This window comes from Populus trichocarpa, chromosome 6, assembly GCF_000002775.5.
Source record: "Populus trichocarpa isolate Nisqually-1 chromosome 6, P.trichocarpa_v4.1, whole genome shotgun sequence".
Classification (NCBI taxonomy): domain Eukaryota; kingdom Viridiplantae; phylum Streptophyta; class Magnoliopsida; order Malpighiales; family Salicaceae; genus Populus; species Populus trichocarpa.
The window spans coordinates 4,183,035-4,294,232 of record NC_037290.2 but is presented as its reverse complement, the minus strand read 5'-3'; the positions used below and the strand labels follow the sequence as shown (position 1 = coordinate 4,294,232).

General features: G+C 32.6%; 12 protein-coding genes across 20 annotated transcripts in view; 8 read left to right on the top strand and 4 right to left on the bottom strand.

Annotated features, from left to right (window-relative positions):
- Positions 1-8,482: 8,482 nt before the first annotated feature.
- On the bottom strand, positions 8,483-10,318 carry LOC18099885 (protein RGF1 INDUCIBLE TRANSCRIPTION FACTOR 1). Its single transcript, XM_006381005.3, has 4 exons — positions 10,115-10,318; positions 9,725-9,970; positions 9,483-9,623; positions 8,483-9,110 (listed from the first exon to the last, which is right to left on the bottom strand). Exons 1-4 carry the CDS (start codon positions 10,115-10,117, stop codon positions 8,769-8,771), a joined length of 732 nt encoding a protein of 243 aa, XP_006381067.1. The 5' UTR covers positions 10,118-10,318; the 3' UTR covers positions 8,483-8,768.
- Positions 10,319-16,045: 5,727 nt separating this feature from the next.
- On the bottom strand, positions 16,046-21,175 carry LOC18099884 (uncharacterized methyltransferase At2g41040, chloroplastic). 2 transcript variants are annotated; one of them, XM_024602969.2, is made up of 8 exons: positions 20,921-21,174; positions 19,909-20,009; positions 19,678-19,818; positions 19,239-19,320; positions 18,741-18,934; positions 18,493-18,604; positions 17,089-17,193; positions 16,046-16,359 (listed from the first exon to the last, which is right to left on the bottom strand). In XM_024602969.2, the coding sequence occupies exons 1-8, from the start codon at positions 21,071-21,073 to the stop codon at positions 16,231-16,233; spliced, it is 1,017 nt and encodes a 338-aa protein (XP_024458737.2). In that variant the 5' UTR covers positions 21,074-21,174; the 3' UTR covers positions 16,046-16,230. The 2 variants fall into 2 exon arrangements, with proteins under 2 accessions (XP_024458737.2, XP_024458738.2); XM_024602970.2 differs by lacking the exon at positions 16,046-16,359 and adding an exon at positions 16,428-16,493 and having other exon boundaries at positions 20,921-21,175.
- Positions 21,176-28,305: 7,130 nt separating this feature from the next.
- On the top strand, positions 28,306-30,850 carry LOC18099883 (probable flavin-containing monooxygenase 1). Its single transcript, XM_006381003.3, is given in 6 exon segments — positions 28,306-28,786; positions 28,789-28,871; positions 28,976-29,213; positions 29,437-29,612; positions 29,715-30,073; positions 30,200-30,850. Coding segments are annotated over 6 exon segments (1,560 nt in total). The 5' UTR covers positions 28,306-28,434; the 3' UTR covers positions 30,552-30,850.
- A 6,331-nt stretch (positions 30,851-37,181) lies between these two features.
- Positions 37,182-39,622, top strand: LOC7485465 (probable flavin-containing monooxygenase 1). The gene is made up of 5 exons (XM_024604571.2): positions 37,182-37,696; positions 37,801-38,038; positions 38,262-38,437; positions 38,540-38,898; positions 39,025-39,622. Exons 1-5 carry the CDS (start codon positions 37,259-37,261, stop codon positions 39,374-39,376), a joined length of 1,563 nt encoding a protein of 520 aa, XP_024460339.2. The 5' UTR covers positions 37,182-37,258; the 3' UTR covers positions 39,377-39,622.
- Positions 39,623-39,951: 329 nt separating this feature from the next.
- Positions 39,952-41,828, top strand: LOC18099882 (protein CHLORORESPIRATORY REDUCTION 6, chloroplastic). The gene is made up of 4 exons (XM_024604573.2): positions 39,952-40,257; positions 40,797-40,931; positions 41,027-41,235; positions 41,327-41,828. The coding sequence occupies exons 1-4, from the start codon at positions 40,047-40,049 to the stop codon at positions 41,528-41,530; spliced, it is 759 nt and encodes a 252-aa protein (XP_024460341.1). The 5' UTR covers positions 39,952-40,046; the 3' UTR covers positions 41,531-41,828.
- A 12,113-nt stretch (positions 41,829-53,941) lies between these two features.
- Positions 53,942-55,665, top strand: LOC7474680 (uncharacterized). Its single transcript, XM_002308029.4, has 5 exons — positions 53,942-54,148; positions 54,254-54,303; positions 54,413-54,497; positions 54,981-55,048; positions 55,176-55,665. Exons 1-5 carry the CDS (start codon positions 54,088-54,090, stop codon positions 55,380-55,382), a joined length of 471 nt encoding a protein of 156 aa, XP_002308065.3. The 5' UTR covers positions 53,942-54,087; the 3' UTR covers positions 55,383-55,665.
- Positions 55,666-69,726: 14,061 nt separating this feature from the next.
- LOC18099879 (ubiquitin-like domain-containing protein CIP73) lies at positions 69,727-80,270 on the top strand. Of its 2 annotated transcripts, XM_006380999.3 has the most exons (16): positions 69,727-70,238; positions 72,075-72,218; positions 73,048-73,165; positions 74,229-74,309; positions 75,126-75,241; positions 75,340-75,414; positions 75,883-76,035; positions 76,154-76,223; positions 76,322-76,500; positions 76,781-76,945; positions 77,037-77,108; positions 77,211-77,346; positions 77,439-77,855; positions 78,604-79,013; positions 79,204-79,281; positions 79,867-80,270. In XM_006380999.3, the coding sequence occupies exons 2-16, from the start codon at positions 72,096-72,098 to the stop codon at positions 79,873-79,875; spliced, it is 2,202 nt and encodes a 733-aa protein (XP_006381061.1). In that variant the 5' UTR covers positions 69,727-70,238; positions 72,075-72,095; the 3' UTR covers positions 79,876-80,270. The 2 variants fall into 2 exon arrangements, with proteins under 2 accessions (XP_006381061.1, XP_024459626.1); XM_024603858.2 differs by lacking the exons at positions 69,727-70,238; positions 72,075-72,218; positions 73,048-73,165 and adding an exon at positions 73,221-73,552.
- Positions 80,271-85,936: 5,666 nt separating this feature from the next.
- On the top strand, positions 85,937-92,768 carry LOC18099878 (probable protein phosphatase 2C 27). 7 transcript variants are annotated; one of them, XR_008059486.1, is made up of 6 exons: positions 85,937-86,508; positions 87,675-87,878; positions 89,122-89,333; positions 89,673-90,229; positions 90,458-90,574; positions 92,405-92,768. XR_008059486.1 is itself a non-coding variant. In XM_024604474.2 (5 exons), exons 1-5 carry the CDS (start codon positions 86,329-86,331, stop codon positions 92,425-92,427), a joined length of 1,182 nt encoding a protein of 393 aa, XP_024460242.1. In that variant the 5' UTR covers positions 85,937-86,328; the 3' UTR covers positions 92,428-92,768. The 7 variants fall into 7 exon arrangements, 5 of the variants coding, with proteins under 5 accessions (XP_024460242.1, XP_024460240.2, XP_024460241.1 ...); XR_008059487.1 differs by having other exon boundaries at positions 85,938-86,508; positions 90,514-90,574; XM_024604474.2 differs by lacking the exon at positions 90,458-90,574 and having other exon boundaries at positions 92,399-92,768.
- Positions 92,769-93,105: 337 nt separating this feature from the next.
- On the bottom strand, positions 93,106-97,742 carry LOC18099876 (CDK5RAP3-like protein). Its single transcript, XM_024604695.2, has 10 exons — positions 97,491-97,742; positions 97,272-97,406; positions 97,094-97,188; positions 96,911-97,005; positions 96,673-96,808; positions 96,430-96,579; positions 95,742-96,308; positions 95,312-95,520; positions 94,372-94,504; positions 93,106-93,481 (listed from the first exon to the last, which is right to left on the bottom strand). Exons 1-10 carry the CDS (start codon positions 97,549-97,551, stop codon positions 93,350-93,352), a joined length of 1,713 nt encoding a protein of 570 aa, XP_024460463.2. The 5' UTR covers positions 97,552-97,742; the 3' UTR covers positions 93,106-93,349.
- A 1,569-nt stretch (positions 97,743-99,311) lies between these two features.
- Positions 99,312-104,051, top strand: LOC18099875 (outer envelope pore protein 16-3, chloroplastic/mitochondrial). Its single transcript, XM_006380996.3, has 3 exons — positions 99,312-99,460; positions 99,778-100,124; positions 103,595-104,051. Exons 2-3 carry the CDS (start codon positions 99,794-99,796, stop codon positions 103,741-103,743), a joined length of 480 nt encoding a protein of 159 aa, XP_006381058.1. The 5' UTR covers positions 99,312-99,460; positions 99,778-99,793; the 3' UTR covers positions 103,744-104,051.
- A 2,754-nt stretch (positions 104,052-106,805) lies between these two features.
- On the top strand, positions 106,806-109,630 carry LOC18099874 (rhodanese-like domain-containing protein 9, chloroplastic). Its single transcript, XM_006380994.3, has 6 exons — positions 106,806-107,034; positions 107,648-107,898; positions 107,977-108,127; positions 108,913-108,998; positions 109,095-109,199; positions 109,287-109,630. Exons 1-6 carry the CDS (start codon positions 106,991-106,993, stop codon positions 109,355-109,357), a joined length of 708 nt encoding a protein of 235 aa, XP_006381056.1. The 5' UTR covers positions 106,806-106,990; the 3' UTR covers positions 109,358-109,630.
- Positions 109,631-110,352: 722 nt separating this feature from the next.
- Positions 110,353-111,198, bottom strand: part of LOC18099873 (uncharacterized) — a 6,332-nt gene continuing 5,486 nt past the window's right edge. Inside the window, exon 9 of the mRNA XM_006380993.3 lies at positions 110,353-110,788. Within this exon, the coding sequence (XP_006381055.1) occupies positions 110,745-110,788 (44 nt within the window). The 3' untranslated portion in view covers positions 110,353-110,744. The remainder of the gene's footprint in view (positions 110,789-111,198) is intronic.

The window sequence follows — 111,198 nt, the reverse complement described above, 5'->3', positions numbered from 1 at the left end:
TCCTGTGGACAGCAGCTATGGCAATATCTTCTCCCTCTCCCAATCAAGTGGGCCCAGAAAATTTTGGACACTTTGTATTTTGTAGTTAACGAAAGAGATGGTTGCGGGTTTCGCTTCGAATTCTTACAGGTTTGCTTGTCACGTGGTGACCCCCCATTTGTCAATCTCACTGATCCTGATGACTGACGTGTCCACCCACCACATTTCCACCCCTTTTCCTCAACGCTCTGCTTAGCTCATAGAAGTCTTTTGTGAGCTATGCGTGTTTGGTTCTTAATTTTCGAATACGTAGTTGCTACGTGTGTATTTCTTTCTTTTTGAGTTTTGATCCTTTTTCTTGACCTACCGCCAATGTTGCTTAATTAGGACAAAAATGGAGTAAAAGTCCTTACAAGTAGGAGATTGTTTCGGACGACTGATTTCTTCTGACAGAAAAAGGAATTATCTTCCTGCTCTTGTTTCAAATAGTCAACCTAATAGTTTGACCAACAACAACAAAAAAAACATACTGATTTTATCTGAGTCTTGATCCATTGAGCAAAATGATTTGGTGCCGAGTTAAGCCATGGAATAGAAAATGCTCCGGTATAATATCCATATTGTTGTTGTTATTTTTTTGGCATTATAGTATCAATATTATTGTATTAATTGACCAACAAAGAAATTGTTCTAAATTCATGGGATAAAAAAAATAGAGAAAATATAGCAATGTTTTCAGCAAAGAAATTATTCTAAATTAATCCATAAGATTGACAATTAATGAGGTTTTTTTTATATATATAAGAGTTCATTAATGCTTCTAGATTTTACGGATTGGAAATATGGAAGGATATCAAATAATAAACAATAGAACAACTTCCAAGACCAGGAACATGCTAGAAAATGCAAAATGTAAGAAATTTTTGGAACAAGAAAAGGTTGAAAATGTGATATAGGAGGATGAAATTAAAAAATTAAAACTTTGAGAGAAAAAAACAAAAGCAAATGAGAAAATAACAAAAATGCCACATGAAAGCAGCCACAAAAATTTAAAAAATTACACATCTCTACAGTAATTTCACTGCAGAAAAACCCATTTATTCACCACATAAGGGGGAAAAAACAAACAAAAATTAATTGCATTAATGAAGAGGGAAGGTTGGGTTTATTTACCATGGTTTGCCCTACCACGTACAAATATGAAATTATTTGCTAGACACCAAACAATGGAGCGAGCGGTCCTTACTTCAAATAAAACAAAAAAGATGGATTAATTTGCGGTCATGATCGAGTGCAAAGCAAAACCTTATCTTCTCAGCATTTGGCTCTATCTCTCGGCACAAAATTCTAAAGTACTTTTACGAGTCTATGTAAAAACAATCTCCATGGTAATCATAACATCGATTAATAAACTGTAAAAAAAGCCAATTAATAATTAATATTTCGTAGTGACTAATTAAGTAATTAGCTAATTGCCTGGTCTTAATCTTAGTCTTCATGATTATATATCCAAAAGAAAACACAGAGATTAATCCAATGATTTGAAGTCTCAAGAATATCCTGCAGATTGAGTTACATCTGGATAATTTTCTGGGGATTTTATAAGAAGGAGAGCAAACCATTTTGACTTGCAATATTTAATCCATGCCCTCCCATCCCCACAGAAAACCTCATAGATACACCTTCTTGTTGCAAGGGACAATCCTGGGTTGGATTTTGATTCTTATTCTTGGCTTGTTCGTTCATCATCATTTATCAAGAAAGACTACAGGACGCGGTTTCTGGTGGCAGAAAATCTATTATATCTCACATACATGCATTATTTAAGCAAAAGCTCGTGGTGGTGTTGACAATGGTTAATTTGTTATACGGTCTCTATAATTTGTTCCAAATGGCACCGTTTTATTTGATGTTGCTTGAATAATCATGGCAGCACCGTCCATATACTAGGATTTCTTTTCAATTTAAAGAAGGTGATCCGGTATCATGCTTTATTTCTTAATTATTTAAACTCAAATCTTACAACTAACATCTAAAAGAATTTATTTATGTACTCGTTTGGTGAGAAAAAACATTTTTAAGATCATTCAAAACAAAACTTTAATTTTAGTTGATGGAAAAAATAGTCTAATCATACTTCTTTTCCGGAGCATTTAATTTAATTGAGAAATTAATACAAAATGTAGAGCGTGTTTGATGCTATAATATATGATATTTTTTAAAAGATATTTTTAATTTTAAAAATATTAATTTAATATTTTTTTTAAAAAATCCATAAAAACAACCTCATATACTCGTAGAAAACTCGCAGCTTTTGAGGTAGGTAATGAGCTTTGATTAAAATTAAGTAGTAGTTGTTGACGCAGACGTACGTAATTAAGCTACCACTGCCTCTTTCTAATGCTTTATCAAAATAACTTAATTTCCCATCTATATAATTTATAGATCACTGTACGTATATGTCTAGTTCTAATTAATTTCAAATCGATAGCCACATTTCTTCTGCTGATCTTTAAGTTCCTCATGTATATATGTACGAATTTCTCAAGAATTGTTCACCAACAACTCTTCCATGTGCATTGATTTCATGTAAAAGTTGTAGGGGCCAGCATTGACAATCCAGTGCACTAACATTGAATGAATGAAATAAATATATTGTATTTTCTAAAAAATTAGAATTAATCGTGTAGGGCATACCGATCATTGTTCAATGATATATATAGAATCTGAATTTGCTGCATTTTAATAACTTTACGTGGTGCAACTTTGAGCTAAAGCGATTGGATTCTCTCCTTGTTGTTCTTTCTTTATTTCAGTGATTTTTGGATTTGAATGTTATATATGGGGACCATTTTACAGGGCTTTATTCCTCTCTTTTTTTAAAATTTTATTTCAGCAACCTTTATTCTCACACACTGAACCTGCATTGCATGTGTTATGGAAAAGCAACATTCCTAGATATCTCTTGTGGGAATACGCACTGCCTGTGTTTGCCAGCTATGGCCAGCAGTATCTCCATGATCTTGATAAACATGAAGTTTGAAAACTTAATGTCACATTGCAGGTACTATTCAAGGTAGACAATTTCAAATTAATGAGCTTGCAGCTTAATGAATATATAATGTTTCCTTTCTTCTTAGGTTATGCGATGAGCTTGGACCTTTCCTAGGAAAAAAAAAAAAAAAAAAAAACTAGCCGATTTTCGTAAACACCCGAGGCATAATTATGGTAGCCGAACATTTGCTTAGCTTGTTGTCTGGGCAAATCAAAAGGGATTAGTAAAAAATTAAGTTCTTAATTAGGACATATATATGGCCTTTAATTAAGAGAAAAGTTACAAAAACAATTTTTGCTTTGCCATTGAATTGAGGTTCTCAGCTTGCCGACCTGGGTTACTCAAATAAAAAATTATGACAGAGAAACAAACACCCAATTACTACAAAGCATGACTTATACATGCAAATGATGCATGCTTTGACTAAACCGGATTAATATCTAGTGCTTGGGTACAATATTAGCTAATCAATCTTGCTAGGTAGTGAGAAATTGGTTCACATTCAATTAACAAAAGTCAAGTGAGTAATCATAATAAGAACAATAATTGTCAACTTTGGACACTCATTCAGTTTTTCAAAAGCTAAATTAATTATACGAGCGACATAAGCGATGCTAGAGTCCCTTTCAGCTCGCAGATATGGAAGTAAATTGAAACTTAATTAGACTTGGTGCTTAGCAAGTCATACGCAATTGGAATATATATATATAGCTTCAATACAGACTTAAAACTATTTTTGGCATTTAACTTGGATTGATTGATGTAAGAAATTGGACAGCAAAGCTTCTTGCACCCTGCCTTTAATCTTCCTGTTTTTCTTTATTTGTTTTTTATTTATTAAAAAGGTGGGTTTTGAACGTAAATATTCTTTATGTTTAATAATAAATATTTAAATTCACGTTCTCATGTATTTTTCCTGTCACCCAATTCCATAAAAAAAATCCTCAGGTTCAGCAGAACTTTGATGGGTTAGGGTTCAATTTGCATCATGTAACTGGGCTACTGAATTAAAAGGAATTGGGCCAAATAATTTATTCCTCCTTTTGCCTAAGCTATTAATTTGTGGGTCAAATACTTTATACCCCATTTTATTTAGCTTACTAAACCCAGCCCAATAAATACCCAAGTCTTGTGGGCAACCTTTAAGGGCCGAATTTCGACTATAGGCCACAAATAATTAGCCCATTCATTTTCCAAGATAATCTCCTCCTGTTCCACGGTTTGCTTTTGAAACTTTGGAAGTCTCCGTTTTTCTTAAAACAATACAATCAAATATCTTTTTTTCCTTTTTATAAATATTACATTTAATAGTTCATTCCCGACATTATACATTGATGTTATTAATTATTTATTTTATATTAAAAAAATCCTCTCAATTAAAAGACTTAACCTATTAAATAATATTTTATAAATGATTTTATATTATTTTTTTAATAATGAATAATAACGGGTGTTTTTACTATTTGGAATTAGCCCAAAAGAAAAAAAACGGCTACAGAAAAGGTTAGAGTCAAGGCTGTAAATGCTTAGGATATTGATTTGATTTTAGAATTATGACAAGAATTTAAGGTTACTATAATAAAATCTCATAACTTTGAAAACAAGTTCGTAATATGGGCAATAACGCTCAAGCGAGGCAATCGCATATCAAATTTAGAGAAATTTTGTGTTTAAATCTTGAAGTTTTAATTTTTTTAATTATATCCTTTAAATTAAAGTTGATTTCATATGAAATATATATTTTGTCCCCTGAAAATTTATATGGATGTGTTGTTCATCGACTTCATCAAAGTTGGCTCGAGAAACGCCATCGCAATTAAAACCCAAAAACAGAAAAGAAAATTAATAACGCCATCACAACTTAAATTAAATTCTAGAGACCATTTTTTCTCTTTTTTAAATAAAATGGTATATTATCACTTTTTTTAAAAACAAAAATTGCTATATATAAAATCACTTGCTCGATCCAAAAGGAAGAAATTAAAATAACATCATGCATGGTCCGATTGAGCTTTCTACATGCCTCTCTCTTTTTTTTTTTCCAATCAAAAGTACTTTTTGTCTCTTTATTAAAAATTAATAACGTGTGGTAAGTGGATATGTAATGCTGCTTGTAACAAAATATTAAAGGGCGTGACAAATTATTATTACCACACCCATAAAATATTATTAATTAAAATAATATTTTGTGTTTTGTTTTGTTTTTTTTATTTTTTTTAATTTAACGCTTTAACAATCCATTTTTTTTATAAATTTTATATTTTAATATTATATTGTTTTGAGAATTGTGTTTTATAGATTTTTTTTTGTTTTTTTTATAATGGGTTATATATCAATATTATATATTTAATTTTTTTTCTCGATTTCAATATTAAATATGTTGGAAATGAGATTTTATAAATGTTTTTGATTTGTTTTCTATAAATTCATCCAGATCTCATAACTTATGTCAACTTGGGTTGATTTAGATTTTTTTTCTTCTACTTTTTCTAATTGATTTTTTTAATTTCATTCTTCAACATTAAACTAGTTAAAAATTAGGCTTCGTGGTTTTTCTTTTCTCTATGAAATTATCTTAATCTCAAAACATTAAAAAGTGTGGCTAAATCATTGTAGCCAAACCCAAAAAACACTATTAATTAGAATAATTTTTTTTATTTTTAAATTTAACCCTTCAACAACAAAATCTTTATTTTTTTTTTAATTTCATCATTCAATATTAGGTTATTTTGAAAATTTTATTTTGTAACTTTATTTTTTAATTCATATATGTTGGTTATATATCAGTCTCATGGATTTAGTTTTTTTTTTATTTCAACTTTCAACATTAAATCTGTTGGAAGTGGAGCTTTATAATCTTTTTAAATTTTTTGCTATGAACTTATTCTTATCTCATGATTTAGGTTGTCGGCTTAACAAGTTAACTCAGATTGATTCAGGTCATTTTTTTTGTCACCTTTTCTAATTATTTTTTTTTTCAATTTTATCCTTTAATATTGGGTTGGTTAAAAATTAAGCTTTGTATTTTTTTTATTTACTTTCTATGAGATTATCCCGATCTTATGACTCGAATCACGAGTTTGGTAAGTAGACTCGGGTTGACTCTATTTATTTTTTGATCCTTTTTTAATTGAATATTTTTTTGATTAGGTTTCATAATTATTTTTAATCTTCATTCTATGAAATTATCCTAATCTCATGATACATGTTGTATGTTTTGCAGGTTGACCCTATTCATTTTTTTTTATCTTTTTTTAATTGGGCTTCAATTTTTTTTCGATTTGCTTTCGATGAGATTATCTTAATCTTATCATCCGAGTCATGTATTTGATTATATCTTATAAGCCTGATCATCCGACTCTACTTTTTTAATGAGGCCAAACAAAGTATGAAATAAAATTACCGCTTTCTGCTTCTCGAAAAGCTGCCCTACCCAGATTATCGCCTTCCTATGTGGGAGGAGATGAGCAATACTACTGTTGATGCTGAGACCCATAAAGAGACAGAAGCAACCGATAAAGACCTGATAAAAAACCTATGAGCCAAGAGTCAATTCGAGTCGTTAAGCTGTAAGTACCAAACCGTAGTCCCCTCTATTATGACTTATTCATGTTATTATTGAGGTTGACCTGAGTTATCTTCATTCATTTATTTTGTCCTTTTTAATCGAATATATATATATATATATTCTAACAACTCAATCTTCTTCTTTGTTTTTTTGTTTTCAATTTTATTTGTTATGATTAGGCTCAACTGGGTCTGGTAGTCTTGCCAGACCGATGTATGTTTGGGCTCGATGCTTGACCGAGTCCAAAAACATCGGGTCTAGTAGCTTTGTCAAACCCTTGTATGATTGATTGATTTTATCAGAGAGAAATATATCTGATTTTATAAGAGAAAAATCAGAGCTTGATTGAGCCTATAGACGTTAGGTTTGATAACCTTGCCAGATCAATGTACAATTGGGCTCAGTGTTTGGCTTAACCCAGGGATGCTGGATTTGGTAGCCTTGCTAGACCCATGTATAATTGGGTTTGGTAGCGTTGCTAAACACATGCATGTTTAGGCCCAACTCTTAAATGCGTCCAAGGTTTGTTTGGACCCCTAATTCTTTTCAATGAGAATCCAGGTAAAAAATATATATGAAAAATATTGATCCATCAAAAAACATGGTTAATTTGGTTTGTTTTTATGTAATAAAAGTAAAAACAATACCCTTATTATATTAATTTTGTTTTCTTATCATTTTTCTTTAACATTTATTCTTTTATTTTTAATAAAACTCACCAAATAAAGAATTAATTAACTGTGATTAATTTTTAAACTTTTAATCCTTCAGGGTTTGAAACAAAATTAATTATAATTTGAAATCAATGTTTCGTCATAAAGAAAAAAATTAGAAAAAATAGTAGTACAAATCTTTCAATAGAAAACAAAAATGGATACAATCACTCAAATTTTAAAAAATATCAGTACAAATATTTTAATAAAAATAAAAAAATGAAAACAAGCACCCTAACAGGAAAAAAAATTCAATAAATATAAGCACCGATTGGATCATTATTTTTATAATTACATAAATGGGATATAATGAGGTGTCGAACACTGTGCTATGTGTTCACTTAACAACCACATTCAATTTTTAACAAAAAGATAATCGAAGTTTTTCGATTGATAAAAACAAAACATCCATACCTTTCAATACAAAAAATAAAAAATACAAGCAAGTAATATTTTTTTTTTAAATACCAACACAAGTACTAATTTTATAATTAAGTAATATATGTAACGGTCAAAAGAAGCCCACCCTAAGGAGGTGGTGCTCAGAATCTATTTGGGATTTATGTTCCATTTTAAATGCCAGGTCGAATGACTTTAAAACCAAGTTAACCATATTAATTTAGATTTCTAAACTTTACTGAAAAGGTTACTTTTATAAAAAAATATTTTGAATGCAAATAGATGTAACTACACGAAGATACTCCAACAAATACGAGGAAGAAAATAAGCAAGTGTTTAAAAGTACGGTAGAGTGGGTGTATTTTACTTTTTTAAAAAATATTAAATTAATATTTTTTTATTTATATTTTGATGATTTTATTATACCGATGTTAAAAATAAAAAATAATTAATATATTTTTAAGTGATAAATACTTTTAAAAACTATCATACATCACCACATCAAATATACATACATGAGGATTAAAAAGGAGTAATTCTCAATTGCCAACGATCATAATTAAAAAATATATGTTAATTTGTTCAATTCAAACCTTGTGCTGCCATGAAGCCAATTTGTCTGGTTGAAATTAGAGTACTTTAGCTTGCAAAATTCATTCATTGCTCCTTCCCTTCCCCCTTTACCTAGTAAAAGCAAATGTCGTGTACCAATGCGAACGAAATTAACAAATATGAAAATGTACTATATAATTCCTAGAGGTGTACAAGTTTGGAACAATAAGGTCCTCGAATTGATGACTTGAATTATTAATATAAGCATAGAAAACTAGAAAAATGTACGAAACCATAACTTGGAATTGGGAATCACGTGATGCCATTAAGACAAAACCCCCCGATCAATTGATTAATTAACTTAAGTTGATGAGTGAAGAGAGATGCTGAGATATTGAGAGCGAGAACATTTTGAACGTGAAGGATTCAGTCCAAATATCCAAGTAAAACTAGTTAAAATTTTAGTAGTAATAAATAAATTTTTTTGTTTTAATTTATTTTCCTAACATAAAGGAGATCGATGAGGAATGCCTTTTCTCCTACTCATGCTCGAAGCAATGTCCTCATCAGAAACCTTATTCATCGATCTTGCACATACGTATAATCCACTTCTCTTCTTCCGTACAATCTCACTGCTGGCCATGCTCATGTTTTCGGAGCCCGATGAACTCGAAGACCAGCTCATTGGCTCATCGGAGTCCACGATTGTTGAATGAGGTGTCTCATTGGTCATCTCATCATCTGCTAAATCTTGAGGGATAAAGAAGTCAGGCCCAAGAGTTAATGTGTTGCATCTCCTCAAGTATGGAGAAAGATCCTTGTAATGTTTCAGCACAAAGTCCACCTACAATAAACGTAGAAGGAAACCTTTTAATGTTATATATTAATTGTCATATAGCTAGGTTATTAAGAATGAATGATCATAATTAAGACATCCCTCTATAAATTTGGTTCGTCCTAGAACACACACACACACACACATGTATAATTCTTTATCTCCTTAATTATATATCATTTAAGTTGAATTAACTTGTATTATTAGTGTGTGCCACATTTTCTATCTCGTTTGAAGATGATCTGTGGAAATTTGATCATAATTGAGTGCAACTTTATTATGATATGCTCTTTAATTAAAAGGGGTAGTAAAAGGAATATATATTTCCCCAATGGTGGAAAAACCCTAATTGGGATTTAGCATGAAAATTGAGTGGAGTACCTTGCAGCCAAGAGAGCAATGGGCAAAGGGTTCTTGAAGGCTTCTGTCACAGGAAGTACAATAGTTTCCGGCCCCTTTGAATTGCCTGTTCTGAGGTCTCTTCTTGATAAACACCACTTTAGCACTATTTATAGTATAGGCCTACAGGCAATGCTAATAAATTAATATCTAGCAAACTACGTACTGAATTTTGCAAGAGCAACATATCAAGACAGAAAATTAAGATTGTTTAGACTACTAACCTGAACATTTGAGCAATCTATCAGCTTTTCGATGTCTTCTAATCGGACAACGTCATGATAAACATAACGACGAACTTGAAGGAGCCTATGGAAGCGATGAGATGGTATACAATGAGGGCAAATACTAATGCAACAATCCAAACAACACACGTTCTTTTCATTCTTCTTCGCAGTTTCATGATAAGAGCACCCCACAAAGAACTTCTGTGCGTAAAGAGCTTCCAACCATGCAGGCTTTTGAGTTCCCTAAAAACACACCATGTTCACAAAAATTAACAAGAATTAAGCAAAAGAGACACTTAAAAATTCAGTACATGAATCAAAATTCAAGAGAATTTTGCTATAGATCATAGAGATCAAGAACCAGAGAGAGAGATCAGTGACACACACCATGATCACAAAAACCAACAAAAAAAGACGAGCCCTCTTGAGCTGATATCAAGATAGTGGTGTAACAAGAGAGGAGAGAGAGAGATTAGGGTGAGCAGATAAGAGTATTTATGGAGGTTCACAAGAGATGAAAGGGTATATATTTATTCCTTGGAGAAATAGACAACATTTTGTCAATTGGGAGGGCTTGTACTTATATGTGTGAGTGTGTGAGGGGAGAGGGAGGGGGAGGGGGGGGGGGGGGGGGGGGGAGGGAGGGAGGGATGAGGGAAAGGAAGTATTATTAAATAAAGAAAGTGAGATATGAGGAGAACGTGGGAGCTGTTTCTGTGTCTCCCATTCTCTACCATCCCTTTAAACTATTTTTTCTCTCATCTTCTTGGCTCAAGAGCTCTAATGCTAAACTAACTAAACTCTTCTTGGAGCAGCTGCCCTAGCATATATTTTTTTTTGCCCGTTTCTTTCTTTCTTCAATTATCAATATCTTTTAGATGAGCTACACACTTGAATTTGGACCTGGAGATGGGAGAGATGCAGCAATTTGTTCAATATATATACTGTAATAGGTTATAAATGTATGGTTTACTTTGTTTACAGATGGTCATTTCTGAGTTGTTGATAGCTAGCAATCATAGAAAATTGTTTGATATATGTCATTAGAATAGTACTTTTAATCTTATCAAAAGATTCTTCCCCAAATAGTATTTCGCAAAATTAATTTCAACTATTGAATTTATAAGATTTATTCATTCATTTTTTAGAAAGTTATTTTCGAAAGAATATTCTGTAAAATTGACATAAATCTCTTCATATAAGAACAATTTACGTACTATTCATTTATCAGCCTAAGATCATTTTAAAATAGGGCTATAATTAATTCCTTCTATGCATATCTAAATCAAGTAGCCGGCAAAAAGTTAATTAGTTGAAGTTAAGAGCACAACTTAAAGTATAAAATTGCACCTTTTCCATAGAACTTCCTTTTGCCTTAAATATTGCTTTTTGTCACATGTTTTTCATCGAGTCTAATATTACACAATTTCTCTCATTCTTTTATTTCAAATCTACTCCAAAAGCATGCGGTAAAATCATATAACAAGCAGCTGGGTGGCAATATGATCAACAGCATAAATTTGATATATAAGAAATCTTGTAATTAATTAATTAAACCTTAATAATGACCTGAACTTATAAAAGTATGGCATGCCCACATTCTGTCTGAATGCACGATCCTCACACGAGTGCTTGATTGCTGGGTTCCCAACTATATACACGAGTGCTAAGGGACTGACTATATATATACAAGTGGTTCTAATTCTAAAAATAATCATATATTAATTAATTCTTTTTTAAAAAATGTATATTCTTAGAACTATTTAAAAAGAGATAATTTAATCTTAATTAACATACAAGTTATTCAAAAAACAAATATATCCCTTATCATTAAAAAATAAATATATGTATGACTTTTGCTATATCAGCAGAGAAAATCTATTTGTCAAGGTAATTATTACTTCTATGTATCTGGTCGGTATTTACGAATTTAACATTACAAAATATATATCAATTGGACTTTGAACTGATGATACAAACTTAAGAACCAGACATGTACGAGGAAACCCGGTTTTTCTGGAATCAAACATGGCAACATTAAGCAACCAACCACTCCACTAGAGAGCTAGCTAGAAGCTGTGGTTTGAACAATAATGTGTGGTCTTGTAACAAACACCAGGCAGACAAACACAACTCATTGAGCACTTGCTAGTAAGATTTATTAGGCTTATTAATTTGCCCTTTTACTAATTTTGAGAGAACTTTTCTTTGTCTTTAGGCTCTCGCCAAGAGCTAATCTTGGGTTTTGCCACTCTTTGTATCATTCCCCTTATGCCCTTCTAGTTTATCCCTAGCTAGACCATATTAAATCTTTCGGTTGTCAATCATAGCATGCCATATTACAGTACCGATGGCTCTTCTTTTGGTAAACATATTTACTCAAAAACAGGAGGTGGTTTGATTATATATTACTTTACTTCTGTAGAAAAAATCAACTCTCGTTAAGAACTAATTATATGCCTAGGCTTTGAGTCGGCGTTGGACAAGTACTGATAGCAAATTTGACAATTCATTGGCCATATCTCTTTTACAAGAATAATTAATCGCTTGACATTTGCTGTAAAGGACATTAATAATTACAACAAGCATAATCAGGTTCTTGAAGGCAAAATCTCAGGAATAGTAGTACTCAATGTCATTTATTTGCTTAAACCATAACAAATCTCAAGGTGATCTGTGTAATTTATCCTGAATTAAGCTGTTTAGACTTGGATTTTTTTCATTTTCTGTACACAAAGTGGCTCGAATCTGAACATTATTAAGAGTAGACAACATGTAAATTGAACTTATTGGCTAATGATCATTTCCTATACATAAACCATCAATTGATTTTATGACTTCCTTTTTTGTAAAGTCTGTCTGTCCTAGTGAGATTCATACCGTTCACAGCTTGCCATGTTGTGACTCGTGTTACACTGCGAGAAAAAAAAAAGTCTGAGAGTGAAAAAAATTTGTCGAAGAGATCACACATTTGTTTCCAAAAAGTAAGAAAAAAATCATGATTTGCGTCATAGACTTGGCTGGTCGAATAAACTTGTCTTGTATAACGATATCAGATGCATCGAACTAAGAAAAAAATAACTGATTACGATAAAAAAAAATTATTTAAAAAAAATCAATGAAGATATATTTCAAACTAATTGGGAGTATTACAAATAAATTCAAAAATAAAAAAGAAAAAAATAATCCAAGTGAACCCAAGTGCACTTGCCGACATGCGACCCATGCATGAGACCATTACAATGTTTCAAGAATATAAAGTGTCGAAGGATAAAATTAAAAAAAAAATCAATTAAAAGAGAAAAAAAGGTCAATATCACTCGGGTTAACCTTTAAAACTCGTTACTCATAAGCCCGATGTAACCCAATTGGAGAAAACCACAACCCTTAATTTTCAACCAACCTAATTTAGAGGAAAAATTAAAAAAAAAAAGAAACTAAATTTGACAACCCCCACCCCCCCCCCCCCCCCAAAAAAAAAAAATTAAAAAAAATGAAAAGAGTACTATAAAATAATGAGAATCAAATGCCAAACAAAAAAATATAGGAGGAAATAACATTAATTGATTTAAGGGTGAAGTTAAGGAAAAATCAAATATTTTACAAAAAAAATCAAAACAAAAACTAAAAAAAAGAGGATCGAATTTAAAACAAAAAAAAAATAAGAGGGAAATTAACATTTTAATATAGAGGATGAAATTGAAAATAAATTCAATTTGACAAAGGCCCAAAACAAAACAAAAAACAATAATAAAAGAATAAGGATCAAACGCCAAACAATGAAACAATGGGGGAATAATATCCATTGATTTAAGGAAAATTGAAAATATCAAAACATTTTACAAAAAAAATAAAAATAAAAACCCAAAATAAAAAAAAGAATCAAATCTGAAACCAAAACAAAATAAGAGGGCAAATAGAATTTTAATCAAGGGTGAAATCAAAAATAAATTTAAAATTTACAAAAGAAATCAAGACAAAAAATAAAAAGAGACCTGAATGAGATATCCCATAAAAATTAGAGGACATGTTTTTTTTTTTTGCTTGGGCAACATCTTTTTCTAGGCAAAGAAATAAAAAAAGAGAAGAAAGAAAAAAAACGTCGTTGGAGTCAAACTGCCACACGCAGCACTATACGCGCCACCGAATATAGATGGGGATGCCGTGAGATTTCGAACACCGTCGGAATTGCAAAATTTTCACTTCATAATGTTGTCGCATGCTCTGCATTAATCATGCAGAAGGGTTCCAAACATTAGCGCGAGCTGCACACGAGTCGACAACTTTTCTGTCAAAAAAATTATTATTTATTTTAAAATATGTAATTGCCCCTGTCTTAACTTTATAATCACACAAAAAAAAAACCACAATGAAAAGACAAGTGAGCCCTTAGACCCAAGTTTAAAAATTTATGATTCTAGGGAACCAAGTAAATTCACTTTGCATTTATTCCTAAAATATTAATATCTCTCTTTAAAATATGAAATGTCCCCTGCATTTTATGCCACTACTACAAAATAACCACATTAGCTTAAGTTTAAAAATTTCTGATTTAATATGTAACCAAGTAAATTGAATATATGGGTCCTTATATAATTACAAAACTACCCCTAAACCTAGCAGATGAGTTTTTTTTTTTAAAAAAATTAATATCTGTTCTTTTTTGTATGCTGTATTCCACAGAGAAAATCTGTATTAGATGATTGCAAGAATGTAAATATCCAATTTTTTTTTTTAGTTTAACGTGGGTGTTTGGGCTAGTTTGCGCGCACCTCGACTAATCCCACGAGTCTTTAAGTTAACGACCATGTAAGCCTCCAATGACCATCATATGAGCAACCACAGGGCTCAAACCTGAGACCACAGAGGGAGCAAATCTTCTGCTCCCAAATTTTTATTACTGAGCCACCTAGATGGTTGAAAATATCCAGTCTTGACTGCATAAGATATTTACCCTCTGCTAGTAGTTGTCTAATACACACTCCCACTCGACCTTTTCGAAGAAAGTATATTTCCCAATCACTGCTTGACTTCATGTAGGGTTGCCAGTACAATTCCTACTTAAAAACTCGATCAAGGACGACTGTTAGTAGATATTCCTTGCAACTTGCAAGAGGAGAGATCAGCCCTGGGTGCTTTAGAGTTAAAATATATAATAATAAAAAGATATTTGGGACTAAAACTAAACCATTTTTTTTATATATTACTTCTTAAAATATCCATCACACCAAGTGGATTCCATCGATGATAATTGTGATTTTGAGGGGGTGATTAGGGAAAGATCTTCGATTAGAAGGAACATGACGAGTAAGAATTTGAAGCAAAATAAATAAATACATAAAATGCTAAAGGGATACCGACCCCCACGTGCCATGGAAAGCAAAATGGGATTACAGTAGGAAAGAAGGTCACGTGCAAGGGATCCAATGGCCTGAGCCTGACTTCGAAAAATAAACCAAGGGAAACCCTAATAGGTACTTGTTCTTGGACTGGCCAAATATTCCTCTTTATTTTTCTTTTGTAGCTGTGCATTTTGTTGGCTGGTCAAAGGTCAAAGATACAGAAGATAACAGAGATTATATGATGGGTTCCTTTAGGGCAAAGAGCATAGTAGAAGAACAAACAGAAAGCTGGTCAGCTTGTGAGCCGCACGAGGGGTTCTCTCTGGCCATATTTTAGACTTCACAGACCCACTTTGCCTTGTTTAAAAGGGCTTCTTTATTGGTCGAACCACTTCCTCGTGGACTATTTTATTCACTTTTGCCCTTATTTTCAAGGACGGGGTCATGTGCGAACCCTTTCCACTAGACCCTGACTTAATCATTTAATAACCTCACATCATGTGAGTTCATGAGTCATGCCTGCATAGATTATATGTTACAAATATCAGTCCAAAACCATTAGTCCATTTCATCAGTCACAAGAATTGTATTGCAGATTGATTCCACTAAACTATTCATGATCCTACGATAGAACTCCTTCAAGGTGGTCCTGTCATGAGGAAAAACCAGTTTACATATGGTGCAGAACTGCATATGTGCATGCTTGACCTGATAACAACACAAAGCTAAAACCAATTTCATGAACCAAAGGCGGGCAAAAAGCGGGTTTGATCTGCATATCAAGACCTGACTGATCCATATTTTGCCCAACCATCGCTCGTTAATTAGGTATGTGTTTGTGGGGATCATTACAATGATTGTGGACTCCAACCATATCAGCAGCATTAATTGCTTTCAAATCACTTTCGACAAAATCTAACAACAGAAAGGCCTCGCCTGTGATTAGTGACAACTAGCCACTGATGAGGTTCTAATCAGACAGTAAAAGATGGGACTTTTTCATCAACAATGACACTTTACATCACCCTAGGTTCATCACCTTTAAGGTCTTTCTATTATTTAAAATGTCTATACAATATTCTGTATCCCAAATCAGCAATGAATGATATAGCCAGTCTAGATCAAATCATCAAATGATGTTCAAATGAACTAAGCCTTGTTTCATGGCTTCTGAGCAGAGAACATGATGAAGGATCGCTGAACAATTCTTGTGTAGTTGGTAAGACCACATGTTGTGCACAAGTCTTCGATTTCCTCCTCTGTGAAATAGTTGTAGTTTTGCATAATCCTCTGCCGGATGCATCAACAATTTTCGATCCAAAGAAAACAAAATATAATCAGCATAGACCAAATGATCCTCCAATCATTTAGATTCAATTATACTCGTTAGTATGGACTACCCAGCAGTTTAGATGGAGTTCCACCTATAAGAAGACACACCACAAGCAAAAACCTAAGTTACAAGAAGAAAGGATACCGCACTTGCAGGTTTCACCTTCGTACAGCTGAGCTACCTTTTACTGTGCATATCCAACTTTCCCAACAAACAAGCAAGCAGTAGCTTAGGGTTGAGATGGTCAATTAACAGACCTGAACCATCCTAGTTTAGCACTTTTTGTACTCCAAGTTCTAAATAAATGCTGAAGTCTCCACGAAATGACATGGAATATAATTGAAATGTGAATTTAATATGGTATAGGAATGGACAAACAAAATAGAAGTAAAAGGGTAAGCTTCACTAACAGATAATGTTTTAAGAAACTTGAAAATTCTAAAACTTCAATGCTTTCCACTGCCTACTGTAAAATTCACAATCTAAATTAATCTGGACAGGATTTTCACCATTGCCAGTTTGGCAGGTGAGTATACCAGAGCAGCCAACATTTAAAGGGGGAGATGCACAAGCACATACTGTCTTGCTAAAGGAAGTATCTCAAGGCATAGTAATTAATGCAAACAGTTAATGTTACGCTTACGATTTAACCAAAAGAAAGTAAAACACTTGATGAAAAGTATTACCTCTCGGAAAGGTCGTTCTATCCAGGAAGTGGTTGAGCTGTATTGAAGAAAAGTGGTCCCAACAAAGACTCCACCACTTCGCAAAGCACGGCAAATTTCAGCAACCTGATATTAGTAGACAGTATCACTATTTGAACAACAGGCTTCTGAAAAAGTTCTACATACATCCAATTGGAGTGAATGCGTTAAACAAAAACACACGCACAAATAAGAAAGAAAACATGTGCTAATTGAACAACAGGCTCCTGAAAAAGTTCTATATACATCCAAATGGAGTGAATGCGTTAAACAAAAACACACTCACAAATAAGAAAGAAAACATGTGCTTTTAGAGACAAGCTAGAATGGAACCTATACTTGCTGATCGTATCTCGAACCACTTCTATGCCTCTTTCCAGAACTTGGGCGATCAATTCTTGATTACTGGACCAACAATGTAATTTTACCCTGCTCACAACCTGATGCTTGGTGCTTATGCACCAACCACATGATGGGCACCTAACACGATTTTGTCATATTAACCATATAACTTAAAATGATCAACTATGTAACTGCATTTATCCTCTACTTAAGGATCTGGCTGCCGGGATACTGCTACTTAGAAATATCTACTACATTCCTAAACAAGAGAAGACGATAACTAAGGTATTGTGATTCTCTACGGTTACCATCTAGAATTTTTGTGGGGTGCTTATGAAAGGTCAATTTCCTTTCAGCTACTGCTGTAATTGTTGAAGAAAATCTTGGTAACCAGATATCAAACAACCTAAGCTGTAGAAAGTGTACAGTCCCTTGTAAGGCAGAAAAAATGGCTACAATCTTAATGTTTTTTAACTCATGTCTAGCAAGCTCCATTCACCACTCAGCATTCCATGTCAACTTCTACCCTTTTCTGGCCAGATATGATCCCTTAAAGAATTTTAGTCCCTGTGTTTGGTAAGCATAATAGAAGGAAGAACTGACTTCCTTGAACGTCACATTATTTTAGCCTCTACCTATGACGTGAACCATATCATCAACCTTGATAAAAGACTGATTCTGGAATCAGGCCCTTGCCGGTTAGAATTGACAGAAATCAACCCTGGTCAAACCAGTTATTCTAGCAGCCCTGCATCATAACAAGGCTAAAACTTTCTTTAACTAACAACATATACCAGCATGACATCTTACACTCCGATGGTATATTCAATGTGGGGATCACCCTAAACAGAGTAAGATGATGGACAAGATCAAGACACCACCAGACAGCAACATAGCAGGGACAAATTGCATTAGTTATTAGACATAAAGCGGGTAAGATTTGACTGCCTATTTTCAAATTCAAAGGGATTTTGGCAGATTGGTTTAGAATATCCAAAAGCCTGAGTCACCCATAAGAAAATGAAAGGAAGAAAGATCACTCACAGCATTGGAAGCAGATGGCCAGCAATGCAAGGCAGCACCAGCATGAATAGCATCAACTGAACCTGAAGCAAAGGGAAGTCTTGAAACATCTGCCCTGACGAGAGCAAGATTTCTGAACACCATCCAAAAGAATTTGTGAATCAGTTCTCATTTTTAAAAGAACTATGTATAGGAATAAAAACATTGATGTTCGAGCACACTTGCTGATCTAACTTTTGAGATTCTAATTCAGGAAAAAAGAAGCTTACCTCGTTGAGATAGTATCATCTTGCTTGATGAAATCATAGCATTGGCGAAGCATATTTTCAGAAAAATCAAGTGCAATAACTTTAGAATAGGTTCCAGATTTGGCAAATTTTCTGGAAAATAAACCACTACCACAGCTAACATCTACTAGAAGACCACCTTCTGTGGGTTTGAAGTACTCCTGAGCCATTTTGAACTGCAGTAACATCAAACTATTACAAACTTAATTAATAATTATGGACTCAAAAGCAAATTTCAGCAGAAATGAAGAACAAGAATGAATATTACTGCCATTTCCTCAGGTGTTAATTCCATTTCACAGTATATCATCTTCCATGTTATCCAAGTTTCATAGAGAGAATTCATAAGTCAGCTTGCTATAACTCATCTTTTCAGAATGACCTTAATTAAACATTCTCAATAAAGAAAAGACCTTAATTAAAGATTCCTCCTTGAGCTAGTGAATTTGAATTCCTAAACACAGATGAAGGAAAACAAACCTCTTCATCAGGACCAGGAAAGCCACTTTGATTAAAATTTTGACGCCAGCCACGTTCATACAAGAATGAAACAAGTGGACTCCTGAAAAAGGTGAAAGGAACTAACATGAGACATGACAATTTCCCCAAAACAATTCAATCCCATCACAAAATGTCATATTCAAAAAACACCCACTTTCCTTTTTTTTCATCATAACTCAAAACCAAAGAAAGGATCTTGGAAATTGGGATAGAATATAACCGGCTACCTCTCTCATTAACAGAAACTAAGATGCATACTGCTAATAGAGACACTGGAATAAGATATGCATTATTTCAAGGGTTAAAGACTCGTGGGGTTATAAATGGGAGTGCATGAACTTCATACGCTTATTCATGGATGCATCAGCATAGTGCCAAGAATGATACAACAACATCAGTATCAGTAATACATGTATACCGGAATAGCTCAGTACGAACTGGTTTGACTTCAGTGTAGTCCTTCATTCCAGCAGTAATGGTAAGGTCTAGATAGTTTTCTTTGCTGGAGTATGTTTTGTTGCATCTATTACACTTGAAACCAGACCGGTAGATTGCTGGCCTGCAGGTTTTGAGTTATTATTCTACCAGACCCAACAGAAAAATAAATAAAAAATAAACGGATTTTTACCACTATGTGAACTCAACTTACAAGTTAAAACCTTTAGGACCTTTTCTTATCAGAGGTTGGTAGCATATTGGGCATGCAAATGGGTCAACCTCTAAAGTTTGACTCTGCTGTGTGCTTAATTCCTGAAAGCAAAAGTTCTTAGAAATTCGATATGCAACTGAACAAGGATAAGATGTGACAATGGTCAGAAAAAAATCACAGGTGGACAAAGAAACCTCCAGTTGGAACTCAGAAGAAAATCCTTTCCTATGAACACAGATTCAGTAGTGCCTCACTGTTAATTACAAGGACTAATTAAATGTCTATATTTTCCGAATTCGCATATCAAACAGAACACTCCTATCTATAACTAGCAGAAAACTACAAAAGCCACCCAGCAATAGCCAAACTCTTTGATCACACAGTTCAGCAATAACTTCAAATTGCCAAAACCTATCATGAATAATCAAATGTGACCTTTGATTCTTGAAAGCTCAATCTACTGAGCTATTTGCGAATGTCTACCAATTTGGGTCATAAACAATGACATTCAAAATTCTAACTTCTCTCAATAATCCACAACTCAATCTACTAAGCTATTTGCGAATGTTTACCAATCTGGATTATTAACAATGACAAAACTGACATTCAAAATTCTAACTTCTCTCAATAATCCACAACCATCCCATTTTTCCTAGAAAAACGCCAAAGATAAATTCAAAACCTTTTAGAGCAGCTCAATTTTGATTCTTACTTCACACTTTTATTACCTCCATAACTGAATATAAAAACCCAGAATAGCGGAGAAATTAAAACGTTTATTTTTTTTTAATATCCCTCCATTTTTCAATCATTTTTTTCTCAGCAACCAAACAAGACGACCCTTTTACCAGTACTTCATTTTCACAACTCACAAGTATCCAAAAAACTATAATTAAGTATTCCAATTCACAAAAACCTGTAGTGTCAGTGGTGGTTTTAGTATTAAAACAAAAAAACAGAAAGCAATGAGTACAAAAAGTGAAAAGAGAGAAACAAGAGATGATGGTTTTACAGGTTCAAGAGAAACAGCTGAAGTGGCGCGAATTGTAGAGGGAAACCGAAGGGAGGTGAACCGGAGACGAGTGGGAGGAAACCGTGAATTATGAAAAAGATGAGGGTACTTTGGAGATAAAGATTGGTGAAGAGAAGTGGAAGCCATTGCCATGAAAGATTTGCTTAGGCTTAGCTCTCAAGAATTCTCACCCTTTCCTGGTCTAATTTCTTGTGTTTGTGCGGTGTTCCGTGGAGCCGAGGCAATGCGTTTGTAATTTATATAGTGATGAGGGAGTTTTCAATTTTTTGTGGAAATGGTGGGACCACGTTAGTTTAAAGTGCACCTCTCAAATAACAAATATACCAAGGAATGGTGATTTTCCATTGCCATAAACACACTTCGTTAAGAGTAATGTTTATGCCCTTAAGCTAAAAACAATTTAATTGTTTTTGAGTCAGGAATATTTTGATATTTTTACCTGATACATTAGTTATTATTAATTTATTTAGAAATATCTTTATTTATTCAATATTTTAATAAATAATAAAATAACTAAAATACTTCTAAGAGTAAAAAAAAATCAATTGTTTCAAGTATGGGTTAGTCAGTATTTTTGTTTTTTATACACAAAAAAATTACACATGTACCCTTGAATCCAAAAATAATAATTATTTGAGGTGAGGGGTATTAGTATCTTTTAGCCTCAGTTTGTTTTGTGATTTGTTGGTTTAATTGAGGATAGTGATATAATTAAACATTAAAATAATACTATTTTATTGAAAAAGTTGTTGGCATGTGAAAGCCTCCGTGTAATTTGATCACCACATACAACAACTCCTAGTGGTAAAAAAAAAAAAAAGGCTTCCCCCATATCATTTTATTCCTTGTCGTCTTTTCTTCCATTATAAATGAGGCATGAAGTCCAAATATGGTTGGTTTATCACAAGTAACCCTTTTTTGTTTTCCCTTCATTTATATCTCCTACCCTGATAAATACACTATGGTCCTCATGGTTATTAATATTTCAGATTCGATCCTTATAGTTTTGATTTTTTTCATTTTTTTTGTCCAAGTTTTATTTATTTTCAATTTAACCCTTGGTTTCTAATTTGTATATATAATGTTTCTTGATTCAGTCTTTCTACTTTTAATTTCTTGTTTTTTTCCTTTGCTCCTTTGTCAAAGTCTTTATAACTTTCAATTTTATCATTTAAATCAGGTTTATGATTTTTGTTTTTTCAATGATAATAATAATGATTTCAATTTGATCCATCTTCTTTTGATTTCTTATTATTTTTCTTGGTCATTTTGTCAAAGTTTTTATAGTTTTTAATTATACCCTTCAAATCAAGTTCATCATTTTTATTTTCTCAATAGTAGTAATGATGGTGATAATAATAATAATGATAATAGTAATAGTAATAGTAATAGTTTATTATGATGGTGATAGTGGTGATAATGATTATAAGTTTGATAATAACAGTAATGATAGTCATAATTGTGATAGTAATAGTAATAATAATACAAATAATAAAAATAATATTAGTAATAATAATAATGATAATGGTGATAATAACAACAACTACAACAATGATAATAGTGATAATACTAATAATAATACTAAAAATAATGATAATAATGATGGTACTAGTAGTAGTAATAATAGTTTGTTATAATGATAATAGTAGTGATGATAATAATAATTATAATGATAATAATAATAATGGTGATGATAGTGGTAATAGTTGTGAAAATAGTAATAATACTAATAAGATGCTACTATTATTAGTAATAGTAATAACAATAATGGTAATAGTAATAGTAGTAATAATAATAATAATAATAGTAATTTTAATAATAATAGAAATAATAATAGTGATAATAATAATATTGATGATACTATTTATTATTAATAATAGTAATAGTGATTTTGATCCTCATTTTTTGAATTGTTGTTTTTTTTAAATCCTTTTGAATGATTGATTTTTTTTTTCAATTTTATTGCCTAATATTTAATTTATTGAGAATTGAACTTCATGATTTTTCTAGAATGAATATTTTAGGTCTAATGACTTTGATCACAAGTTTAGAAAATTAACATGATTTCTTTTTAAAAAAAGACTTTAGAACTTTCTTTAATTTTTTATCGGGTAATTTTAATTATATAATCTGGATCGTGGGTTTGGCGGGGCATTTCATGTTGGCTTAGCTTTAATTGGTGTTGTTACACATTTTATGACTTCTTTTATGTCAATATTTTAACTCCATTTCAATATATAAACATCATTTTTTGTTAAAAGAATTATCTTTTAATAAGTTTTAGAGATTAATTTATCTTTTTTTTCCTAAGGTTTTTAAGGTTTATTTTGATTATATTACTGCAACATCAAATATCTAGATCGATGATTTTTCTAGTATATAATACAATGTTAGACAAGTTAATATCTTGATTAAAAATTAGATTAATTACATAAGTACTATTCTTAAATATAAACTCCTATAAAAAAGTTAATAAAATTTTAATTTCAACAAAAAAATTTTTATAATAAAAATTGATCACTATATATTTATCGGTAACATCTCCTTAATGCCAAGCACATTCTTTCTATTTCTCCTTAAAATACTCATATCCAGTACATTTTAATTACAAGTATTATTTTTAATTCATATTTGGAATTTGTATCATACATAAATTAGACCTTTTAGCATTATCCTCGCAACGCATGGAAGATTTGTCTAGCTATTTCGATAAAAACACATACACTGAATGATCGTTGCTGACTCCTCCATAAATTATAAGGAAAAATCCGCAAGGATAAAAGTATAAAACATGATATATGGCTTAAATTTCTCACATTTGTTAAATCAATAACATTTAGCCTCTCGTCACGAATTTATCTACTAAAAAACATCCAATGAGCCTCAAGCCTTCTTTCATGATCTCGAGAGCGTTGGGCACTGCATTTGAAAAGTATTTTTAAAAAAATTAATTTTTTTTTAAATTAATATATTTTTGATGTTTTCAAATCATTTTGATGTACTGATCTCAAAAATAATTTTTAAAAAATAAAAAAAATATTATTGGCATACTTTTCTGAATAAAAAACACTTTAAAAAACAACCACAACTACACTCTCAAACATGCTCATCGCTAAACACAATATTGTTAAAAGCTACAGATGCCATCTTGGTCTGGCTGTCTCTAGGTTTATGCCTTTTTTTTTTTTTTGCCCTGAAAACAACAACAACAATAGAAATATACTAGGCATTTTACCGCGCTATACTTGATCCAAAATTTCTTAAACATACAAAGATGATAGCTAAGTCAAATGAAAATTTTTGGCATGTTAATTAAATCCGGTACAATGATATAAACTTGAAAATTCTTAATCCAACTCTTTATTTAACTCGAGTTTTAAATTAAATCGTATGAGAATTACACCGACGATATGGCCTTGTTGACTTGGCTGATCCATAGTAAAAAAATCAAAGAAAAAGAAAAGAAAAGAAGAGATAACCCAGGTTAACCCGCGACCTAGATCATAGACTTCTTTAGATTTAATTAATTTGTTTTATTATATTATATGATAAAAAAATAAAAACCAATAAATTAAAGGTCTAAATTGATTAAATTAAGGACATAATTGAAAAAAAAATGTGATTTATAAATCTTAGAAAACCAAGGACTAAATTGAAAAGATAAATTAATTCAATTTAGGGTTTAAATTGAAAGAAATTCCAAGATTAAATATCTTAATTGAATGAACTTGAAAAATCCAAAAGCAAGGGCTACAATGAAAAGGAGGAAATATTTTAGGGACCTATTGGTTTTTATCTAAGTCATATTCTTAGTCCAACTGTTTCCAATTGAACCAATCCAGTTCAATTCTTTAATTCAATTTTGTCCAACTGATTCAACTTAGTCCTAAAGTAATTCATGTTTTATTTAAGTCCAAATAAGAAAATCAGTCTCTCAACTTGGCTTTTCAATCCAAAATACTAGATAATTTTGCAAGATCCCAGCTCAAGTTGATTGACTACAATGAATTATCCAACAAATATAGCCCAAATTGAATCAATCTCCGAAATCTTGCCTTTAATTGATTTTTCAGATCGTTAAAACTCCAGAACCCTAGCCTTTCCTCTTCATAAAAACACCAACAATCTTGAAACAAGGGGGGAGACAGATCCAACACCAGCCTCTCATTCACCCAGGATAAGAACAAGATTGAGAGGAAAAATCAACCAAAAAAAAAAACAAAAACATTACAACCACCGCCTCTCATTTCTTATCCAAAAAATTAACCACTTCCCATCAACAAAAAAAAACATTACAAACACCGCCTCTCATTTCTTATCCAAAAAGATAACCACTGTCCATGAACCAAAACAATCATTATAACCTCATTGTTTCTTCTCCTCCAATAATTACTATCACTTCTACCAAACATAAGACGACCTCCCTTAAAGAGAAAACCCTCATTATCAGAGCCCTCAATTCATCAACCTCCGCCATCTCTATTAGCCATCGTGAACCAACACTAACAACCCACCACTCAGAAGGATAACAAATCAGTGCGTGAGATACGTGGGCTACTCTATATTTTTCCACTGTTTGTTTTTTGGTGTTTTCGCGTCAATTTCAAACCCCTAATAAATGTTTGTGTTATTTATGTGTTGTGCATGTTGATATTTTATTTGTGAATGAATTTTATATATGTGTGAGTACAAATATTATCAGTAATAAATATTTCCCATAAAAATATAAATAATTAATAATATAAAAAACTTATTTATTGATGTAAATTTATTTGCTGCACATGTGATATAATAATTTGAGCTGGGTTAACATCATCCATCAAGGCATATTGATTAAAAGTTATATCTTTTTGGTCCATTTTGAATTTTTTTACGAATAACTAAAATAACAAGTTTTCTTTTTACAGGGATCAATATCAAAATCTTGCGATAAACAAATCTTATTTTTAGAGAACTAATGATAATTTTTTCATGAATAACCAAAATGATATTTTTTTAAAAAAAGAGACCGATGCAAATAAAATGAAGATTGAATCTTGTTACCAGGTCTGAATCCCAAATCATTGTTTAGGTCTTAATAGTATTTTATCTAAGTAACAAATATGTATATATTAGTTTAGACAAATTTTTTAACATGGAATTACAATAGATATATTTATCATTAAAAACCTTTGATATAATATACATGATGATTATTATATTCCCTGCTATACAATTAATAACCAGAATATCTGCCCAAGTACTTTATATACAGAAATCAAGTTATGTGACTCTAATGCAATGTGCCAATCTGTGCTCATGGGCGGGGTGTTCTCCAATTATGCCATTATCTCTTATTTGGAGAAAGATCTTTGGAATTCGATTATGCACTTTCAAAAGCTAAAAGATGGAAATGTGGAAAATTAGTGCGCGACAAACAGATGTTGCCATGGCCTCAACGCCACAGCAAGAAAATTAGTGCGCGACAAACAGATGTACAAGCAATGATTGGCTTCTGTGTTTCTGCTCAAAAGTCCTAACTGCTAAAAACTATAGGATAAGCTTATCTCAATAAACAGTCCAAGCCGGTGCTATAGTTGACCATCAAAACTTTTGCAATCGCAACAAAGAAAGTTATCCGGAGGAATTTAGTTAATTGATTAGGTTTTAAATTTAATTTTTTAAATTTATCAGTTGAAATTTTATAAATTTTAAGACTATTAAAAATTTATATGATTATTAACTTCAGAACTCGTAAGATTAGTCAAAATACGAGTTAGCTAGCTCGAACACCCACATTAATAACAAAAATTTAATCTTTAATTTTTCCCGTAAATGCAGACACATTTCTCGCAATTATATCAAACTTCATTCCTCCAACTAAGCAGATGCAAGAACTTGACCCACACAAGCAATATTAACAAAAAGGTTTTCTACTTGTGCGCGCAGTAGATGATTTGAGATTGTGGTATATAGTGTTTTTTATTTAAAAATATATTAAAATATATTTTTTAATTTTTTATATTAATATATTAAAACCATTAAAAAACACACAAAAAAAAATAATCAATTCAACCATATAATAAAAGTTACTGGAATCCTAAACATTTCAATTGATATGGTGGCCGGTCTATTCATAGGAACAAAAGATTGCACTTCTACATTATTGCCGTGAAGAACACGAGCCTTTGATGGATTTTGATATCACTACTAATTAATTAGGATTTACCTAGACTGGTGCCCGCCCTATCCTATTAGATGGTATTGTTTTTTAGTAAAATATTTATACATTGCAAGTATATTTTTTTTAAAAATTAATAATTCATGTTATAATCTCAATCAACTAAATGAAATTGATTTTATTTAAATTATATTGATAAAAAAAGCAATGATAGCAAATGAGAAAATACATATATAAAAAAAACGATCGCGATAACATGGAAAAAAATCTTTATTCAAAAGCAAAAAAAAAGTCATCTACCTAGTTGTATTTAATGAAATTGTTTTTATTAAAATTACTTTATAATAGAAATCGACACACACATAAAAATTATTGAATAAAATAAAATAAAATAATTATGCAAGGTTGCACATATTAAAAATATAATAAAAAATAAATGTTTAAACTATAAAAAATATAAAAAAGATTTACAAATAAATCATATTAACCTCTTAAAAAACTAAACACACCCAATATAATTAAAAAATAATTACTATTTAAAAATGATAAAAACCAAAAAATAACAGAGAAGATGTATTAATTAAAGTATAAATTTAAAAATTATTTAAAAAAAACATATAAAAAAATGAAATAAAATAACAATTTTCTTTCTCTAAACCGAGATCCAACGACCTCATCTTTCTCCTCCACAAAAAAAAAAAACTAAAAAAATAACAGAAATGAAGTTTGGTATTAAAATTTATTTTTAAAAAATTATAAGAACCGGTCACCTAATAGCTAAAAAAGATGAGGAACGAAAATGAATTTTTTTAAAAAACTTCAAAGCCACCACCTATGTTACCTGTGTTTTTCACTTCAGTTTTTTTTTTCTTCAATTCAACTATTTTAAAAAAAATATACAATTATGTTCAAATCTGGACGCCCAATCATACAAAAAAATAATAATTTAAGGATAAAAATAAAAGATTTTAAAAATTACATTACTATAATTCAGAATAAATAGTAAAAAAAATAAACAGTAAAAACTGCTAGAATATTTTACCCACAACCTTTAGTTTTTGTTAATACCCTGGACCTAAATGCATCTCACAGTAAAAAAAAAAAAAGAGTTTTGACCCTCTCAAGCAAAAAAAAAAAATTGCAACTTTTGCAGACATCAGACAAGGTGCACGTTTTATATTGTGGCCGGCCTTATCAGAGAAGAACCAAAGATTCCAATTTTACATCATTGCCCTGTAGAGCCTGAGCCTTTGATGGCTTCTGATATTACCTCGCAATATATTACTAGTTAATGCAATGATCCTAAATGCATCTCTCAGTTCACCCATGACAGATGGAAAAGCAGATTATTATCATCGGAGCAGGAGCAAGTGGCCTTCTTGCCTGTAAGTACGCTCTCAACATTGGACTCAACCCGATTGTGTTTGAAGCTGAAGATAGAATTGGAGGAGTTTGGTCACATACTTTGGAGTCAACCAGACTCCAAAACACCAAAGAAATTTTCCAGTTTTCTGATTTTCCATGGCCTCCCTCGATAACAGACACGTATCCTACTCACACTCAGGTGATGGAGTATTTTGAATCTTATGCACAACATTTCAACCTCTTTCCTTGCATCAAGTTCAATTCCAAGGTCATCGGCATAGACTATGTTGGGGTGTCTGTTGAAGAGATGGAGTCATGGGCTCTTGGGGTGGGACAGGCAAGCCCTTTGGCACCGAAGCGAAATGGCATGTCAAAGTTCAAGACACAAAAAATGGCAGCATACAAGTAGGTTCATTTTTTCAAGAAGTCAATTAATATATATATCCATGTTGTTATGGACTGTGGTTGTGGCTATTTTTTCATAATAACTAATGAATTATGCTGGTCAGGTGTTTCATACAGAATTTGTTGTTCTTTGCGTTGGACAATTCAGTGGCCTTCCAAATATCCCAGAGTTCCTTCCAAATAAAGGGCCTGAAGTGTTCAAGGGCAAGGTGATGCATTCAGAGGACTTCTCAGCCTTGAACAATTCGACTGCAGCAGAGTTGATCAAAACAAAGAGAGTTACAATAGTTGGTTCTCATAAAACTGCAGCTGACATAGCAGCAGAATGTGCCAATGCAAATGGTAAGAAAACTTTCTGTCAAGGCAAATGTTCCTACTTGAACTCTTTTATCAGCTTAATGAAAAGACTTGCGTGTCTCGAGTAATTCCTTTAAGAAGCAGCAAGGTCTATGCTATGTTCAAAAAAGCCACTTCATCTAGTTAAATCTGTGGATGGAATGCTTGATTAAAATCTGCGTTGTCGTCATTTGAAGTTTACTCTGCCTTTCTATAATCTATGATTTAGGAGTCAAGTACCCTTGCACAATGATTCAAAGGAATGCTCACTGGTTTTTGCCTAGTGACAAATTGAGTGGACTTCTACTTGGTTTCTTGTACTTCAATCGATTCTCGGAATTCTTGGTTCATAAGCCTGGTGAAACATTTCTATTAAGTTTTGTGGCCACCATGCTTTCACCCTTGGTAACTTCTATTTCACTCTCCCAATTGCTTTTGTTCATGATTGTTATACATGTGTGAATTGCTCTGAATTATTATGCCAATATCTTGCTTTTAACTTTTTAGAGATGGGGAATTTCAAAACTCATTGAGACCTACCTTAGATGGAATCTTCCACTGAAGAAGTATGGAATGTTACCAAAAATCAGCTTTCTTGAAGATATGTCTGCCTGTCAGACTGTTATGCTGCCTGACAAATTCTACGACAGAGTTGAAGAAGGAAGCATCATTATCAAGAATTCCCAAATCTTAAGCTTCTGCGAAGAAGGTCTAATCATAGATGGAGAAAATCAGCCAATAGAAACAGATGTTGTGATTTTTGCTACAGGATTCAAGGGTGATGAAAAACTGAGAAACATTTTTGAGTCTCCTGTTTTCCAGAACAACATAATGGGGTCACCGACCTCTACAGTTTCCCTCTATAGGTCTTTTGTTAACTTCTTATTTCTTGCCATCTATCTTTCTATACGTTCTTTAAGTTTCTCTATGAATGCATCCAGCTTGATATTTCATGGTTAGTACTAAAAAAATCTCTTTTTCATTCCTCTCAGACAGATAATTCATCCTCGAATTCCTCGATTGGCTATCATAGGATACAATGAGAATTTCTCAAATTTGGGTCGCTCAGAAATCAAAAGTGTATGGCTATCACAATTCCTTGATGGCAACCTTGAATTGCCAAGTATAAGAGACATGGAAAAGGAAGCAAACATGTGGGCAGATCACATCAAACAAGTTACAGGCCGCTACTTTAGGAGAGCTTGTATTAGCAACTCAAGCATATGGTACACTGACCAACTTTGCAGGGACATGGGATGCAATCCCAGAAGAAAGAAGGGATTTCTAGTAGACTTGTTTATACCATATGCTCCAACAGATTATGCCGGTCTCACTAGTAAGTGAGGTTGTCCAAAGTTTGTGAAAACTCCATCACAAGTTGAAACTATGTAATTTGATATGCTTGCTCCTGCAAGCTGCTCAAAGCAGAATAACTAGTTCAGGGCAATGATATTCTCTGGGTAGCAAAATAGTAATGGATTTATATTTCCAGTTTATAATTATCCTTCTGGTTAAAATTTAAGCAGGAGTCGCGGACATGACTGTTATAATTGATATGTTTCCTAAGCCGATGCAACATTTTCTTCTGTATTCCATGACCTTTGTTAAGGCATATACCAGATGAAGATTTATTTGTATTAGAACTGCTCCCCCATTATATAGTTTTTGGTTTTTCTCTGAAACTTATCAGATTTGATCAAGCAGCATTGCAGACCAAGAAATTTTGACGTTTCAGTGTAAATATGCATATTTCAATGTCACGAGGGTTCCCTTTTCGGCCATGGTGTTATATTAGTTAATGGATACCAATGTAGCACCACTTTTTTAGTAAAAGATAAATGAGAGGACCACAACAGTTGTTACGTGATAGGACTATCAAAACCACAAAAGATATGAACTTCTTAAATACTGGGCCACAAAACAATAAAGATAGATAAACTGAAAGATTATGAGACTTCCTACATAGTTTTTATGTGTTTTCGATATATGTGCCAGTTATAACTCCCTTTGGGATATCTCAGTCTGCTTTTGAATTACATCTGTGGGGGTAACTACTACTCTATTACAGAGGCTCCCTTTGGGATTATCTTTATTTTTAGTCAAATTAAACCTTTAGCTACTTCGAATTTAAAATGAATTGAGTCCTATCCAACTCATGCTCAACTAAATAGCATGTGTTTCCATATATATATATATATATATATATATATATATATATATATATATATATATATAGTGTGTGTGTGTGTTAAATGGGTCAATTTGGCCAAAAACTAAATAATTAGTTGATTTGACAAAATGTCAATATTTAAGGGACCATATTTGATATTTATCCAATATTTGTTTTTTGAAATAATGAACAAATGAAACGCACACAAATAGTTATGTAACCCATGCTCCGGTGGGTCATATATTTTAATTTTTTATAAAAAAATTCAACATGTTTATGTAGTTCAAAATTTTTTAGTGCAAATAAAAAGTTTTATCCGTATATATAATCAAAAAAACTGAGAATTATATGTGCTAATAAATAAATAAAAAGTCATTAACAATATATAAAAATAAAACTTGAAAAATCAAGAGACAGATGTAGATTAAAATATTTAATCTCACAAGGCGGTACATTTACCTGGTTATGTTTGATAAAAAAAATTTATTACAATATTTTTTTTATTCAATCAAACAATATTAGAAATAGACAAACACATTAAATTGATTAAATAAAAAAAAATATTATGCAAGGATACACGTAATAGAAATATTATATGAAAATAAACATTTTTTATTTTTAAAAATATAATTCATCTATACAAATGATAAAAAATAATTATAGATGAATCATAAAACCTTTTTAAAAATTAAATGCATAACAAAAAATAACCATAATTTAAAAAAAGCTCTCTAAATTATCTTTTAATAAGTTTTAGAGATTAATTTATCTTTTTTTTCCTAAGGTTTTTAAGGTTTATTTTGATTATATTATTGCAACGTCAAATATCTAGATGATTTTTTTAGTATATAATACAATGTTAGACAAGTTAATATTTTGATTAAAAATTAGATTAATTAAATAAGTACTATATAATTATCGTAACATCTCCTTAATGCCAAGCACATTCTTTCTATTTCTCCTTTTCTTTTTCTTTTTCTTTTTCTTTTTTGTAAATTACTCATATCTAGTACTTTTTAATTACAAGTGTTATTTTTAATTTATATTTGGAATTTGTATCATACATGAATTAGACTTTTAGCATTATCCTCGCAACGCATGGAAGATTTGTCTAGCTATTTTGATAAAAACACATATATTAAATGATCGTTGCTGACTCCTCCATAAATTATAAAGAAAAATCCGTGAGGATAAAAGTATAAAACATGATATATGGTTTAAATTTCTCAAAATTAATTTTTCTCAGTATTAACATACAAAGATGATATCTGGGCCAAATGAATTTTTTTTGGCATTGTTATTGAGCTTGGTATAATGATTTAAACTTGAAAATTCTTAATCCGATTCTTTACTTAACTCGAGTTTCAAATTAAATCGTGTGGGAGTTGCATTGACGATGTAGCCTTGTTGACTTGGATGATCCAAAAAAAATTCAAAGGAAAAGAAAAGAAGAAGATATAACACAAATTAACCTGTGACCTAGTTCATGGACTCCATTAGATTCAATGAATTTGTTTTATTATATTATATGATAAGAAAATGAAAACCAATAAAGGTGAAGGTCTAAATTGATTAAATTAAGGACACAATTGAAAAGAAAAAAAAATGTGATTTATAAATCTTAGGAAACCAAGGACTAAATTGAAAAGATAAATTAATTCAATTAATTTAGGGTTTAAATTGAAAGAAATTCCGAGACTAAATATCTTAATTGAATGAAATTGAAAAATCCAAAAGCAAGGGCTACAATGAAAAGAAGGAAATATTCTAGGGACCTATTATTTTTTATCTAATTCATATTCTTAGTCCAACTGTTTCCAATTGAATCAATTCAGTTCAATTCTTCAATTCAATTTTGTCCAACTGATTCAACTTAGTCCTAAAGTAATTCATGTTTTATTTAAGTCCAAATAAGAAAATCAGTCCCTTAACTCAACTTTTCAATCCAAAATACCAGATAATTTTGCAAGATCCCAGCTCAAGTTGATTGACTATAATGAATTATCCAACAAATATAGCCCAAATTGAATCAACCCCCGAAATCTTGCCTTCAATTGATTTTTCAGATCGTTAAGACTCCAGAACCCTGGCCTTTCCTCTTCATAAAAACACCAACAATCTTGAAACAAGGGGGGGAGACAGATCCAACACCAACCTCTCATTCACCTAAGATAAGAACAAGACTGGGAGGAAAAATCAACAACAACAAAAAAAATACATTACACACACCACACACCGCCTCTCACTTCTTATCCAAAAAGATAACCACTGTCCTGAACCAAAATTGTTTCTTCTCCCCCAATAATTACTATCACTTCTACCAAACATAAGACGACCTCCCTTCCAAAAAGAGAAAAACCCTATTATCAGAGCCCTCAATTCATCAACCTCCACCATCTCTATTAGCCACTGTGAATCAACACTAACAACCCACCACTCCGAAGGATAATAAATCAGTGCAACGGGTGTAGTTTAATTGGTCAGGGTATGAGTTTGCTCTTCAAAAATCACTAGTTCGAGTCCTATAAATCTCAGGACCACTGGAGGCTTACAAGGTCGTTAACTTTAGTACCCGTAGGATTAGTTGAGATGCACACAAACTGATCCAAACACCCAAATTAATCTAATAATAATAAATAAATAAATAAATAAATCAGAGCGTGAGATACATGAGCTAGTCTATATTTTCTCGCTGTCTTTTTGTTTTGTTTTGGTGTTTCCCTTCAATTTCAAACCCCTAATAAATGTTTGTGTTATCTATGTGTTGTGTATGTTGATATTTTATTTGTCAACGAATTTTATATATGTGTAAGTACAAATATTATTAATAATAAATATTTTCCATAAAAATATAAATAATTAATAGTATAAATTTGAGCTGGGTTAACATTGATTAAAAGTTATATCTCTTGGGTCCATTTTAATTTTTTTTTAAGAGGCATATTAATTAAAAGTTGCATCTTTTGGGTCCATTTTGAATTTCTTTACTTGCATCTTTTGGGTTCATTTTGAATTTTTTTTACGAATAACCAAAATAACAAGTTTTCTTTTTACAAAGATTAATATCAAAATCTTGCTATAAATAAATCTCATTTTTAAAAGACTAATGATAATTTTTTCATGAATAACCAAAACGATATTTTTTTTTAAAAAAAGACCAATGCAAATAAAATGAAGATTGAATCTTATTACCAGGTCCGAATCCCAAATCATTGTTTAGGTATTAATAGTATTTTATCTTTAGTAACAAATATGTATATATTAGTTTAAACAAAACTTTTAACATGTAAGTAAAATATATATATTTATTATAAAAAACCTTTGATATAATATACATGATGATTATTATATTCCCTATTATATAATTAATAACTAGAAAATCCGCCCAAGTACTTTATATACAGAAATCAAGTTATGAGACTCTAATGCAATGTGCCAATATATCTGTGCTCATGGGCGGGCTGTTCTCCAATTATGCCATTATCTCTTTTTTGGAGAAAGATCTTTGGAATTCGATTATGCAGTTTCAAAAGCTAGAAGATGGAAATGTAGAAAATTAGTGCGCGACAAACAGATGTTGCCATGGCCTCTACGCCGCAGCAAGAATTTGGTTCATGTCAAGGGCCTCTCATCATGATCTTCGCCTTCACAGTATGGTTTCCGTGTTATCCTCTGCATGTATCACAGCAATTATTGGCTACTGTGTTTCTGCTCAAAAGTCCTAACTCCTAAAAACTATAGGATAAGCTTATCTCAATAAACAGTCCAAGCCGGTGCTATAGCTGACCACCAAAACTTTTGCAATCACAAATAAAGAAAGTTATGTTTGAGTTTTTTACTTAAAAATTATTAGTTTGAGTTTCACGAATTTTAAAGTCACTAAAAACTTATATAATTATTAATTTTAAGATTCATAAAATTAATCAAGATATAAATAAGCTAACTCGAACATTTACATTAATAATAATAAAAAAATTATCTTTAATTTTTCTTTTAAAGGCAAACACATTTCTTGCAATTATATCCAACTTCATTCCTCCAACTAAGTAGATGCAAGAACTTGACCCACACAAGCAATATTAACAAAAAAGTTTTCTACTTTCACACGCTAGATGATTCGAGATTATTTAATATTATGGTATATAGTGTTTTTTATTTAAAAATATATTAAAATATTTTTTTATTTTTTATATTAATATATTAAAACCATTTAAAAAACACAAAAAAAAATATCAATTCACTCATAAAATAAAAGTTACTGGAATCCTAAACATTTCAATTGATATGGTGGCCGGTCTATTCAAAGAAACAAAAGATTCCACTTTTACATTATTGCCGTGAAGAACACGAGCCTTTCGATGGATTTTGATATCACTTCTAATTAATTAGTATTTACCTAGACTGGTGCCCGCCGGGCGCCCTATCCTGGTGCCCGCCCTATCATACTAGATGGTATTGTTTTTTAGTAAAATATTTATACATTGCAAGTACATTTTTTAAAAAAAATTAATAATTCATGTTACAATCAACTAAATAAATAAATTATATTTAAATTATATTAATAAAAAAAGCAAAGATAGCAAATGAGAAAATACATATATAAAAAAAATGATTGTGATAACATGGAAAAAAAACTTTATTCAAAAGTTAAAAAAAAGTTATTTACCTGGTTGTATTTAATGAATATTTTTTAAATTAATTTATAATAAAAATTGATAAATACATAAAAATTATCGAATAAAAAAAAATTATGCAAGGCTGCACATATTAAAAATATAATAAAAATTAAATATTTAAACTATAAAAAATATAAAAAAAGATTTACAAATGAATCATACTAACTTCTTAAAAAATTAAACACACTTAATATAATTAAAAAATAATTACTATTTAAAAAGGATAAAAACCAAAAAAATAAGAGAGAAGAGGTATTAATTAAAGTATAAATTTAAAAATTATTTTAAAAAAAGAAATATAAAAAATGAAAATTTAAGAAAAAATAAAAGAAAATAACAACTTTCTCTCTCTAAATCAAAATCCAGCGATTTCATTTCTCTCCTCCACAAAAAAAAACTAAAAAATAAGAGAAATGAAGTTTAGTACTAAAATTTATTTTTAAAAAATTATAGGGACCGGTCACCTAATAGCTAAAAAAGACGAGGAATGAAAATGATTTTTTTTTTTAAATCTCAAAGCCATCACTTATGTCCAGTGTTTTTCACTTCAATTTTATTTCTTGCAATTCAACCATTTTTTAAAAAACATGTAATAGTATTCAAATTTGGACCCAAATTATACAAAAAAATAATAATTTAAGGATGAAAATAAAAATTTTTAAAAAATACATTACTATAATTCCATAATGAATAGTAAAAAAATAAACAGTGAAAACTGCTAGAATATTTTACCCACAACCTTTAGTTTTTGTTAATACCCTGGTCCTAAACGCATCTCACTGTAAAAAAAAAAAAAAAAAAAAAAAAGTTTTGACCATCTCAAGCTAAATTAACAGGGAAAAAAAGGGAGAACTTTTGCAGACATATAAGCTTGATTACTGTATTACATATTTGAGAATGTGATTGCGGTTGATTTTTAAAGTGTTTTTTTATTTAGAAATGCATCAAAATAATATATTTTTTTATTTTTGAAAAATTATTTTTTACATTAACACACTAAAATGATATAAAAACATTAAAAAATATTAATTTAAAATAAAAAAATAAAAAATTTTAAATTTTTTCAAAAATTTTCTTAAAACAAAAACAAACAAACATTATTGGCATGTACAGCCTGAGCCTTTGATGGCTTCTGATATCACCTAGCAATAAATTACTATTTAATGCAATGATCCTAAATGCATCTCTCAGTTCACCCATGACAGATGGAAAAGCAGATTGTTATCATCGGAGCAGGAGCAAGTGGCCTTCTTGCCTGTAAGTACGCTCTCAACATTGGACTCAACCCGATTGTGTTTGAAGCTGAAGATAGAATTGGAGGAGTTTGGTCACATACTTTGGAGTCAACCAGACTCCAAAACACCAAAGAAATTTTCCAGTTTTCTGATTTTCCATGGCCTCCCTCGATAACAGACACGTATCCTACTCACACTCAGGTGATGGAGTATTTTGAATCTTATGCACAACATTTCAACCTCTTTCCTTGCATCAAGTTCAATTCCAAGGTCATCGGCATAGACTATGTTGGGGTGTCTGTTGAAGAGATGGAGTCATGGGCTCTTTGGGGTGGGACAGGCAAGCCCTTTGGCACCGAAGCGAAATGGCATGTCGAAGTTCAAGACACAAAAAATGGCAGCATACAAGTAGGTTCATTTTTTCAAGAAGTCAATTAATATATATATCCATGTTGTTATGGACTGTGGTTGTGGCTATTTTTTCATAATAACTAATGAATTATGCTGGTCAGGTGTTTCATACAGAATTTGTTGTTCTTTGCGTTGGACAATTCAGTGGCCTTCCAAATATCCCAGAGTTCCTTCCAAATAAAGGGCCTGAAGTGTTCAAGGGCAAGGTGATGCATTCAGAGGACTTCTCAGCCTTGAACAATTCGACTGCAGCAGAGTTGATCAAAACAAAGAGAGTTACAATAGTTGGTTCTCATAAAACTGCAGCTGACATAGCAGCAGAATGTGCCAATGCAAATGGTAAGAAAACTTTCTGTCAAGGCAAATGTTCCTACTTGAACTCTTTTATCAGCTTAATTAAAAGACTTGCGTGTCTCGAGTAATTCCTTTAAGAAGCAGCAAGGTCTATGCTATGTTCAAAAAAGCCACTTCATCTAGTTAAATCTGTGGATGGAATGCTTGATTAAAATCTGCGTTGTCGTCATTTGAAGTTTACTCTGCCTTTCTATAATCTATGATTTAGGAGTCAAGTACCCTTGCACAATGATTCAAAGGAATGCTCACTGGTTTTTGCCTAGTGACAAATTGAGTGGACTTCTACTTGGTTTCTTGTACTTCAATCGATTCTCGGAATTCTTGGTTCATAAGCCTGGTGAAACATTTCTATTAAGTTTTGTGGCCACCATGCTTTCACCCTTGGTAACTTCTATTTCACTCTCCCAATTGCTTTTGTTCATGATTGTTATATATGTGTGAATTGCTCTGAATTATTATGTCAATATCTTGCTTTTAACTTTTTAGAGATGGGGAATTTCAAAACTCATTGAGACCTACCTTAGATGGAATCTTCCACTGAAGAAGTATGGAATGTTACCAAAAATCAGCTTTCTTGAAGATGTGTCTGCCTGTCAGATTGCAATGCTGCCTGACAAATTCTACGACAGAGTTGAAGAAGGAAGCATCATTATCAAGAATTCCCAAATCTTAAGCTTCTGCGAAGAAGGTCTAATCATAGATGGAGAAAATCAGCCAATAGAAACAGATGTTGTGATTTTTGCTACAGGATTCAAGGGTGATGAAAAACTGAGAAACATTTTTGAGTCTCCTGTTTTCCAGAACAACATAATGGGGTCACCGACCTCTACAGTTTCCCTCTATAGGTCTTTTGTTAACTTCTTATTTCTTGCCATCTATCTTTCTATACGTTCTTTAAGTTTCTCTATGAATGCATCCAGCTTGATATTTCATGGTTAGTACTAAAAAAATCTCTTTTGCATTCCCCTCAGACAGATAATTCATCCTCGAGTTCCTCGATTGGCTATCATAGGATACAATGAGAATTTCTCAAATTTGGGTCGCTCGGAAATCAAAAGTGTATGGCTATCACAATTCCTTGATGGCAACCTTGAATTGCCAAGTATAAGAGACATGGAAAAGGAAGCAAACATGTGGACAGATCACATCAAACAAGTTACAGGCCGCTACTTTAGGAGAGCTTGTATTAGCAACTCAAGCATATGGTACACTGACCAACTCTGCAGGGACATGGGATGCAATCCCAGAAGAAAGAAGGGATTTCTAGTAGACTTGTTTATACCATATGCTCCAACAGATTATGCCGGTCTCACTAGTAAGTGAGGTTGTCCAAAGTTTGTGAAAACTCCATCACAAGTTGAAACTATGTAATTTGATATGCTTGCTCCTGCAAGCTGCTCAAAGCAGAATAACTAATTCAGGGCAATGATATTCTCTGGGTAGCAAAATAGTAATGGATTTATATTTCCGGTTTATAATTAGCCTTCTGGTTAAAATTTAAGCAGGAGTCGTGGACATGACTGTTATAATTGATATGTTTCCTAAGCCGAAGCAACATTTTCTTCCGTATTCCATGACCTTTGTTAAGGCATATACCAGATGAAGATTTATTTGTATTAGAACTGCTCCCCCATTATATAGTGTTTGGTTTTTCTCTGAAACTTATCAGATTTGATCAAGCAGCATTGCAGACCAAGAAATTTTGACGTTTCAGTGTAAATATGCATATTTCAATGTCACGAGGGTTCCCTTTTTGGCCATGGTGTTATATTAGTTAATGGATACCAATGTAGCACCACTTTTTTAGTAAAAGATAAATGAGAGGACGACAACAGTTGTTACGTGATAGGACTGGGCTGCGTACTATCAAAACCAAAAAAGATATGAACTTCTTAAAGACTAGGCCACAAAACAATAAAAGATAGATAAACTGAAAAAACAAGACAGCTGCCTCATACCATATATTATGAGACTTCCTGCATAGTTTACCACCATGGCTACAATCATCAAACCTTTTTTGCCAAATTTTCCTTTGCAAAAACAGACACTACCCTTGAACTCTCAATGGATTTCTTGCAAACCAATCTCAGATTCAGTCACTACTTTGCCAGTTTCACACTTCAGACAACAAGGACAATTTGCAGCTGCTGTTGCTTTCAATCCCTCTGGAAATTTCGACCTTCCTATATATGATGGAGAAGAGGGTAATAATCTCATTTTAATACTAGTCTTGAGTCATTTCCGGTTATAGTTATGCGTCCTTCAATTAAAATACTGCTACAGAATTGGTGTGCTGTAGTACTAGCTCAGTCTTAACAATCATCCCATTTGAAGACATTATCAAGAAGAAGAGCGAAATATAAGGCTATTTTCTTAAGTTTTCCTTTGGAAGTTTTGGGACATGTTCTAGCTTTGGCCTTGTAGCTTCTAGGCGTTAATTTTGATGTGAAGCAGATGAGACCTGCATTCTTGGAGATATTATTGTTTTAGATATCAAGACCCCAGCACCAAATTTCACCTTTTCCTGCTATCTTCAGCTAAACTTTATTAAATTGCCGAATTAGGCAGTCAGTAATGTCCATGATTGGTGATTAGTTCAAGATAGTTGAGTTCGAACAATGCTATGAATAATATTCCATTAGTTATTGAACTTTTCAGCTTGCATTAGCTGTGGTCTCGTAAATTCTGTTTAAATTGTTCTTGGTATTCAATTCTGTTTAATTTAATCTGTACTGATTAACAGATTCAACTGAAGTTAAACCACCTCCAATGCCCCCAACCGAAGGCAGATTCGAGATTGTAATCGATAATGATATAGTTCGCCGTCTTGACTTGTCCCCGTTTCACAACGTCACAGGGTTTGTTTCACCCTCGCGAGGTAAGCACCGTATAATCAAAGCTTAAACTCTTGTATCTGGGACTAGTTATATGCCATGTAGCCTTGATAAGGCCTTCGTGGCAACCTTTTTGTAGTGGAGCCGAAAGAGTTTCTTGAGCGTACAATTGGATTTACTATTAACTACACGAGAGAAGATCCGATGGATCCTCGAGAACTATCAGAGTTCCCTGATATAAGACTCTGGTTTTTGAGGCTTGATGCTACTTATCCTTGGTTACCTGTCTTGTTGGACTGGCGAGCGGGAGAACTGGCTCGTTATGCAGCAATGTTAGTCCCTCACCAGGTAATAGATAATGGATGAGAGTACTGCATATGATTTAAGCAGCTAATAGAGCATGATGGGAAGGCCTGACTTCTGAATTTTCTTCTGGCAGGTGAATATGAAATTGGGAGTAGTTTTTAATCCTGAGGCACTGGAATTGTTTGTCATGAAGAAAGTTTTCGTCGTGTACTCTTGGTTGCAGCAGCAGAATGTTCCAAAGCCTAGACTCAAGACTAGTGACATGGCTAGGATGCTTGGATTTGGGATAGGAAATGAACTCTTTGACTTGATTGATCAACATTCTCCGGCTTCATAATTATGGAAAAACTTCGCTGTCAGGTTCATCCAAGATTTCAGATGGGCTTAAAGTTCCCCTTGCGATGACCAATTGGTGTCACTTGGGATCTTAGAAGAGCTGCAATCCACAAAAGGAAATCGACGGAGCCTGAGGGGGACGAAACCTCAAATTGCATTCTTGCCGTGGAGCTGCACAGAAAGGGGTCCCTAAAGTCCCAACAGAACAAAATAATGATATCAAGTATTATGCACACCTCTATTTTGCAGTTCAATGTGCCTTTACTAGTAAAATTATATTAGATTTCTGAGTCCAGATATATGAGGTGTGTTATGCATTTTGAAATTTTCCCAGAAAGTAACCTGAAATGATAATGGCTTAAGTCACCAAATTACAGTATGTGCAAGATGTTTGCGTCAGTAACCTGCTAATGCTGTGAAGCTCTCGCTTTAAGAAATAATTTGGCTTCACTTTTCTGTTAACTATATCTCCTTCCTCCTCTATAATCTATGTTTAAAATAAAAAAATACATAAAAATAGAGGGAAGTTAGTAACTAAAAAAATTGCAAATTTTGTTTTTTGAAAAAGAGTCATTGTTAAGCCTGAAAGGTTACGTCCGAATACCTGACCAACTATACCAGCCTAAGCGTGCCTTGGCACATAAACCCAGACTCATGCATTTGGGCTTAATTTTTTTTTTTCCAACAATAAAGGGCAGATGAGTTTAATTTTTAAGAATTGAAAAACAAATGATGCTTTGTTTGATGTTGCCACCTCATGCGACGTGAAACTCACTGAAAAGTCGAGTTTTCAACTTTTAGCTCAAAAAATCTCATTTTCAACTAATCTTTTCACGTTCAAACATCTAAAAAACAACTTAAAAATCTTAATAAACTCATTTATATCATTAAAATAGCGAAAGAAAATAATTTAAAAATCACAAAAACAACCTAAAACCATAAAACTTTACAACGGTCGATCTATTTTTCCAGAAAATATGAAAGCCAAAAACCAAATATCAAACTTTTCTCGTGAATGAAACCTTTTGATAACACCCTAGATCATTTTAGTTTTTAGAATTATGACAACCGGTAACTTTATATCTCTTCAAATATTTTATAATAACTTTTTTTTTTTTTTTTAAACTTAAAAACTAAAAAATTAACCAAATGAACTTTAGGATCAAAATGAAAAGTTTTGTAAATTTGAGATTAGACATGTATTATATCTATGTTTAATATTTTAGTTCTTCTTCTTTTAATTTGGTATCTTTTATATAATTTCAAATCCAATCTCATCTAATTAGGCTATAAAGGGACTAAATAAAAAAAAAATATGAAATTGAAAATAAATAAATGAGGAGTTTAAAGAGTGAAACTCCATAAGAAAACCCATAATATTTTTTTTTATTGGGATTTGGGGCTTGAAATATATATGGTATGCATCCTTTGGAAACAATAAGGCCTGGCAAGAATGTAGTTGGGGTCTCTTAGCAAGAGCCCAAAACTTTATTATGGAAAAGGCCAGTCATGGGCTTTTGATTTGAATGTTGAAACCCTTGTCTTTGGTTGCAGAGAGTTTCTCCATTATTATGGAAAAGGCCAGTCATGGGAATTTTTTTTTATTAAAAAAAAAGTTTCTCCATTATTTTAAATAAAGTTACACATCAAATATGCTAATGTTTTGCATGATTATATTTTAAAACCTTGATGTGTCTATATATATATATATATTATCACCGTATTCAACTCTTTTTTTTTAATTAAAAATTACTTTCTTAATAATATAAGTTGAAAAATTTATATAAATGAAATATATTTGTTTAAATATTTTTTGTACAATTTATATTTGTTATCTTATATCTAAAAACATAATAATAAAACGTAACAACCTGCATCCAATTAAAAAAAAGGTATATCTTGCACTAAAGTAAAACTACATAGATTCCTTTCTTTTATGATAAATCTAAAAAGAAATATCAAAATCATAAAAAAAAACATCTAAAATAATATCAATTTAATATTAACAAAAATTTTTTTAAAAAAAATCATAACCACTACAAAATATAAATAACTTTTAATCTCTTAATCTCTAATCTCTTCACAAGTATAAAGAATTCATTATTATTAAGTGAACATAAAACATATAGAGCTCATTTGGGACAGCGATATAAATGAAATTTCATGAATTTTTTTTATTTTAAATTAAATATTTTTTATGTTTTTGAATTATTTAGATATGTTGATATTAAAATAAATTAAAAAATATTATTTTAATATTTTTTAAATAAAAAATATTTTAATACTACCAGCACCACAATTTTAAACCTCCTCGCTCAGTTGAAGTATATAAAATGACTTTGTGAAAAAAATAATTCCAACCTTGACTCAACTAGCTAGATGAGTGGGTTATTTAAAAAAAAAGAAAAAAAAAAACTAGAAGAGTTGGTGAGACGGTGCGAAGAGCCACCACATTGACTTCAAATATAGGTTAAACTGTCAAGCACATCAAGTGAAGTCATGTCTCTCAAAGACATGTATGTATACATGGCACTTCATAGACGGGATCAAGTCTAATCAAATGGTCGGTGAATTTGATGGCAAATCTTGACGAACCATCCTAACCCTATTGAATTAATTGGTCACGAGCAGCCACTGCTGGCGGGGCTCATGCCCATGTGAAGGTGTTAGCACAAGAACATGCATGTGAAGGTTTTCACACATCGGAATGGGAAAGCATAGAAGTACTGAACAATAAGGATGTGTATTACCATGAGTAACTTATTAGATTTTAGATTTGTGTTTTAATAATTACAAGTTTGAGTTTTTTAATGTCACTCAAAGTTTACATAATTGTTAATTTTAGGATCCGTGAGATTAATTAAAGTACACGCAAGTTGATCCGGACACCGACGTTAATAAAAAAAAAAATCAAAAGAATGTGTATAGACAGTGTGAAGATACAACAGGACCAATTTATATCTTTGTGTTGTCAAAGATATATATGCACGGAAAGATTTGTTTGCCTTGCATGCATATATACTTTGTGAGACAGGTTAACAAAAAATTCAACGTCTGTGCCTCATGGAATTTTGTTTACTTGTGTATGAGAAGATGGGTTCCTCCCCTTGCGTTGACGATCATGTTCATGTTGTAAAGGATGTGGGGACGTTGTACTAGACGCATAATTTGTTTCATGCATCTCTCGTCGTGGGATTTTCTTCTAATAACGTGTGCAAGACCTAGAGAGTAGAGACAGCTGATGATGTTGCAACTGTACTCCGGCGAAGAAAATTAATTCTCAGTTATGTGTTTTCGATTTATGTGCCAGTTATAGCTCCCTTTGGGATATCTCAGTCTGCTTTTGAATTACATCTGTGGGGGTAACTACTACTCTATTACTCTTTATTTTTAGTCAAATTAAACCTTTAGCTACTTCGAATTTAAAATGAATTGAGTCCTATCCAACTCATGCTCAACTAAATAGCATGTATTATGTATTTGATCTAAAAATAATATATAATACTAATAATAAATTATTCATGAAGATTTGATTGAGATTGGTTTTTTATGATTAAAATTTGTAAATAGATTTTAAACATTATTTTATTATATTTATATTCTTTTTAGCTTTTGATTATATAAAATATAGACATAATATTTTGAGATTATTTGTTAATATTCTTTAATAATGATAAAAACATTGTGTTGGTCAATATAAACAATAGATACGTTCATAGAAATATTTATCTTGATGAAAAAATTTAAAATAATTGTATTTTCTGGTTTAATAATAATAACAAGAGATACGTTAATAGAAAAATATATCTTAATGAGAAAAACTTAAAACAATTGTATTATCAAGTTTAATGATAATAACATAGTTTTCTAGACCTTTATTATTTTTATATTTTTACAAAAATTTAAGTCCCTCTGCAACATAACATGCATGTACATACAAATTAGGAATATCTAATATGGTTGCATTTAATTTATTGATACGAGACAAATGCATATTAAGATTAGTGTTTTTTCAACGAAAATAATGTACAAATAAAATACACACAAATGCAAATATGAATCACGAGTGACTTATTGTATGCGTCGAAGACATATTTTCATACAGTACTGAACTTCACCCTGTGAGTTGGAAATAAAGATCATGAACACAATTAACAATATTTTTTTTTTTTGGTCATTTTATTTTCACTTGTATATAAGTAAATTTTGTGACAAAGTTGGTATATAAGCAATGACTATAAAGAACAGTTGATACTGGCGGAGCAGAGGCTAGCTAATTGTTCTCTCTGTTGCCCTGCCATCATTTTCAAGGATGCATGTGCATCAATAAAAGCAGTGGAACGTTTCATTTTCAAGGACAAAGTTAATAAAAATTCTCCAGGTTATAAATTCGGGCCATCCTAAAGTCCACAGGGCTCTTAATTATTCAAGTCAACTTTATCATGCATATGAGCATTTTCTCTGAATTTGAAAACATTTCAATGAAGATTCAGGAGAAAATCGTGTAACAAAACAAATTAGAGACCAGAAAATTAATAGCATGTAAGAACATTCACACAAGTTCTTGTGGAAGACATGTTTTCAAGGAAGGGGTGTGTTGAATTATTTGCCTCTGGTGCCCATTTACTGCTACACCGGCATGTTCTTTGCATAGAGGTTGGTATCAATGGAACAACGTCTCTTCATTTTCCGAGAGCTAGGGACACCTCAAGTTAAAGGGATTTTAAGCAGATCTTGACTTTAGGGACCCAAAATATAAGGGTGATTATTTTCGGTTCGGTTCGGTTTTTATCAAAAAAGTAACAAAATCTTTTTTTTTAACCGAAACCGGTTTAAACCAACCGGTTTCGGTTTGGTTATGTTATTTTAGAATAAAAACTGGTTTTTTTTATTTGACTCAGTTTTTTTTTAATTTGACTCGGTTTTTTTTTATTTGGAACAACTTAGATTAAAGGGATTTTTAAGCAGATCATGACCTTAGAGACCCCAAGTATAATAATTCAGATTCACAGATATAGATCTGCAAGCACACTCAAGCATACTGGTCAACAATGTCTGCTTGTAAAACATGAAATACTAGCTAGCTATGTCGCGAGAAAAAAAAGTACGCTAAAAAGGGTATATAGAAGTTTATTTGTTGGAAATAGTAATAAAAAAATGTAATTAATGGTGGTGCCTATACGAAAATCAATATTTAGGAAATAATTTCAATGTTATTTTGCATGCATTAGACATTGCTATTTATAGTCCAATTTGTTACATCAGTATTCTATACATGATATATATTTTTTGAAATTTAAATCATAATTACACTGCATGAACTAAGGCTATGAATATTGTTTTCAACTTTGAATATCATCTCCTGAAGATTTGATTTTGTTGTCATTTGTATGATTTATGGCTGACTTGAATATTAATTAAGAAGATTGCTCTTGGTGGATTAGTGCTTGATCTTTGATGGTGTTGTTTGCAGACTTGGTGTTGGAGTTAGTGCTTGATTACAGCTGATGATGATTGAGAGAGGTTCGTAGAAGGCTGAACCTAGGGATCTGCAGTGGTTTGGTAAGTGTATCTACAAGTTGATCCCGCGAGAAAATGAATTTAACGTGGAGAGCATTAGAGACAACTAGATCACAAACAAAGTGAAAGATGAATTCAATGTGTTTTGTAGGAGTATGAAACACTGAATTGATAATAAGATAGGTAATAATGATGATGTTGTCACACCAAATAGGAGGTGAAAAGAAGAGGGGAAAACCAATTTCATGTAAGAGAGATTAAATCCATATAATTTTTTTTTTAGTTTAACGTGAGTATCCGGATCAGCTTGCGCGCACCTCAATTAATTTCAATAATAGTGTTGGATATAACTTGATATTCAATTTCAGCACTACATCGAGTGACTGTGGGTTGCTTACAAAAGCTCTAAGAAATAAGAGTATGATCAAGAAAAATGCGAGAACCATTGTTAGAGCATCTATTATCAGTTGAACCTGTCCAATCAACATCTGAAAAGGCTTGAATATGAGTATGTTGCCACAAGTGAGAACCAGACCATGATTTGTAGTTTGCTTAAGATACCATGGTATTATTTTAACGATACTCCAATGATCAGTAATTGTAGAATGTATGAATTGACAAGCCTTGCCTACAACATAAGAGATTTATATGTGTGTAATTCTCTCTGTATATATTGATAAAATATTTTTATCGGTGTTTACTGATAGATATTACGAGGGTATATTCTATTGGTAAAATGTACTCTAATTTACCGATGAAAACATTTTGTCGGTATTTTCATTTGTATTTGCTAATTTTTTGGTAGTGAACATGGTTGTACTTCTAACGACACGATAAAAGGGCTTTTTTATTACGCAAGGAGGCTTTGTGCTCATCATTTGAAGTGCGTGGATGTCTCTCATGCACCTGTCGTTTTTTTATATTTAGTCAAATACCAAATTATCTCTAAGCTGACATGGTAATAACAAAAAAAAAACCTTTGTGAAAAGATGAAAAAACCCTTGTAGCTAGTTTTAATTTTTCAACTTCCAATGGTATTTGGATCGTGTCACTATGCTTTTTATTATTTTTTACATTTAAAGAAATATAAAATTACTTTATATCTTAAATGATAAAAATATCAAATTGTCCTTTGTTGCCAGTATTGAGTTTTTTATTTTTAAAAGTACTTTGGTGTTTTCACCGTGTTTTTAAAATAAAAAAAGATATACTTACTCTTGATCAATTTGATAATGACTAATGTGTCATGTAAAAAAACCTTAATACCCATAATAACTAGTTTTAAGTTTTTTTTTTGTGAAAATGACAAATACATCTTTACACCTCTACAGTAAACAATGCCAATGAGTATGCATCTATAGTATTTTCAATCCTCATTTAGGTTTTGATAATTTTCCTTATATGATCTTGAATTTATTTATTTTTTTCTCACAACACCCCAATTTGTTTTTTAGGAAAAATAAAGAAAGTGAAGTAAAAGAAACTGAAGATGGATGTGCCTCGTGCGTCTACCCTGACCAATTTTTAGGATCCGTCTCAGCTACAGCCCGTGATTGTAATAAATGAAAGTGGACCCACACCAGCAGTATGGGACACAGTAGCCCTCGAGATGTTTATTTGCTGTTCAAAGCATGAGCACACCTCGTGAACCGGCATTGACCACGTGGCAAAATGTCTTGCCACGCCATACATTACGGGGCCCTTGGACGTGGACGTCCACGTGGATTGCCCACCCATTTGAGCATCAAGCGGACCAAATTGGCCAAGTTGTGATATGTGATCAGACAATTGGTGGTGACTTTCAGCCTTGTCTGTCACCAGTCACATTAACTCCTTGTTCCCTCTTCAACATATTGGGCCATTGGCTCATGACCCTCGACGTTCGATCTCTCAATTGCTGATGCCACGACTGTTTCTCCATTTGTCTTTTACTGGTTTCGTCTTTTACTTTATTTTCTTGCCTTTGCAAATGGAAGAAACTCCTTTTTACTCTCCATTTATTACTTTTCCCATTCTGTATGGAAGAAATTTTGTTTTTATAAAAATGAAAGTGAAGGTGGATAAAAACCAACTTATTTAATATACAGAGGATGGTAAGACATACAAGTCTATTATGCTAGATCCAAGTAACTTGGATCTCGTAGCTATATTAGACTCATGAGTCTTAGATTTAATGGTCATGCCAGACCCATAGACCATAGACCTAAGTGCCTTGGATCTTGCAGTCATGGCAAACCAAGACAGTCATGTCTAATTAATTTTTTTATAATTTTTTATTTTTTATAAAAAAAAACGTTTAAAATATCATTGAAGTATTTTAAATATAAATTTTAATTGATTATTTTTATAAATGTTTTTTATTTTTTATATAAAAAATATGTAAATTATCCTTGAAGTATCCTAAACAGAAATTCTAATTATTTTTTTTTTTTTTTATATATAAAATTTTTTTAAATTATCTTAGAAGTATCCTAAACATAAATTCAAGTCCAGAAATTATTTATAAACAACAAATCATCATCAAAATCTAATGTAATGTTTTAGATCTAAAAGTTAAAATCATATCTTTCTATTGAAATAGTTTATTTTATATTTTATGAATTTGTTATTGCTTCAATATAAATTCTCTCTTATCTTTTTTTCTCTTTTTTTTATGAACTTGTATTTTTTATATATATATATATATAATTTTACTCAAACTCATTGCAAAAAAACATTTATTTAATGGGTGGTCGTTTGTGATTTTTCACTGACGACGATATTATTTCATATATTTTTTTAACAATACTGGGCTATATGTGTTTAGTTTCATTATACAGTTTATGTAGTTTTTTAACTTTTTATCATGTATGCCTAAACCCTTTATGTGAATTTATGTTGCAAAGAAGGTTTTTTTTTATTTTAAATAGACCCAAGTCTCATGGGTCTGGAAATCTGTCAAATCCAAGGGTCTTGGGTCTGACATATCGACCAGACCCAAGGTTTTTTAGTATGGCATGGCCGCCGAACCCAAGCAGCGTAAGTCTGACATGATTATCAAGCCCAAGTGCTTGGATCATGCCAGACTTAGGCATTGAGTTAAAAAAAATTGAAAACGAGAAAAAAAAAAAGAAGATAGAATTTCTATTGAAGGAATAACAAATTCATAAACATAAAAAAATGAATTATTTCAATGGGAATATATGATTTGAGTTTTTAGATCTAAAACATTAAATTAGATTTTTGTGATGATTTGTTGTTTATAAATTATTTATACTTCGTTTATAAATAATTTTTAAATCCACATTACTTGGGTCTGACAAATATGTCTGGCCTCAGTTTACTTGAATAATCATAATAATAACAATAACAACAACAATAATCATACTAATAATACAAATAATAGCAGCAACAACAACAACAATAATAATAACAACCACCACCATACCAGACACAAACGGCTTGGGTTTGGAAAACCATGTCAAACCCAAGGTGCGTGAGTGTGGCAATCATGCCACACCCAAGGTGTTTGGGTTTGACAACCATGTCTGACTCACGGTAGTTGAGCCTAGCAGACCCAAGCGCCTGGAGTCTAGCAATTATGTCAGACCCTAGTGAATCGAGTCTGCCAGCCATGCCAGACCCAGGCGTGTTAGGTTTGACAGAGATGTAAAAATATTAAAACGCTTTAATGGTCCTTTTAATTACACAAAATATCATTATAAAAATACCAAAATACCCTTAAAGGCAAAGTTTTTTTTTTATCTTTTCCGAGGCTAAAAGCATTATTTGCTTGTACTTGAAAATTAAAAAAAAACCTAGCTACTCCCGTGGAAGAAAATTAAAGAAATGTTTATCTGCTCGTAAAAAGATGAGAAATTAAAAGTGAAACTATTTTTACAATTCACAGTAAAATATCTCTTAATCTACAATGATTTCTTCAAGCTATTTAGCTTATGTTATAATTATATTTTTCATATCTTCCAAATATATATATATATATATATATATATATATATAATTTTGACCATCTTCATTGCTGTAGAATCTCCACACAAATGTATGAGAGCAACTAAATTGAACACCGACAAGTATATACATGTTCAGACAAATTTTAAGGTGCATGAGATTAATTAGTTTACCCTTGTTCAATTGACAATAAAGGACAAACTCCTAAACATATTCTCTACAACCCTTCTATCGTTCTTTGTGGACGAAATTGATCTGCTAGTAAATACCGATATGGAAGAATAATTTGCAACCTTAAACAATGTCATATCATATGATTACCACGGAGAAAAAACTAAAAAGTTTCCCGAAGAAGGTCCAGCAAAGAACAAAAAAAATGACTACAAAACTCATGCGTTCAGAATAGATTCATCGAGATGGCCCGTCTCTTTCAAAATCAGCCATGTAGTTTACAATGAACATTTTAAAAAAAATTATAAATCAAAGAAGTTGATTTCTATTTTATTTTTGTATAGTTTTTAGAGATTGAATTTTATTTAGAATTAAATTTTTAAAATTTAAAATAATTTTAAACATGAAATTTTATTGAAAGTTTAAATTAAATTCAATTCAAAGATTCCAATCATGACTGTAAGTATTGTATTAAAAATAATATATATCTATATTTTCATAATTTATAAGAGAATAAAAAAGGTAGAATAAATAGAATCCCGTGACTACTGAAATCACGATCCTTGAAGGGAGGTCAACTAAAAATTTCTAATGCTGATGAGAGTTTTCAAAGAACAAAAAAAAAATGACTACAAAATTCATGCATACAGAATAGATTCATCAAGACGTCCCATCTCTTTCAAAATCAGCCATGTCATTTACAATTATCATCCTATCATCGAAAGCCAGCATGCGTTAAATATAATTAGCAATCTGATATGGATCAATCACTCAAGAGGGAAACTAGCTACCTATGGCTCTAGCCATATGATGATCTGATCAATCGTCTATGGGGATATAGGGCTTAGTGGCTAAGATCTAGAAGATATATGCATGCAAATGATGGTGATAGTAGTGCTACCAAATTGCCAATCCAATTCTTAGTCTAATCCGAAATAACGAGACCTAAAACACAATGGGACAAAAATTACTCATGTAATGGAGTGGTAGCGTGCATTTGGGAAGAACAAGTTGTGCTCGATGAGACAAAATTTGAAAGAGAATTCTCAAGATATCCTCATTCTACAGTAAAGGAGTAGGGGGCAGGTCCAGAAATGCACAAAAAAGAAGTCTAGCTGTGCTAGTTTACCTACTTTTAACTAGTTTCTAAAAGTTACATTTCTTTTGAGCACTTGTTTGCAATATCACCTTTTTTTTTAAAAAAAACAATGTATTATTGAAGTTCTGGTGTCATTAAATAAATGGCCATGTGAAAAAAAAAAGAAGTTTCAAAGAATATAAATCAAACCAAATCTAATAAAAAACAACAAGAAAAACAAAATAAAAATAATTTAAAATATCAGTTACTTCAAAATAGAATGTATTCTAATTTATTAATAGATTTAAATCTGTATAGAAGAATTTATTATTGAAGTTTCTTACTTATAATATCAAACGATGAATTAAGAATGAGCTATTCCAATTTAGTTCCTCATGTTTATAGCAATCCAAATATCCTAGGAGATACCATTACACAGAAGAAGAAATGAAAAAATCTTGCAATATCACAATCTAATATATATATAGAACAACAGCAGCATCAAGCACGCGTGGTTTACAAAAATACAGTGAGATGTGACAAAAGAAAATGACTACTCGTGTCTCTTTACATTGAATTCCATTTGCCAAAGAACCATCTCAATCCAATAGTTTAAGGTGTTAGGTGAGATCCCAAGATATGATTTATATTATTCTCTACCCAATATATGATTTATATTATTCTCTAACATACTCTTTCAAGTGAAAGCCCTTTGAGCTTGAAACTTGAACATACCTACATTACCTTGTACTTAATTTTTATCAAATAAATGGGGATGATGAGATTCGAACTCATGACCGCTTGGTCATCAAGGCTCTGATACCATGTCAAAAAACCATCTTAACCCAATAGCTTAAACTGTTAGGTGAGGTTTCAAAATATGGTTTATATTATTCTCTAATATATATATATATATATTATTTTGACAAGAAAAGGTAAGTTGTTTAGAGGAAATTAGACAATTTATGAAATTTTATTTCTCGTGATTTGACATAAGATTTGAATTTCATAGCTAAAGAGATAGTGTATTGTACCCTAACCATTTGACCAATCTTCAAGTTCCATTCTTCTCGAATTTAACCTTATTTTTGGAACAAACATGCTTTTAAGATTTATTTAATGAATGACATGGAAAAAAAATACATTTAAGTATACAAGAAATATAAGATGCTAAACAACTCTTAACACTTTCAATGGGAAGAAAAAGAAAAAAGGGTTGAAAGTGACAAGAGGAAAAAATGGAGAAGCCGTCTTCTGAAATTACAAATCTAACCCCATAGGCTTTTAAATTAACCCCATCTACTCGTAGTTAAACCAAGCTAGTCCCACAAGCCTTCGCTTTTTCCTTGCTGAATTAAGATAGTAGATTGCCCTAATGAGTAAGTGATTAGTCATTTCCTTTGATAAATAGCTGCACTTTACTCTTAAAGATTTTTGCTATTCATGATTTTTTAAATATTTATTTGTTTATAAATAAATTAAAATAATATATTTTTTTATTTCAATATAAACACATCAAAATAATTAAAAAACGTCTAAAAGTATAAATTTAAAAATAAAAAATAAAAATTTAGAAAAGTACGGTAAAACCGCAGTCCAAATATCGCCAAAGAAAAAACAAAAGGAAGTGGCAGAACAATTCAAAAGCTTTGTCTCTATATATACATCTAACACTCATTCACAGTATCCACTCAAAAGTTCTGCAAAGAATTATAAGCAAACATTAAGAAAAACCCACATTAGTTCTGTCTCTTCTTCTATATCTGACTTGAAAGTACCAAAACCGATCATATCCTTCCCCTTCCCTCGCTCTAATCTCTTGTTTGAAATCTTTTCTCCAAATGAGGCTTTCTGTAGTAGTTTCTCTTCTGCTTTTGTCCTTTCTCCTTCAACAGGCTCAAGGTATATATGTGCTAAGAATATCGATCATTTCAAGTTGGCAAAGAGTCTTATTTTTGCATTTTATATCATCAGGTTTTAACATCTGTTGTTATTAATCTTTTGCAGGGATTCGTTTAGAAAAAGGATTCAAGCAAGTTGGAGCTCAAAAGGTCCAGGTGGGTTGCATGTTCAGCATCTTGATCATCCATTGTGATGTATTCAAATGAATATTTTTACTTATTTTTAATTTACCTTCAGTTCTGATGGAAAGTAATTAATGTGCAGGCGGAGAAGAGTCCTTCGAAAGAAAAAAGTAATGATGGTGGTGTACTGGGAGAAGCCATTCTCTGCAAAGAAGGGCAATGTACAGGTACCATGGAGGAAAGAGTTTCTAAATCAGTTTCCAAGAAATCGTCACATCACTGGTTACCAAGCATTCATGAAGATTACTATGGTCCTAGGAATCACAAACCTAAACACCATTAATTCTCTCTTCTCTCTAATTATGACTGCCCTTTAGTTCATGTCCATGGCAATTAGTACTCCTAATGCCTTTTCTTTTTCTTTCTTTTTTAGCTGAGATTCTGACATGAGAGCTAGCTTCTGGGTTTTAGAAGATTTAAGCCCTTGATCATGTACTACTAGTATTCTCTAAAGCAAATTTATCCCCAAGAAACATATTATAAAACTGTCATTCTTCAATCTTCTCACCGATTTAATTAACTTCGATCCTTAAATGGGGTTCTTGTTTGAGTAGAAACTTCATGAATAACGAGAAATGGATCAAACTGTTGGTCCCATTTCATCCAATCATAAGTATATCGTAAATCATTCTCCATATCTATTTTTGCAGGAATGAATAGGAAACTTATTGCTGTGACAACCACTACTTCTAGCAGTACTACTATCACCATCTCTAAGGTTGGTTATTGCGTCGAAACTCTATAGTTTGCAATAATAACTAATTAAATTTGCTTAGGTAAATAGGGAATGAATAATAAGACCTCCAGCTTATCTTTCTTACTCTCTTTATATGACTGTACTACAGAATGAGAAGAATGGAGAAAATAAAGCTGACCACATATCCAAGGGGAGATCAACTAATGGAGAAATAGTAGGAGAAAATGAAAAATTATCTGTTAATTCTTCGCCGAATTCTGAGCATCGAGTTACCAAGGATCATTACGAGGAAATTATGGACTTGACTGAAATGGACTATTCTCCAGCAAGGCGAAAGCCTCCGATACACAACTAAGTATAGTAGGTACAGCACTGAAGAGAGAATTAAAGGCTTCTTGATTAGGATATAATAAAGTGGATAGAAGTTAAACAGCATTACAGGAATGCTGCAGGTTTTTAGGGTTAGCTAGGAATGATTTTGTACATAAGATATCCTATTTTATTAATATTATAGAGATTCTTATACCATGATGTTGATGATTATTGAATCATCATGAGCACATTGTGGAAGCTGACTAGGCTTTGTAACCCTTGAAGTTACATGAAAGGATAAAATAATATCATATCGTTTCAATGCATGTCAAGCGTCTGTGCTTTTTTTGATTTCTTAGATGCCTTGGAGCCTCGGACAGAGGACAGGTAACAAACTAATTAATGAAAATTAATTGCCCCTGAATCTAATTTTAAACTCGGATTAAATAATAAATTTATCAACTTTTTAAACTGGGCTAAACTACTAATATATAACCAAGTAATTCAGCTAAGGAAATCTTAAAAGTGGCACCCAAAAAGATCAAAATATTGTATTGGAAGCATGTGCTAGCGAGGATCCTATACTATATAACTCCAATTTAGGCACCATAGGTCATTAAAGCACAAAGGGTATGAGAAACTAGAAAAAAAAAAAAAACAAAACACAGTAGAAAGGCCGACATATTTAATGAAGGAGGTGTGACCATAGGTAAGCTGCCAAGAGCTCTGTGGGTGTTCCCTTTCTAGGCAAATGGGATTCTGGGCTGGGTCCACCATGTTTCACTTATTGAATGCCCTGTATGACTTGTCACTTTTGCATGCGGGCTCACATGTTGCCTGTTGGGTCGTGTAGGATTGTGGCCCAACAGAGCCGAGATCGCGGGGAACCATGAAATTCAAACAGAATTAGGGAATGCATTTAGGTAATTGTCTTATTCGATCCAACATCGTATTCTCTTACAAGTTTATACTTCAATTGTTGATATTATTTTTTAAAAATAATCTAAAAACGCATTTCTTACATTAGTTTAGTGCATTTAGAGCTTCGCATATGTATTATTTAACCCTTTTTCTGATTTTTAATAGAGTGTTTAAAGTTACTGTAAATGAAAACAATTGGATGTTTAATTATTCAATATGCATGTTTTATTTTTAAATAATTTTTATAAATATATTTTTTTGAATTTTTACTAGATTTAAGTATATATATATAGTAAGTCATAAATTGAAATATATTTCAAGTTTTAAATAAATAAATGTATATATATATAGCTCTTAAAAATAATAATTATTAGAAATTCTCACTTAAAGTTACATTATTAAGAATTTTCTTATTTTAAACAGCCCTTTTCAATTATAGGTGACGTGATTTTAAATAAAAAATGCATGCGTGGGGCAGTTGGGCCTTTAGCCCAATTTTAAACAGCCCTCCCAGCAAAGTCGGAGCATCAAAGAAACCGAACAGCAGGAAAGCATGAGAGAAAAAAATGATCGGTGAGCAAATCGAGGGAGGAGGGGAAAAAAAAAGGATAGGCCACTGGATTGCTATCAGAACTCCAATCAATCAGACCATGTCTCGTAAGATAAAAAATATCTTGATAAATTCAATAACATCAAGAAACTGAAAGGCCGTAGAAACCTTGAAGACTCCTTATGCGTTGCCATAAATGGCAGGCTGGTTTACATGCTAGCAAGTATATTTCACGCAGCAACAATCTTTACCTTCCATCTATCTACTTCAATTCCTAAATGTTCTATAACTTTTCAATTTAGTCTTTAATTAATTTGCTGGACCGAATAACCTTGGAGGGGAAGGGAAAAAGAAAGAAAAAAGAGATAAAATATTATTAAGTTGTGGAGAGAGGGATGGAAAGAAAGGAAATATTCTTCTCAATTCCTAATTATTTGATGTCTCGGCCTAGATGTTTTTGTTAATTCAGAAGCCCTTTTGCTTTTACTGAACGCTGCTGTTTTAGGATGCTTGGTGATTCTTTTAGAATATGGACTGCCTTGCCTTGGTGGCAATTTGCTGTGACCTAAAGCATGGCTAGGTACGTTGAGCAGCTGGTTTCGTCAGGTTGTCAGGTTTAAGTTAGTAGTTCCTAGATATTCGTTTCCTTCATCCTTAAGCTCAAGAATGGAAGGGAGTGATGAGAATTTGACCCCTAAGCTGCTAGAGAGACTGTGAATTCAAGGGGATGAGCTTTCACGAGTCATTGTATTTCACACGCTGCGCGATTGTATTGTCATTAACACAGAGGCAAGGCATGTAGAAAACTTGTAGAAACTCATTCAAGAATAAGCTCATATCGAATTCCTCGTGTCAAATCTCAACTCTGGCCTTTGCTTGTCTTGATGATTTTGGTGCTAATTCTATTTTCTATTTATTCATAAAATTCTGACCCTATTTGTCCCAAAAAAAAAATATCATTCCCCCATCAGCACTCCAAGATATCCTTGTATCTTTCGTTCTGAAATCAAAGTTTATATATGTTTCCCAATTTCTTTTGTTTCTTTTAGCTTGAGTCGGCATAAAAAAAAATGATCTATCAGACTCAAGTTCGACTCTCTGGAATTACTAATAGATATGCATTTAACTAGGTCATATATATTTGATTGCCTCGTTCACACTCCTAGATTTTATTTTGAAAAGAGCTGGATTATAATGCTCTTTCTACCAACATACTGGACTTAGCACAAGCTGTTAGTACTCCGTTTTACTCTTTTCAATTCTTTTTTTTTCCCCTTGTGAATTCTTCAATCCATCTACATGACACAATACCATATTTTCTTGTTTCCCTTTTTAACACAGCACAAACTGTAGCAGTGGCGATATCAGCCATTGCAAAACCGCTGTCTAAATGACAACTACTCTTAGCTATTAATTGGCTTGCTTATATTGGTTTTACAGGGTCAATATTTAAACTTGACCTGTCAAGCTGACATATATATGGTGCTCTTAATTAATTATTAGTTGATTATTTGTGTTCTTGATCCTGTCATATATATGCTGCGACGTCTAATTATTTTCTAGGTTAACCGATGTCTGTGTGATGTGTCTGTTTGTTTTAGGTTACGTTTGACAGTATTTATAATGCAGACATGGGACTTGATACGATGTTGTTTGATGATAAATATATTAATTACAAATTCAGCATTTTCTAACATCTCTCTCTCTCTCTCTCTCTATATATATATATATATATATATATATATATATATATATATATATAATCTGTTTTTCCATCCCATCCTCACTAATTTGTGACTTTAACTTTGTTTCTTTATTGAGAACTGTATATCTTTTGACAGATAGTATTCATTGACAAATCCCAGGTATTGCTGGATACTGTACTCTTTTTTGTTCTTCAAAACTCAAAAGGAGATGATCTTGCACTGCACTAAATATTAGTTCTAAAGAAATGTTTCCCAAGTAACATCACCTCTTGCATGCCCCCCTGCAATGTCATGCTGGAATAATCTTAATATATTATTTGGATTTGAGTTAATTAAAAGCTAGCTAGGTAGATAGTACTCGCTCCTTGTCATTAATTAAGAATGTGGAAATATAGTGCATAGTTTATTGCAATTATAGAGCTTTGCTAAAAGTGATACCATCTTTTCTGCTGTGGATATTCTATTATTAGCTAGCTTAAACTCTTCTCGATGACTACCAATGTCAGCTTTCCATTTAGCATAACAAGATAGGGAAACTGTCTAGCAAGCATGTTGTAAACCCAAGAAAATTTACCAGTAGTGCTGTCTTTGTGTCAACCTAGCAAACTCAAAACATGTTCTACTAATTAGTTGAGTGATTGTCGATTCTGATCAAATTCAATTTTCTTCTAGCAAATGTTTGATTAGTTTCCCTCCTAAGTCCTAATTAAACTTACTTACTGAGAAATAGTACTGATCATATATATCAATCACCTTAAGTTTTTTTCTTGTCTGAAACACGTAAATGTAATAATATGCATTCTTCTACAAGTGGAAATCGATCTATGAATATTAATGAAACGAACAGTACATCACCAAGTAAACAATTTCAATGTAGTTTGCTCTAAAACAACACATAGAATTATAAGATTTTATACTGAAAATAATTGACCCCGTTATTATAAGCTTTAAAACCCTAGCAAGCTACTCATAAGTAAATTAAGAGTACTCACATTAACCTTGTTATTTTTCTTGCTGAATTAATTTATTAGGGTGCCCTAATGAATCAATGACTAGTCATTTCCTTTGACAAACTTTTGCACTTTACACTAGAAAGACAAGGGAAAAACAAAAGATAGTGGAAGAAAAATCCCCATTTTATTAAAGTTCATGTTGGAGAACTGCGTGCTTTGTGGGCCCAAAAACCGTGTATATAATTAACCTGTTATACCCCTCCTGCTATAGTAGCTAGCTATAATCCATTCATGCACAATCTCTAAGGAATTATAAGTTTCAAAAGAGATACTTAGAAACCAAACCCACATTAATTCTGTATCTTCTGTACCTGACCTTAGAAATACCAAAACTGCTCATCCTTTTCCCTTCTCTTAACTGCTCTAATCTCTTGTTCTCAATCTCTTGTCCAAATGAGGGCTTCTTTAGTAGTCTCTCTTCTGCTTATGCTCTTTCTCCTTCAAGAGGCTCAAGGTAAATATGCCAAAGATAACATAATCATGTTAAGTTGCCCGAAGAGACCTTGTTTTTTCCTTGTATGGTTTAAATTAACATGAGTTGTTATTTGGTGTAGGGATTCGATTGGAAAAGGGGTTCATGCAAGTTGGAGCTCAAAAGGTTCAGGTGAGCATTCAGTTCTTTACACACTGTATGATACATTGAAATTAAGGAATAGTTATAGTTCTTCATATTAGCTTCAGTTCTGATGGGATTTCTTGTGATGTGCAGGCTGATCAGGATAACACTTCTTTGAAGCAAATTAGTACTGGGGTTCTTGGGGAAGAAGTCATTCTTTGCAAAGAAGGGCATTGTACAAGTACCCTGAAGAAAAGACTTTCTAGATCAGTGTCCAAGAAATCTTCACATCACTGGTCACCAAGAATTCATGAAGATTACTGTGGACCTAGGCATCACAAACCGAGACACCATTAGTTTCTCTTATCTAGCAACAATATATGACTGACTTTTATTTCATGTCCTTGGCAAGTACTTTTTGAAGTCTGACATGTATAAGAGCTGATGGATTTTAGAGATTTAAACCCTTGATGATCATATGTACTATAAAGCACTCTTGTTCCCAAGATGCTTATTAAACAGTTATTCTTTACAAGATTAATTTTTAGTACAAAGTTCATTTTCTATCAGCAATTAATGCTAAGCATTTCTCGAAAGAACAATGCTACGAAGCTAGTTAATTTTTCTCCTAGTACCACATATCCATTAATATCCAAAATTGTTGCAGAAATCAACAGGAAATGATTTATAAACTACCTTTGCTTCTATCACTATCACCACCTCTAAAGTAGGTTATCTCAGAATTAGAAGCTTTTGTGGAATTCGCTGTTGGTTACTACATAATCACAAGAAGTACATTTGCTTAATTAGCTAGCAAGGGTACTGTAGATATACGAGAGGTACCACCACCACAAAAAGACCAGTTTTTTAGGATACTAAAGTGGATAGGAGCTAGCACGATTACAGAAATGCTGGAGCTTTTTGGGGCTGGGAAAAATTTTGTACACTAGGATATGGTAGTTTAATAATATTATAGAGGTTCTTATACTATGATTTTGATGATTATTGAATCATCATGAGCACTTTGTGGATGCTGTCTAGGTTCTAGCTGTTACCCTGTAAGTTGCATGAAATGATTTTAAATTCAGCTCACTGCATGGCAGGAGTGTATACTTTTTTTTATTATTATTTACAAGAGGCCATGAAGCTGATCAGACTAGAGAATAGGAAACAAAAAAGATTATATATATATATATAAACTTGCCGTAGAAAATACAAAAAATATGCATCTGGCATAAAGACAAACTCTCCCACTCGTCCAAATCCAATCACCGGATGTGTAATGCAATAGCAACGTAATTCTATTTGTTATAATACTAAAATAAAATATTTCTGAATTAATCTCATCTATTAAGAATTTCAATTTTTATTTCTCGAGCAATAACTTAAATCCTTTAGCAAGATATTCCTGTAATTAAGAATACTGATAAATATTTTAACCTATCATTAAAAAAAATTAGACATTACATGAGTTCATTAATTATGACACAAATTCAATTTTTATGAATATAGGAAGAAAAAGAATAAAACAATATCTTTTTGTTTTTTTTCTATTATAATTATATTTTCTTTTATCCTAGGTTCTTGACAAGCATATTGCCTCTATATCATTTACACGTATAGAGATCTTCATATATCTATCTTGAAAATGAAGTTTAAAATATTTGTATAAATAAAAATACATAAAATATAAAGTTGTCACCAATCAAGAATTAAGATACAATAATCCAAAGTCAAATTCTCTTGATGAGGTGATCAAACCAAGGTTGTCAATTCCGTTCCGTTTCGCCCGGAATGGCCGAAACATTCCGTACCAATTCAAAAAACAAAACAAAACGGAACAAATTTCATCTCATTTTAAATCTCGGTCCGTTCCGGATTTTTCGGCTAAATTCCGCCCGGAACGTTCCGGTTTCATTCCACATGTTCCGTTCCGCTCTTGAAAAGTCATTGAATCAAATTGAACCTTGTTCAATTTAATTAATTAAATCATCCAATTATAAAAAGCTCTTTTTCATTACTATTTTCAATAACAATGATATTAATAATAATATTGAAAATTATTATTACTATTTTCATTAACAATGATATTAAATTTTTTAAATTAGATTTATCATTAATATATATAGTTTATATTCATGTTGTTTTTTTTCATGTTTATACTTTGTAGAAATTTGAGCAAAACAAGGGATACTTTAGATTCCATTAGCCTTGATAACATTCACCTAACTTTATATTTAAAATATTTGTGTTAAAACATTTTACTTTCATAATATTTTAATATTTTGTTTAAGTTGAATTACTTTAAGTTAAAGATCTATTTAATATTCTTGACTATTTAGAAATATTTTAAATTTAGAAATTATATTTGTTTGGCATTGTATTTGTATTGCATAATTTATAATTAATTTATCTTGAATTTGAATTATGTTTATTGAATATATATATATATATATATATATATATATATATATATATATATGAACAGTACAACCCCGAAACGGCACGCCGAAACACTCCGAAACTTAAACATTCCATTCCAATTAAAAAAACGAAACACCTACCGAAACGGAATTAATTGACAACCTTGGATCAAACACATTATCACTCAATCAATCCTGTTGACTTTAATCTTTTTTTTTAAAAAAAAAAAACAAAAACAAGCACGTGCTAGGATAGGGAAAGATCCTCTCTCGATCGAGGGACCATGGATAGTTAAAGAAAACAAAAACGGGTAGCTCTTCTATGTTGGGTTGTATATGATGGAACCACGAAATTGACAATAAAATCTAGTTATTATTAATTAATTAAACGAAACTAATTGAGATTACAAAATATTGTTTATTTGAAAAATATTTTATAATTTCTAATTTTATTTTAATCAACCTTTTACTAACGATTGAATTTTATAATTTATTTCAGTTTATTTTCTATAAGATTGTTCCAATCTCATTAGCTAATTAAGTCACGGGTTTTACGAGTTAACCTGATTAACTCGAGTTCTTTATTTTTTTTTGTAATTGAATTTTTTTTCAATTTCATCATTTATCATTTTGGTTAATTGAAAATAACTTCATAATTTATTTATTTTTGTTTTCTACGAGGTTATCTCAGTCTTATGATCCAAATTAAGGATTTAGTGGGTTAAATCGGGTTGACTCAAGTTTTTTTTTTTAATTTTATCCCTCAATATTGAATTGATATAAAATTAAATTTCATAGTTTTTTTCTTTCTTGAAAATATATTAATAATATCTAAATATTTTTTTCAATATTTTAAAAAAAATCCATCCTAGCACGGCTAAATGATCTACTACTAAACTGTTGATATGGGTACATAAAATGGGGGAAAAAAACCTGTAGTATGGGCTGAGATTTTGAAATCTATGCATTTTTCCCCTTTGCATGCAAAATAGTAACATAAAATCAACCAACAGAACACTATATATCTTATCAAGGAATCAATATGAAGGTATTAATTTCAGAGATCAGATCCCAATCCACCAATATGTGTATTATTACAATTATTTTTTTTATTTGATGATAAAAATATTTTCAAATCGAATGCACTAAAATCACAGTCATTGCTAAAATAAATAAATAAATAAATAAAAATACACAAACAGGTGTGTGCATATTCTAAAGGCCTGTTTGTTTTTGCGTTTCAAAAGCGTTTTTGATAAAATTTGAAAATTTTTTATTTTTTTATTAACTTCAAATTAATATGTTTTTAGTGTTTTCAAATCATTTTGATGTGCTGATGTCAAAAATGATTTTTTTAAAAAAAAATCATTGGCATGTATTTTGACACGAAAAACTATTTGAAAAGCAACCGCAACCACACTGCCAAACAAACCCTAAGTGGGCATAAAGTCAATCACTATGACTGTAGCCCAGGTGTAGAGTCCTCATGGTTTGTGGGCCTTAGTCCTCTTCAATTTGATTATGATCTGTTAGTCATTGGGCTATAGCGAGATAGATGTATTTGGTCTCCATCAATTTAATTGGATCAATTATTATAATAAGGATATTTAGTATTGTTGTAATGATTTTTTAAAAATGTTTTTTATTTAAAATTTTATTAAAATAATATTTTTTTAATTTTTAAAAATTTATTTTTAATATTAGTACATTAAAATTATTTAAAAATATAAAAAAATTAATCTAAAGAAAAAAAAACAAATTAAAAAAAAGGGCATTCAAAATGATAAACATGTTTTTATTTCATTGCTATGATTGCTTTAGTTGGAAAATCTAATGGTTTTTATTTCATTGCTATGATTGCTTTACTTGTCATTGTTTTAAATTCTAGGATTTACTTCTCGTTACATGTCCTCGCGTATACAAAATGTATTAAGAAAATATGCAATTAAATTAAAGATTAATTTCATGAATAGAATTTAAGGTTATAGTCAAAAAATTAAAATAATAGAGAACAAAATAAACAAGAAAAAAACATAGTTTTTTTTTTCATTTTCAGATTAAAAACTTCATTTTGGTCACTAGAGTTTAATTAAGTCTACACATTATTTGGTCTCTATTATTTTAGAGTTTTATATTTCGATACATAACTTCATTTTTATTACATTTTAATCCTTGAAAGCTAAGAAATGAGATATAATCTTTGGAAAAGAAAGGGGAGAGGTAAAGCTCTTGAAACTAAATTTCAGCCACCACCAACAATGATTTTGATGTCTATGTTTTCAATGATTTTGATGTCTATGTTTTGTCTTTAAAAGAATAACTCAATAAATATAGTTTATACCTCAAAGATGTGAGAAAAAATAGTTCGGAACTCAAAAAGATTTTTTTTAGTTTTCTAAATTTGTAGGCCAATTATAATGTGTTTTATAATTATAATGTTCTTAGATGTATATATAATTTTTTTTTCTTTTCTATTTTTGGATTTAAAAAGGATTGAAATCTTTGTTTTGTAAGTCTATAAACTTGGATTTCAAAGCTATCTTAATGCATGTTTGATATGTTTGATAGTGTGCGGTTGGTCATATTACCAAACAAAGCTTTAGTGTAGATTATATGCAAACAAACCTCACTTCAAATAAATAAATAAATAAACCATCTTAAAAAAAAAACAAGAGGTGTCGGTCATTTACTGCAGCATGTGAGAGTTTTTATTGTGGATTCACACAATGAAAGCCGGATTTTTTTTTCATTTTGATCCCTCAATTTGTTTTCTTCTCATTTGGTCCTCTAACATTGTGTTAATCTGAAATTGATTTTTATAGGTTATTTTTATTTTAGTGTATGGGAACCTCGTGGTGTCGAGGGGAATACTTTGTTGCTCGATTGATACTTGGTTTCGCAAAATCAAAATCAGTTTCATCGATTTAAAAGAATTGGAGATCTGAGGATCAAAATTAAAAAATCAAACAAATCTTCAATCTTTTTAATTTGCTAACATCAAGGACTGACTGCACGATCAAGGAAAGATTTTGTTTCCGGTCACTAAACTTTTTTTTATTTATTTAATCCCCTCACATTGACTTTTTTGGGATTTGACTTGGTTATTTATTTTTGTTACCTAGATATGGGGTTCTCGTAATGTCAATGGAAATTTTTGACACTCGGTTTGGAAAAATAAAATAAAATAATATTGATGTGAAACAATTGAATGTTAGGGGACCAAAATTAAAAGTATAATAAATATGGTGGACTAAAGTAAAAGGGTAGTGCAAATTGGATGACGTGTGTGTTACAGATGCCAGCACGTGGAGGCTTGCCTTCGTGTTCTTGCAACTTGTGCGGCTACCTTTGGTGGCAGAACACCTCCATTAGCAATTGTATTGGAAGCGAAGCAACAAGATCTTCTTGTTGGAACAGTGCGTGGAGTGGTTGGTGGCGCGCGAAGACCCATTTTTCTTTTTTCCTTCTCTTATCTCTTTTTTGTATCCTTTCCTTGAAATTTATGATGCTCTATCAAAAAACAAAATTGTCTTGTCATTTTTTTATTTCAAATTTGATCTTTATTTTTTTATTTATATTTTTTTTGTTTTAGGTCCTTATTTAGAGTTGATTTTTTTTTAATTTCATCATTCGATATTAAATTGGTTAGGAATTGGGCTTCATGATTTTTTTATGAGGTGATCACGGTCTCATGACCTTGATTACGAGTTTGAAATATTAACCTGAATTGACATCAATCTTTTTTTAGATTTTTTTCTTACACCGATTTTCTTTTTCAGTTTCATCTTTCAACATTAGATTTTTGAAAATTAAGCTTCATGATTTTCTTCACTTTTATTTATAAGAGGTTATCTCGGTCTCGTCACTTAGGTCTTTGGTTTGACGGGTTAGCTCTGGTGACTCGGGTATATTTTTGAGTTGTTTTTTTAAGAATAAATATTTTTTTTATTTTATCCTTTAGCATTGGGTCAATTTAAGAATTGAGTTTTATAGTTTTTTCCTGTTTTTCCTTCTATTAGGTTTCTTGTTCGCATGAGTCAGCTCGCGGGGTTTGGTGGTCTTGCTCAGGTTTACTAGTTTTTTTTATCCTTTTTTTTTAATTTTTTTTCAATACCATCCTTCTTCATTTGAATTGTTGGGAATTGATATCATAATTATTTTCAATTTGCTTTTATGAGGTTTTCTCAACCTCACGAACCGGGTCACAAGTTTGATATGCTAACTCGAGTTTGGTAGGGCAATTAATTGTTGGTGTGGCTTTGTTTTTTCTTTCTTTCTCCTTTCCCAAAAATCACAGGTTATTCTTCTTTGTTATTGATATTCCAACTTCAGTCCTTATTTTTTTGATTTATAATTTTTTATTATTAGCTTTTTTGTAAAAGTTTTATTTGTTTTCAATTTCTTTTCAATCCCAATTTGTCTTATATATTTTTTTAATTTGTTCCTTATTCTTTTGATTTTTATTTTTTTTACCTTGGTCCTTTTATATAAAAAAAAAATTTGGTTTTAAATTTCATCATTCAATCCAAATTTGTGGTATATTATTTTTCCAATTTGATCCTCATTCTTTTTAATTCTTTTTATCTTTTTGTTAAATTTGTAATTGTCCTCTAATTTATTTTTTATTTTGATTTTTATCCTTATTTTTTAAATTGCTACCTTTTATTTTGGATCCTTTTTGCGTGATTATTTTTTTTCTCCGATTTCATCATTCATCGTTTGATTTGTTTGGGATTGCGTTTCGTGGTTTTTCCATGCATGGTGCTGCCAGACTAATTAATGACTCGTTTCATGGGTTTGAAAAGTTAATGAGAGTTGACATCCTTTTTTTAGCTTATTTTTAATTATGGTTTCATCATTCGATATTAGTTTTTTTTTATAAAAAAATAGCTTTGTGATTTTCTTTGATTTCTTTTCTTATAGCCCAAGACGCGAGTTTGATGGGTTAACCTAGGTCGACCCACCTCTTATTGCCCAAGTTACATGTCTATCATATTAACTCAAGTTGACTTGCGCTAGTTTTTTTATCCTTTTTTTTTTTTATCAAATTCCATCATTCCATGCTTAATTGGCTGAAAATTTAAGAACATCGTATTCCACTCATGGAAAAAAGTTTTTTCCCCAAGTTATTGTGATTTTTTTTGTTTGTTTACTATTGTTACTTATTTTTTTTATTTGATTCAAATAAAACTAGCTTACTTGACCAATTGGGGCTATAACTCGGGTCGTAAAGTTTTCTTTTTTATTTAAAATGCGCCTGCGATACTTGAACATTGTTTTTTACAAAAAAATAATAATTCGGACCGCAACTTAGCGTAGACCCACGTCCAGTGGATCCTAAACCAAATTAAAAGAAACTAAAAGAGGTAGTGATTTCACCGTAGTATTTTTATCGTGGATCTAAACTCATTGCATGTGAATTGAAATAGTAAAATTAATGATTTTACCCTTATCAACAAAATACAATTGGCTTTGGTAGTGGGGGTATAATTGTCTTTTTTTTTGTTTTTTACACAATAAAAGAACTAATATACTCTTTGAGGCAAAAAAAAAAAAAATGCTTTGGTGGGCAGGGGCTTTTTTGACTCTTTTATTTTGAAAGCACAGTAAAATAACTACATTGCCCTTGAATTCAAACTGTCTTGAACTAGGGTCAATGTTGTTTTTTGTTATTATCGAGTCTGATGAGGGGAAATTTAGTGTTTTAGCATATATAAAATATTATTTAATGTTAAAAGGTGAGTTGCGTGTGTATATCACGCAGGCACGCGTGGAAACATCCGTACTTTTTGGGTGGTGCATATAGCGTCGTCCAATTACCAAACTCCAGCTTCAACGATGATGTTTTAATTATCACGGCAGCTCCTCCATTCTTGGGTAGCTTGTGTGGCTAAAAGATATCGGGTTTTGTACCGACAATCATTTTTTTCTTTATTCTTTCCTCTCTCCTCTCCGATTTCAGTGTCTTCCCTTGTATATTTTCAAAGCAACTCTTTAATTTGTTTTTCTTTCATATTTTGTTCATATTCTTCTTATTACTATTTGTTTTATTTTAAACAATCCATAGAATTAGAATTTTCTTTCAATTTAATCCTCATTTGTGTTCTTTCAAATCTGGTTCTCATTATTTTGATTATGATTTTTTTAATCATTCTCTTAATTGAACTATTTTTTTTAATTGCATCCATCAATATTTTTTATCATTCCCTTAATTGAACTAATTTTTCAATTGCATTCCTCAATATTTTATTATATTTTATTTTATATCAGATTTAGTTCTTGTTCTTTTAATTGTTATTTGTTTTGTTTTTAATCTCTTTTTTTTTTAACTTTCTTTTTCAATTTTATCCCTTAGCATTTTATTGATCGAGATCTTGTTGATCTGGAATTTGACCTCGTAAATTTTTTGGGTTTGCCTTCTATGGGACGATTTCAGACTTAGGACCCGTGTTACAGCTTTGAAAGATTAGTATAGGTTGACTTAGGTTTCTTTTCAAGTCTTATTTACACTTGATTTTTTTTTTTTCTGATTTCATCCTTATATGAGATTATTTTAATCTCATGTGACAGATCACAAGTTTCGCGGGTTAACCCATGTTAACTTGGGCCAATTGTTTTTGTTTTTTTTTTTCAATTTATCTGTTGTTGTTATTTATTGTTATTTATTATATTATTAAATCAACTGAAGTTATTGAATCTAATAAAATTAATAACCTAATTTTCAAATTTCTTTTATCTTTTTAAAAATACTGTCATCACTTATATATTTTTTTAACGTTAAAAAAAATTTAGTCTATCCCCATGAGATATCACAGGCTACAAATCTAAGTTAATCCCCTGGAAAAAAAAATCTCTCACTCCGGGCCTGTTTGGGAGTGTGGTTGCGGTTTTTTTTAAGTGCTTTTCATACCGAAATGCATCAAAATAATATTTTTTTATTTTTTAAAAATTATTTTTGAGATCAGCATATCAAAATGATCCAAAAATATAAAAAATTAATTTTTAACAAAAATAAAAAATTAAATTTTTTAAAAACGCGAGCTCGAAGACGATAATTCAATTAAACACAGTCATACCACTGTCTATTTTAAGGTGAGGCATATGACAAAGGAGAGTAGTTGATGAGATAGATTTTATACCTTATTTGTCTTGCACTCCTTCCATAACCAGCTCTTCAATATCTCTAACTCTCAACTTCACCACCATACAAATAAATTGGATTCAGGCATCCTCGTTACTTTGAGAATCCATCCAGATAAATAACTCAATCTATTTGATAATTCTTTTATATATACTCATATTTATTATATTCTTTAATATCTCATTTATCAGGTTTTTTTCATTTAAAATGATTGAATTGTTAAAAAATAATCTTGAATCTTATATGAACAAGAATATAGAAAAAATCTTTAAAAAATATTATTATTATTATTTTTTATATAATTTTAATGATCTTTAATGATTGAGTAGTTTTAAACTTTTTATTTCTTTAATAATTTTCTCAACCTCGTCCTACATTGGCCACGGTACAAACAACACAGTTGACAGAGGGGAGATATAAGTTTTGAGTTCGTGAATAGAATTCAGGTGTCAGCCCCAGAATACATAGAGAGAAACTAAAACAGAGAGAGAGAGAGAGAGCGCGCACAGTATCTCTCTCTATCATTTTTATTCTAATCTCTCTCTCTCTCCCCATCTACTTTTTAAACCAGAATTTCTTTTCATTCCAGGTAACTTACAGACTCCTTTATTATCTTGTGTGCTTTCCTTTCCTTTGTATTCTTTATTGAGTTCTTGATTGTGTGAATTGGGTTGTCAATCTTGGAACCTGATGGGTTGGCTTGCATGGTTTTGATGATTGGTTAGGACCCAGAAGTTGAAAGTCTTGATCTTTTTTGTTTGATCAAGATTCGGTAAACCCTATAGAGTGAGAGATAAATGGCATATGGGATTTTGATTGTTTGCATGTGACTGAAGGGAAGGGTTGGTAATTGGGTTGTGGTAACTTGATCAAGCTTTGAAAATTATTGGGTTTATCTTTTTTGAGTGATTTATGTTTAATTGAAGTGCGAGCGATGGGAGTTAAAGATTGTCAATCGTGGTGGTTAATGATAACTAGGGTTAAAAGTACTCTCTTTAGATATGTAGAATGTGGTAAGAGAGTGTTCTTTGTTCTCTCTATCTGTTGGTCAATGGAAATGTCCTAAATGTTTTTATCTGGGCAGTAGTTTAGTTTTGTATATTTGAATTTACCGTTTGATTTTCCCTTTTCTACTAATTAGCTTGGAATTGGGTGCAGGACCCAATTCCAGATAAGCTGTTTCGATGGTAGAAGCTTGGATTTTGAATTCTTCTAATTTAGAGTTTAAATTGAATTTCACTTTGTGGAGCGAAATATGAAGTAAAAATATGTCGGTAATGTCCCTTAGGACTGAGACATTACTTCTTGGAGCTTGATTTCTTTATGGCCTGAAGTTGATTTCGGTAGGAAAACACAACGCAAGTGTCTGCACATATATACACATGACATGGAATTAGAGTTGTTCGGGAAACTTGTATTCTGCTCCTGGTAACAAGAACACAACGAACTCCAAGGTGGGAATGTTACTTGGCTACTTAATGTAACGCCGGAGAATGCTTCTCCTATGATTTGCAGGCTCAACGTTCCATTAACCATCCGTATAAGTTTTCCAATTTAATTATAGAAGGTTGAGGAGGAATTGGGAAAACACAGTCATGACTGTTGTAGCAGTATTATAACACACTAACTTCTCAAATTGGAACATGATGATATGTTTCTCCTTTATGACCTCTTAAAATATTAACTAATAGCTGCAGCAGGGACTCCTGAGTAGTCATCATCATCTAGTGAGTGATATCCTACCGAGTCAGTAAATAATGGAAAGAATATCAAGAATCAGATCAATGCTGTTCATCAGGGTTGGGTGCAGGACTTGTTATGTTATTCACACATATTGTTACCATCTTTATGTGTTTTGCAAGTCTGGAGATTTTTCTGATCGTCTCATAGGACACACATGCATGGCGCTCACACACGAGCACACATGTACTCACAAAAAACAAAAAAAAAAAAACCAAAGAAAGAAAAAAAGAAAATAAAGAAAGAAGCAGAAACATTGTTTCGAGCTGTCTTGAAGTACATATTGCTTTGGCAATACGTGTATATGGTGGTGGCAGCCAAGATTTTCTTATATGCGACAATGTTCTGCTTACCTGTTTTTGTTATTTGTTCCGGCATTTCTGCTCCTTATCTCTCTATCTCTCTCTCAACAATGATGTATTATGACCACAATGAGGGGAACTTCAGTCCCTTTTATAGGCGTTAGTGCACTTATTGACTTATTGTTTCCGAAGGAGCCTTATTTATGTTACCAACATAACACTGTGACTTATCTGGTGACTTATTGTTTCCGAAGGAGCCTTATTTATGTTACCAACATAACACTGTGACTTATCTGGTTGATATACAAGCATCCTGTTGCCTCATCCCAGCAACTCCCAAACCTAATCTCCTGTATTTATTTCTTTTCCTTTCTTGTTTGTAGGTGTCCATTCATCTGACGAGAATGGGAAGTAATGTTGCTGATAAAATTCCGAAAGCTGGTGAGGCGGAAGGTTCTGAAACAAATATTGAAATAAAAATAAAAACATTGGATTCTCAAACCTATACTTTGAGAGTGGATAAACAGGTAATTTCTGGCTCCCACTGAACTGTGGCCCACGTCATTGCAGTGGGTATTTTATTGTAAACTTATCTTGTGTTATTATACTTTAGGTGATCAATGAGTTCAAATAATCAAATTACATCTTAAAGCTAGTTCTTAGGGAGCAATATGTATATCCAAGGACCGACCTTTTTCTGTTTTTATTTTTTATCTTTTTTCCACCTTTTTCAAGAGCTCCAAATTGCGTTTTGAGCATATTTCTATTGTCATAATGAGAGACAGAGAATTACTAGAATCTGAATCCTGAAAAAGACAAACAAGAAGAGGAAATTAGGTGGTCTTAACAATTACACTTAAAGCCTCTTCACCAACATAGTCAGAGGATTTCCAGTCCTTATAAATGATTTATTGTGTTGTGCCATTTATACCTGCCTAATTCCACACAGCTGACATGAAGACAACGGTCTCTAGCATCCAACTCCCTTTCCCCTCTCAAAAACTTCTCTTCATCAAGCCCTTAGGTAAAAACCTTGGAGTATTATCCAATTGTCCAACATTTTACCTACTATTCATGCAGAAAATACTGAGGAGCAGATCTCATGAGCGACCTGTCAAAAAGCAATCACAGAAGATCCTCTATTTCCCTGTGTCTTTTATACATGAAACACTGTTGAAACCTTTTTTGCCATCACTAGATTCTTAGTTGTAAGAATGTACCCTGCAATATAATCTTAATAGGGCCTGTACGCTAATATGTGAGTGAGGATTTACTAGTTGATAACTTGTACATGAATTTTGTTTGTGGAAGCCATTAATTTCATCATATTTTCACCTTTCTTGAATATCCTTGCAGATGCCAGTTCCTGCTTTGAAAGAACAGATTGCTTCTGTCACTGGTGTGCTATCAGAACAACAACGTCTAATATGCCGTGGAAAAGTTTTAAAAGATGACCAATTACTCTCTGCCTATCGTATCCTTTTTTCTTAAGATTCAAATGCAACTTCAAGTACATTATTTATCAGAAATATTGTGGACCCAAAGTGAGGAGATTGATAAAAATTTACTTCAAATTTCTGTAACAGTTTTGATGAAGGTACTTCATAAGTAGTGAACCAAAGATAGACATTTATTTCTGACAGTGAACTGTAAAGCCAGGTAGAAAAGTGGAAAGAGCTTATTAACACAATGTTGATGCAAAAGAGTTATATAGGGGCAACTTGGAGTTTGTGCATTGGCTGGTAAAAGGTTGAGTTGTGGTTGGATAGTGTTGCAGTGCTGTTCCTCACAGCTGATTCCAGCTATTCTGAAGTATAAATCCCAAGTTAGCTCACATTTTAGTTCTCCATGTCCATGAGATGTATCCTGCAATGCTAAACAATTTCATGTTTTCCATCAGCAACAGTAAATTGTAAGTCTGTGAAATACTAATATGGACATGAAATGGGAAAAAGCCTTGGCAAAAAAAGAGGTCAAAGGCATGTGGTATAAATACATATGACTGCTTGATTCTCTTCATTGGTTCTTCACTAACATATTTATAGGAGAGAGTGAATGACTTTGGACTATTTGTCTGGTTGAGAAAAGAGATCTGATGTCATATTTCAATTGATTCTAATCACACCCAAGCAAACACCCAAACTCACCTATGTATGTACTCCAAATAAGTCCACATCTGCAGTTTTTTTTTCCGAAGTAAATTGAGTTCTGCTAGTTTCTGGCAATTGCTTTTTGCGAGGGTAATTTTCTTGCTAGAAGGAAACTTACAATATGGGTGAAGCATTTGAATCAAAACATGTGTTGAATGAACTAGTTAGAATTTTACCTTTCCAAAATAAATTTGCAAATATTAGATCTTGTATGGATTGGGATCTTCATTGATTTAACCAGTAACCTTTAAACCATCCTGCATTAAACTTTTTTTTTTGTTCCAAAAGGAAAATTGATGTGTACCTGTTATTTTTTTTTACTCAATTAGCATTATTGTTTTATTATATTTAGTGTTTGGTTTGGTTTATTCACTTAACGCAAGTTAGATGTTGAAGATGGTCACACCTTGCATATGGTGGTTCGGCAACCTATACCGCAATCATCTGAGGGCCTATCCAATCATCCAGGTTTTGCTCACCTTAACATTTGCTTGCATCATTTTCTTCAACTGTACTAAGTTTGTCTCAGTAATGGGTTGCGTATTCATTAAGCTGTGGAGGACTAGTTGTGGCGGTCCAAAGGTTCCCACAGATGTCCCACAACCGGTAAATGTCAAAAACAAAAAACTGCTGCACAAGGTAATTAATGGCAATAATGGATGATTGCCCCACATAGAGTGTTTAACACGTTACATCAGCTAAAGTATGGCTTCCTGTGCTGCTTTAATTATATTACTAAAAGCTTGGTATAGTACACTAACCCCCCCCCCCCCAACTAAAAGAAAAGAAAGAAAAATCCTCGGTGCTGGACCTAAAATTTTGTAATCTTGGAAATCGAAACATCTTTTACTTGCCTCTGTGAGAACCAACTACACCTTGGTGGAAAGCAACTAGATACCGGGAAATCCATTCCTTCTGTTGAACCAATGGGATTCTGGATATAACATATTAACCTTGGAATTTAATTTCGTTGATTGCTTAATATTGTCATATGATTAATCAAAAAAGCAAGTGGTAGTGTTTTGCTGGTTCTCATTGAATGCTTATATTTTTATTGAGAAATGATGCTACAGCATAAATATAATAATAGTCACTGTCATCTATAGGAACTTAGAAATTGTTGTAGCAATACTACTTATGTTTGTGTCACACTCAAAACTTAGTGGAAGACATCCTGACTTTCTGAAATGGAATTGTATACCTTTTTTTCTTGTTTTTTTTACTATATCTTTCACGTGCTTGTAAAATGAACCAAGGATTAACACCTACATGTCAATGTTGCAGGCAATGATCCTGCATCAGGTTCAAGCCGCCACACTGGTCAGGTGGCTCCCAGTGTTGTAATAGAAACTTTTAGTGTGCCTGATCAAGGGGATGGAGTTCCTCCAGAAATCAGTAGGGTGAGGCTACAACTAGATGTTGAATGTAGCAATCTTGGATTTTCATACAGATGATGTAATCGTTCCATAACTATCTCTTAATCGATTCTTTGGAGCAGATTGTCTCTGCTGTCCTTGGATCTTTTGGGTTTTCAAATATCGAAGGTGGCAGTGAAGGGGTAGATGTTGTCAGGGTAAATATTTAAATTCTAAACTCTTGAACTAAATACAGTTTAGTTTTACTTTTGAAAATCTATTGTTGCTTTTAGGGAAGGGGGTTTTCTTCCCTCCCACTTTTCTCACTCACAGAGACAGATAAACAAAATGTTTTCAGAGTAAAATGTACAGTTTAGTTTTACTTTAGAAAATCTACTGTTGTTTTTAGGGAGGGGGGTTTTCTTCCCTCCCAAGTCCCTCCCACTTTTCTCACTCACAGAGACAGACAAACAAAATGTTTTCAGAGTAAAATGTCCAGCATTTTTGTATTTGGAAGTTATCAATCATAATCTTTTGTTTGGCTATAGATGTTAGACCTACTTTGAGATATCAAGCTAATTCATGTTTTGCCAAATTAAAAAGATGCACCTTAATGCTTTTGTAGATCTGTAAATGCACATTTATGTTTTTGGTCTTACTCTCTTTGGTTGGGATGGATGTTTAAGGAGCGTGGTATGTCAAGAACATCAGCTGCTGGTGGTAGCACGGACACAAGCCAGCTGCAATCTGAACAAACTGGCACCAGGGGCCTGTCTGACAGAGCACAAAATATTTTTGGGCTTCCATCAGCAGTTTCCTTGGGGTCAATGAATCCTCCTGTAAGTTGGAGTCCTCTTCTTACCCACCCTCTATCTTCGTTCTATAACCTGAATTCTTTGGCCTGCATATCTTATTGAAGTTTTAAATATCAGGCTCTAATTTTCTGGGTCCTTGTAGGTAATTCCTGACTCTCTGACAACATTGTCCCAATATCTGAGCCATATGAGGCGAGAATTTGATGCCATTGGTCAGTGTCTCCTTTTTGCGAAATTCTGTTGGTTAATAAATGTTGTTTTTTCAACGAGGCTGACTTGGTCATTGGATTGCAATCCTTTTCATTGACAGGCAGAGTTGGGGAAAACAATGCACAAGCAGATGCTGCACGCAGGACTGAGCAAATAGATTCTAATTCCATGTCACAATCAGGAACTGGACAAGAAAGGCTTCCGACACCTGCATCCTTGGCAGAAGTGATTCGGTCTAGTAGACAATTACTCACCGAACAAGTTGCAGAATGCTTACTTGTGTGTTATTTAACATCATTTTATCTACAAAATGTGCTTCAGTCTTCCATTATTTTTTGGCTAGCCAATTGTATACTCTGTTTTTCACCAGTGAAGTTTAGTTGCTTGTGGCCATAGGAATTGGTCATCTTCTTATTATGTTTCTTTGTTTTGTTTAATTTATAGAATTTGATTCTTTTGACCTTGAAATATTACAACATTTATCTTTCTTTTATTCATTGCCAGAACTAGAACTTGAATACATTGGATCCCCTTCCCTGTTTGTTTTGTATGTTGGCAGCAACTTGCCATGCAACTAGAGAATCAAGCAGATATTACTGATCCTGCAGTGCGACACACCACTCAGTCTAGTGCATTGAGAACCGGAGTCCAACTTCATAATTTAGGTGCTCTTCTACTTGAACTTGGACGTACAATCATGACATTACGACTAGGTCAAGCACCGGTAAGATTATATCTAATTTCCGATTTACAGCATCCTTTCATGCGTGGCATCTTCTGAGCTGTATGTGTTGCTTTGGTTTGAATATCTACAGTCTGAAGCCATTGTTAATGCTGGCCCTGCAATTTTTATCAATCAATCTGGTCCTAATCCTCTAATGGTTCAGGTCATAATCTTGACATCCTTATGAATTCTTTTTATCTGTTGTTTTTCCCCTTTTCATTTTGCTTTAAATAATGTTTTCTGCTGATCACTCCTATGCATGCAGCCCCTTCCTTTTCAACCGGGGACTAGCTTTGGTGCTATCCCTGTGGGATCCAGGCAACCGGGATCTGGTTTGGCTAATAGTACTGGTACTGGTACTGGGATTCTTCCAAGGCGAATTGATATACAAATACGAAGAGGTTATCTTCAAATTTGATGCCTCGAATTATTAATATGTATGGTTTCTTTGATGTGTGAACCTACTTATCAACTTATTTTCTTCTAACCAAAGGTTCATCAACTGCTACTCCCAACAATCGTGAGGACCGTGGTCAGACACAGCAGACTGCTGGGCTGAGAAACCCACCAACCATTTCTGGTGGTGAAAATCCTAGTAATCAAACAACTTCAAGGGTCTCAGAGGGTTCATCTTTTGCTGGGGAGGCTGTACGAGTGGTGCCTCTTAGAACCGTGGTTGCAGCCGTTCCTGGCACATTTGGCCGCCTTCCTTCTGATTCGTCTGGTAATTCTATAGGTCTGTACTATCCTGTTCTCGGAAGATTTCAACATGTAGCTTCTGGGCATGGGAATGGTGGACAAGGATCTCAAGCATCTGGTGAGCATCATGCTGCTGGGGTCCAGACTGACCAGCCGCCAACCCTTGAACCTGCTGTACACCGGCAAAACACCGAACAACGCACAAGAGATGGTAATGTGACAATACTGCAGTTCATTGAAGTTACGAGGATTACTTGGTTCATGAAAAGTTGCAAGTTTCTAGTTGTGCACATCTCTTCCAGTGCAAGCTCAGGAGGCTTGAAGGGAGATGTTATGGTTCAACTTATGTTTACATGTGTATCGGTCGGTGGTTTTACTTGTGGTGCAGCTAATGGTGGTTGATATCTTTGTCAATGCCTTGTGGCTTATGCATATTGTGTTATTTGTTTTGCCCCAACATTCTAACTGTCCCTATCCTGCATGAGGGAGGGATGGCGACTTCCACATATATTGTTCTTTCCTAGAATGCATGCCATGCTTACTATTACAGCACACACGCACCCTTCTTTGATGATTCTGATCCACACTTATGGAGATTCCAATTTGACGGCAAAACTTACCTGCCCCATCCTGATCCTCACCCTAAAAAAATGAGGAAAATAATGTGTAATTTTGTATTTTCATTTTTCAAAAGTTATTTTCTTCCATGCTTTTAGCCTGTAAAGATTTGATTGAGACCTTTGGGAATATGTTGTAAAAGGCTTGCATGGAAACGACTTCTCCAGCTCACAGTAGCATATAGAAATTCTATTCTATTGAAGTTAACATTGTGCATAATAGTCAAAGTTTTGATGGTTGCTTGCTGTATCTTGCCTTAATAGTTGATAATATGGCTCCATGACAAGAAATGAACTTATTCAACTGTTCTTTGTTGGTTGACCAACCTTTCTTTCTTCCAGGATCACTGCCACCAAATTCAAGACAAGAGCCTTCTATTTCTCGCAGTATAAGTATCAACATTCTGTCAGCTAGTGGGTCCCAAAACAACCTGGATTCTGAGCAACCTATCCCCAGCGGTATTATGCAGCTCCTGAGGACCATCTTACCTGGCGATGTCCACATGGAGGATGCCAGCTCACGATTAACAACTACTAGTTCTGTCCTTGAGACTGCAGAACCATCTACTGCTACTGCAGAAGCGGAAGCGGAAGTGGAACCAAGAGCTACTGATGAGGGGATATTTTTGTCTAATCTGCTTCGTGAGATCATGCCCCTCATATCTCAAAGTGGTGGTGCAGAACCCAATGACATACCTCCAGTAGAAGCATGCAGCTCTGGGCATCAGAGGCCTCAAGATTCTTCAACCAATGTAAGTAGCTTTTTCAGTTGCTCTTTTAATGGATCTTTTTATTTCATGCCACTTTTATTCTGGATTTCTTACTCTAGCCAATCAAATGGCTCATGAACGCTTCGGCATGATGTTGTAAATATGCTGAGCTAAATTGTCATGTGCATAGAAACATGCACAACCACAAGGCTAACCGGTGGCATGTTTGCAGGCCGAAAACTCTGGTGTTGGAACATCTCATCGCTATAGTGATACTGAACCAAGCCCACCAAATTCAAAACGCCAAAAGGTATTAGCATGTTAAAGGAATTTCATTTCATTTCTTTTCTGTGAAACCATTTCATCTTTCAGCTGTATTAATATTAACTGCAAATATGATTTTCTGAGATGCCCTAATAACTTATCAATTTTACCCATTGACTGTAGATTAGTCTCTGGTTATTCTTTTGTTTCCCTTTGTTACTTGCCTAGAAAGATAATTTTTGTGTATGATCATCCAGTATGTGATAAAAATGGGAGACAGTAAATTCTTCCGGGTAAGCCCTGTTTTGTTATATTTTTTTTAAATCTCCAATCAACTGGGCGGAACTTGTTGCACAAGATCTATGTATAATAAATAAGCACACAACACTAAGCATTGCAGAAAAGTTTTTGCCAAAGCTTTGTCAATTGCCACTTAAGCATATGGCATCTCTCTGTGTTTTCTATTGATAGCAAATGTTCTGCTGAAAATTTGCTTCGTTCTTAATAGTTCTTCAAAGTTCTTCTATAGTCAATGCTGAAACAAAAAGAATGGAATCAAATCTATTTTTTTTCATATTGGAAACATTACTGTTATATATATATTATTGATCTTGCTTTTTTACTGATGCAGACTGAGTGATTTATCTTATTATCTTTGGACAAAGGATTCAAGTGCTGAAGTTGTGATTATGATCTCAGACAGCTAAGAATAATGCGTTTCTTCTATAGGTGAATGGCGGTTGCTCTTATTTTTTCTATCCTGTGTATCATGACAATGATGGTTGGACATTTTCTCGAGTTAACTGTCAACTAGTTGAGATGGAATACTTAGTTTCCGTATTATACCATTACAGCATTGTATACTTTGGAGTCTTTATCTTCTTTAGGCAAATTAGCTTCAACTGTTTTTCACTATCTCATCACCATCTGTTTTGAGTAGTTTTACTCAATTGCTCTGGTAAGTGGTTGCTGGGAAGGTTTTCTGATATGACATTATTATTGAGAAAGTATTTAACGCGCTCGTATATTTCTTCCCATTGCTTTCATGAGACATTTATGGATCATCTTCATCTTCCCTTTGCATCCCAGATGCCGAAACTGCGATGTGTTGTCTGTTAAGGGCGGAAAATGGGTTGCTAGGGGGTTTTGAGCCTGTTAAATTTAGATTCATCAAATATCTACCTGAATGTGTATAAATTATTTTTGGTCATTCGGGTTTGGGTGATATTTGAAGTCAAAAGGATATGAGTAGTGCCTTCTTGCTCGACTCGAAACTTAACCCAAACCTGACTAAATAATCTTAAAAGTTTGAAAAATTACATTTATACCATGCATATATAAACAGAAAATTTAGGGTTTTTTTTTTTTTTTTAATGCACACTCTCCTCTTCAACCACTTCTTCTACCTTCCATGTTGTTCTCTCCTTATCACGTGATTTGCCGCAATGGAGGAAACAAGGCAAAACTTCATGTCAGAAATTAAAGGGTTATCAAGTATTGAGAGAGAAGTTAGCATTAACATTAACATTAACAAAACTATTTATAGGATTTTGCTCTTATGTCAGTGTCTTCCTCTCCCTGTGGATCCTTTTATTGAAAGATTTAATCTTACCATGGACTTCGCAGAAGCAGTAAGGTTTTGAGGGCGTTGCCAAAGGTCTTTTTGGATAGTATGGATCACTGTAGCCATACTCAACAAAGTATTGTTTCACTAATAAATCAGTGCTTTGCTTTCTTTTTCTTTTTCTTTTTTAACTATTTTTCGGGTTTAGTCTTTTTAGTTTTATTTATCAACAATCAATTTTTTTATCTAGTTTTTCTTTTTAATTTTAATTTTTATTTGGGAATTGAGTTGAATAATTTCTTTCAATTTGTTTTTTCAATAATGAACCTGCTCATATGACTTGAAATTACCACAATAGGCTTCCTAAATAAAATAATAAAAAGAGGTCATTAATAGGCATAGACAACCAGCATTTCTAATGCATTGTTATATGAATATTTTGTTTATTTATCATATTCTGTATACAATTTTTTTCTAAGAGAAACTACTCTTATAAAAACGAATAAACACATAAAAATTCTTATAAAAAGATTGTCTTAATTTGGATTTAATGATTTAAAGTTCTACTTTCCCTTCATGTTTAGCTTTTCTAATCTGTAATCACTCCGGCATTCTCCATCAGAAGTGATGTAATCACGGTCCATTATTTGTCTTCTTTTACCAGATATTGAAGCAAAACCATGAACTGTGAAGCTGATGATTGTGCAACTTAGAGCCATTAACTTGACACCTCACCTACTTTCCAATGAGTAAGAATCCCTCCAGTGAAATGTCAACACAATCAATTTAATTTTTATTCAACTTCTTATCCTTTTCGTTTTCAATATAGTATTTTTACTGCCCAGATTTCCCCATCTCATTTGTGATTTGATGTAAAATGAGAGTCAAGCATGATGGACTCCCGAAAAAGAGAGAAAGCAATCCCACATCGGAAGCAAAGAAATAATATCAAAACATTATAACCCTCATCCATCCACCTGCATTTCAGCTGAGCCAAGTAACATAGGCTTGTAACCCGAGTGGGAGCTCTAAGGTGATGGAACGTTGATTCAGCCTAGAAGGTTGGGTTCGGATCAGCTTGATTCTGGCTCGCCCGTTTCAAGCCAGGAGTCAAGCCATGGCATCCTAGTGAAGACATGGGTGTCATGGCTCCTAGAGTGGAGGGTATAGCGTGAGGCTGGTTCAACAGAGCAGCGATGACCTCCCTCTCCTGGCAGTGAAAGGATAACGGGTCGGTGCTGTCTGGATCCATATAGCTTGATGGGCTGGTCTAATGGGACCATCACTTTTTTATTTTGTTTTTTCTCTTATATTTTTAGGGCCTTTTCTTTTAATTCAGAAACTTGGTTCTTATGAAATTTAAGTGTGTTTGGTCCAACTTTTTGGGAGAAGTTAATTATTAAGAGGGTATTTAGTATTAGTACTATCCAAGTAAATATATTTCTTCTATTGCTCTCCTTTTTTTATTTCAAAATACGCACTAAATAATTTTTAATATCTATCTCATCAATAATTGTTAATAATTTAAGTATTTTTCTCACCTTTCATTAACATTAATAAATTATATAGTCTTGTAAATTATTTTTATGACCTTGTACCAAATGTCATACTAAAGAAACTACCGTGCATTACTTAATTATTATTACCAGCAAGTTTTGCTTAACTTAATTAGTCTTATTGCATTCAAACCTCTTCGGCACGTTTGGAAGGAAAAGAGAGCAAACAAAAAAGAAGATTTTAAAAAGGGAAAACGACAGCATGCCTCAAGCTTAATGGATTTTAAAAAGGAAACACACTAATTCATCATTTAATGGATCAAACTGTGACACGTCAGTCCACCATTTGACGACCCTCTTTAGGCCACGTATCAAGCAACCAAAAAGATTCCCTTGTCAACAAAATCATAAACTAATGAAAGTGGCTCCATCTTTGGCTTTGACCATGTAAAGTGCTAGAAAAAGGTTGTAATCATCATAAAAGCAATCAAGGTTTGCCCACCATTTTTTTCTTCTTCTTCTTTTTCGTTGTATTGAGATCGTGTGGTTTTGTGCTTGGAACCGCGTGTTTAAGTGTGTTTTAAAATCGTGTTTTGTTTGGTGTGTTTTTTATGGTTTTGATGATATAAAAATAATTATTTTATTGTATTTTATGAAAAGTATCATGTATTCATTGTTTTTGATAAGTATTTAAGTATCTTTGAAAAGTTCCATGTATCCTAATATCAAATATATTTAGATGTTGATTGTTTTTGCGGGGCAAAAACGCTTTTTAAAAAATTTAATTGTTTTTTATATTCTTGAATTATTTTGATGTATTTATATATTTTCAAATAAAAAATAGTATCAATATCTAATTAGCACTTGGAGTCTGTTTAAAAGTGTGGTTGTGGTTGCTTTTTAAAGTATATTTTATTCAAAAATACATTAAAATGATATTTTTTTTATTTTTTAAAAATTATTTTTGATATCAGCTTATCAAAATGTTCTGAAAACACCAAAAAATATTAATTTAAAACCAAGAAAAAAAAATTAATTTTTTTTTTTAAAACTTTCAAAATACGAAAATTAAACATGATCTTAAACCACAACACGGGAGCTAGACAGAACTCCTGCTTTCTTTCAGGACAGCATAGGGGAAATAATATCCTACTTTCTTTGTTGGGAAGAATACGTGAAGTTGCCTGTGTTCTTTCTTGTAGAAAGCCATGAATTTTGTGAGCCATTCCTTGAAAGGAGGTCTCTTTACATAGCAAAAAAGACAAGAAAGGTAGCGTAGGACGTGAACTCTTTGTTTCTTGGCATTGAATGCGAAGATCTTTTTCGCTATGAACATGAAAGATAATATTTTTTTTTCTTGTAAAGGAGAGAACGGTGTGACTCATTACCTCTTGTAGAAAGCAAAAGGGTAATCTAAAGTCATCGTCTTGCATCATCTTCCCATTTGATCAAATATCTTCTGGTTCACAAACAAACCAAATTTTCATAGCATATCATTTTCAGATCTTTCTAGCAATTATTACCCAATTAAATAAACGAAACAAAACCCCGTGATGCAACTTGTCATTAGCATGGAGAGTTAATTCTCGAAATGTTGAAATCAATTGCTCTCTTCCTATTCGACAAAAATGGCATAATTGAAAACATTTTAGTAACTTGGTTGCAATCATTAACAACCTTGATCGATGTAGCTCTTAAAAAGAAAAATTAGGTCTTTTTATATTTTTAAACATTCATAAATCTATTGGAATTATGTTTGTTTTCATGGCGTAATGTAGTAAAATGTAATTTATGTTTTACTCTAATTATATATTTAAAAATATTTAGTTAATCAATGTATATCATAATTCTACTACATAGATCTCATTAAGTTTTTTTAAAAAAAGATTAATTAAAAAAACTATAATTTATAAATTTTATTACACTTATTATTTTCAAATATAATCATAAAAACTACCTAAAAATAATGTATATTAATTCCATAAGGATCTATCTTGATGGTATATAAAGATGAAATTCGTCAATTATATCTTAAATTGATGCTTTCAAGAGTGATTAATAGTCAAAGTCAAAATAATAATATAAGATAATGATGTTCTTTGAAGAAAATGTCATCTTGCCATCTTGGTTTCTTCGTGAAAATCATTGTGCTGGCCATCTTTCAATTATAGAGCACAAAATAGGGAAAATATCTTGAATTTGAGTCTTGCTCTCGTCAATAAATTATTTCTGTTATAATTAATCTATAACATGTAGGAGTACATATATTTTTTTGTTTTTATATGGTATCTTCACATCCTTTTAAAGAATAATATTAGTCTCGTTTGAAGTTCGTGATTGTTTCTTCCAATAAATGTACTTCCTGAAAATTGAACTTGTGTTCTTATTCTTATAGAGATATAACAGTGACTTAACCACTACACAATATTTTATTGGTGTAGGCGTACATAATTAACTTTGAAATATTATTTTTGTATAATTTATTAGTTTGTTGTAAATTATTTTTCAAGACAAAAAAAATCTAAACACCACAATTTTAATTTTTTATAATTTGAATATAAATAACTTGACAAGAGTCAAATTGCAAATAATCCTACAAAAATAATCTAAGCTTCTTTCCACGAGATGTTTAAATATATATTTTGGAATGAGTCGGGGTGAAATAGCAATCACCTCAAAAGGTGAAGAACACAAGTATTCTACTGTTGATTTTGACAAAAAATGAGAACCTTCCTTCCATGAACTTTCGTGAAAAGAAATTTCATGGCAAATAATTCCCATCATATATATATATATATATATGATGGGAATTATTTGCCATGAAATTTCTTTTCACGAAAGTTCATGGAAGGAAGGTTCTCATTTTATCCATAATTATATATAAAAACACAAATTTTATAGAAATTGTTTTATTAATCCGAATACTCTTAAATACTTTTAAAAGACTATATATATTATAACCTTTAAGTTGTTTAAATGATTATTATACATTTGTTCAATACATATATGTTTCCTATATTTTTAATATAAGTTTTCAAACACGTGTTTTTACAAGAACTTTTCTTTTTACAGAACCATAAACGCATTAAAAAAGAATATTTGTTTTAAGGGTACATCAAGACATCATAGAAACTTTTTTTTTCTCAAACCACCGTGGAAAAATGCTTATTTATTTATTTATTCACACAATCTATGCATTATAAATTTAATTTTTATAGTTAATTCAGTACACAACAGAAATAAGGCTACATTGCTTGACAATCTCTCTATTATTTTTTAAAAGGGACTTCTATCATTTCCATAATATTATTGAGTTATTGAAAATAAAATCTTTGAATGTTTTATTTAAGTTGTGGATATTATAAAAATCTTATATTTGCTAATCCATTAAGATATGATTTTTTTTAAAAAATAGAACATATTTCCTTGAATTATTCTTCAAATCCCTAAAATAGTTCTTCTATTTTTTTCATTTAATATATATATATAAAATTCCCTTTTCCTACCAACAACGACAACAACAAAAGGCATAGCTGTAAGGGCATTTCGTAAATAAGAAAAAGACAGCGTACAAGATTTTTATTTTATGTATCCAATATCCACGATGCCCATAAGAACAACGTTTGGGATAATAGAGTACAGCAATTACAACTGCAACTACAACCTAACCAACTGATTTTCAGCCACGCTTTCTTAGAAAAATCTCTAATTTAACAGCTCTTATTTATACCCTCTCTCTCTCTTCCACCCTCTCTCGGCCCTCAACAACTCCTCCCTAGAACCCCATTAGCCTCCATTTTATCATCTTAGATATATTCCTCATAGTCTTCCACCCCTCTCTAATCCAAGCTTTTTCTCTTTGATTCTCTCTTTCTTCTTCTACTTTTTCTTTTTCTCCTCTCATGTGAGGCGTGTTGTTGTTACTTTGGATTCGCACAAAGACAACAACTAGTTGCCAAAGACTCTAAAAAGTCTTTTTTCTTCTTCTTCCTTTTCTGTCACCAACATAATAATAATAATATTGACCATAACCATGTGTGTAAAGGATGCAGAGCAAGAAATAGAGACCCCAATTGACAATAATAGTAATAGCAACAAGATGCAATCTTGGCCTTTGCATTGTGACCTCTTGCAAACCCGGATGGAGAATTTTGATCAAGACTCTTCTTTGATTTGTTCTAGTGGTGGGATTAGTGTTGCCAACTCTTATCCTGTAAGAATCCTTATTTCTTTTTCTTAGTTCGGTTTTTCTTCTTCTTCTTTTTTGTTTGTGTTCTGTATTCTGCCGGTTTTTTGTTGGAATTGATTTACTGTTTTCCAAAGTTGGGATTTTTTTTTTGTGTTTTTGTCCGTGCATGTTTGTGTTCTGAATTTTGTTATTTCCTTTGAAGACGTGTTTGGTGAGAATTGAGTTGTTGACTCTATGCGATCTGTTCATTAATGCCATGCTTAACTTGATTTTTGTTGATGAATTTGTTTTTGTCTTTTTTTTTCCTCCTAGCTGTTGAAGCTCTTGATGATCCATATTTAGAGTTGCTTTCTAATTTCCTTTTCCTTGTTTGCTCTAAAAGGTTTCAGACTTTTAGCTGGTTGTGTAATTATGAAATTGTTGCTGGTTCATGGTATCCATATTTAGTGTTGCTTTCTAATTTCCTTTTCCTTATTTGATCTAAAACGCTTCCGACTTTTAGCTGGTTGTTTAATTATGAAATTGTTGCTGGTTCATGGATTTTGTGGGCTTTTGGAGATATGTGGATACAATATTTTTCCTGCCTTGATTCTCTGCAGTCTGCACTAAAAATTTTCTTGTTGGTTGCTTCAATGAGCTAGTTACAGTACTATGACTCTTTTATTTTATTTTTTTCACCACCTGCATGGTACTGCTTGCTTTGGTAAATAATTTCTCTTCAATTTTATTCCCTTGACTTATTTACTATTCTGCTTGGACTCATAGTTGTCATGGAGAGATAGATAGATAGATGGTGAAAGAGAGAATCTTTTTACTTCCATTTTCTCCAGTGACTTTGGTATTAATCAAAGAACAGGCTGGTTGTCAATCATTAATCCTGGTTGAACTTTTATTTTTATAGTATCTTGTAAACTGTACGTAGGAACCCTGTCTTGATTCTTAATTATTAACCATTTCATGCCTTTTTATGTCCATAATCTCACTTCTGTTATTTAGAGGTCTTGAATTTGCACTTAATCACAAGTATTATTACAATCCCATATTACTTTCTCTTTGGTGGTGATAACCCAAGACTTGGTATCATCCTTGTTTACTTCATGTTATAGCCTTCTATGGAATATTTATCTTCATCACTATTTGTTCTTCTGCAAATCTCATTTAGTTTTATTTGTTTGTGGTTGCTCTTTCAGCTGGAAAGCATCTGCGAGGATAGAGTGGTCACAGAAAGGAAACAGAATCTGTTAACAGATTTTTTCCCCACCCTTCGCTCAGGAGAATGGTCTGATATTGGCGGTCGGCCTTACATGGAAGACACACACATTTGCATCAGTGACTTGGCTAAGAAGTTTGGTTCCAATTTGCTCATCAGTGAGCATGCTATTTCTTTCTATGGTGTAAGTTATTGTCCAATCTGTTGTTTACCTGCTATTTTAGCTGCTAATGAATTTTATGTTTTTCTGTTGTTTTGGTCCTTGTCAAGCATTATATTTTTAATTGTGCTTTCTGTTCGGTAATGAAAAAAAAAAATCATAGCTTTTGGTCTTCTAGCTCATATGGTAGAAATATTTTAGGATAAGGGCTTCTTTCGCTTCATGATTACCAAACTTCATTGTGGTATACCTTTATAGAGTACCAGGTTGACTTGGAGGACATGAAGTTGTCTTGATCTCACTTTTCTCTCTTTGAACTTATAATGAAGATAACAAGTGTGTAGGTTCTAGAAAGTACTATTTAGTCTAAAATCTAATCAGAGCTTATCACTTTCAATTAATTTAATCTGAGCATCACTTTTAGACTTGAAAATCTGAAGGTGCCACTGTTTTCAATTAGCATGCCTAAAACCTGTGCTTTATATCCTGTATTCTGCCATCATAATTGTGTCTAAAGTAACACTATAAAAGCATCAAGTCCACAAATTGAGTGTGTCTATCAACTTAAGCACTCCCCTGTAACTACAAAGAGGCAAAAGGGACCTGAAGCTTCCTGTGGTTAATGAGTCTTTGATAGCAGTGTTTCCTATATTTAAAGATGTTATGCATTCTGAATAAGGACATCATTCATCAACACTTTCACTCTTTTAGTTGTGCTAGATACTTTAAACTAGAGGGTTATTATCTACACAGGAAAGCAATCATCACCATTTTGATATTTTAAGCATGCAAAACTGACAGTATTAATTTGAGGCTGATGTGGAGCCATTAGCATGACTGGAATCCTTCTTCGGGGTCAATGATCAGATGTTGGTCATGTTTTAAGGAGTAGAAACTACCCATTTATAACACAATTTTTGGGAGCATGGATGAGATTTCCTTTTCCTCTTGGTTAAAAGTGTACATCGTTTGGTGATTAATTGTAACACACAGAAGAGGTCCTGAAGTTATTTTTTTGATAAAGAAAGGAAGTAATACCCTTGCTCTCTAATTCATCTGAGTTGATCCAAAGTTCAAGCATGCTCCTTTGTGCTGATCAGACACCAAGAATAGCTCTCTTACTTTAACTATGCTCGTCTGGAAACAGATAAGATGTAATTGCACTGCATAAATCTTTAGAAAAATAATGCCAACAAGCATATACAAGCAATAATAAATGGGACTTTTTCGTTCTTATTTTGACAATTACATGTACTTTGGAAAACAGGTATTTGATGGGCATGGAGGAAAGAGTGCAGCACATTTTGTCTGTGAACATTTACCAAGAGTCATTGTTGAGGATGCTGATTTCCCTGTAAAACTTGAGAAAGTGGTCGCAAGGTCATTCATTGAGACTGATGCTGCATTTGAAAAGTCATGCTCCCTTGAGTCAGCCCGTTCTTCTGGCACTACTGCACTTACAGCAATGATATTCGGGAGGTGAGTGTTTCCTATCCTATTTAGCGATCAGTCATCTCCTTCCTATGGTTTATTCAGGACTTTCTAGTTCACGCCATCCCTTTTGTTTAGTCCATTTCTGACTTCCAAGATCATCCTGTCCTGGGTAACAGTCCTGAATGAGTTCTAGTAGTTAAGGTAAAAGGCAATGATGACCCGATTATATAGCTTTCTGACCTATCATAAAGATCTGCAATGAGACCTAAGATCTTACCTTGTTAGGAATTGCTCCAAACATTTAGTAATATCATATATTGGCATTCCATTATGTCTTTTGATAAAGTGCATTGCTTGATAAAAAAATGTTTTCATCTTGGACAGGTCATTACTTGTGGCAAATGCTGGTGATTGTCGGGCAGTATTATCACGAGGTGGAGTAGCTAAGGAAATGTCAGAGGATCACAGACCTTGCTGCATTAAAGAAAGGACTAGAATTGAGTCCTTAGGTGGATTCATTGATGATGATTATCTAAATGGTCAGTTAGGTGTTACCCGTGCATTAGGTGATTGGCATCTCGAAGGAATGAAGAAAACAGGTGACAAAAGTGGCCCATTAAGTGCTGAACCAGAACTTAAATTGGTTACGTTGACCAAGGAAGACGAGTTTTTGATAATCGGAAGTGATGGAATATGGGATGTATACTCAAACCAAAATGCAGTAGATTTTGTTAGGAAGAGACTTCAAGAGCACAATGATGTGAAGCAGTGCTGCAGAGAAATGGTTGGGGAAGCAATAAAACGGGGAGCAACCGACAACTTGACCGTTGTAATTGTTAGCTTTCACTTGGAGCCACCGCCACCGGTGGTGGTACAGAGGACAAGATTCAGGCGGAGCATTTCCGCTGAGGGACTTCAGAATCTCAAATGCTTGCTAGAAGGTAATGCTTAAAATCTTTCATTAAAGTTTTCCCCGGTAACGAAGGGTAGAACCTGTCAAATAACAGTGCATAGCTACATTGGTTGTTCTCAAGTTTTATTTGTGTATATTGTATTGTATATAAATTCGTTGGCAAAGAGAAACTGCTTTTTTCTTCCCTCGTATCATTCTTCCTTCATTAATAGGAGTCGTTATACATTTTGCTTTCTTCCTTCTTATTGTCTGCTAGGTTCCATAGGTATCAAGCCAAAATTGTTCTAAATAATGGATATTTGTATGTTTAAGGTAGGGATTGATTTGCTGCAAAAGTAAGCATGCCTTTTAACTGCAAGATTTTACCTCTCAAGTATCCTTTTTAGTTGTTTTACATTAGATAGATACTAAAGAATTCTTCAAGTTTTACATTACATTAACTGCAGAATATTAATGCACACTGTACGCAATTTCTCGGTTTTCATATGTTGCATTTACAATTGTTTTAAAATTTTGATTGTCGTATATATAGTTTCAAACTTTTGATGCTTGGTACCAGTATATAAAATTAAAAAAAAAAAAAAACCACACCAAACTAAAACGGAAGGATGTGTACTAGACACACATAATATTATCCACTGCAACAGTTAAATTATCATTTTGTTATCCCCCCCCCCCCCCCCCCCCGAAAAATCACAAGGTGATGTCTTCTCCCTGGGAAGGCGATGTATGGCAACGGTAATGAAATGGTTTGTCAGTAACGGTGATTTTTTTTTTTTATCTTTTCTCTTCACTTGAAACTTGTGTTGGTCATTTAAAATTTCTAAGAATATATTCTTTTATTTATTAAAATTTCAACTTTAATTTTTATATTTTGATTTTAAATTTTTTTCCTTGATTTATTTTTAATTTCAGCATTCAATTCTAGTTTGTGATTTTTTTTTAATTTGATTTTTATTTTTTTAATTGTTTTTTTTTTTAATTTCAACCTTCAATAAAAAAATTTATAATTGTCTTCTAATTTTTTTTTAATTTTAATCATTATTTTTTTAATTGCTACTTTTTGTTTTAAATTATTTTGTATAATTAGTTTTTTTTCTCTAATTTTATCATTTAATATTTGATTGGTTGGGAATTGGGCATCATGATTTTTTTAGGTATGACGCTTTTATTCTAATGACCTGAGTTACAGGCTTGAAAAGTTAATATGAGTTGATATTATTTATTTATGGGTTGATATCATTTAATATTTTTTTAAATGAGCTTTGTGTTTTGCTTTGTATTTTTTTTCTATATGATTATTCTAATCTCATGACCTGACCCACAGGTTAAGTTGTCTTGGCTCTTAATACTCGAGTTACAAGTTTGTCATGCTAATTCGAGTTGTTAATTTTTTTCCTTTGTTTTTATCCAATCTTATCTAATAATTGAGCAGCATCATTATTTTTTTTGCAAATGTTCATTTTTCCTCGGTTATATAATTATTATTTTTTTGTTCTGTTTGCTACTATTATCTTTTGTTTTTTATCTATTTAAATAAATTTCTTTGTTTTTAGAATGGTTGCAGCACTTTAATATCATTTTTTATGAATAAAACAATCCAGTCACAACGGTGTAGCTTCCATGTCTAATGATTCTTAATTTTGCAAATTAAAAGGATGACATCTCAAAGTTGATTCTCACCACAAGCAGGACATTTTGACTTGGAAGCTTCCAAAACTGCCCAACACAAATTCCAACAAGACAAACTAGTATCACAAGTTTGGTTCCTCTATCCTCTGCCTTCACCACATAAAGTTGATTAATTTCTCGTGTTTTTGTGGTGGCATGTTTGAAACATCATGGATAACAGTCTATTGTAACAAAAATCAATTTACTTATCAACCACGTTTAGGAAATCTGTTATTGGTGTGACTTTTCTATCGTTCTTAGATAAATTGGTGTAGAACATGCTTTGCTGGAACTCCTGACTGCCTGATAATAGAGCTCAAATCACTCACAAATGATGCTTGAGAGTTCTTGCACTTTAGTCTGCTTAATGCCCAGCAAATATGCTACAATAAATGGGAACACGCTCGTTAAAAAAACCAAAGAGTTTGTAGCTACGAGGTACTCTCGCATGAGCAAAGGGGGTGACCGGGTGAGGTCTGAGGTTGAGTTTCGTTTTTGTCATTTTTCTTCTTCTTTTCTTGATAAGCCAAAGTAGATCAACAGGAGACACCATGAAAGCAAAAGAAGCCCCCAAGGCGAAACACAGAGCATGAAAAGAAGCAGAGCACTGGCTCCCAAACAGAAAAGGTGAAGACACTGAACATAAACTAGAACAACAGAAAAATGACAGGGCAAGGTAGCTAAAAAATATACTTGTATCCTTCCATGTGAACCTGCTGCATGCGACAGCCATGGTATAACCTCTGGAGCCATGGCTATTTATATCATAGACTACGATCTATCGAGGACCAACAGTGACATCCCCATTGATATGAATATCAAAGCCAAAACTTTGTAAGTTATGTACACATGTTACGTATACGGAAGTTTTAAATGTGAAGTTAGAAAATTATTGATTCGTGGGATCCTAGGAAGATAGATTGTTGGATTATATAATAAAATTGTGTGTTTAGTATTTTTCAAATAAATAAACTCATGTATGTTAGTTAAAAAAAAAAAATTCACATCCATTCATTAAAAAAAAAAAGAGTATATCCTTCCTCGTCAATGAGTAAAAGCCTTCAAGCATATGACAAGTTCATTTTTTTATTACTACGGCGTATTCAACATGGAAAAACTTTTAAAACAGCGTTAATGTTGTATTTTTTTTTAGAACATGGTACCGTGGATCTTAACGAGTAATCAGACAAACGTACTGTAATTCACCAAGGCATTATATGATCAACAATAATGTTAGCAATAAAATATTAATATCATTAGCATTGTTTAAAAAAAAAGGAGCCAGGTGAAAAATAATTTATAAGAATTCCCCCACCAATTATTTCTTAAAGCTAGTTCAAAGTAATTAGTCTTTTTCTTTTCCTTGTCTGTTGAGAACGATGGACTAGCTTTTCCAACGTTTCTTCATTTTTTTTCGAGCTGTAAAGAAGATTCTTTGAGCCTAAAGTTTACAGCATGAGACAAAAGTCTCAAGAGTTTACGCACCAATTCCACTGCTCAATAAGGCATTGATCTCTCCGATTATATTAACAGGTCTTCCATCAAACATGGACGAGAGTGTCCTCTCACAAAGTTTCTTCAGCTCCCTGGTTTTAGCAAGAGCTGCTTCCTGCAATTGAAACACCAACAATTCAGTTTGTCTCCAAAAACAAAACTCCACAGCTAACTTTAATTTTCCTTTCTAAAGAATTTTCACCCAAGAAAAAGATTTGAGTGCATCTGAGAGTCCTTTTTTTTCCTAAATCCAAGGTAAAATCAAGAGGTTCAGTACAGTTATCCAAAGACCGTTCACCAAATATATGCACCAGGATCATATTTTTTCATTATCGTGAAAGTAAACTAGAACGCATCAATGAAAAGAAACAGTACAGGATGTGACTACACGCAAAAGTATAATGAAATTTATCTTGTAAATTCCCCTGGTGGTTCAGGAGTTGAGGGATCACAATTGCCAACCTGAGCAGACTTACAGAACATCACTAGTGTGCATGTGTGTGTGTGAAGTTACGACGAGGATTCCTTATGGTATCCACTGCCCTCCCCTACAAAAAATTCTATAGAGGAGATGTGGTACGAAATTTTGAAATCTTGCCATGAAAATAACAGTTATGCTTGGGAATCAATCACCGTCAAGGAACACAGACAAGTGTGGCAAGGACATTTTGTTGGTAGATTCGAGAATGATGAAGTTATGCACATGTTACATGTTAGCACAAAAGCCAATAAACAAAAAACTTCACATTTATTAACTTATGCATTAAAAAAGTGCAGTTTGGATTATGGACCCAAACAAACACTAGATGCATTTTTCTTGTTTTATTTTTATTTGGAAGTAAAAAAAGAGCAGAAGCGAAAAAATGGAATGGTTTGTGGAAGGCAATGAGAACTCAAAATAATGGCATGAGAACGACACAAACATAGCACTTCCCTCATTATGACAATAAATACTCTCTTTTTTTCCTGGAAGCAGAATCAACTTTATTATCCAAGAAAAGCTACCTGCTTTGGCCATGATGAAGATATAGAATTGTGAAGTTCCATGCGTTTAGCAGCCACATCTTTTAACCCCTCTTTTAATTTCAACTCATGATGCTTCTTTGCTTCCAATGTACTCACTAGTCTGTCCAGATATCTGGAATTCAGGATAACACATTAGAATTAAGTATTACAACTTATCATAAAGAAAAATGTGCCTATTTTTTTTATATTATTCTTTGGATGAAAAGAGCAGAGCTTGACCTCAAGACATCACTCCCTCTCCTCTGGAACAGTACCAGTAGACTAAACAGACATTGGTTAAAAGCATGCCTACTTTTAATACAACACCTATACCTTAAAAGGTACAGCCACAGCCATACATTTAGCAGAAGAAAATCAACACAAGCGGAAAAAAAATGAATTTACCATATATATGAAGACCAGAACAGCCATCTTCAGAAAAGGACCTACAGACCTCCCCACCTCCTTTCCCAGAATACTTAAAAAAAAATTCCCATATTAAAATATCTGCTTTCATGGCTACTATACACCAAATGATTGTTTGCAGTGTAGGTCCACTTTCGAATTTTCAAAATTATAAAATGCATTAACAGATTCCTACAGCCTAATAACAAGACAAACAATTTCACTGGTTGGGCAGTTGATTAAAGAGTTTTGCAATTCTCAAACAGTGACATTCATTACTTGGTATTTTCAAGCCTTTCACCACATGCAATAGGAAGAATTATATAGTGTTCATCACATGCTGACCCACAGTATCTTTTTCAAGTTTCAACACAATAGGAAATTCCACTCAGCTTATCTCGTACATGCACTCTTCTACTTTTGCAAAACTATCATACACAAATTCTTTTGCAAACTTTGTTTAAATGAGTAAAATGACAAAATAACACTTGCCAAGCTGTAAATGATAAAACCGACTAACATTATCTATTAGTACCTTTTAGAGTTAAGAAGCATAATCAAGTCTCTTGTTTTCCCATTTGTCAGTAAAGAAATGGCCAAAGAAACATTAGATGACATTGTATCAATAGCATCAGGAGTATACTGCTGCAGCACCAAGGGAGCAACCGACTGGACTTGATGTTGCAAAGACATGGTCTCTTCATTACTCAACTCTGCCAATCTTTGGCTCAAAAATGCTTTTATCTAAAATGAATCATTAATAGCAAATATCAACAATTAATCTAAAAATTGTAATCTAATTTAAAATATAAGTAGAAACCAGTGAGTTCCTCAGGGCTTTGTTAATGCTGGATCACCCATCTTAGTTCTCAAAGAGGAAGATACAAAATATTTACCAATACAAAAGAAATTACTTCAGTAGCATTATCCAAACTGGCCTTACAATATGAAAAATTAGCCTATACCTCGTATAAATCGTCAAGAATTTTATTCCGATATTCTGTATCCAAAAGCTGGCTCCTGCCTTCCTTCATTCCCGGGGTGTGAGTTATAGTATCTAGAACATATGTCTGATTTTCCAAACCCATGTTTACCAAATTAGTGTCATTGATTGCATCAACTTGAGGTGTTTCAACACTAATATCCCAACAAATTTCTGATACAGAAATCTCAGTATGAACATTTTCTTCCTCTTTTTTTAATGGAGTCTCACCAGATTCTACAGCTTCATTTTGTGAAGAGTTCTGCGAGATGTCACTGGCATTTACGATTTCATAAGGACCTAAACCATTACCACCATCATCTGTTTCTTCTACAGTGCCAATATCCCAGTCAATATCAGCACCATCAACAGAAATATCCCAGTCAATATTATTAACAGCAACATCCATGTCCCCTCTCTCATGGTTTGATTCATCCAAATCCAATTGAATATTTGAAGAATCAAGGATCACAGGGTCAGCACAAACATCCAGAGAAGGAGGATTCCCGCGAATATCTTTCAAGTTCAACAACACAGATCTCAAAGGTTTCTGCAATTTTATGAAATTAATCAACAATAAATCCAATCTTCATAATAAAAACATAATTCATGCAAAGAAAAGAATGTTGCAATAATCATTCGAAAGAAAAACAAAAGGCCATCATCTTTACATCCTTTTCCGTATGAACATCTTTGACGAAGTTGGAATAGTACTCTATTGCCTGTGACATGGTATCGCTGTTTATAACTTCCAGAATTTTGCTAAATGTGCTTGGAAGTGATTTTGCAGTCTCTAAAAGCTCAACCCTCACATTGTTTCCCTACAGTGAGAAATACACCACTTAATTCATTAATCACATATATCCATGTCTATACAATTTCGCAACCATCATTGAACAAGGCCAATATCTCACTTGCAATCCAAGCTCTTGACAAGCCTCAACATATTTAGTCGCAGAAAGAGCTGCACTTCTTTTTATATCAGTTTCCTTGCGCTCTAGCTCCGCCAGTATTTGCTGGATCTTTTGCACCTGCTTTTTCTGATACGGACTTTGCATTCACAAAAATAAAAACCACATTAACAAAAAGAAAATTCAGAACATTCTTCAACAAAACTATGGAGCCAACCAAACAGGAAGATGGCAAACTTACATTTCATAATTCACATTTTGGATGATTATTTGCGCAGCTTCACCAAGGTAAACATAATCTTTCTCGAAAGAACGCACAATTGCCTCCCAGGCCCCCTACAAAAAGATAGCAGCATTTCATCAACAGAAATATTAAAAAAAAAAAATGCACACCGAGAGAGACAGAGAAAGATAACTAACTTACAGCAGCACCTGATAGCCGGCCAAAAATGTTACGGCTTTCTGGATTCGATTTCATAAGAATTTCATAAATATTTTTAGCCTCTAAGTACCCTATCCCTGTAAATAGTGATAGTGGTGTCAATTTAGTAATTATGAACTCAATAAATCTGGACAATACAGATTAACGAAACGAACCTAACCTTCAGGGTCTAGGGTTTGGAAATAGGGATCGATTTCTTTGGGGAGTGAAGTGAATTCTTTTGAAATCCGAGCTCTTATTGATGCAATTCGTTTTCTCCAATCGGCGGGGATTCGTTTTCGATCAACAAGCCATTCTTGAGTACAAAAACGACGACGAAATTAATGAAAAACGACAGAGAATGAGAATACGAAATCAAGTAAAGGAGTTGAAATTTTACCTCCGAGACGAGAAAATGAGATGTCGATTGGAAGATTTCGGATGTCATCGGGATTCTGCATTTTTATTTCGGAATTGAATTGTTTTCTCGAGAATTTGTGGAATTGAAATCAAATTCAATTCTTTGTTTCAGTGTTTTGGGTGCAGAGTTGGGTTTTTGATTCCTGGGTGAATGCAGTTTGCGTGCGTGCTGTTACTAACGCCAGTCTTCCTGTTTTTTGTTTTTGCCTTTTTAGTACGTTATGTGGTTCCGGGTCGGGTCAAGAATTTGATGGAGCAAACGATGACTGCTCCGAGTGAAATGACTAGAACACTCCTCTAAACTCGATAAATCACAGGCTTCGTCCCCGTCAATTTAAATTGCCAAAAAGTCAAAAAAAAAAAATTATACTTTGATAGAAAAAAAAAGTTAGAAGGGAAAGGTGAATTTTTAGAAGTATGGTAATGGTTTTTTTTTTAAGTATTTTTTATTTTTAAATATTTTTAAATGATATTTTTTTATTTTTAAAAAATTATTTTTGATATTAAAAGATCTGAAAACATAAAAAAATATTAATTTTAAATTAAAAAATTATTTTTGAAATAAAAAAATAAAGATGAATTAAATTATTTTTGTCAAATTAGAGTTTGCAAGAATGGCCCACACATATAGTCTACTATTCAAATTCCATCTTTCGTGTTTTAACTTAAAAAAAGGGTAAAAAATTCATTATTTTTTCTATTTTTTCTACTATCAACATAGGAAGATCATCCTACACATATTCATACAATTTACATTTTTATTGGATAAAATTAAATACAAAGCTAAAATATTTATTTTTACAATAATAACTAATTACTTTACGCATATAAAAGAATTGAGTTTGAAATAAAGGTTATACATAAGAAGTTTTTTTTTTTTGTATTTTTTAATACAACTTTTTTTTTATTTCTCTTTATTTCTTTTAATTTCAATTTTTTTCACAAATTCATTCTCAAATATTTTTTAATAATTATTCGAGTTGTTTTTAGATTAACTAAATTAACTTGTTTTTATCAAGACAGTTCTCATATAATTTAATTTCAAACTCAAAGGTTTTTTCTATCAATTTCATTCTATCTTTTTTGTTTTTGAATTTAGTCCTTAGACCTATTTTACCAACCAGGAGGGTTATCTCTGAACCAATCAAATTGACTGGGTCATATCAGAATAGTTTTCACGTAATTGAATTTTAAGCTCGAGCTAGACAAAGAGTTAGGTCGAGAATTTTTTTTCTGTCAATTTTATTATTTTTTTCCTCTCAATTTCATCCTCAAACTATTTTTATCTGTCAACTAGATTACTTTTGCACTAAACTGATTGAGTTATATTGGGACAAATCTCACATGATTTAATTTTAAACTTGAGTCAGGTAAAGAAACAGGCCAGGGATTTCAAAACTGACTTAATGAATTGTATTTAATAACAATATCATATAATTTTTATGATTTATATAGTTTTTATTACGTTTAATTTTTTTTTTCATCCAACTGATAGCATAGTGCGCCTTTAAACTAATATTAACTATTATCAATTGTAAGAACAAATGTTTTATCACATCAAATAACATAATGACAAGGAACAATTCTCGTTATTGTTTAACCTTTTCTGTTATATATAAGTTTATCATACATTTTAAAAAATATAGTATTTTTTAACATTTAAGATGCTCATCTGTTTAGTTTTAAATTTTATGCTACAATATAAGATATCTATTAAACAAACAATTACATAAATAAATAAATAATCTTCAAATAAAATGAACCGTTAAAAGCAAATATTTGACAAGATGGAGGGTAATCTGGTAAATACGGACTAAGTTAGCTGACGTAGGGACACAAGAAGTAGATGATGAGTAAATTCCGACTCCAACAAAATCACCGTTCTTCTACTCAGTGCAGTTCTCCCTCTCCCTCTCTTTTGCTTCTTCGAACAGAACAGCAATCAGAAAGGTAAGTTTCAATTTTTTGAGATCTAATTAGCAAATCAATTAGTTCTCCAATTCACTTTTGTCCATCAATTATTAATTTCTCTAGGGTTTACTTTAGTTTCTCAAATCTGATATTGCCTTGCCTGATTTCACTTATCAAGCAGTCTCTATATCATCTGCTTCTCATTTTCTTCTAACTAATAAGTGATTTCAACTGGGTCATCAATTTCTCTTGAAAGATCAATTTTTTTTTTATAATGTGGGATTTTCTTGGTTCCGTTAAATGTGGTGGAAAATGCTAACTTTTGGTTCTGTTTGTGATTTTGGGGTGGGACGCAGTTAGAATATATTAGTGATGGATCCATCAGAAATGAGGTATTTGGAGGATGATGATACTCCAATGATGAAAACTATCAAGGGTGCGACTATGGGTTTGGTCTCCGGAACTATATGGGGGACTATTGTTGCAACTTGGCATGATGTGCCTCGTGTTGAGAAAAGTGTTGCGCTTCCCGGATTGATAAGAACAATCAAGATGATGGGTAACCATGGCGTGACTTTTGCTGCTATTGGTGGTGTTTACATTGGTGTTGAGCAGCTTGTGCAGCATTATAGGATGAAGAGAGATTTTATTAATGGAGCTGTTGGTGGTTTCGTTGCTGGATCTACCATTCTAGGATTTAAAGGTAAGGATTATTGTTACTTTTTATTGATGCTTTTTTTTATGTTGATTCATTGTTAGAGTTATCAAGCATGACAGTGTGTGGCTTGGTGTGGAAAGCAGTGCATTGAGAAATTTGATCTTATTTTGATGTATTCTATTGACGTTTCTTGTAACTTACCCTGAAGGAAAACTAACTTTTCAAATTTTGAAAACTTGCTTTCTTTCTTGAGAGATTTACTATTACTTTAATGGACACAGTAAAATTATATATGTGCTTTGATCCTACTGGCCATCTTTGTTAATGAAGCAAATGAGTGGTAAAAGATATAGTTTTGCTTCATTTGTGGTGAGTGGTAGAAGACATAATTTTGAGTGGTAGAAGGCATAATTTTGCTTCACGTGTGGTGAGTGGTAGAAAACATATCAAGTGTAGTGTGTTTTAAGCTGGAAAATGCCTTTGATTAGCTAATGGGGAAACTGCTACAGAATGGAACTTAAGTTGATTAGAATGAACATATGGGCATCCTGGTAAACTAGTAACTTCATGCATCATTGCCCCATTGTATCTTTTTGAGGTGTTTTCATTTCGCATACTGGATAATCGTGAACTTTTATGTTCCAGAGGAAAAACATTTGTTTTCTTGAGCTATGGTTTCTTTGTTTGTCACTTGCATAATCCGGTGTTTGTAGTGCAACCAATTAGAAATGCCTGCATATAGGACCTAGTACTTACAGAGGATGCAAATTGGTGGATCTGAAGCTTCATCTATCTAGAGGGGATCTGAAAGGGAACTAAATATAGTATAGGATGCTGTAAACTGGTCTAGAGTTGAGGTTCTGTGATTTTGGTTTGAGAGTTGACATAATGGAGCTGTGGGTGGTTTGTTTGCAAGAGCTCCTGTACAGGGCTTCAAAGGTGAGGGTTATTGTGTGTTATTTTTAGCTGTCTTTGTTAGCGTCATTGAGCTTGGTTGCAAGTGCTTCCTGTGGAAAGTGTTACTTAGGAAATTCAATTGTATATTGATATATTTGATCAATATTTCAGTCCAACTTGTTGGGTAGCAAAACTAACTCTTCAAAGTTTCTAAGCTTGCTTTATTTTTTTATCGAGAGCTTTCTTTTATTTTGAGAGTGGTGAGAGAGTCATATTCGTAATTCTACTGACTACTCTCAAAGAAGATAAAAGGGTTCTATAAAAATCTTATATGGTGTAATTAGTGGATGAAAAGGTTGCTATTAAAAGTTTGGTGACTGAAAAATATGTTTCCTAAGCAGCTTGAACATGTCTTTGATTTGTTAGGCAAGCTATTTCATTCTGGAATTTTATGCTGGTTCTAGTAACCATGCTGTGTATCCTAGTCAGTGTTGCAAAGGCGAAAGATGCTAAAAAGTGCCAAGCCTGAAAGATGCTAAGAAGTGCGCCCAAATGAACCAAGGCGCTCAACCTGTATGATATAAAATATTATATATGATATAACTTAGTAGAATTTGGCAGCATAACAGAAGAGAGAGAAGGAATAACATGGAGAGAAGAAGAGAAATTAAGAAACAAAAAGATGAGATGAAAGAAGAAAAAAAGTTAAAGGAATGCCTCTGCTGTTCTTAAGTCTTCACTAAAAAAGGTGGAGAGAAATTAAGAAACAAAAAGATGAGATGACAGAAGAAAAAAAGTTCAAGGAATGCCTCTGTTGTTCTTCAGTTTTCACCCTTGACTCTTCTCTCTTCTTCTTTGGTGGTGTTTCATGTTTGTTTCTGTTCTTCTTGTTTCAACTTTCACGTCTGTTTCTCTTCTTTAACTTTCATGTCTTCTCTGTTTTATTTTACCCTAATCTATGTTTTTTACAAAAATACCCTTAAATTTTTTCTTGTATAAGACCAGGAAAAAAAAGAGAAATAAGACAAAACATAAGTCCTTTTTTTATATAAAAAAAGCAGAAATTGAAGAGACGCCTCTTTAAACCAAGCCTTAGTTTCAAATAATTTTCATCAGGCGATGCCTTTATCACCTGCCTCCCATGCATAGGCGCTCGCCTAGGCGGTGCCTTTTCAAACTTCATCGCCTCAGGCTAAGAAAGGTGCCTTGGCCTCGCCTCCTGTGCTTAAGCGAGCGCCCAGGCGCCTTGTGACAACACTGATCCTAGTAACCTTGTCCCTTAAGCATTAATGGTACATATTATCCTTTTGAGGCATTTATTTCCATGTACTGGATAAAGAACTTTTATGTTTCAGTTTCCATGTACTGTATAAAGAAGAACTTTTATGTTTCAGAGAAAACAGTTAATTTGTTATGAGGTTTCCTTGTTTGTCACTTGCTTAATCCTTGAGTTTATAGTGTGAGCCATTATAAATGACCATATATATCCTATAAAATCTCATATTTGTGGAGTGGATGAGGGTGGATTGATCCAAGGCTTCATTAATCCGATGGGGATTTAAAATGGAATAACCTAGAGTTGGATATTAAAAACTAGATCTTAGTATTGAAGTTGTGTATTTGTTTGAGGCTTTTTAACCTCTATGAACTTGACAAATCTAGTTATTAATCAACCTTAATCTTTTTATTGATTCAGTTTATTACAAGAAATTGTTCGTGGTGGTCATACATGCTCAATATTGGCCTTTTAACCTTGTGAATTTGTCAATGGTGGCAATCAGTAAAAACTGGAGACAGCAATAACGAAATTCTAATGTTTTTCTTTTCCATTATTTATACCATCTCTAGACTTGCACAAATTAGCTTATTTTCAATCATCATTGGTACGGTTATCCTTCCTGAATTCATGTGCTTGAGAAAAACAATTGATTTTCTATCTTTCCTCAGAATTTTGGAAAATAAAAGGTGAAACAATAATGCTGATAAATTCTAGATGGGATGGAAGACTGTCTTAGGGAAATGGATATGAGGCTAATAGGTTAGTGGCTCAGAATTCCCAGGTTTCTTGGTTCATGTGAGGGAGAAAATATCTGATCTGAAGAAAAAACACTTGTAAAAGTCATATCTTCAAACATCAGAAGCAGTTGATCCTTCAAATCTACTGACATTTTGTTTTGTTTGGTTTATCATGAGTCCAAGATGAAAGATATTAGTTAATCTTTGACAGCCCCCTCATTACTTCCAACCTTAGAGATTTTGAAGGCTGGCGTGTATATTGTATGCACATGCATGTTCCTTCGATAAATGGGAGGGATTGGGAGAGATCATAATATTAAATTTTTAAAATTCATGTTAAATTTTGCAATCTCCTTCTCTTCTTGTGGTCTTATATTATGAACTCATGTCTGAATGATGTTTTTTTTCCTCCCATTTCTTGGTCTTAAATTATACGATTTCAAAGAGCATACAAGTTAAGTTACCTGTTCATGGTCCATGCTGGTCTTTTTTAGCTCATGATTGATTTTCTGCTGCATGCTAACCATGTCTGTTCTGTCCTCCTGTTGTGTTGAACTGTTATGGTAGCTACTTGATGTGATTGATTTGTTACCTGTTTGCAGGAAGAAACATAAAAAATGCTATTGCTGCTGGAGCAGCACTTGCTGTTACTTCTGCAATCATTGATGCTGGAGGTCAGACTACAAGAATGGACACTGGCAAGGAGTATTATCCTTACACTACCAAGAAAAGATCCGCTGTTGAGGGATAGTTTTTCAACACTGTTGGTAAAAATGAAGATACTGGCAGGTTGATGGGAGAGTGGTTATAGATGTATGCTGAATTGCCTGTATGTTTTCGGAGATGAAATCATACTCGTGGATCTTCTTTTCTTGAATTTTACCTTTTAGGTCTGGATGGATGATTTGAATAAACATGTTTCGGCAGTTTAGTCATCTGTTGCATGATTATTTTTTTCCCAGTTTGAGACAACTGCTTTTGTCATTAACCAAATTGAAACAGATACAACAATAATGGTTAAGCTACTTCTGAAAAGTGGTAGAGGTGTGATTTACATAATCATCTTTCCCATTATGCAAACGTAGCAAAAACCTGGGAGTTCTTTTATTCAAATTATGTGACAGACTAGATATTCATAATTTTGTCCGAGAGCCATCAAAACAGTACATGATCGATAGTTGGATACAAAAGGCGAACTTGTATCTTTTAATTGATCCTATCTACAGTTTTTCGTTGATTACAGATTCAAACAACCTGAATCATCAGTACATAGCTTTTTTAAACTACAAGCAGCAGAATCTTACAATTTACATGATTCAAAATAGAGAGTTCAAACTTATTATCTTACTCCATGAACGTTGTACAAGATGGCAAGACGCTGAGAGTGAACAAGACTGCTGATTACAAACGAGAGAACTTCGAATTCACAGGGAAGTGTGGAACTAGAATTGGTGCTCGAGCATCCGATTCAATGAAATTTGACCTGACAGGCTGCCTCTCCGCTCCAAGCACTCCATCACTGGCTACGCGAGAAGGCCGATAAAAGCAGCAACAGATGGACGAGAAGAACCCCATTTCGCCCCTCCCTCTGCGAGTGATGCAAGTAATTTGATTTCACAAACTTTTGTTGAACTTAAATGACTGGTGCTTAAAGCAAACAACCATTCTTACCCATAAGTTCTATTAGTCAAGAACTCGTGTCAGTGACTACACTTTTTGACTTAAGACTCAAATGAAGATTGATTAAAATTAAAAAAGAAATTATTTAAAATTAATTTTTATTTTATGTTTTTGAATTATTTTGATATATTGATATAAAAATAAAATTTTAAAAATAAAAAAAAATATTATTTTAATATATTTTTTAATAAAAAACACTTATAAAACAACCTTGTTAAATCTCATCAGTCAAATAACAACTTTGAACTATTTAATTGTAATAACTCCTTTTGGCCTATCGTTGTTGATAACTGTTTTTAACAAGTTCGTCGGAACCTAAACCTACCAGTCAATCAGTAAGATAAGTGAAGAATGCAAAGAGAAGTTAAATAAAGAGATCCATTTTCAGTGAAAACGTGGCAGGAAAAGTTGCACTCATCACTGGAGTATCTTCTGGCATTGGTGAGGTCGGTATTAATCTCATAAATATCTAGAGTTTGAGGGATTTTTCCTAGTAAGTTTTTATAGTGTTAATATAGTTGCTGTCGTCGTTTGGTGGCCATGATTAGCATCCAGCTAGCTTATGAGTATGCGAGTAGAGGGGCTCGTTTAGCCCTTGCTGCAAGAAGAGATGAGGCCAGACAATCTGGGATTAGTGGCTGATAAAGCCCGAAAACTGGGATCACCGGATGTTTTTTTGTCGTTTGTGCGGATGTTGCCATGGTTGAAGACTGCAAACGAATTGTTGAGGAGACATGGAGAGAAGAAAGCTGAACAAGGGAACGCAGTAGATGAAGAATATGAATTTACTGTCAAGAATACAAACGAGCACTAATCCTAATTTGTACAGGATACTCTTTATATATAGAGTAGTAATTAACTATTGCCTTTTCATCACTTATTTCTTTTTATAAATACAATATTCCTTATTTATATATATTGATTTGTTTCTGATATGAGGTAGCTGTAGTTTCGTTTTATGAGAGATCTGTCATGGCTGTAGTTTTCTTCTTTGAGAAGTAGCCGTTGGTTGAGGTAGCTGTTGATTCCTTATTGATCTATCTTTGATCTGCCACGGCTATGATTTCCATGTATGGTTAATTACCATTCTGAATAGTAGCCGTTGGAGGTGTTAATTCAGAGAATGGTTGCTGACGAGGGTGAGGATCCTATGGTGCTGCTGCTGCTGTCTCTGTTGCTGCTGCAGAGTTGTTTTGTTGCTGTTAATACATGGAACCACTTTGGCCAACGTAAGCATGCATGCATAAACTAGATTTTTTTGTTAAACAGAAAGTATCCTTGAGCCTGTTTTAGTAAAACTGAATGTTTCTCATTTGTTTTGAAGAATTAGTGGCGTAGCAAGGATTCTCGATACATTTTCGTTTAGATTTCTGCATGTTTGAATTTTACATGATGGTGTGCACAAATATTAAAGCCTGAGCATAACTAACTGGAGTTCTAAGAATTTAGCTGTGTTGTGGCTTCACAAGACTTTTGCGATGACAACAATAAGCTTCTAAGCTGCATAATTAATCATGGATTTTAGGTTCTATGCAACAGTGGATCATCTGGTTAAGAATGCTGGGAGTGCTGCTCCGTCTTTGCTCTTCTTCCAATGCCAAACGCAATGCCAAAATAATCGTGGATTCACGGTTACATTTTTTTATTTTAATTCTTATAATTTTTTTTGATTAATTATATTTTTTTAGAGTCAAATTAAAACTCAATTACTTTAAATTTATTGATAAAAAATAAAATTAAAAGAAAAGGGAACAAAGTGAGAAAAAAAAATATTGTTTTGAAATAGGGTTAAAAGATTTATTTTGGTCTTCCTACCTTTTAAATTATAAACTTTTGATCCCTTAATTTTTTAGCAATTTAATTTTGATCTAAATTTTTTATATATATAATAATAATAATTTTTTTTTTTTAGTAGAGATTACATAGTCACCCCCCTCTCGTTTTCCAACATTTATGGAGCTGGCTAATTAATTAAACTGCGATGGAGTGTGGTAAATTAATGGCCCGTGATTGGATTCTCTACTGGATCACTTCTTAGGCTTATATTTCTTGGGCTAGGCCCAATGTTGAATGCAGCAAATTTATTCTTATACAAAAGAAAAATGAACCAAATAAACTAAAACAAACGCAGGGCTTGCTAGAGACGGGAGATCTGGAAATATATCCCTTCTGCAGTGCCACGTGGCAGCGACCCATTGCCTCTCCCAATTTCATGTGGCCATGCCAGCGAATCAACTGATACTCAAAGTTGCCAAGGCAGAAACAGAGACAGAGAAAGAGAGTTGGAGATAATCAAGGAGTAGAACTGCAAACCAAGAATGGCTGGAATTGCTACTTGTGCTTTAACTCTCTCCTCAAGAAGGTAATATAAGTTGTTCTCACTTTTTGTTAGCAGTTTTTTCTACTATGCAAATCCACAGCCTTTTTATTTTTAATTTCTTCAAGAATAGGTAGCATGCATGCTAATATGCTAATAAAAGTTTTCAAAAAGAAGCTGTTTTGGTTTGAAAGCTTAAGATTAAGAAGTTTATTGTTGAATTCTAGATGTTGCCTTGATGTGTAGAACATTACAAAACAATCCCAACCTTTCTTATATTCACTACTCCTATTTTCCACTTTGGTTTTGAAGATTCATGGGATTTTGGAAAAACATTGATTAATCCTAAGTTTTTTTTTTTTTTTGTCCTCCTCCTTTGGGTTTCCAAGTTTCAACACTACTGCAGCTCAACTATTCAAGTGAACATGTCGCTCTTAGAGACTAAATATAGAGGAAGATTAATAGTCTGTTTGTTTATAGTATATTTTTCTCCAGAGCCGAAGGAGATTTTGGACCTTTTCTTGTATTTTGTAGGTACAAAAAATTGCCTGAAATAAGTGAATGCATGAGTACATGAAAAAAAAAATTATTCAACATTTATAGAAGTGAAATAGATAATTATGAACACAGGAATAAGGGATTAAGGGTGTGATTTCAGTAATTTCGGGACATCTTGGTTGGAATTTGACACTCATCATAGAAGAACCATCCGGGGAAAACCAAAACGTTGGAGAAATTTTGGAATTAGAGCAGAAGTGAATTTTGTGAATCCAGATGAAGCAAAGAAACTTGTAACGGATGAGGGATATGCTGTGCTTGACGTACGAGACAAAACTCAATATGAACGAGCTCATATAAAATCATGCTATCATGTTCCTCTATTTATCCAGAATCAAGACAATGACTTTGGTAAAACCTCTTCCTTTGTAGTTTTCATTGCTGATTTATGTTCTTGTTTGTTCATTCCCTTAGAATAATTTTCTGCAGGCACAATAATAAAAAGAACTGTGCACAACAATTTCTCTGGTTTGTTCTTCGGCTTGCCATTTACTAAGCTCAATGATAAATTTGTGGACTCTGTGCAGAGTCAGCTTTCACCTCAAAGTAAACTGTTAATTGTATGTCAGGAAGGATTAAGGTCAGTTATTGTTCTGCCACTGATGGCATGACCTAATAACGCAGAAGTATTTTTGAATTGGTATTTGCTCTTATGTTGGAATTTTGCTGCATATTTTTATAGTACCAGTTTGAGGGTCCTTGAATTAAGTGATTCAGAGAAGCCACAATTGTGTTTCGTGTGGAGTTCTGTTATTTGGTTTCCCTTTTTATGATATAGATTTTTGTAGAATGCAGCTGTGTAGATAAATAGAAAGGTGTAAATTCTATCAAGGAGTTTAATTCGGTGATATGTCAAGAATATATGACTTTAATATATAGATTGTTTATTTGTTAAGAGCCCAGAAATGTTTAAGAGTGAGCTTTATTTCTTAGAAAGTCTGGAAGATGAAGTTCAAGATTCCATACCACAGTTAGGTCTCCTATAGTTCAATATCTTCAAGCAAAACCATTGATAGCACAGGTGAGGAGATGTTTGATTGAAGTTGCTCTAGGAGAGGGGCGTTCGATAAGAAATTAGTAACGGGGAAAAGAGAGACGACAAAATGTTTTCTTGGTTACCTATCTTGGGGTCTGAGGATCAATCATGGCGTAGAAATTAGTTTTTACTCATAATTTTATCTCTCCTTGTGCTTCCTAAGTTCTTATCCTATTATTTTCTATTGAGAGATGGTATCGCTGTTTACCAGTGTAACTTGCAACACCATATCTACTTTCTTATCGCTTCAATTTTTCATGGTTTCACTGTTTTGAACTTGCCTTGCCTGGAAACTATATGACACGACTCAGTTTCCTTTTAATGTCAAGGTCTACGGCTGCAGCCACCAAATTAGAGGCAGCTGGTTTCAAGAATGTAGCATGTGTGACATCAGGGCTTCAATCTGTAAAACCAGGTTAAAACTCTGGTGCCAACCCTTCTTTGTCAAGCAAAGCAATTATAATATATGCAAAGCAAGGGAAACGAGGGTTTTATTTTTATTTTTGTTCAGGAACATTTGATTCTGAAGGTTCTACTGAGTTGCAAGATGCTGGCAAAGCTGGTTTGATCACAATTCAAGGCAAGATCTCAGCAGTACTTGGAACTGTACTTGTCTGTAAGTCCAACAACTTGTAGAGCTTACATGATGATGTTGTTGAGCCCTTACAGCAATTCCTCCTTTCTGACTATCTAATGCGTATAGGTGCATATCTGTTCATCACCTTCTTCCCAGAGCAAGCAGAAAAGCTGCTTCAACTAGCCCCGTCGAGCTAGTCAGCTAGTCCTTGTGATCCCAAGTTTTGCAAGTGTAAACGGTGACATGATCCAGGAAATGGAGGTGCTCAATTCCAGCAGCACAATATCCTAATGAACAAGAGAGAGAAGTTAATGACATTGATTCAGGTCGGTGGTCATGTAATTTCTTTAAGATTAAGCACATCGGAAATTAAGAACCAACAATGAATTTCCAAACCTCGCGGATTTGTTCATCTACCATTCATGAACAGCTTTGATATGAAAATTAGAACGCTGGGCAGTCTTCACAAATTACAGATTGTTCTTTATTATTAAAGGAAAAGGAAAAATAACCTCAAGTTTGATGAGATGGATTGTTTATCTACCTCTCTAAATCTATATCAAGGCCTGGTGTGTATTTGAAGGTGAATTTGATAATGTGATGTAAAAAGTTTTAAAAAAAAAAATTAATTGAAAATATATGAAAATAATAATTTTTTTATATTTTTAACATAGTATATTAAAATCATTAAAAAAAACATTTAAAAAGTATCAACTTAATATTTTTAAGTAAAAAATAAATTCTAAAAAACATGTTATAATAGAAAAACAAACATTCAAAATAAAAGGGAAAACTCTAACAAATCATCTATAAATTGAAGATCATTAAATCCATCAAAAACTATTGTACATTTGCTACTTCTGCCCAGTGAAAACATCTCACACGGTAAAAATGTACTCTAGCTGAGAACCAGAACAAAATTGAAGGCATGCTTTCACTTTTTATGGAAGTTACAATTTTTTAACCGGCCAATGTTGCAGTATCAACAGTGTCCAAGATCCCGTCTCAGCAGCAGATTCAAGACCCTCATACCAAGAAATGAATATGATTTCATATTTCATTTCACATCCCAGTTCATTTATAAAAAAAAAATTAAATTAATATTTTTTAGTGTTTTTTTATTATCTTAATGTATTCATATTAAAAAAAATATTTTTTTGATATTTTTTCAAGTAAAACAAAAAATTAACCCTTATCACAATCTCACACAGAGTATATATTAGAACCAAGCATTATTGTGAACCTAAATCAACAACTATTACAGTAAAATTTCCTTTCCAAAAATTATTACAATTAGATTAGCATAGACAACGCATTTTAGGCACCAATGTCACCGGATAAATGTCCACTCCAAAGAATCAAAGTACATAGGGTTGATTCTCTGATGCCTCTATCTACTACCAATTAAGGATAAATGTCCACTCCGAATTATCAAAGTGAATAGGGTTGATTCTCTGCTGCCTCTATCCACTACCAGTCGATATACCACTGAAACAGAAACAACACGAAAAAGCTTCCGAAACCATCCTTGATTGCACCCGAAGTCATCCTCGATTGCACCACATAATCATCCATCATTTGACATCAATCACCTTGTAGGCAGTAAAGCTGTCTGACATTTCCTGAAGCTGTAGCATCATAAAGCGACGACAACTCAATATTTTACAATTGTTAGCAGAAACATCTTATAGGTTTGTTTTACTATATATGCATTAAATGTTTTGGATACAGACAGTTTCACATTAAATAACATACAGTAACAAATGCAGAGTTGCTAAGTATTGTTAGGTTTATAATCTATAAGGGATGAAGTGAGTATAGACAAGTATTGTTAGGTCTGGGACAAGCACTTCCCCACTTAACCCCAGGATGAGATACTTCCAATTCTAATTTTCAAACCTTTTGATGAGATTTCACATAAACCTAATTTGAACTTCAATAACATCATAATCTTATCTTAGATCCCTCGAACAGCAAGATATTCCATTCACCAAACAAACTTGATTGAAAAGTAGACCACATGACCAAAGCAAATACA

Excerpts from the sequence above, each read along its gene's own strand:
- LOC18099885 (XM_006381005.3), bottom strand. Across the intron at positions 9,624-9,724 it reads TAGATTGCTCAAATGTTCAG|GCCTATACTATAAATAGTGC; the intron begins GTTAGTAGTCTA and ends CATTGCCTGTAG. Across the intron at positions 9,111-9,482 it reads ATTGCTCTCTTGGCTGCAAG|GTGGACTTTGTGCTGAAACA; the intron begins GTACTCCACTCA and ends CGTTTATTGTAG.
- LOC18099884 (XM_024602969.2), bottom strand. The coding sequence starts at position 21,073 with ATGGCAATGGCTTCCACTTCTCTTCACCAATCTTTATCTCCAAAGTAC. Across the intron at positions 19,819-19,908 it reads GGTCCTAAAGGTTTTAACTT|GCCAGCAATCTACCGGTCTG; the intron begins GTAAGTTGAGTT and ends CAAAACCTGCAG. Across the intron at positions 19,321-19,677 it reads GTTCGTACTGAGCTATTCCG|GAGTCCACTTGTTTCATTCT; the intron begins GTATACATGTAT and ends CACCTTTTTCAG.
- LOC7485465 (XM_024604571.2), top strand. The coding sequence starts at position 37,259 with ATGGAAAAGCAGATTGTTATCATCGGAGCAGGAGCAAGTGGCCTTCTT. Across the intron at positions 38,039-38,261 it reads AGAATGTGCCAATGCAAATG|GAGTCAAGTACCCTTGCACA; the intron begins GTAAGAAAACTT and ends TCTATGATTTAG. Across the intron at positions 38,438-38,539 it reads CCACCATGCTTTCACCCTTG|AGATGGGGAATTTCAAAACT; the intron begins GTAACTTCTATT and ends TTAACTTTTTAG.
- LOC18099882 (XM_024604573.2), top strand. The coding sequence starts at position 40,047 with ATGGCTACAATCATCAAACCTTTTTTGCCAAATTTTCCTTTGCAAAAA. Across the intron at positions 40,258-40,796 it reads TATATATGATGGAGAAGAGG|ATTCAACTGAAGTTAAACCA; the intron begins GTAATAATCTCA and ends ACTGATTAACAG. Across the intron at positions 40,932-41,026 it reads GTTTGTTTCACCCTCGCGAG|TGGAGCCGAAAGAGTTTCTT; the intron begins GTAAGCACCGTA and ends ACCTTTTTGTAG.
- LOC7474680 (XM_002308029.4), top strand. The coding sequence starts at position 54,088 with ATGAGGCTTTCTGTAGTAGTTTCTCTTCTGCTTTTGTCCTTTCTCCTT. Across the intron at positions 54,304-54,412 it reads TTGGAGCTCAAAAGGTCCAG|GCGGAGAAGAGTCCTTCGAA; the intron begins GTGGGTTGCATG and ends ATTAATGTGCAG. Across the intron at positions 54,498-54,980 it reads CAAAGAAGGGCAATGTACAG|GAATGAATAGGAAACTTATT; the intron begins GTACCATGGAGG and ends CTATTTTTGCAG.
- LOC18099879 (XM_006380999.3), top strand. The coding sequence starts at position 72,096 with ATGGGAAGTAATGTTGCTGATAAAATTCCGAAAGCTGGTGAGGCGGAA. Across the intron at positions 72,219-73,047 it reads CTTTGAGAGTGGATAAACAG|ATGCCAGTTCCTGCTTTGAA; the intron begins GTAATTTCTGGC and ends ATATCCTTGCAG. Across the intron at positions 76,036-76,153 it reads TGGGGTCAATGAATCCTCCT|GTAATTCCTGACTCTCTGAC; the intron begins GTAAGTTGGAGT and ends GGGTCCTTGTAG.
- LOC18099878 (XM_024604472.2), top strand. The coding sequence starts at position 86,329 with ATGTGTGTAAAGGATGCAGAGCAAGAAATAGAGACCCCAATTGACAAT. Across the intron at positions 87,879-89,121 it reads ATGCTATTTCTTTCTATGGT|GTATTTGATGGGCATGGAGG; the intron begins GTAAGTTATTGT and ends TTTGGAAAACAG. Across the intron at positions 90,230-91,757 it reads TCTCAAATGCTTGCTAGAAG|AATGGTTGCAGCACTTTAAT; the intron begins GTAATGCTTAAA and ends CTTTGTTTTTAG.
- LOC18099876 (XM_024604695.2), bottom strand. The coding sequence starts at position 97,551 with ATGCAGAATCCCGATGACATCCGAAATCTTCCAATCGACATCTCATTT. Across the intron at positions 96,309-96,429 it reads ATGTTCATACGGAAAAGGAT|AAACCTTTGAGATCTGTGTT; the intron begins GTAAAGATGATG and ends ATAAAATTGCAG. Across the intron at positions 95,521-95,741 it reads TTCTTGACGATTTATACGAG|ATAAAAGCATTTTTGAGCCA; the intron begins GTATAGGCTAAT and ends GATTCATTTTAG.
- LOC18099875 (XM_006380996.3), top strand. The coding sequence starts at position 99,794 with ATGGATCCATCAGAAATGAGGTATTTGGAGGATGATGATACTCCAATG. Across the intron at positions 100,125-103,594 it reads TACCATTCTAGGATTTAAAG|GAAGAAACATAAAAAATGCT; the intron begins GTAAGGATTATT and ends ACCTGTTTGCAG.
- LOC18099874 (XM_006380994.3), top strand. The coding sequence starts at position 106,991 with ATGGCTGGAATTGCTACTTGTGCTTTAACTCTCTCCTCAAGAAG. Across the intron at positions 107,035-107,647 it reads TTAACTCTCTCCTCAAGAAG|TAATTTCGGGACATCTTGGT; the intron begins GTAATATAAGTT and ends GTGTGATTTCAG. Across the intron at positions 107,899-107,976 it reads GAATCAAGACAATGACTTTG|GCACAATAATAAAAAGAACT; the intron begins GTAAAACCTCTT and ends AATTTTCTGCAG.